The 137,855-nt window shown below is 48.0% G+C and overlaps 6 protein-coding genes and 1 long non-coding RNA gene across 12 annotated transcripts; 3 read left to right on the plus strand and 4 right to left on the minus strand.

Annotated features, from left to right (window-relative positions):
- The first annotated feature begins 21,805 nt into the window (after window positions 1-21,805).
- On the plus strand, window positions 21,806-23,873 carry LOC106865652 (protein ALP1-like). Its single transcript, XM_014896233.2, has 4 exons — window positions 21,806-21,889; window positions 21,969-22,136; window positions 22,855-23,635; window positions 23,719-23,873. The coding sequence occupies exons 1-4, from the start codon at window positions 21,806-21,808 to the stop codon at window positions 23,871-23,873; spliced, it is 1,188 nt and encodes a 395-aa protein (XP_014751719.2).
- A 348-nt stretch (window positions 23,874-24,221) lies between these two features.
- On the minus strand, window positions 24,222-25,645 carry LOC112269937. The gene is made up of 2 exons (XR_002962199.1): window positions 24,772-25,645; window positions 24,222-24,489 (listed from the first exon to the last, which is right to left on the minus strand). It is a non-coding gene; the product is annotated as an uncharacterized LOC112269937 (long non-coding RNA).
- Window positions 25,646-49,792: 24,147 nt separating this feature from the next.
- LOC100821684 (palmitoyl-acyl carrier protein thioesterase, chloroplastic) lies at window positions 49,793-53,952 on the minus strand. 2 transcript variants are annotated; one of them, XM_003563637.4, is made up of 7 exons: window positions 53,798-53,952; window positions 52,657-53,217; window positions 52,447-52,580; window positions 51,901-52,014; window positions 51,620-51,803; window positions 51,461-51,529; window positions 49,793-50,549 (listed from the first exon to the last, which is right to left on the minus strand). In XM_003563637.4, the coding sequence occupies exons 2-7, from the start codon at window positions 53,149-53,151 to the stop codon at window positions 50,295-50,297; spliced, it is 1,251 nt and encodes a 416-aa protein (XP_003563685.1). In that variant the 5' UTR covers window positions 53,152-53,217; window positions 53,798-53,952; the 3' UTR covers window positions 49,793-50,294. The 2 variants fall into 2 exon arrangements, with proteins under 2 accessions (XP_003563685.1, XP_014753180.1); XM_014897694.2 differs by lacking the exon at window positions 53,798-53,952 and adding an exon at window positions 53,424-53,676.
- A 10,255-nt stretch (window positions 53,953-64,207) lies between these two features.
- Window positions 64,208-74,049, plus strand: LOC100841790 (pseudouridine kinase). Of its 4 annotated transcripts, none has more exons than XM_010229254.3 (10): window positions 64,208-64,415; window positions 64,524-64,640; window positions 65,842-65,944; window positions 66,071-66,118; window positions 68,473-68,570; window positions 68,663-68,777; window positions 69,440-69,522; window positions 72,893-73,139; window positions 73,287-73,454; window positions 73,812-74,049. In XM_010229254.3, exons 1-10 carry the CDS (start codon window positions 64,326-64,328, stop codon window positions 73,859-73,861), a joined length of 1,119 nt encoding a protein of 372 aa, XP_010227556.1. In that variant the 5' UTR covers window positions 64,208-64,325; the 3' UTR covers window positions 73,862-74,049. The 4 variants fall into 4 exon arrangements, with proteins under 4 accessions (XP_010227556.1, XP_010227557.1, XP_014753282.1 ...); XM_010229255.3 differs by having other exon boundaries at window positions 73,302-73,454; XM_014897796.2 differs by having other exon boundaries at window positions 64,209-64,415; window positions 69,443-69,522; window positions 72,893-73,454.
- An 11,539-nt stretch (window positions 74,050-85,588) lies between these two features.
- LOC106865653 (brassinosteroid LRR receptor kinase BRL2-like) lies at window positions 85,589-89,682 on the minus strand. 2 transcript variants are annotated; one of them, XM_024460345.1, is made up of 2 exons: window positions 89,173-89,682; window positions 85,589-86,166 (listed from the first exon to the last, which is right to left on the minus strand). In XM_024460345.1, exons 1-2 carry the CDS (start codon window positions 89,597-89,599, stop codon window positions 85,820-85,822), a joined length of 774 nt encoding a protein of 257 aa, XP_024316113.1. In that variant the 5' UTR covers window positions 89,600-89,682; the 3' UTR covers window positions 85,589-85,819. The 2 variants fall into 2 exon arrangements, 1 of the variants encoding a protein (XP_024316113.1); XR_002964258.1 differs by having other exon boundaries at window positions 85,592-86,166; window positions 86,584-89,595.
- Window positions 89,683-94,849: 5,167 nt separating this feature from the next.
- Window positions 94,850-96,817, minus strand: LOC100822002 (acyl transferase 7-like). Its single transcript, XM_024457951.1, has 2 exons — window positions 96,253-96,817; window positions 94,850-96,044 (listed from the first exon to the last, which is right to left on the minus strand). Exons 1-2 carry the CDS (start codon window positions 96,706-96,708, stop codon window positions 95,202-95,204), a joined length of 1,299 nt encoding a protein of 432 aa, XP_024313719.1. The 5' UTR covers window positions 96,709-96,817; the 3' UTR covers window positions 94,850-95,201.
- A 5,320-nt stretch (window positions 96,818-102,137) lies between these two features.
- LOC100843221 lies at window positions 102,138-103,896 on the plus strand. Its single transcript, XM_010231509.1, has 2 exons — window positions 102,138-103,111; window positions 103,299-103,896. Exons 1-2 carry the CDS (start codon window positions 102,138-102,140, stop codon window positions 103,894-103,896), a joined length of 1,572 nt encoding a protein of 523 aa, XP_010229811.1.
- Window positions 103,897-137,855: the final 33,959 nt, after the last annotated feature.

Below are 137,855 nucleotides of genomic sequence, written 5' to 3' on the forward strand. Positions count from 1 at the left end.
CAGTAGGTTAGACAAACAAACCACTTCCCAAAATACCAATATTGTGCCTTTATGTAGGAATCTTCCCATGAAATCGAACCCTTTTCCATAGCCTTAACCATTTTCCAACTTGGAAGCTTCCAACTCAATCCAATTATAGGGGCAATTCCGTAAACGCTCTAGCTACCTAGCTAGTGGCCGGAAGCCCCAGACAGTGGGCACGAGGAAACACCCAGGCCTTCTCCCATCCATGAATCACTCACAAACCCTAAGAAAAGCCAACAAAAGGGATTAAATAACGGCACCACACACCCGGCGTGAGAGGCGATGGAGATCGAGGGAGGGGTTTAGGGGATCATGCACCGATTTGACCGGCACTAAACTAAGCCAAAGCGCGGCGTTTTGGGCCGAAAGCGTAGCTAAGCATCATTTGGAGAGGAGGGCCCCTGTTCCCCTGCCCACCATTTTCGTGGTGCTTTGGCAGATTAGGCAGATACTTTGTCGATATGCTTGTCGGGCGAGAGGACGCCGACGGTGACGTTCTGCTTCTAAGAGCATCATCGATCAGAGATCAGCAGCTGCCTTTAATTAAGTGTTGTGATCATGTCTTTTCCTAGCTAGTCTCACTCTCACACTGCTTTGTGCCACTGTTTAATTAAGGAGGCACAATTTGTTGGATTTCAGTTGAGTTGTCAGGCGTGGCCCATCTGTCAGCCTCACAACTATGGACTGGGGCACCGGCCGGTCATTCTGTAACGGGCTCACTTATGGGTGTGTCGCATACCTCTGAGCCCCACCCACCACTTCCATTGTAAAATGTAAATGTAATGCTAAGAATCGTTTACTGCATTGGCTGCCACAATCGGTTTCGCGTGGAACCGTGGAAACCGCCGGCAAGCATTCTAGTAACAGAAAACCACATGTTTTGAGCCTAATTGTTTCAGAAAATCCAAATCACTCGGATAGACAATTTAACAGCAAAACCGACAGATATAACCCACTGATATGACCCACTGTTAAGTCGCGATCTCTCTTTTCTCCAACCTCTCGTCTTAGTTTGTATTTGCATCCAACTCCAAATCGCATAAAAAAACCAAGAAGATTACCCAAGCAACCGATGGCAAGTCCCCGGCATGGGCGTTTGGCTTGCCGGTCGCCGGCGGCGGGCTGGGGCAGGCCGAGGCGGGCCGGGGCTGGGGCGAGTCGCCGCCGATGGGCGGGGGCAAGCGGAGGCGCGACGGGCAGGGGCGGGGCGCCGGCCGCAGGCCGGGGCAGGCGGGGGCAGGCGGAGGCGGCACTTAGCGCGGCCGGTCTCCGGTAGGGGCAAGCGGAGGCGGCGCGAGGGCAAGGGCGCGGGGCTGGGGCAGGCGGAGGCTAGGCTGCGTCCGAGGTGCCCGCGCCCCCGGGGCCGCTGGAGACGCGGGAGAAGGCGGAGCCGGCCTCGCGGGGTCGAGGCGGAGCTTCGGCGCGGGTCATCGGGGTCGAGGAGGCCGTGGCGGAGCGGATCGAGGTGCGGCGGCGGGCCACCGGAGACGAGGAAGACGAGCGCGGTGCGGCCGCTAGATAGCGCTTCGACGACCAAGCACTTGCGCAAGCGTGCTGAATGGCGCTGCCGCCCTTTGTGAGTGCGTCGCGGCTGCAGGCGCTGGCCGGAGTGAGGGAGAGGACTCGCCGGAGGGAAATGGGGGCGCGAGGTGGAGAAGAAAGAAAAAGGGGAGGAGAGAAAAGAAATGAGAGAAGAGGGGGTTGATTAGGTAAATAAGATGGATAAAAATTACATGCGGGCCTTCCTTGTCAGTTTTTCTATCATAATGTCTAATCCAGGTGATTTGGGTTTTTTAAAACAACTAGGCCCAAAACTTGTGCTTTTCTGTTGCAAACCTCAAAACTTGTGTCCCCTTGAAAACCTAATCCCAAAACCTGTGATTTTCTGAAATTTACTCTAATTTCTTAGCTGGTACTCTCTCTATTTTTGTTTTGCATAAGGTGTATAAGTTTCAGTCTGAATATTAACGCATGGTTGGTTTCAATCGATTCCGATCTCTAACAACTCGTTTGGCACTCATCATTTGAGGTTAGAATTGTGAAATTCATTTTGAATTTTAGAAACTAACTTGTTTGGTTGGCACGGAATTGACTACATGAATTCAATTTGCAATTTCATGGAATCACACTATAACTAAACTCAATTCTTCTCTAAAAGACATCATTTCTCTGAAATTGTCTCTCACTCTACAAATCCATGTGGTAGACAAATATGATTTTTTAACCCAGAATTCAAATTCAACCAAATGAAATTTTATCAAAAATTAGATTTCATTTTATTTATACCAAATGAAATGAAAGGATGGATGCCAAACGAGCCGTTAACTCTACCGAATCACATTAATCAATACAAGTGCAAAATAACGGGTAGCACCAGCCACAATTCGCCCGTTATAACTGTATCCTCTGGAGATCGGGATATCTGCATGTGGGCTTCTTGCTACGGCGGCGCCGCAGCCAGCGACCAAGCAAGAATGGAATTTCTTTCAAAATAGTACTCCTACTGTACTATCATACGGGAATAGTAAATAATGATGCAGTGTGCAACAGCACAAGGAATCAAAACAGAGAGAGGAATATGTTGCAAACTGAACAACCTAATCACCGAGCACTAGCCGTCTAGCCGAGATCTTTCTTTGATAATTAATCCGCTGTCGATCTATATATCTAGCTAGCTGAACTCTTGGTATCCATCATGGAGTATCACTTCAATTTTTTTTCAATTTTTCCAGCCAGCAACTTGGAAGAGATAATGTAGCATCAGAAACTAATGGAAACTTTGTTTCCAGTCAGCGACTTGGAAGAGATAATGCAGTAGCATCCAAGAAACGGTTGTGAGATTCTGCATAAATCAGATAGAGAGGTTCGCTTGCTTGCTGTCTACCGCTGCTAATCATCAGTCGATCGCCTCACATGCACACCAGACGGGAACATGGGGTTAAGTTTTATGAATACCCATATCATCTGCCTTCCGATATTTTTTAGAAATATAGGGCCACTGCCTTCCGATCTAGAGTATACATAAGTCGGATCTTGTATGCCATACAGAGCGTGCTGGTCCATTCGTCGGTTTTAGATTCTTCAACTGTTATACAAATGCCTGGGCCCATGTGTATATGGTAGGCAAGATAGTGCAGGAGTAATTAATTTCATAGAGACCTAGCAACCTGACTACCATGTTATCTCAATATTTACCATTACGCCAACTATAAGTGGCCTCTACAACAACAGAATGCAAGAGCAAATCCACGCATCCAGAATAGATATAGCCAAATTATTATACAAATGAAAAAGAAAAAAAACAAGATAGTGCCGCAATGACCAATGGCAAGCAACAGCAATCTTCAACGTCAAAACCGTTCTTATCGCTGATAATGCCCTCATCGTGTTTGAGTGTGTGCATGCTCTCCGAAGAATGATAATGGTGCTGGAGATTTTTGTGCTTATAAATTGGATCTAGCAAAAGCTTATGACCGGGTTGATCGGTGCACATTGGAAAACTGATTGGGCTTTCATCATCAATTGGGTGCAGCGGATTATGACTTGCGTGTCCACCGTACGCTACTCTGTTAGATTTAATGGAGAGCATCTTCAGGCTTTCTCTCCATTGCGTGGTCTTCGGCAAGGTGGTCCTTAATTTGTCGCCATATTTATTCCTTTTTATTGCTGACGCCCTTTCTTATCTTTTGAAACATGAAATTGAGACGGGTAATCTTGATGAGCTGAGCATCTGTCGTCGGGCGCCGGGCGTGTCTCATCTCCTACTTGTCGATGACAGTTTATTGTCTTTTCGTGCGAACGTTGAGCAAGCTAACGTGGTCAAGGAGGTGCTGGACCTGTTTGAACACGGCACGGGGCAACTCCTAAGCAGGAATAAATGTCCAATCTTATTTGGCAAATCCTGCTCTGCCGCTGACCAGCTAGCTGTGGCTCAAAGATTGCAAGTTGATCGTGTGGGCATTGAAGAGCGTTATTTGGGCCTGCCTGTCCCTGAGGGCCGAATGAAGGATCATAGATTTCAAAATATAAAACTCAAGTGCGGCAAACGCCTGTCAGATTGGTCCCAAAAATACCTTTCTTCTGGTGGAAAAGAAGTGATCATTAAGTCGGTCGTGCAAGCTTTACCGACTTATGCTATGGGAATTTTCAAATTGAGTAAATTTCAGAAAACCACAGATATTTTGAGACAAGGTTTTCACGTAGGCACAAGTCGAACGGTTTGCCACAGGTTTTGGTGTACATTTCTTCACTTTATCCAAATTGCCCGGATTAGTCTCTGTGACAGAAAAACCGACAAGAAGGGCCACCTGTAAGATCCTAGGTGGCAAATTTTACCCACCCTATTTATCCAATCAATCCCCTCGTCTTTTCTCCTTTTCTCTTCTCTCCTCCCTTTTTCTTCTTAGCTCCGTCAGGATCCACGTGTTCATCCTGGCTAGGGGAGGCAGCAGGGCTGCTGCTGGGCCGGCTTGGCTGGCGCTGGTTAGGGTGTGCGTTCGGTTTTTCAGTTCGGCTTGGTTTGGTTTATACGGTTTGTGTACTTCCGTTACTACGGTAACGTAAAAATACGGTTCGGTTTCGGTTATAACCATTTAGTTTCGATTCGGTTTCGGTTATAACCAAATTAACCAAAGTTGACGCGAATTTTGATCAACTCATAACTTCTATCATTTATTCCAACACAGATAACAAATAATGTGACAAAATACATTGCACTGTTTTGCATCGGGTTTTCTTATTAGCGATATTATTCCTTTTTACAGACAACCGAAGACGAGATGCGAACCATTTTAACTTTTACTTCTGATTCAATACACCCCCCTCCTCCAAACTCAAACACAAGGACGGCTCAGATTGCACCGTATCCCTTCGGCAAGGTGGCCATGATGGTCAAGTTAAAATTTGTAAAACCATACGTACATAGAGCCCTACGAACCCATACGTATTGCAGTTAAAAAGAATCCATGCTTTCTGTCGTGGTGGTGTCACGGCAGATGCCATAGGATGGCTTAACTTGGGGCCGATGGACAATGGTGGATCCGGAGGAGGGAGGACGTGAAGAAGAACACGCACAAAACACGCAGGAACACACAGATCTACCCAGGTTCGGAGCCCTCTTGTAGAGGTAAGACTCCTACTCCTGCCTTGTTGTATTAACCGGGATAGACAAGCTTTACAATGGTGCTCCTTGAGCTGTATTCTTGGGGAAGAAGAAGAAGAGGAAAACCCTAGAATGCTCTCTCTCTCTCCCTACAGAGGGGTAAGGTTCTATTTATAGGCCACACATGTTACACTGCCATGTGGGCCGAGTCTAACGTCATCTTCCTTGGGCCCCGCTAGGCACGTGGCTTGGTTCCCTCCAGGCAACACCGCAGGGGACAAGCCAAATTTACTTTTCCTGCCAGCCGGCAGCGGGTACAGCTATCCTCTGCCGGCTTCCGTCATAGATTCCCTTTCGGTGCTTCTTTAGCGTGGTCACCTGATACCAGCGTGCAGGGGCTGACCGCTTTCTCTGGAGTGATGATGGCGCCGCTTTACTTTGCACCGCGTGGTCAGGATAAGACCGTTGAGGGATCTCGGCTACTGCCGAGACCAACGTGCTCATCCTTATCCTGCAAACTCATAAGATAAGATAGCCCTGCCGGCATACGCTCGGCGTGCCGGTTTAGCGTTAGTTGTACTCTGTGATGCCGGCATACGTAACTACGCCGGCCTTGCCTCCGTTATCTCGGCTAGAGTTGTGTCTTCATGACCTTACCCGGGGTCATCCCCCCGACACTAGTCCCCGAAGTTGTTGTGGTCCGGCATAGAAAGATGTCGGGCTGCGACAGTTTCCCATAGACAGACCACCAACGCTCACTCGAGTCCAGCTAAGAAGGACGCCGAGATATCCCCAGGTTCTCCTAGCCGAGATCAATTTAATCCAGGACTCCGGGTTGGCATACTTATCCTGCTTTTAGCCGAGATTCTTTCCTCTTCGTGACCGACAATTAAAAGCTTGCTTCTGCCGACGTAACCGCCAGCTGTGATTCGGACTCCTCATCTCTTTATCCCAACGGGAGGATAAGGCTCGAGTTACTGCCTTTGCGCTTTTTGAGGCGAGCGTGCCTTCTCATCGGACAGTAAAGCCGAAGCCATTAAGGATAGGACTTCGGTTCCCACGCGCACACACATTCTCCAGATCTCGCGGGATTCTCGGCGGCACGCCGCGCAGCAACTGAGCATGCGCCTTGATGGGCATAACTATGGGGATTGCACGGGAAACGCGCACCCATTACTCCGCCTTGGGTATAAAAGGAGGAGGAGGGCGTGGGCGGAAAACCCTTCGCACTCCTCGCTCTCCTCGCCTCTTCGTGCTCCTTGCGCACTTCGCTCCCCTCTGCTTCTCGCATACCTCGCCGCCGCCTGCTCCGAGCAACTCCACCATAGCGGTTTCTCGCCTCCGAGCTCGCAGACTGCGCCGCTTCACCTGCAATCGCTTAGGTCTCCTCCGCATTTGCCCGCTCGAGCCCTCCGCAGTCACCATCTTCACCGAAATCTTCGAAACCCTAGATCTACTTTTTCCCCGATGGCCTCTTCTTCCCGCGCTCCGGACGTCGACCCTACTGCTCAGACGGAGGAGAGGGCCAGCACCGAGCGGGCTGCTTGGGACGGCTCCGAGGTAACTCGAGCGGACGTTGAGTGGCTCCGCCGCTCCCGGCGCATCCCTGAGGAGGTCTAGTGCCGGGTTCCCAGCGAAGAAACCATTCCGACTCCGGAAGACGGTGAGTTCGTTGTCTTCCTCTCATTTTGAACGCGGCTTCGCACTCCTCGCTAGCGATTTCTTCCGCACTTTCCTCGATTTCTTCGGCCTCCAGCCACACCATCTCCCGGCGAACGCCATTCTCACCCTCTCAGCATTCGCTACCTGCCGTGACGGTTATCTCGGCCTCTAGCCATCCGTTGACCTATGGTCCCGGTACTTTATGTTCCGGCCACAGGTTCTTATCGACAAAGAGAATCCCGACGTGCCGAAGACGATGACCCAGTGCGGGGCCACCACCATTGTCCCTCGCCGCAACTCGGATTTTCCGAGAGTTCAAGGTCTTGAGTCATGCAAAAAATGGCACAAGACCTACTTTTACGTCAAGAACGCCATCTCCTCCGACTACATCAACCTTCCGGGGTTCGAAGTCGGCCCCCCAGAGGAGAAGAGGAACTGGTCCTTTGACTCGAAGGACTCCTTCCCGGAGGCTACCGAGATCCACGCCCGGCTCCTCGAGCTCAAGGAGAAGGGGATGTCGGCCGCCGACCTCCTGGCCACCTTCGTGTACCGGCGCTTGTGCCCGCTCCAGCGCCGGATTCACAAGATGTGCTACTACGGCGGCCAGTTCGACCCGGACAGGGTATCGACCGTCAAGCTCTCCCATGCGGAGGTTCGGCGCCGGGTCAAGGCGATCACCAAGACCAACATGTCGGAGAAGTGGACGTGGGGTATGCCGGCTTACGCTCGAGACCGCCACGCTCCTCCGGTAAGTCTTAATTCACAATTACTTCTTGTTTATATCCGACATAGAGCTATGCCGGCACTTGTCCAATACACATCTACTTAGGTTTGACTCGACTCCTTTGTGCAGGAGTTCGCTATTCAGCGCAAGGAGGACGGGGGTTCCCCCGACAAGCGCTTCGCGCCCCCGCGCAAGTCTGCCGACGCTGAAGATCCAGACTTGGAGGACTTCATGCCCATTCCGCATGCCGGACCTCGCCACGTCGAATGTAAGAATTTCCGACTTCCTTCTAAGATTCCTCAACATCCGTCAGTGAGGTGATTTTGTTCATTCTTTCCCGGATGCAGCCAAGTCAGGCGAGCCCGCTGCGGAAGTGCCAACTCGGGAGAAACGCGCCGTCATAAAGAAGAGGCGCGCTGCCGAGACGGAGCTTCTGCAAAATGTGAAGCGGAAGAGGGCAGCGGCTCGTGGCCCCAAGCCCAAGCCCCTGGTCATTGGGTAAGGCCTTGCTCTGCTCAATTGCTTAAGCCGGCACTCTTCTTTTGTTGTTGAGCCCGTAAGTAGTTAAACTTTACTTCTGCGGGGAAGCATTGGAGGCCACCCAATCTCAGACGTGCATCGCGTCTGAGATTCCAGCGGGTTGTCCTTCCCGCGCCGAGGCCTCTGATCCGGCCATGGGCGGGACAGAGACCGCCGCAAATCCGACATCCGCGGCTCGGGATGTCGGTCTAGGTGCTGATGCCACCGTCGTCGGCCAGTCCGAGACCCCCGCAGCCAGGGTCTCGGCAAGCGTGGCTGCCACCGAAGCAGCCCCTTCCTCGGCCGCAGCCGAGACCACAACGGAGCCACCGGCCTCCGAGATGCCACAAGAGCTGGTGACGGGTCCCTAAGACCTCGAAGCTCTACAGCCGACCCCGACTCCTCCGCCATCTTCAGCGCAGCCGAAGGAGGACGCCCAAGCTGCTACTGCCCGAGCCGCGAAGGCTAAAGTTCCTACGGCAGCAGCAGGGTTGACGGTTCTGGGATCTGCTGCCCCGCGCCGCTCCGGCCGGCAGCAGGAGATTCCACCTCGGACATCCAGCGGGCAAAGCTGGGGGTTGCTGGGCCAGTCCGTCTTGGACTGGAACAGCGCAGATCACTACGAAGTGACCTCCAGCAGCGTGCAGTCAGCACGACAGAGCCCCTTGGTGGGGCCAACACCGGCAGTGACTCCGGAGTCGGTGGCGGCTCGGATGTATCAAGCCCGGGTGACCTTGTACGAGACAAGCCGAGCTACCGAGGTACGCCGAAATTCATTAGAAACTTTAACTCTCAATTCCAGTATAGTATCCATCCTGCTAGTCCCCGAGGTTTAGGGAGAGTAAGAATTAATCGGCCTGAAGCTTAGAAGCTTCAAACACTTATTCCCCTAGATTTAGGTCTAGTTTAGAATAGCCGGCCTGAAGCTTAGAAGCTTCAAACACTTATTCCCCGAGATTCAGGTTGAGTTTGGAATAGTCGGCCTGAAGCTTAGAAGCTTCAAACCCTTATTCCCCGATATTCAGGTCGAGTTTCGAATAGTCGGCCTGAAGCTTAGAAGCTTCAAACCCTTATTCCCCGAGATTCAGGTCGAGTTTCGAATAGTCGGCCTGAAGCTTAGAAGCTTCAAACCCTTATTCCCCGAGATTCAGGTCGAGTTTAGAATAGTCGGCCTGAAGCTTAGAAGCTTCAAACGCTTATTCCCCGAGATTCAGGTCGAGTTTAGAATAGTCGGCCTGAAGCTTAGAAGCTTCAACTTATTCCCTGTCAACTGCTTGTTGTAGTGAACTCACTTGTGTATCTTCATCTTGCAGCTCTGCATGAACAAGCGCACCGCAGCCTTTAAGGGGCTGTTGGGCAAGTACAAGAAGCTGGCGGCATCGCACAAGGCCCTACAGGCTGAGCGCGAGAGCCAGAGTAAGCACATTCTGCCAAGATAAGATCTCTGTCCGGGTATGCGTAGTCGGCCTAAACTGATATTTGTTCTTGTTCGCGCCGGAGATAACGCCCAAGTGGAGGAGCTAATGAAGCGCGTCTCCAAAGTGCAAGGTAACGCCCCATCCTCGACCCGAGTTCTGTTTATATTATATGTCAGCTTCTGTAACACCTATTTGATTGAACAGACGAGAAAACTCGGCTGACCGAGCAGCACCGGGAAGAAATTTTCCGGTTGCAGGCACAAATCGCAGCGCAAGCCGAGGCGCACAAGACCGAGGTGAACCAACTCACCTCGGCCCTCTCTTCCCAGGTTGATGAAAAAATCCGCCTGGAAGACGAGGTGAAGAAGGGCAAGGCCCTCGCTTCCGAACTCGAGACTCGTGCGGCAGCCGCCGAGTTGGAAGATGCTGAGAAGGCCGGCGTGCTCAAGATCCTTGGGCGTGAGATCGTCAAGATCGATACCATGCTGACAAGTAAGCTGAACCTCTTCATTCTGTTACTCATTTGAATAATAGGGTTAACATGCCGAGACTGACTGACTTCCTCTGCCTCTGCCAGAATTCTTTCCCTTATCCGTTGAGCATGCTCAGGTGACCTTGGCGACGCTTCGCAAGAAGAGGGACCCGGCGGCGGCACCAAGGGCACCATACGAGTGGGACTTTGAGGACTACCTGGTGAGCATTGCGAGCCGGGTTAAGCCTCTCATGTCCTTCGGCGTTGACATGCTGGATGCCACCCTCCGGACCTTCAAAGCGTTGTGGCCCGGCGAAGAGGTGCCGGAGGAGATCCCGGTCCTAGCAAGGCGGTTGCACGAGGGCCTGTCGCGTGAGTCTGCCACACGTGTCGGAGCCGACGAGGCTTTGTCGTTCGTACTCTCCTGGTACGACGGCATTAACCTCGACGTGCTACAGACTATGCGTGCCGGCTCCCCCCATCTCTCGGATCCGGATCTGGTGGCCAAGCGCAAGGAGCGGTCCTACTCCTTCATACAATATGCCGACGTGCATAAATTTGTAGAAGGCCCAATCTCCGACGCCGACGCCGAGATGACGGATGGGGAGGAAGAGTCGGGAGACGAGGAAGCCGCCGTGGAGTCAGCCTCCACTGCGCCGAGTTCTGGCGATGTCAACCCCCCTGTATCATCGTAGTTTGTTCAAAACACTTCAAAATAGTTAGATCCCCGGGATGCCGGGTGCAGATGTAACCGACATACTGTTGTTTGCTAAGTACTAAGTTCTTATTTTAATTAAGCTTGTTGTTTATCAAATTCCTGACCGAGTCCCCGAGTGCATTTTTCTCTTAGTGAAATTTTACAACTTCGGTTCTTTTGTCTGCCTTGCCGGCGTTCGACGTATGAATCACAAAGTCATAAAATCACGCTTTCGAAAAAAAAGTAACTCGATGAATCCGCTCGGCAATAAACGAGTTAACACGAAATGCCGAGTTAAGAAAACGTATATCTCGGATCGCCTCTTTGCTTATTTCCTTAGTCGTTTGTCGTGTGCTCGGTTATCTTATACCCATCTCTAGCTTGCCATGAAGCCGGGTTGCGGACAGCAGCGAAGTCATAGAGGGGTTTTGTCAATACCGACACAGTACAAGACCGACGTAAGATTACGCAATTAAGCCATGCCGACATACAAAGGAAAATTGTAACAGAGCATTTAAATGACACGGAAGTCCCCGAGTTTCTTTTAAGAACCCGGCGGATAATGTCATTGTCTTAATTGAAACATTCAACATACGGAAAAAACGATACAAATACTCAGCTTTCAAGTATAGAACGGACGGAGCAACGCTACGTTCCATGGCCTCTTGGTCTCCTCACCCGACCGGTCCATCCTGTTCGCCTTAGGATCTTGTGCATCTATAAGATAGTAAGAATCATTGTGGAGTGCTTTGTTCACAATGAAGGGTCCTTCCCATGGAGGTGACAATTTGTGCATGCCGGCTGTGCGTTGCACAAGTCGGAGGACAAGATCTCCTTCCCGGAAAACTCGCGGGCTGACCTTTCGGCTGTGATAACGCCTTAGGTGCTGTTGGTAGATGGCCGACCGAGATAGAGCCAATTCCCGCGCTTCTTCGAGCAGGTCGACATCATTTTCTCGGGCCTTTTTTACCTCGGCCTCCGTATACATGGTTACTCGTGGATAGTCATGTTCAATGTCGGCTGGTAGGACAGCTTCCTCCCCGTATACAAGGAAAAATGGCGTGTAGCTTGTAGAGCGATTGGGAGTTGTCCTGAGACTCCATAGCACAGTCGGGAGTTCATCCAGCCAGCATCCTGGAGTGCGCTCCAATGGTTCGATTAGCCGGGGTTTTATGCCGGCCAAAATCATGCCGTTCGCCCTTTCAACTTGCCCATTGGACTGAGAATGTGCCACGGAAGCAACATCCAGCCAGATTTTCTTTTCAGCACAGAATCGCGCGAAAGGTCCCTCCGCGAAGTTCGTTCCATTATCCGTGATGATACTGTGCGGGTACCCATATCTCAAGATGATATCCTTCAGAAATGACACCGTGGTTTTGCCGTCACACTTCTTTATCGGCTTTACCTCAATCCATTTGGTGAATTTGTCGATCATGACCAGGATATGCGTCATGCCTCCTCGCGCCCGCTTGATCGGTCTTACCATATCCAAACACCAGACGACGAAAGGCCAAGTAATTGGAATAGTCTTGAGCCCAGAGGCCGGCATATGAATCTTGCTGGCATATCTCTGACAGCCGTTGCATTTCCTGACTATGTCTTCCGCTTCCTGTAATGCGCTCGGCCAGTAAAGACCATGTCGGAAAGCTTTGCCCACTAACGTTCTTGAAGATGCATGATGGCCACACTCTCCTTGGCGAATATCCCGGAGTATCTCCTGCCCTTCTTCCGGCTCGACGCACCGCTGCAGGACGTTAGTAGCGCTCCTTTTATAAAGCTCACCATTGATGATGGTGTATGCTTTCGCTCTTCTCTGTATTTGTCTTGTCGACAGTTCTTCTTCCGGGAGACTCCCACCTTTGAGGTAAGACATTATCTGTTGCGCCCAGGCAGGCACAGGACGATTAGTGAAGATCAGCTCATCCGGCTCGTCTATCTCCATTGGCTCAACTGCCATTGCTTCCGCCGAGTTAAGGCACTCGGTCCTCGGGTTACCGGAACCGTTGCCACCGTCAATGTCCATGGGAGTGGCGCCGGCCTCTGAACTCGCTGGGATAAATATAGACTCCGATTCTAGCGATGGTTTGATACATGGCTTGCGTAAGTGCTCTAGTGCCACCCCCGCCAGAATGGCTTGTCGTGTTGAACCGAGTTTCGATAATGTGTCGGCTGCTTCATTTTCCGCCTGAGGTATGTGGTGAAATTCACATCCTTCAAAATGGCCACTGATCTTTTGGACATGGAACCGGTATAGTGTCATGTTGGTATCCAATGCATCCCAGTTGCCGGAAGTTTGCTGGACGACTAGATCGGAATCACCAAAACATTGAATCCGCCGAACTCCAATTTCCTTTGCCATTTTCAGTCCGTGCACCAGCGCTTCATACTCGGCGACATTGTTGGATGCTGCAAAGTGAATCTGCAATATGTACTTGAGCTGATCACGCTTGGGCGAAGTCAGAACTATGCCGGCGCCCAGCCCACTTTTCATATTAGAGCCACAAAATGCATCTTTCAGTAATTGGTTTCCGGGGGCGGTGCCTCATACTCCATCTCGGCCCAATCCACCAAAAAATCTGCCAAAGCTTGAAACTTCACGGCATCTCGTCTATCGTACTGCAGCGCATAGGGTGCCAACTCGACAGCCCATTTTGCGACTCGGCCGCTCGCGTCTTTGTTACTCATGATTTCTGAGACGGGTGCCTCGCATATAAGTCGGATCTGATGTGCCTCAAAGTAATGCTTTAGCTTCTTTGCCGCTATATAAACGCCGTACGCCATTTTTTGATAATGGGGATAGTTCTGCTTGGACGATGATAGCACCTCGCTTAAGTAATATACCGGCCTTTGCACCGATTTGCCATCTTCAATTCTTTCCACCACAATGACGGCACTGACAACTCGGTTGGTTGCCGCGATGTATAATAACATCGGCTCCTTCTCCATTGGAGAGGCCAATATCGGTGCCGTAGCAATAATTTTCTTTAGCTCTTGGAAAGCTAGGTCTGCCTGTGGTGTCCACACAAATTTGTCGGTTTTCTTCATTACCTGGTATTGGGGCATAGCCTTTTCACCGAGCCGACTCACGAAACGACTTAGCGACGCTAGGCATCCCGTGAATTTCTGCACATCTTTGAGGCATTTTGGCAGTTTCATTCTTTCTATAGCTGCAATTTTCACGTGGTTCGTTTCTATTCCTCGGCTTGATACCAGGAAACCGAGCAACTTTCCTGCCGGCACGCCGAATGTGCACTTGGCCGGGTTCAGTTTCATTCAGAATCTCCGCAGATTTGCGAATGTTTCCCGGATATCATCCAGGAGCATGGAGCTTTTCTTGGTTTTTATGACGACATCGTCGACATACACCTGCACATTTTTGCCGAGTTGATCATGTAAGCACTTCTGCATGCACCTTTGATAGGTAGCTCCTGCATTTCTCAAACCAAACGGCATAACGCGATAGCAATAAGCCCTGAACGGGGTGATAAACGATGATTTTATTTGATTATTAGGGTTCGGTGGTATCTGATGAAAACCAGACTACGCATCCACAAAAGACAACAACTCACATCCGGCAGTGGAATCAATCACTTGATCGATCCGAGGTAACGGAAATGGGTCTATGGGACATGCCTTGTTTAGGCTGGTGTAGTCGATACACATGCGCCATACCTTGGCAGCAGTTGGGTCGTCTTTCTTCTTCTCGACCATGACCAGGTTTGCCAGCCAGTCAGGATGCAACACTTCCATGATAAAGCCGGCAGCTAGAAGCCGGCATACCTCTTCCGATATGACTTTCCTTCTGTCATCAGCGAAGCGTCGAAGGGGCTGCTTCACCGGTCTGCGTCTGGTCTAACATGTAATGAGTGCTCAGCTAACTCTCTCGGCACACCTGGCAGGTCTTGAGTTGACCATGCGAAGATATCCCGATTCTCACGGAGGAAGCTGCTGAGCTCGCCTTCCTATTTCTCCCCTAGGCCGGCGCCAATGAAAACGGTGCGGTCCGAGAACTCGCTGTCAACCTGTACCTTCTTTGTCTCTCTGGCTGCCTGAAAAGCTATGCTTCCATGAGGATTGGTCATTGCTGGCAGACCGACTTGTGCCGCCTGCGCCATCGGCACAGCTTCTTGTAATTTCTTTTTCTCGCCAGCGATGACCAGCGACTCGGCCAAAGCAGATCCGGCCGCCGCGCATTCCATTGAGCGTTTGTAGTTGCCCGTGATAGTTATGGTACCATTTGGTCCCGGCATCTTCATCTTGAGATAACCAATGTGAGTAGTAACCATGAACTTGGCGAGTGCCAACAGCGCATGGTACGGGCTGCTAAGGTCCACCAACTCGAACACTAAATTCTCGGTCCGACAGTTCTCCCTGGTGTCGAATAAGACGTCCACGCGGATCTTGCCTACCGGGGCACAAGATACTCCTGGCACAATACCATGAAAGGTAGTCCGGCTAGGCTCAAGCATGTTATCTGTAATGCCGAACTTAAGCATCGTGTTCCGATATAGGACATTGATGCTGCTCCCATTGTCAATGAGAACCTGAGTGAACTTGACGTTAATGTCGGGCCCAATGAGCGTTGGGTCGACCACCAGGGCATATCCACCAGGGTTGGGCATAACCCTGGGATGGTCTGCCCGGTTCCAGTTGACCTCCTGCTCCGACCAATACATGAACTTTGGAACCGCCGGCATAACAGCATTGACTTCCATTTCTCGCCTGCGCTGACTTTGCTTGTCAGTGGGCTCAGTGATGAAAATCATGTAGCTCTGGTGAGGCTCCTTGTACTCGTTTCTCTCGGCATACCCTGGGATTTTTTGTCCCTCCACCTGGTTGACTGCATTGTTTGCCTGAGGGGGTCCTTGGATCTGTGCGTTTGCGCCTGTGAGGGGTGGAGGTGGTGGTAAACGGCTTGCCTCACCCTTTTCGGCCCGCTGCATCCAGCTGCACCGCCGGGTTGTGAGATTTGCCGGCTTGTTGGGGTTACTCGTGTGAAAACAACAAGGCTGATCCAACATTATTTCGAAGGTATACTTCGGCTTATCTTGCCAGGGTTTCTTTTGTTCTCCGTTCTTGACCCACTGCTGATTTCCCGTCTTCTGACGCTGACTAAAGCCAGCATCAGGCTGATCCTGAATTGCGGCGACATGGGCTGGCCCATACCGATAATCCGGCCTATCATCTCTTGTGTTGTTGCGATGATCTTGATGATCGTTTCTCCGGAACGCCCCAACAAGATTGTACACCGGCTGCTCCCTTTGCGGTTATGCCGGCATCAGCGATGGCTGAGTCGGATCGCCAAGCGCGTACATGTCGGCTATCCTGATCATTTCAGATAGAGTGGCCGGCATCTCTCTTTGCAGCTTCTACCACAACATGCTGCCGTGCCGACATCCCTGGGCAAACCACGCTATGGCTTGCGATTCCACTATTCCTTCACAGGAGTTGCGGAGATTGTTCCACCTGGTCAGGTAATCCCAGTCAGTCTCGTTGTCTCTTTGCTTGCACATGGACAACTGCTGAGGACGATTCGGCCTCTTGTAAGTGCTGGTGAAGTTGCTAACAAAGGCTTCCTCGAAGTCAATCTAGCAGTTGATGCTGCTCTCTGGCAAGTTGTTCAGCCATATCCTTGCCGGTCCTACAAGCATCTGGGGTACGTAACGCACTGCCCATCTGCGATTGCCGCCTGCCACGCTTACCGCCGTGACATAATCTTCCAGCCAATCTTCTGGCTTAGTACTGCCGTCATACGTTCTTGTACCCCTGGGCAGCTAGAAAACCGGGGTTGGTCTTTCCCTCATGATTCGGTTCGCAAAGCAACGCGGTCCCGGAGGACCTTGCTCTTCCAGGAGTTCGGATAGGTAGATTCTATCAAGTCAGTGCCAAGCATACAGCGGTGATACCTGCCTGTTGCCGACTCTGCCTCCGAGCGGACCGAGGTTGTCGCGTTCTCGCCTGATATAACCCTCGTCGGCCAAGGCCGAGTATCCGTCATCATGATGATCATACCGGCGATCTTCATCTCGATATAGGGGGTTGCGCCCGACACCCTGCTGTCTTGCAGCAATATTGGGTGCCGGACCCCAATGTGGTGTCCGTGATCGAACGAGTAACGCTCCTGCTGATCTCGGTGATTACCGCCGTGACGCAGACCACTTTGCTATCATCAACCCTCCTGACTATTTGCCTCTCAGCCAAGGCCGGATCACAACGTTCAAGCTGCTTATCCCGGCCTCAGTTGACACTTTTGTCCCGTTTGCCACCAGGTGAGGATGCTTGTTTGTCAACCTGCCCACCAGCATTTGCAGCCGAGTGAATGACCTGCGATGCACTGGGTTTGCCGTGCATTCTCATGTATGCCTCATTCTGCTCGTTAACCGTTTGGCGCAGCTCTTTCACACGTAGTTGCTGCTGCCGAAGTAACTCTCCCGTAAGATTCGGCAACTCCTCAGCCGCAGCCTCGGCAGCCCGGAGGTTTTTGACAAGGGTATTGTATTTCGGCTTTAGTGCCGAGGCAAAACTAGCCGACACTGCTGGCGCTCCCCTGCCATCTCTAGCTATCTCGGCGTTCAGGTTCTTGCCACGGTTACGGACTTCCCCATCTCTGCTAGGGTTAGTTAACGCAGTAGAACTGAGACCATGGGCTTTGTTGTACTCACGGAGCGTTGGCGATGTCGAATGCCTCCTTCAGCAGGTTCGGCCTCTCCAGCTCCAATTCCGCCTGCAGCTGAGCCGGGTTAACGTTCGACGCTACCGGCGTGGTCAGCCGCTCGATGGAGGCCTGGATCTGAGTCGGCTTCACCAGCAAAGCCGACGTGCCGGCCTGAGCAGCGACGTTCTCCGGCTTCTTCAAGGGGAGTTTCGCCATTCTGCTGGACTTGGCTAGGACCGCGCCATTTCCTGCGGCGTCCCTTCCCGTATCAGCACCGCGAGCGGTCACCAGAACCTCCACACGGTCAGCGGGGCAGTCAGCATGCCGGCCGCGAGCCGTGCAGATGGCGGGTGGATCTTCGGCCATCACCACCTGCTCTGGGTACCTGCAAGGGCGGTCAGTAGCCACATAAACCTCGTGCATGCCGAAGTTGATGAAGCGGCCGGCACAGGGAAGCGGCGCGCCGTTGAAGCAGCCCGCGTTGTTGTCGATGAAGCCCAGAGAGTCGAATCTCTGGACCAAACCGGAGACCACGCGCTCTCCGGTGACGAGGAAGCTTCCCGTCCGGATGAAAACTCCAGCCAGCGCCGCTGCTGGCCCCACGGTGGGCGCCAACTGTCGTGGTGGTGTCACGGCAGATGCCATAGGATGGCTTAATTTGGGGCCGATGGATGATGGTGGATCCGGAGGAGGGAGGACGTGAAGAAGAACATACACAAAACACACAGGAACACACATATCTACCCAGGTTCGGAGCCCTCTTGTAGAGGTAAGACTCCTACTCCTGCCTTGTTGTATTAACCGGGATAGACAAGCTTTACAATGATGCTCCTTGAGCTGTATTCTTGGGGAAGAAGAAGGGGGAAAACGCTAGAATTCTCTCTCTCTCTCTCTCTCTCTCCCTACAGAGGGGTAAGGATCTATTTATAGGCCACACGTGTTACACTGCCATGTGGGCCGAGTCTAACGTCATCTTCCTTGGGCCCCGCCAGGCACGCGGCTTGGTTCCCTCAAGGCAACACCGCAGGGGACAAGGCAACTTTACTTTTCCTGCCAGCCGGCAGCGGGTACAGCTATCCTCTGCCGGTTCCGTCATAGATTTCCTTTCGGTGCTTCTTTAGCATGGTCACCTGACACTGGCGTGCAGGCGCTGACCGCTTTCCCTGGAGTGATGATGGCGCTGCTTTACTTTGCACCACGTGGTCAGGATAAGACCGTTGAGGGATCTCGGCTACTGCCGAGACTAACATGCTCATCCTTATCCTGCAAACTCGTAAGATAAGATAGCCCTGCCGGCATACGCTCGGCGTGCCGGCTTAGCGTTAGTTGTACTCTGTGATGCCGGCATACGTAACTACGCCGGCCTCGCCTCCGTTATCTCGGCTAGAGTTGTGTCGTCATGGCCCTACCCGGGGCCATCCCTCCGACACTTTCCCTAAAGAAACATACATACTGCCAGCAAATTTAGATACAAATTATGAGTCAACACAAATCGTTGGGTAGCACATGAACACATATTCCCCTTTGAACGATTTTTTTTTCGGGAAACCTTTGAACGATTGATGGATGCCTGGAAACACCGATGGGTAGTACATGAACACATATCATCCATCTTCCAGCAATGGCCGTGGCGGCTTCGTCCAGCGGTAGCCTCTCGTACGTCGCAGCAGCAGTGCAGGGCCACCACGACGCTGGGCGACGTCGGCGGCGGTCCTGGTCCCGCGGAGCAAGCAGTCATGCACACGCCGCGTGGCCTGCGGCAGGAGAAGTGGGCGATGGACTCGGCAAGCTGGGGCTTTGGCTTGTTCTTAGACCTCGAGGCCTGGCCCTGTGGGCGCCGGTTCAGGCAGACCACCCCGGTGGGCTCGTGCTCATGCTCGTCAGCAGCCATGTATCTGATGATTTTTGAGGCTATGTTTCTAGCAGAAATTGTCGCTGATGCGGGGCTGTATAACAATGGTTGGAAGGAAACAAAAGCCAAAAATTTGATAGCATAATAACGCTCGAACGTGCTCGCGTTAACTCATCCGCGCGTACGCACCATGCATGGAAGCCGCTAGAAGCAGAGGCAAGCACGCCAGCGGCAGTAGATGCCCATGCGCTCATGCATGCATGCATGCCGCTCGCAGCAGTAGCTCAGCTGCCCATGCGTGTGAACATGGTCTTATTTTGTCAAATGCAAATTTAAAATGTTATATCTCTCAAACCGAACATTCGATTTAAGATCCGTCTTTGTGTTTAATTTTGTTTCGATGAGATCTTCGAAACAAGATCTCATATTGATATGTTCCGACCAAAAAAAATTATCATATTAAATCTTGTCAGGGCTCGATTCCGTCGTCGTAACACTGAATCTTGTCAGGGCTCCTCCCTCATGCAAGCCTTGCGGCAGAGACATCACCGCTAAATCCACCTCTCGATTACGATTTGCGGACAAGCAGCCTGATTCGTCCCGGAACAAAAATAAAGCAGCTAGCTACGGCGTTAACAAATTGATTATGCCCTTGTGGGCGAAGAACGTTCTTCCGCCCCCCCCCCCCCCGCTACAGGCGGGTAGAATGAGCAAGCAGCCACGATGCGACGTCTACCGCATGCGGCAGCGAAAGGTACCGCTCGTGGCAGCGATGGGAGAGACGTGCAGAGGCGGATACGGCGCAGGCCGGCGCCGTCTGGGGCGGCACGTGGTGGTGGGGATGGCGCACGGGGGCGACCGAGCCACACGAGGCGGCGGGCATAGTGTGCGGCGGTGAGGGCACCATGGACGGACGCGACATGAACGGGGAACGGGACCACGAGAGCGCAAACATGTTTGTCGTACAATTTCTGTAGAAAAAAAAAGAAAAAAGAAAACGTGCATCTAGCCACCTAACTAAGCATGAGCACTTAGCGCTAGCACACACCATCCGCACAGATGCAACAGGACCTAACATGACAGTAGGAAAAATACATGCATGCATGCACCTAGACGCGTAACTCAGCGGCAGCACCTAGCGCTAGCACCACAGGAGCCAGCGCAGGCCCTCGAGAAAGTGGCGCGGGGAAGCCAGCCGCGAACGTGCCTGCGTCATAATTTTCGTTTGAGAGCCTGCAGAGCCAGAGAGTCCAGCTCGATTAGGGAAAAAGGAAACCAAATGCACGTGGGCCTAAAGTCCCTTATGGGCCAGACAACCGTGGCAGCCTGGGAGAGCCCAGAAAGAACTGGATTGTTCTTTGCCCGTCCACTACTTCGCTGGCTTGGCTACAGCCTCCAGGCGGCCACGGAGCGGCAACATCGTTCGTTTTAGTCCCACATCGACTTGGGGCAAAGATAGCACGGGAGCTCCACTCAAAAAGAAAAAAGAAAAAAAAATAGCACGGGACCGAACTCTATAAAAGAAGCCTCTGGCTGAGTAAACTGAGAGTGACTTTGTTTAGGCTGAGAGTTATGTTTATTTGGCTTCTGAAGCCCACGAGCTAACAAGTCAAAACAAATAACAAAAAATAAGCTAGCTGCAAACAACAACCTCCAGCCGTTTTTGTACTACCGAGCAAAAGTACCTTCTGGGGTGTTTCTTGTTCCGCCTGAAACTGGAGATAAAATCCCACGCCCTTTTGCCCTTACCACTTAATCAGTATTTACCCAAAACTGCCACTCGCTGGAAATATCAGACGAAACGTTTTTTTCTCTCGTTCTCCTCCCCACCCCGTCGACCACAACTCCCGAGCGAACCAGATCCCCCGCCGCCTGCCGGCCCGCCTCCTGCTCCTCCCCCGCCGGCCCTCCCTCCATCGACCCATGGTCGCGTCCTCCGCCGGCCCGCCTCCTGCGGTTCCGCCCCCGCCGGCCCGCCTCCTGCTCCTCCCCCGCCGGCCCCTGCTCCTCCCCCACCGGATCTACCTCCTCCGCCGTTCCATCCTCCTGCTCCTCGGCCGACCGTGCCCGAAGCCTCTTCTCCTCCTCCGACTAGCAGATCTCGCGCCGACGCCCCTGCTTCTTCAACCAGCAAGCAACCTCCAAGGTGAGCACCATTCCCTTTGATTGCCCCCTACAGTGCTTACTTTCTCTGCATAAATTTTGTGATTGTTGTATCCATGAACTGGGGTTGTTTGTATGTGATGAATGGTGTGGTTGTCTGTGGTGCTTTGATTATGTCCATGTCTCAAATTCATGATCCATCCATGTCCAATACACATGCCTATTCTCTGCAAAAGATGTTGTTTGTGAATTTATTTTAAGATCCATCCATGTCCAGTACACATGCTTGTAGGTTGTATAGTCCCATGACTGATTTTTATGTTTCTGTCGTAAGTGAAATAATGGATGATAAGCAAGTCCAAAAGGCTGTGTGGGATACCGATGCAGCAAGGGTTTTTTGTGAGATTGCTTGCAAAGAGGCCAACTAGGGCAATAGGCCTACCAAGATTTTGAGCGTTACGGGTTATAAAAATTTAAGTGAACAGTTCCATAAGCAAACTGGAAGGCTGTATACCCGTAAGCAATTCAAAAACCGTTTGGATGAATTGAAAAGCATCTGGACAGCATGGGTGTATTACATGACAAAGGCTACTGGACTTGGATGGGATCCTGTTAAGAACACTATAACAGCTAGTGAAGAGCAGTGGGCTGACCTGATCAAGGTATGTGTGTTTCAAATAGTTTTTCATTTTAATCTTATGTTGTTCTTTATGTACTAACAAAACTGAATTGTATATGCAGGTCCATAAGGATATTAGACGTTTTCGAAAAGGTCCCCCGGACAACTTGGAATGGCTAGAGAAAATGTTCCAAAAGGCTAGTGTGACTGGCAAATCTTCGGTGATGCCCGGAGCTGAAGAAGATGACATTGTAGAACGCCAAGACGTCGATGGTATTGTTGGCTTGGAGGTTGATGATGAAGGAACCCCTCAACCTAGTCCTCTTCCTATGCCAAAAATGAAGCGTTGGGGGGGGGGGGGGGGGGGGGCAAGTGCCATACCTTGCGGTCCAAAGAGGCCCAAGAAAGATCCTTATGGAAAGGATTTCAAAAGATTTGTTGATCGTGCCATTAGTGAGGAGAAATCAGAAGCATCTAGCAATGTGTCGGTTGCAAATGATATTGATGCCATCATGGAGGAAGTTGTCAAGTGTGGGGCACCTAAAACAAGTGATGGGTACTATATTGCAACAAAGTTGTTTGGTAAACTTGAAAATAGGTGTTTCTTCTATGCTATGAAGACTAGTGAGGGGAGGCTCCAGTGGTTGAAGAGGCAGTACGTGGAAAGGAAGAGGCATTAGAAATTCATTCACTTTTGTGTTGTATCCTTCAATTTATTTCAGACATGTGTGTGCTGCTACTGTTTCGTACTATTGTGTGTGACCTGAACAATATATTTGTATCCTTCAATTTATTTCAGATTTGTTGCTGCTATCAAATTCTGTTGCTGCTGTATTGTTGCTGCTGTTGTCAAATAAATATTGTTGCCTGTATTGTTGCTGCCGTTGTTTTGTTGATGCTGCTATCAAATAAATAATGATGTTGATGTATTGTTGCTGTCAAATAAATATAGTTGCTGCTGCTGTTTTGTTGTTGTTGCTCACATATTTTACTTGCTGATGTTTTTAGATGAGTTCATCAACAGAGGCTGAGAGTGACTCAAGTGACTCAAGTGATGGAGATATTAATGTTGCTGCCGAGAAGAGGAAGTTAAGGAAAAAGAGACGCAACCGGAATGTGACTGTTCTTTTTGGTTTCTACCTGCATGCTAGAAAATATCTTAACAAAAGGAAGAGGAGGGAGCATAGGTGCACCGGTCAGCAGTGGGCCTATGATACTTTGGGCTCTACAGAAGACTGTTATGAAATGTATAGGATGACCAGGCCTTGTTTTGATGCTTTGCATGACAGGCTGGTAGAACATTATGGTTTGAAGGGGACAAAGTTTATGTTTTTTGAAGAGGCTCTTGCAATGTTTCTATGGACTGTTGGTGGCCCCCAATCTGTGAGCCAAGTGCACAATCGCTTCCATAGATCAAGTGACACCATCCACAGGAAGTTCAACCATGTGTTGGCATGCTTGAATAGAATGGCAGGAGACATCATAAGGCCCTTCGATCGCAAATTCAGAACCATGCATGACAGGCTTCGTGACTCTAGGTTTTATCCACACTTCAACAATTGCATTGGTGCAATCGATGGTACACATATACTAGTTGTTGTGCCAGCTGATAAGATGATTAACCATGTTGGTCGCCATGGGTATGCCACTGAGAATGTCATGGCAGTATGTGACTTCGACATGCGATTCACCTCTATAGTAACCGGGTGGCTAGGTTCTGCACATGACACAAGGATATTCAGAGACACACTTGACAAGTACGAGAAGAGATTTCCACACCCTCCAGCAGGTACAATTACTTTGATGCATCACACATATACCATTCTTGTATGTATGCATTATTTTCGTACTAACACATACATCATGGTGCAGGCAAATATTATCTTGTCGATTCTGGCTATCCCAATGACACCGGCTATCTCGCACCATACAGAGGACAAAAATATCATCTACTTGAGTTCCGCATGGGCCGACCACCAAGTGGTAAACAAGAGTTGTTCAACTTTGCTCATTCCTCACTTGCGTAATGTAATTGAGCGCTCATTTGGTGTGTTGAAGCAAAAGTGGCGCATCTTATTGGATATCCCGAGTTACCCAATAAAGAAGCAAACCAAGATTATCATCGCTTGCATGGCACTTCATAACTTCATTAGAGAGAGTGAGATATTCTATGAGGATTTTGATAAGTGTGACCGTGATGAGGACTACATGCCACCAGGGCATGTGGTTGTCACATGGAAAAATGTACTTAATATTAGTATTATCTGTTATGACATTGTATGGTTAATTTGGACTACGATTAATTATGACAATGGATCCATTAGTAGTATTTTTCTCATTGTTAAAGTTAAATAATACTATTTTACGCCAAAACCGACTCTTAAACTCGTCATTTGCGCTTACATCATCAAACTCAGCGTTTAATCAAAAATTGCAGCAAACAGGGGTATTACAGACGTTCCACTTTCATATAGAAGCAGCCACAGTTTCTCTGTCATGCTAAACGAACAGCAAGTCTTGTTCACCTCCAACAGAAAATTAGTTTTTTTCAGCTCCAGCTAGCTTGAGTTCAGCTCCAACCTAAGCAAAGTCACCCCGAGGAGTGGTACCGTGGCTGGTGCGCCTGGTTCAGCGCCAGCCTAGCTGCATACGGTTATATTCGGTTAACTGAACGATTTTTGGCTTCTAACCAAAAAACCGAATCCTAAACGGTTACCGAATCTTGAAACCAAGACCGGAAAAACCGTATTGAAATCGTCGGTTTTCGGTTCCGGTTCGGTTTTACACACCCCCTGGTGCTGGGCTGGGTCCCACAATGGACGACGCGGAGGGAGCAGGGCGCTCGCCGGCGGCAGCGCTCGTGCGTTTTCGGGCTATGGCATGGAAATCTGGCGGGAAAAATGGGGGAAAGGAAGAGAGGCTCACCAGGAGGACGATGGCGCAGTCGGTCTGGGCAGGGGTGGTCGGAACAGGCGCCGCGACGGTGAGGTACAGCGCCAATGCAGGGGCTCCGTGGCGGGGGTTGTTGAGGACGCGCCGGCCTCAAGAGACCGCGGAGGTGTCCTTGCGAGGTCGAGGCGAAGCTCCCGCGCGGGTCGGTGAGGTCGGGGAGGCCGTGGCGGAGTAGATCGAGGCGTGACGGCGAGCCACCGGAGACGAGGAAGACGAGCGCGTTGCAACGAGGGGACGGCGAGCGGCGAGCCACAGGTTTATACTACTGATTGTCCCTGCTCCAATGATTGAATTGTAGCGGCGTTGCAGGGCATTGGGAGCGGGTTCCTAATTCGGTAATTCCAGACGAGGGGACAGGGCAGCAATTCCTTGTTCGTGAATCTTCTTGTTGTTCGACATTACTGGGAACTGAGCTTTCCGTGGAGGTAAGCAGAAGGGGGTGGAGGCGGAAAAGCTAGCTGGGCAGCGGTGGCCGACGACCTATGCCTCCATGAAAAACTTGCCACAAAACCTGTATTTTATGAAATTTACTCTTTCAAATTTTCAGCAGGCCTCTGTGGTTTTATGAAATTTCCTGTGGGGCGACGAGAAAAAAGTCCGAAAAATTCATTGAATCCCATGGGACAAGTTGATGTTGCCAAAGTCCCATGGCGGCATGGGCCTTTGTGACCTAAAGGCGTTTAATCAGACGTTACTAGGAACGCAAGCTTGGCGATTAATCCAATTCCTGGAAACTCTCTTTGCACGGCTACTCAAAGCGAATAATTTTCCACAGGGCTCCCTTCATGATACATCTTTCCCTGCGGGTGGATCGTCGGCATGGCAAGGAGTGGTTCATGGTCTTGACCTTCTTAAGAAGGGTCTTATTTGACGGGTGTGCTCGGGCAGGAGCATCCGCATCCGACAAGATAACTGGATTCCACGGGATGACGGTCTCAGAGTGTCCGGCGCCCGTGTGCTCTCCAGGGTCCGCAGAGTTACTGACCTCGTGATTCCGGGTAAAAACAGACGGGACAAGGATGTTGTCAATAATATCTTTTGCCGTCATGATGCAGCTGAGATTCTTAGGATTAAAATTCCAAGAAATCTGGAGGATGATTTCCTAGTCTGGCACTTTGATAAATCGGGGATGTTCACGGTTAAGAGCGCTTACTCTCTGGCAGTGCGCGAATGGGTCTGTCCACCTCAACCAGCATCGAGCAGTAGCGCGGGAGGTTCCAGCACGTCGATTTGGGATGTGATTTGGCGCGCCAAAGTTCCTGAGAAAATAAAGATTTTTGGCTGGCGATTGGCAAGGGAGGCGGTGGGCACTGAGTGCAACTGCTGGCGGCGCACGCTCGCCGTTCTCCCTACCTGCATCATCTGTGGTATGGGAGAAGAAACTAGATACCACGCTACTGTCCAGTGCGCAAAAGCTCGTGCCCTTCGTGAGCTGCTTCATCACGTGGCCGCTACCGCCCGAGGAGGCGTTCGAGTACACTGGACCACAATGGCTTTAGGTTCTCCTTAGTTCTGTGAACGAAGTTACTCGTATGCGGCTGCTGCTCTTTTTTTTTCATTGCTGGTGTCATCGTTCTTGACAACAATTAGAGTAAGGGGTGTCAATGTTCGATGGCACAACTGCGAGTATAAAGGTAGTGCGTGTACGCCGGTCTTATAGCGAAGATCGCCGTACACTTGGGTAAGTTGACACGTTGATATTTTTTGAATAGGTTCGGTCGACCCTGCGGGTACGAGTTAATCTTATATTAGGAAAGACTTCGAGAGGGTTGTTAGCCAAGGGCTTGGGCCGAACGGATCTTTCCAAGACACCTTTTAGCGAGAGATTTGTCGGGCCGCCTCGCACTTGGACCGAACGCGTCTTTCCAAGTATCGAGGTTAGGATACACTCGGAACTCTAACCCAACCACTTCTCCTTCGAGCCCATGCCAACCAAGATTAGTTCGGAACCTCGAAATTAGAGTCCTCTACAAGGCTTCCTCAAGACCGATCGACTTTCAGTCGAGAGCGGCACGCGAGAGCGAACCTTAGAGGGAGCACTCTAGCCCTCTCTCCTTAAGTTTATTCAAGTGAGAGTGAATGATACATGCCCTCATGGAGGATATTTATAGCCTAGGGTCCATGACAAAAGACCATGGCTATCCTTAGGGGAGAGAGAAAAGTCTGGGCAAAATGGTAAAAGTGGTTTCTTGGTTCATAACTTTTGTGTGCACCATGAGGGGGAAAGTGAGGGTTGGTTCATGGTCCACCATGGACCAAAAGCCTCATCCCCACACCTTTCTTACCCTCTACTCTAGCTCATTACACCCTTTGACCATGGCATCAGAAGCTTGACTTGTTGACTTGTCTTCCTTTGCCATGTAGGATTGACTATGCCACGTGGGCGTCTTGACTCATGCTTCGGAATGTTGAATTAGTCGTCGCCACGTAAGATTTACGGCCCGGCCCATATAAGGATTTTATTTTACTACAACAGTAGCCCCCTTGAGCTGGAGGCATTGAGAATGCCTTCGGGTCAACCTTCGATGCGAGACTTTTGATCCTTTTTCTCGTTCTCGTATTTATGATGGCGTCTTTGATAAATTCCCTAGCAGGCTCCCTTGTGAGGGACAGAGGTACTTGGTGGTTTTCCTGCAAAGAATAGGAGCCTTGGAGGCGTTTCGGGGAAATTCCATGCCTACGGCGAATTTCTCTTCGAGAAATTGAGTTTCGGGGGGTATTTTAGCAAAAACCGGGACCCCAGGGGTCTCTCTGCGAGAAATCCAGTGTCCTGGAGGACTTTTGCAAAAATCAGGGCCCTTGCGGGCCTCCCCGAAATTTCCGAGGTTTTATTGGTAATTCTCCCAAAATCTTGGGCTATTTTGCAATTTTCCTTGAGCCTTGTCGGCCGCATGGGCCAGCCGGGCTGGCCTTGCGCGTGCGCGGACGCGGACTGGGCCGGCTTCGCGCACGAGTTGGACCAGAGCGTGGGCTGCCTTCGGGCGCGCCACACTTCTTCTTCTTTTTTTTAACAGGCCGACTTCTTGGGCTCGGCCCAGCTGGGCCCGATACCGGTTCGCGAATAAGTGGGAGATCCGACGGCCACAGGCGGGGGTGCACCCTAGATCGGACGGCCCTGTGCTATCGTCTTCCTTCGTACGGGAGGGGACCGAACGGTCCTCACTTTGCCTTTTGCAGTCGAAGCTCGTCACTGGGGGTGACATCGGCGCAGCGAGGATACGGAACCCGCGCGCGGGGCGCCCTCCTTCGGCCAGGCCATCTTCCTTTAGGGAAAAGGGGGTTCCCATTTCTTCCCTCCCCTTTGTCCTGTTCCTTGGTGAGAAGGACGGCAAGGTGTCGCCGCACCATTGGCCCGGCCCGAACACCTAGGGGCTCCGGTGGCCTATAAAATGGAGACCTTGGGCACTGAGAAGCTTCGCACCATACTTGTTTGGCTTGCCCGGTGCCAAAGACGCGTTCGACGGCATCCGGCATTCCTTCAAGGGCTTGGTGTAGTAGGGAGCTCCGCAGGGGCATTAGCCACTTCTCTCCTACGACGGAGGTCGTGTTGGTTGCCGAGGCGCAACCGCAGAGGCTTTCCATCACTGAGTCTTCGGGGGGACGCGGGGTACGCCCGAGGCCGTTTGGAGCAAGGTGCCGGTCGTGCCTCCAAGTTCTCCCGGGAGATCCTCGTCGCCGGCCGCGCCCTTCCTGCTCTTGTGAAGGTGAGGGGATCTTTGTGGCCTAGCTTTTGATGCCTTTTGGTTTTCGGCGAACCTTGCGGGCACACGGTCGAACACCTTTGGTGCGTCTCGGCGTGGCTTGGGCACGGGTGCCTCGCGAGGTCGGCCGGGTACCGGTGCGGGCATAGCTTGGACGCGCATGGCGCGGGCGCGGCTTGCGCGGGTGAGGGACCGACGCGGGCACGCACGGCACATGCACGGCATGCGCGTGGTAGGGCGCCGGCGTGGGCGCGGCCTGGAGGCGCATGGCACAGGCGCGGCTTGCGAGGGCAAGGAACCGACGCGGGCACGCACGGTGCAGGCACGGCATGCGCGGGCCAGGGCGCTGGTGCGGCACGGGCGCGGTGTCGCACCAGTGGCACCCGGGGTACAACCGCTGCGCGGCGCGTGGGCCCCTCCCCCGGGTTCCCGGGAAGGTCTCATCCCGGGGAGCGCCGACGAGCTTCCCGGCAAGCTACCAGCCCGAAAGGGGCTCGCAGGGCTTCCGGGAATATTCCCGCTTAGGCAACTCCCGGGAAGCTGCTTCCCGGGAGGAGGTTCCCGGGTGCTTTCCGGGCCGACATGCGGGGACTGGGGGTTCCCGGACGCGTGCCCCCGCCTCGGGTCGTGGGGTCCACTGGGCAGCGCCGCACAGGCGCGTGGCGGGCGCGGAACGCGCGGTCCCACGAAGGCAAGGAGTAAGGCGCGCGGCTCAGTAAATGAGCCGACCGACGGGTAGTTACCCGTCCGATCCAAGGAACAGTGGTTGTCCAATCCTACCCTTGGGTCTTAGGCCCCTAGCAGCGGAGGTGGCACCCATGCATGCCACCAGCTTACCGGGGAGAGCTGCGTGCCTCCCCGTTGGACACTTGTAGCCCATGCACCGTGGCACATGTGGCATCCCCTTGTGTATAAAAGGAGAACCCATGCCATCGGTCAAGGGGGTTAGAGGGTTGACGGGTCAGGCAGTTGGGAGGATAGTGAGTTGATCAGTTGGTTCCGGTAGATAGCAAGCAGAGAATAGCAAGGAGTACTTAGACATTGAGAGAAAGCCCGGGAACTAGCCCGGCAAGAACTTGTAAATGCTTGATCCGCAATCAATATCAGTTCAGACAAGCAAGACGTAGGGTTTTACACCTCCGGGTGGCCCGAACCTAGGTAAAAAACGGGTGTGCATTTGTTCTGGTACTAGTGCGCCCTCTTGGAACTTGGTCTCACCGGCCCCATAGGGCCTCATCGACCGTGCCGGCGATAACCGGGTCTCCGCCCCATACGCCCCTACCGAACCTAAAAGGGGGACGTGGCTGCACGCCCCCGGTGTCGGAGCACCGAGCGACGACACGCAGCGAGGCACCAGCGTGGACGCGCACGGCGCGGGCACGGCACGAGCACTACAGGGCACCCGGTGGGGGTGCGGTCTGGACGTGCGCGGTGCGGGCGAGGCATCGGCGCGTGTGCACACGGCGCGAGCACGGCACGGGAGCGGCAGGGCACCGGCGCGGGCGCGGTCGCGGCTTGGCGCTGACGCGGCGGGGCGCGTGCGCGGCGCTAGCATGGCTTGGTTTGGGCGCGGCGTGACCGCGGCGCGGCCCTTCACGGCGCGTGGTGCACGCGGCGAGGCGCGTGCAAGACACGGCCCAGGCGCCGCGAGACGTTGGCGGGGCGTGGTCTCGGCGCCGTCTTTTCGCCAAACACTTGGCGGGCGTGGGTGGCAGTCTGCCCCATCTCCTCCCTTTCTTTTTTTTTTTTGCTTACATGGGCCGGAGGGCAGTCGGGCCGGCGACCGGGGAGCCTTGGCCCTCTTCCCTTTTTTTGCTGCGGCTCCGTGGGCCGGGAGTTCCGGCCTGAGGGGCTTCTCTTCTTCTTTGTTTTGTGTTGGGCGGGCCGGGTGGCCCGAGGGGCTCGGCCCCACCCCCTGTTTTTTTTGCTTTAGCGATGTGGCAGGTCGTCTTGGCCCGAGGAGCTTGGCTCCCCCTTATCTTGTCTTCTTTCGGAATTTTTCTGCACTTTGCTAATTTTTGGTGGGTCTTTTGCAGGTGAGATGGCGGGACCCGATGTTGAGCATCCAGCCGGTGAGCCGCCGAGGGGGTCTTCCAAGGGATCCGCGGCGCAGCTTGCGGCGAACCAACCGTCACAGAAGAAGAAGGTCTCCTTCCGCCCTCGCGGTGGTCCTCCCTTGGTCCCGACGGTGCCGGTGGACGGTGGAGGTTGGGCGCACGACCAACTTCTTCCTTCGTCGATGAGCTCCGAGGATCTTGCCCAGCTGGAGGAGGCGGGATACTTTCCCAAGGGGGGCGGTATCCTGCCCGATGGCGAGGAGGTTAGGTTCGACCAGCGGCGGCGTCCGGGATGCATCGTGGCATTCTCGGCTTGGTTCCACGCCGGCATGTGTGTGCCTGTTCACCCTTTCTTGCTGGAGTTCTTGGAGACGTACGGCATCGAGTTGGCGTAGCTTCACCCGTCGACGATCGTGAGGTTGAACGTTTTCAGGTGGCTGTGTGAGACGGCGCTTCACGAGGAGCCTTCGATGAAGCTTCTGTTGTTCTACTTCACCGTGGAGGTGAGCGAGTTGCTCACTCCGGACGGCTTTGCTCTGAGCGCCTTTGGTTCGGTGAACCTGAGGCTTCGTTCCGGCTTTGGGGACGACTTCCTGCTCATGCCGAGGAAGAGCGCGGAGAGGTTGTTCGTCAAGTGGGAGTCCCAGTGGTTTCTCCTTCGGGCCTCGAAGACCAGTCTTTGGCACACGGGTGATCTCCCTCGGCACTCTGGGGCCGAAGGCCTGAGGGAGGTGTCTCACCCCGGCGATCCTCGGTCGGCCGACCTCTGGAAGGTGTCTGCCGAGAGTAGCTTTCGTGACCTCATGGAGGAGATGGTGATGGCGGCGCTTCATGATGAGGAGCCGTTCGAGGTCCGAGATTGGGATCCCTCGATCTTTCTGTCCTCCACAGCTCGTCACCGCACGTGAGTGGCACTCCTCTCCCCTTCGTGCTTTGATTGTATTCCCTTGTGAAGGTACTTAACAATTTTGGCTTGTCTTTTTCAGCGACGTTTTCCGAGGAGAGGGCGGCATTGTGGGCCGCGCAGCTGATTGGTCCAAACGGCGGACCGGAGCACCGCGACTACGAGACCAAGATCAGTGAGGGGGGATGCCACAACATCATCGCGAAGTGCTTCGGGAAGATGGTGCCGATGCGACAGGACCCAAAGCTTGGTCGCCTTCTCCAAGTGGGCGATCGCTACTCCCACTTGGCTACACCGTTGATGTTGGCGGTGGGATCCAAGTTATGGGACTCTTGTGGGAAGGCGAAGGTGGGAACGGCGGTGCGGGGTTTGGCGGTGCCTGTCGCGCCGGTCCCCAAGATACCTCGTCCGTCGAGTGGATGCAAGAGGAAGGCTCCCCCGACTCGTTCTCCTTCTCTTGACTACGCCCCGGTGGATTCGGCGGATCTCATCGTGGGCGAGTCGAGGTCCCCGATGAGGGTGACCTTGGACCTGCACATGAAGGGGAAGATTGGACTTGAGGAAGTTCCTCCTCCTTCAAGTCACGAAGTTGAGGCTTTCACTCGTGAGACGGGGCTTCGGCTTCGGAGTGACTCAGTGGTGGAGTTGTCGACCGGAGCCAGCGGTGCGGGCGTCCAGGTGTTCTCCATTGGTCATAAGCGTCCCGAGGAGGATGCTCCTACCTCGGGTGAGTGCCCTTCTCTTTTGGTCACGTGATTCTTTTTCCGAATGATTTTGACATGATCTCCTTGGTTTGTTTTCAGGTGCGAGGGCCACGGAGCCCGGGGTTCTTGAGGGCGAGCCCCCGACTCAAGTGAGGGATGGAGCACTTCCGACGACCGAGGATGGAGCGAGAGACCCTTTCATTACACTGGAGCTGGTGAGCATCCGTGACGTATCTTCCTTGGTCATTTGGGTTAGATTTGTGCTAACTCCCTCTTCTTTGTAGGTGAAGGGTTTGGTCGAGGCCGTGGGTGCCCTTCCTGCCCTCAAGACTCAGGTGGGGGCGTTTTTCGCTGCTTTGGACGTGGAGATGTCCAGGTCTACCATTGGCTTGAGCTCATCCCCATACCTTTCTTGTCCCTACTCTAGCTTATTCCATCCTTTGACCATGGCATGAGAAGTTTAACTTATTGATTTGTCTTCCTTTGCTACGTAGTATTGACCACGTCACGTGGGCGTCTTGACTAATGTTTAGCAAATGTTGACTTAATCGTCGCCACGTAGGATTTACGACCCGGTCCATGTAAAGATTTTATTTTACTACAACAGCCGGCACTATGCGAAGGGCGATTGTCTTGCCTCACGGTCGCCCTCATTCCTCACTGCTTATGGAGAGTCAATGCTTGCTATCGGTCATGATGGCAATGGAAAAAGTCTGGAGCCGGGGACCTTGCCTCCGCCGTGAACGGTTCGTGTGATAGCGGCTTGGACCCCACCTCCTGCTGGTTGGGCGAAGTTGACGTTGCCTCGACGTATGATCATAATACCGCTGATGCCTTTACAGGTTGTGTTATCAGAAATTGCATTGGGCAGGTCCTGCTAACATCTTGGGAGAAGCTACCACCTTGTGCCAGCTCATTGGAAGCCGATCGATGCTGCGCCAAGAGCGTTGCGTTGCGTCATGCCGACGATCCTTGAGTCTGACTCTAAGCCTTTGATCCAAGGACTCAAATCTGGAAGCCATCTGCTGCAAGAGGCTCTTTCTGTTCTCAGACGCATGGTTGATTTTCGTCTTCTTCTAGTGAATAAGGAGTGTAATAGAGTAGCTTACTTTTGAGCTAGTTATTCTAAGAGAGGTGTAGTTGCTGTGGTTTTGCAGCTAGAGTCACCTCCGACCATTGCTGAGCTCCTCGCTGAGGATTGTAAAGACATTATTCCAATCTAAATAAAACACCCTATCCCTCGCAATAAAAAGACTGTTCTTAGCAACACAAAGACCACCAGAATGGATCTCCAATAGCAACGCCTCCAGGTAAGGATTTATCGTCGTCGCCTTATCTAACCATTAAAAGCCAGACCATGGGCTTTTAGTTTTTCACCCATAGTCCGTAGAAAATGTCAGCAATTTGTCTTTCAACAAAGAAGCGAGGCCTATACATGGGCATTGCCATGTGAACCAAAGAACATACCTGGAGTTTTGACCCGGAGCTCCAGACCAAGTGCACAAGGGCGCCCAGTGCACAAAGAGCACCACCAAATTGAATCAACTTGTGCTACCATCCGTTTCGAAAAACAAAAAACTTGTGCTACCATACAACATTTGTTGATCAAGCCCATGGTTTCAAATAGCGGTGTCTTTTTAAAAACAACTAACAAGCTATAGCGAAGCTATACCAGATAGCGGATTTACAAAAAAAAATACATAAAAATATGGATAATTTAATGAAAGAACATGATAATAATCAAGAAATTTGATGAACATATGTATGTTGCCAGGTCTAGAGGAGCTGGGAACGTGAGTGTTTTAGGGTTGGAGTCCATGGACCGAGTGTTTTATTTGTTTTTCGAGATTTTTTGGTCCTACACACACTAAAAATTTGAGACGAGTGCTCTAGTTTTTGGCTAGCCCATACAAATTTTAATAGTGGGGCTATTGAAAAGCTACAACTAAATTCTTTAGTGGAGCTAAAGCAGAATTTGCTGTTGTAACCGTTTTAATTCTTTCTTCAAAATGAAGACTGGAGACGGAAAACACATGTTTCAAAATGAAGACTGAAGACTGAAGACAGTCACCAGGGCTACCAATTATATAGCCTTGGCCACGGCTGATCTAGCCGTTGTGACCCGTTGGATAAAGTGAACTTTGAGCTTTCAGCTCACACTTTATCACTTTGTCTCACAACGGTTAGATTAGGTGGTCAAGCACGAAAGCGGCAAATTTTCAAACACATTTGAACTCAGAGTGAAGACTTCACGCGGAAGTTTTTGTGAAGCCTGAAATGCTTCATTCTTCACTCCGACGAAAAACACTCACACAGAAAATGGTTTTCGCCTAAGCTGAACATGAAGAATAGGTTTCACCTATACCAGCTCCACACTTCAAACCCCCCTTAATAGTACGGCGTTCCTATACTCAAGTGAAGGAAAAAAAAGCTACGAAAAGACTTATGAAGAATGATATGCTTCACGTTCTTCACTGTTCTTCACTGAGTTCTTCATACTTCGCGTCAGTACCTGTACTTCAATTTTTAGGGGTCATCGATGCTAGTTAAACCAACTCTTCTGAGAAACTAAAACCTGAAACACTCCGTGTAACTCATTAGTTCCTCAACCATGTTGTCATCATTCATCAAAACCCATACAGGGGCAAGGTTTCCCTTTCAATCTCCCCCTTTTTGGTGTTTGATGACAACACTGGTTAAAACTTCAAAGATGGGAAAAATTATGTGTGAAGATTTTAGCTTCTGAGTTATATGAAGACTCCCCCTGAAGATATGCACTATTTAGATTGCGTTTGAATGCAAGTGCAAAGAGCTTTAGGAGTGTGAGGAAATCTTCATATTCTTTAGAAGCAAGGGTGTGCATCGTGTACAATGTTAGAGCAGAAATAATAAGAATTCATACATGCTCATAAATTGAAGTAAACAGATGCAGCACCAACATGTATTGAAGTAAACATCATGCATGAGGAACGAAAATGCATGAAGATTAAATTTACTACAGGCATTTCAGAATCCTCATGCAAGAGGCAATATTAAGTGTACTTCAGCACAACCAAGAGTTTTAAACCACACAGATAGGACTTAAGTTTTTAGGACGACGAAGACGAAGAACCAGATAAAGGCAAAACTCCCCCTGCATCAAATAAAGCGAAACCTCTCCCTGACTCCTTCTCCCCCTTTGGCATCAAGACGCCAAAAAGATTGAAGACTACTAGCTTGGTGTAGCTTCGCTGTCTTCAGGCTTTAGAACGTCGGGGTAGTGCTTGGTGAGAAAGTCTTGAAGTAAGCCATTGGTCTTCTCTCGCGGGACACCAGCTTCTTGAGCAGTACTTGCTGATTCTTGAAAAGAGCGGCCTGCTTCTCAAGGAGATCCTGCTGATCGTCAATTTTGCGAGAGAGCTTCACAACGAGATTCTTCAGGGAACCATCCATGCCGGAGCTAGTCTCATACTGAGAATCAGATGGACGAAGGGCTTGCTTCAGCTGCGGCTGTGACGGAATAGGCTGTGAAGACTTCGGGCGATCAGATACTGAGGTAGGAGGAAGCACAGATGGCTCTAGATCTTGAGGCTTCAGCGAAAAGTACTTGTGCTGATGCTCCAACTCAAAGCGTTTCTCAGACAACTGCAGGATGATCTTTATAATCTGGGGTGCATAGGGCAGAGCACGCACACGGTCTGCTGAGGCATGGTGATGGTCTGAAGAATATAGTCTCCAAAATCTTTCTTCTCATCCTTGTGTACGGCAAGCAGCAAATTGCGGTGAAGACCGGCTATCTCGCTGGAGCTGCCTTACTTGGGAGAGAGAGTGAAACGGAGAATGTCATTTAGAATATTCACTTCAGGTTTTAACCCAGCCAGTCCTCCATAGGCGCCAGAAAATCCTTCTTCATAGAGAATGGCAATTTCTTCATCTGAGGCAGCCTGTTCTTCATGGATCTTGGGTTGGCCATCGAATTCAGCGAGACCAAGGAAATCCTTGAAGTGCCTGGAGGTGTAGCTGTGATTGTCACCATCTGTCATCCAGTAGATGTTGTAGCCCTTTGAGTTGTTTTCAAATTTGCAGACCTTTCTGCCGAAACTAGCATAGAACTGAAGAATCAGCTCATCATTCCAATTCTGGCAGGTCTGAACAAACTTGAGCAGATGCAGATCATTAAGAGCATTCGCGGCAGTCATGACTCCATTCTGACGATTGGTGGCGAACCATTTATCATTGATGTACTTCATCTTGGCAAAGTGGGTCCTTGGCAGAAGAATCTGCGCATAGTAGTCCTGCTGTTCAAAAGACCATAATCTCCGATCTTCAGCTGATCTCTCCTCCTTGTACTTCAGCCCATTCTCCAGCCTCACGAGGCGAAGCTCAGCATTCTTCAGAGCCTTGAAGTAAACCTTCTCTCGGTCAGAGGATATAGGCATCTTTGGCTTGGGAGACAACAGCTCACGGTTATCTTCAGTCATAGATTGAGATCTCACAAGCATTCGTGAGAGTCTCCTATCTTCACGATCCTTAGCGATTCCGAATCGTCTCTTCTTCGGCGCAGGCTTGAGCAGATCTTCTGGCAGACGGTCAATCTCCATTAGATTATCAGAGGCTTGCGCGGGGTCTTTCTCTTCTTCCTTCTTCTCTTCCTTCTTCTCTTCTTCCTTCTCTTGTTCCTTCTCCTCATCACTTGAGGAATTTAGGTCGGACGGGTTAGACAAGGCAACATTCTTCTTCTTCTTAACAACTTTCTTCACACGAACTTCGGTGTTGGCACGGGAGCATCTGCATCAGTTTCTGCATCATTGGCATGCAAATCATGAGTGGCTTCAGCTTCGAAGTCACAAGTTCTTCCTTCTTCAGCAGAGGCATCAACTCATTCAGTGCGAGGCAACGAGCTACTGGTGGGAGGTTCTTCAGGACCGGTGAGGTCATCTTGGTTCTTCCCCAGCACCTCATCTCCTTCTTCCTGTTGAGCGGTGTGCTCAGACAGTACTGTGGGGGATGAAGCAGCTTGTTCCTGTTCCTCAGCAAGTGAAATAAACTTGACAGTTGATGTATCTGGCACACGTATGTCAATAGCTTTCTTCAAAGAAACTACCGCAGATGATGAAGTGGAGGTGCTTCTTCCAGCGGGAACTTTGATCCTCAGACCAAACTCCTTGGCAGTCTTCTTCACTTCAGCAATCTGAGACGCCTGACGAGTCATAGTGATCTTCTTTGATGGAACAGTCTGAGGTAAATCCTGACTTTCTTCAGTGTCAGAGGGGGCAGCTGAATCATGTCTGGCCTTGAGACCAATCTCACGACGGGTCTCACGAGATGCATCCATCGTCTTCTCATACTCTGTCTTCTCCCGATCAACTTCTTCATTTCCGCCCTGTACTTCAGGCGTTTTCTCGGCGGCTTTCTTCCTTGTTTCACTCTTAGCCTTATCAGCCTTCAGGCTTTCGACTGCTTGTTTCATCTGCTCAGCGAGCAGAGCTTTCTTCTTCTTCTTCTTCTCAAGCTCAGCTTGAGTTTTCAACGCAAGTTCTTTTTCTTTCTTCAGGGCGATGAGGTCAGCCCTTTTCTTTTCTTCGGCTTCCTTCTCAGCCTTCTTCTTCTGCAATTCAGCAGCTTTCTTCTCCTTCAAGGCAGCTTCTGTCTTCTCCTTCTCAACACGTTTCTTCTCAGCACGGTCTTTTTTTTTAACTGCCTGGCAACACGCTCGCTGCGGTTCCTCTCCCATTCCTCAGCCTGACTCTTGGCAGCGATCAGGCCTTCAACATGGCTCATGAGGGAATCCGGGAGCGTTCCTTCATTGAAAGCAGCAAGCGGAACTGGATCAATGTGAACAACTTAAGGAGGATATGGAACTTCTCCAGAGGCCATGGCGGCAGCAGTAGCAGCAGCAGCGTCCTTGGATGAGGAACCGGTTCCAACAGCAGAGGCTTTCCTAGCTTTCTTCAGATCCTTCTGGAACTGTTTCTCTGCGTCTTCAGCGGCTTTCCTCTTCTCAGGCATCTTGCCCTTGCCCTTGGAGACTTCACTGGGCTTGTTGCGAGGCGCAAGAGGAGGCAGTGAAGAACCTCTAATCCTGGATGCTCTGGCAGGACCGCACAGTTCAACGGCTGGTTCAGACAGGAACACATCGCTGTCCTCAGTGTCTGAAGTTTTCTTGGACTTGGGCTTCTTGTAGAGGTCAACATAGTTGATATCTCTGATGATCTGCAGAGCTCTTCTGTTGAATTCCTCACGGTGAGGTCCGCCTTCCTTGCGGGCAATCTTGAAGTTTCCCAGCTTGGGAGCCGGAAAATATAAGCTGTCACTTTCTGCTTCTTTGGTCCTTCTCCGAATCTCAGCGGCTAGCACATGGGAGTGCCTGCGGATGATGTGCTGGAGGCGGTGCTTTCTCTTCATCCTGGTCTCCCCTTCCACATCTTCTTCTGAAGAATAGAAGACAAAGATTTCTTCAGCAGTGGGAGCAGGCACATCCTTGAACTTCTTCACCTTCTCCTTCTTTTCTGCCTTGGGCTTCGATGCCACTTTCTTTCCACGACTGGGCAATACTTCACCATGCCGTGGGGAGTTGATGGCATACTTCAGGCGCACACCAGGAGAGGGGGTCAATCTCAGAGGCACAGGGTCTTCAATTTCTTCATCTGAGTCTTCAATGTTTACTCTGGGAGAAACCGGCGGTGAGGGCTCAGGCGTTGAGTCAAACTGGTACCGTTCTTCTCTGTCAGACTCATTGCTAGAGCGGGTTGAATCAGACATGGTGACACCTGTGAAATAGAGGATACGAAGAATAGACAAGAAGTACACAAATTCTCAGCAACAAAACGATTTTGACAAAGAGTTTTTAGTTGAAGCAGATTGACTATGTTTGTGAAGAATGACAGCTCTGTTCTTGAACGAAGACAACTATACAGAACTAAACTGAAAAAAAACTAGAGAGTTTCAACCTAAATATGTTTAGCTAGAACTTCGGAAATACGTAGCACATCAATCTACGCAAACATAGCAATCTACCAGAGTGAGAATTCATCTAATGAAGATTTGAAGTGTACCTAGAATAGGATGAGCTTGGCGAAGAACAGAGAAATCACCGAAACCCTAACCGCAAAGCCCTAACTCGGCAAGAGCGGTCAATCTACTGCAGCAAACGAGGATTTTAGATGAGTTTGCTACGCGGAATCGATGTAAGAGGAGAAAAACGATGCTTGCCTAGAATTCCTGACTTGAATCAATGTAGAACGGCGGCGGCGCTGAAGATCCGAGCTTGAAGAATGCGTCCGAGCGTTCGCGACGAAGAGACGAGGTCGCGAGAGCTTCGGGCACGAGAGAGCGGTGGATTTGGGGGCTGAGGTGATTTTTCCGAGGAGGGGTGGAAGTCCTTATATAGGGAGGTGAAAAAGGTGGATCTTACCGGTATCTTTTTATCCCAAAATTTCCGTTAGGATTTCCCCTTACGGTCTAAATTTCCTTAGGGATAAGATTTACCATTCGGAAAGATTCGTGAAGACTATGGCTAAAATGAAGAATCCGTTAAAGTTGTATTCTTCGGAACTTTGAAGACTGACGGTTTTACTGGAAAAAAAACTCATTTTTGAAGAATGAAAATTCTTGCATCACCGGCAAAGGTTTTGATGATACTAGAATTATGATGAACAGACTTTGTGTACAGACACGAAAAAGATAAGATAGATGGGTTCTAAGGTGTCCTTAAGTTTCATTTTCATCTGGCAGCAAGAGGCAACAGCAGTGAAGAATAACTGCGCAGATGAATTTGAAAAAAGAGGCAAATAACAGGCTTCTAAACCTACTAAATACAAACGACAACGAAGAACAGATAACACAAACTGAGGAATAGAAAAACTGAAGACAATGCAGGTGAAGTAAACATGAATGCAAGAGTATTCACAAGTATGCAAGTCTTCACGAGACATTCCGGGAATCCAAGATGTTTAGTTCACTCCTCAGCTCACAGAATCTGATTTTGTCAAGTGGTTTGGTGAAGATATATGCGAGTTGTTTGTCTGTCCTCACATGGTTTAGGCAAATTTCTCCTTTGGACACATGATCTTTGAGGAAATGGTGTCGAATATCAATGTGTTTCGTGCGAGAATGTCGGATGGAATTGTTGGCAATTTTTATGGCACTCTCATTGTCACACAGAAGAGGAACAGCATCCACTGAGATACCGAAGTCTTTGAGAGTTTGTCTCATCCAAAGAAGTTGGGCACAACAACTGCCTGTTGAAACATATTCTGCTTCAGCCGTCGACAAAGCAATAGAGTTCTGCTTCTTTGAAGACCAACTCACTAAGGATCTTCCGAGCAATTGGCAAGTGCCGGAAGTGGATTTTCTGTCAACCTTGCAACCGGCATAATCTGAGTCAGAATAGCCAACAAGATTAATAGAAGCTCCTTTGGGATACCAGAGACCCAAGAATGGGGTGTGAACTAAATATCTGAGGATTCTCTTCACAGCCATGAGATGACAGTCTCGGGGATCTGCTTGAAGCCTTGCACACATGCAAACACTCAACATGATATCTGGCCTAGATGCACAAAGATAAAGCAATGAGCCAATCATGGAACGAAAAACCTTTTGATCTACAGGTTTACCAGTGGTGTTGAGGTCTAGATGACCGTTTGTGGGCATTGGAGTTTCAATTTGCTTAGCAGATTCCATCCCAAATTTCTTCAGCATGTCTCTGATGTACTTCGTTTGAGAGATGAAGATTCCATTCTTCATTTGCTTGATTTGAACACCGAGGAAAAACTTCAATTCTCCCATCATAGACATCTCAAATTTCTCCGTCATCATCTTTCCAAATTCTTCGCTGAAATCAGGGTTAGTGGAACCAAACACAATATCGTCCACATATATTTGACACATAAAGAGATCATCATTCAATATCTTTGTAAAAAGTGTTGGGTCAATTTTACCAATTTTGAAACTCTTTTTGACTAAGAACTTTCTGAGGCATTCATACCAGGCTCGAGGTGCTTGCTTCAAGCCGTAGAGTGCCTTATCAAGTTTATAGACATGATTAAGATGTTCTGGATCTTCAAAACCAGGAGGTTGTTCAACATAAACAAGTTCTTCAATTTCACAATTTAAGAATGCACTTTTCACATCCATTTGATATAAAATTATGTCATGATGATTAGCATATGCAAGAAGAATTCTAATGGATTCAAAACGTGCAACAGGGACATAGGTTTCACTGAAATCCAAACCTTCAACCTGAGTGAAGCCCTGTGCAACCAGTCGTGCTTTGTTCCTCACGACGATTCCGTCTTCATCTTGCTTATTCCTGAACACCCATTTGGTGCCGATGACATTTTGTCTTGGCTTTTCCACAAGGGTCCAGACTTCATTTCTCTTGAAGTTATTCAGTTCTTCATGCATAACCATTACCCAATTCGGATCCGACAATGCTTCATCTGTCATCTTCGGCTTAACTGAAAACACAAAAGAGAAGTGCTCACAAAAATTTGAAACATGTGAGCGAATTTGAGTACCTCTTCTGATGTCTCCAAGAATTTGATCAACGGGATGATCCTTCTGGATTCTTTTGCAGATCTTCGGATGATGCACTTCACCACCAGCTATGCTAGGTTGTGCTTCATTTGAAGCAGCAGGTCGTTCTTCAGCTGGGGTGGAAGTTCCGGTTTGGTTAGGTTCTTCAGCTTGTGAAACGTCTTCTTCATTGTTGTTTCCGGATTCACTTTGCTTGATTTTTTCTGGACGAATATCACCAATGGCCATCTTTTGGATATTTCCTGAAATTTCTTCAATATCTACAGACATTGGCAATTGCACTTCTTGGAAGCCGTGAGCTTCATCGAACTGTACATCCTTAGTAATTTCAACAACTTTGGAAGTGTTTTTGAAAACTCGATAAACATGCGCATTCGAGGGATAACCCAAGAAGAAACCTTCGTCACATTTAGAATCAAACTTAGCTCGTCTATTCTTCTTGTTGAGGATGTAGCATTTGATTCCGAAAACTCTGAAGTATGATACATCGGGCTTGCGGTTGGAGATGAGCTCGTATGGAGTTTTCTTCAAAAGTCGATGAAGATACAAGCGATTTGAAGCATGACAAGCGGTGTTGATGACTTCAGCCCAGAAACGGTCAGGAGTCTTGTACTCGTTCAGCATCGTCCGGGCCATTTCGATCAACGTACGGTTCTTCCTCTCTACCACCCCATTTTGTTGAGCAACATGAGGTGCAGAGAACTCGTGCTTCACACCGTACTCATCGAGGAATTCTTCCATTTGTAGGTTCTTAAATTATGTTCCATTGTCACTTCGCACGCCCTTGATGGATACTTCAAACTCATTTTGGGCACTTCGTGCAAACTTCTTGAAGATCTCAACTACTGTGCTCTTATCATCCAGAAAGAACACCCAAGTGAAACGTGAATAATCATCAACAATCACAAAGCCATATGAGTTACCTCCTATACTCATGTAAGTTGTAGGACCAAAAAGATCCATGTGAAGCAGCTTGAGAGGTCTTGAAGTAGACATGACGTTATTCACGGGATGAGATGCTCCGATTTGCTTCCCAGCTTGGCACGCACTGCATAAACGATATTTTTCAAAAGAAACGTTCTTCAAGCCTCGGATGTGGTCGCCTTTGACAAGCTTGTTCAAATTCTTCATGCCCACATGACCGAGTCTTCTACGCTAGAGCCACCCTAGTGAGGATTTTGCGACTAGACACGTAGGGGGTGAGTATGAGGAGTCTTCAAAATTCACAAGATAGAGGTTACCCTTTCTTTGCCCTCTGAAGACAAAAGAGTTATCCTTTTCTGAAGTAACATACACATATGGTTTTGTGAAGCAAACGATTAGTCCATTATCACATAGTTGAGCAACAGATAAAAGATTATATCCAAGTGATTCAACAAGAAGTACTTCATTGATAGACAGGTCATTTTCCTTGGAAATAGCCACTTTGCCAAGACCGATTACCTTTCCCTTACCATTGTCACCAAAATTGATGTTCTCATGATGTTGAGGACCAAGTTTTAAAGAGCTAAACATTTTCTTCTCACCGGTCATGTGATTCGTACATCCGGAGTCCATGACCCATTCTCTTCCTCCGGATGCATATGCCTACGAAGAAAGTTAGGCTCGTTTAAACACCCATGTCTTCAGGATTCCTGCATGTTAGTAGAACTTGAAGAACACAAGGCATTACGGAAAAATGTAATGACAGATTTTGGCACCCAGATTTGAGGTTTTGCATGTTCTCCACGCATTATGGTTCCAGTGAAATTAGCTCTCACTTTATTATCCTTACCCATCTTCAGAATATAAGATTCATTAACATGGAATATCGGGTAAGCACGTGAAGTATTGGGACGCTTTGAAGCATCCTTGCGGGGATTCAGATTTCCCACAAATGGAGGAACCTCAGTATACTTCCCTCTTCCCTGCACAAACTTTGTAGCGGGATATTGCTCAGGGAGCCAAGCATCACCATTAGCATTGTACTTCTCCTCAAAACCGATACCATCCTTGCGTCGGCGAGGAATTTGAAGACCAAGAATCTGGTTCAACGTTTCAGTCCCTTGGTGACACTTGAGGATACCAGCCTCAATCTGCTTCTTCAACTTAGCATTTTCTTCAGCCAGTGAAAGATCACTAGGTGAAGGGTTAGTGACAACAGAGCAAGATTCACCAATAGTAGTAAAGCTAGAAGAAATATCAGGTGAATTAGTGAAATCAGTTTGAGTCACAGCATGTGAAGTAGTGATTTGAGGAATGTTGTTTAATGAATAATTGCATTTAGAGCATACTTCGGAGGAATCACCGTGTTGAGGTAAGTTGACTAACTTAGCATTGAGATCAAGATTCTCAGTTTTGAGGTCCTCATGAGAAGTCTTCAGATTTTCATGCTCGAGTTTAATCGAAACATAGTTAAGACTAATCTCGGCATGAGTTTTCTTCAGATCCTTATGAGCCTCTTCCATGGCCCGAAACTTAGATTTGAGTCTTTTGAGTTCATTAGCCATGTTAGTGTTCTTCTTGATCTCAGTGACAAGTAGATCTTCTTGCCTCTCAACGATGAACTGAAGTCTTTCATATGACATGGGTTCAGATTCTTCATTATCAGTTTCATCATTATCACTAGAGTTTATTTCTTCACTAGGAGATGATACCTTAGAGGGTTTTGCCATGAAGCATGATGGTGAGGAACGATCGTCTCCAGAGGCATCTTCTGATGAATCTGCAGAGTCGAACAGTGAAGTCTTCTCTCTGGCAGATGTAATAGCTATGGCCAATCCGGTGACACTGTCTTCAGACTCAGAGTCAGATGATTCTTCAGATGATGAAGAATCTGAGTTACATTCACAAACATGTGCTCTAAAGTAGTACTTGGCCTTCTTCTTGTGAGCAGAGTCCTTTTTCCAATCTTTCTTCTTGTGACGATCATGGTTCTTTTTGTGAGAGTGCTTCAACAATTTAGATTACACTTATTAATTTTAGAGTTGCAGCGGAAAGAAGAAAGATGAACATGTTTAGCAGCAGCAATGAAGACAGAACACAATGAGACAGTTATACTTCACAGAGAGTAAAGGTTGAGGAACGAAATCACCAAGACTGAAGACACAGGGATTTGTTTTCGAAGTTTAGATTGTTGGCACAATCCTACGTCTCCGTTGAGGGGGCTGAGTCACACAAGACTCGCGGACACACAAGTCCACCCAATCCTCCTGAGCTAAGACCGAAGTCTCGCCCAGTTACTCGTGGTAGATCTTGAGGTGATCTCCGGACCTTCACAGACTGGTTGATGGCAAATCACAATCTTCGATTGCTCTTCAATACTGACTCCTAGCCGTCTAGGTGATGCCAATCGCCAAGATTAACAAGCTTCAAGTGCTCGGCTAGAGAGGGGGTCCCATTCTTCACGCTCAGTTCAGCTCTAAGGGTTTTATCAGGTGTTCTTCAAAACAACTCACTCGGGATCACCACCGAATTCCTTCGGGGTGGGTCGTCTTATATAGCCTTGGCCACGGCTGATCTAGCCGTTGTGACCCATTGGATAAAGTGAACTTTGAGCTTCCAGCTCACACTTTATCACTTTGTCTCACAACGGTTAGATTAGGTGGTCAAGCACGAAAGCGACAGATTTTCAAACACATTTGAACTCAGAGTGAAGACTTCACGCGGAAGTTTTTGTGAAGCCTGAAATGCTTCATTCTTCACTCCGACGAAAAACACTCACACAGAAAATGGTTTTCGCCTAAGCTGAACATGAAGAATAGGTTTCACCTATACCAGCTCCACACTTCAAACCCCCCTTAATAGTACGGCGTTTCTATACTCAAGTGAAGGAAAAAAGCTACGGAAAGACTTATGAAGAATGCTATGCTTCACGTTCTTCACCGTTCTTCACTGAGTTCTTCATACTTCGCGCCAGTACCTGTTCTTCAATTTTTAGGGGTCATCGATGCTGGTTAAACCAACTCTTCTGAGGAACTAAAACCCGAAACACTCCGTGTAACTCATTCGTTTCTCAACCATGTTGTCATCATTCATCAAAACCCATACAGGGGCAAAGTTTCCCTTTCAGTGAACCTTTGTTTCAACTGGGCTGTGCGTTGTTGGGCTGGGCAGATGTGACATATTGGACCTACCGATTCCAATATCGTTGAGTCATCTTTTTTTGCAGTTTTTATTTAAATATATTATTTTATATATTAAAAAACCACACCAGTTTGACCGGGTGAACCGGCGGTTCGACCGGAAAAACCTGAACCGAGAGCCTCGTCGGTTCGATCACCGATCTTGTCTGGCAGCGGCGGAACAGGCCAGGATCCATCCCCGTCGTGAGGGAAATCCTCAAGCAGCGAACGCGGCCTCCAGGCGGCCACGTCGCGATGGCATCTCCAGGCGGCCAGGCCTGATATGATCTGCCAGAGGTTCCGATTCGTGCCCCGTGCGCCGCCTACGTGCTTTGCCGCCTCCTACACCTTGCACCACTGCCAGATCAGGGATTGGGAAGGGGCTTCGTCGTCCGGATCGATGGGATTGGGGAATGGGGAGATCGAGCTCCTGCCTCCTCGTGGTCGTCAATTTAGATAGGGAGAAGGGAAGAGCAGGCACTGGGCCGCCAGATCAGGAGTAGTTGTGGAGGGGTAGGCCCGCACATAATGTGGGAAGTGGCGGAGTGGGCCGCCAGATCTGAAATGACATGGGTTGCTTGTACAAAAGATTAAAACAAAGTTAAACTGGGCATGCCGTACCGTCCGCGGGCCTGAGACAGTGGCTTGCGGGCTGGCACGCCAGTTTAGTTCCGTGCCAGGCCGAGCCCGTGACGAACCAAGCACGGGGAGCTCGCGGGCCTTTTGGCTCTGCACGTTAGCCACCTATAGTCATGGGGTAGCGCAACGTCTTTTATTTTATTTTTATTGATGATCAAGTTTTTGCGAGCACATGTAGTCAAAGTGGAAGAGACATCATGTGTATAATAACAGGATTATCTTGTTTGTGCGGGATATGTTCTCCGCAATGACACAAATTCGGTTGACTTCGAGCATTCATGTCGATTTCTGCATAGTTTCATCATTTTGCATTTGCAGGAAAGAGTAAGATGTCCCGTTGCAACGCACCGGGATTTCAACCAGTGACAATGACAATAACGTAGCGGTTATGATGTCAGAAAACAATAGCGCCGACTATTTAAAACCATGATCGAGCCAGCACCGCCGTACTTTCCAGTCTCGATAAAATGCAGCCAAATACGCACAAAGAGCTCCATATACTTCAGAGTAGACACGATTTACCAGGGACTGCTCGGCCAGGATAAAGCAACATGCCCCACACTCGGGACCCGTGGGAACGTTTGAAAGCGCACTCCAACGATCGGCGAAGTCTGTCGGTCAAGTCAGGGTAACTCAGGACGACATTGCCACCTCAGCTCCCGATAAGTCTCAAGCTGATGTAGGAATAAGACATCACTGCAAAGCCAGATTGTTGTACTCAACGTCTTAACCGCGTCGCCTTTGTTTCTTCAGTTAGCTGCTAGCCTGTATAGTTTTATTCAGTTAGCTACCAGCTTGTAGTTTTATCCAGTTAGCTCTTTCTTCAGTTAGCAATAAGCTGGTCTATGCCGTGAGTTTTTGTTTCTTTTCAGAAACACGGTACCTAGGGATCTCTGTGGCGCCACCATGTAATCGTGCTGGGTAGGTACTAGGGGGAGATAAGGACTGCTATGCAGGGAAACCAAGACCTCTACACGTCTAGGAGATTCACGGGAGATTTGCCCTAGTTGTTTAAGCAGAATCTGACTGCATCTCACCGAGATAACCTCTTCGTTCCTAAATTCTTGTCATGATAGATATCTATACCAATATATTAAATTGGAGTTGGTGGTGATGCTACGGTCGCGGCGATACGTCATTTCACCGAAATTACGAATCTGCCACCGATGTCTCCATGTCTTTTAATCCCGGCTCCTGCAGTCCTCAAGCGCAGAAAAAACACGTACCGCCCAAAAAAAAACCAACAGAGCCCTCCTCGATCCTTCTCCTCTCCTACGAATCCCACCCCCACCCCCTGTCCAATCCGGATCTCGCCCACGCCCGCCGCCGCTCTTGTCGCCTCCACCAGCTCGTGCGCGTCGGCGGCGTCCGTGTGCGGAAGGTGGCTGCGGACCCGCGGCTCCGTCGCGCGCTCCGACCGCTGCCTCCACCGGCTCGTGCACGCCGGTGGCTTCCCGTGGGACTTGGACGGCGATGGGATGAGCCTAAGGCTGGGATGGCGGTGGCCTCACGCAAGACAGCAGGGACCGCGTCGGCGCGAACCATCGGTGGCCCTCCGGACGGACAGTGGCGCGCGGCGATCAGTGGCCAGACACGATGTGTGGGCGGCGCACAGGCGTACCTGGCGGCAAGTGGGAGCAAACGGCGCGCGGGAGTGGACAGGCGGCGGGAATTTACAAGTGGGCGGCCGCGCATGACGGCGTGATGTTTGGTGGCGGGATGAATCGGGACGGGGAGAGGAGGAGTTTGCACTCAGGGTGGATGGAGAGGATAGTCAGAGAAAAAGCGAGAAATTGAGAGAACAGATTTGAGAAATAATGTACGGAGTAGGAGTAATAGGAGAACATGGCAAGGAGAAATATATAAATAAGACATCTGGAAAAAAAGACCAGAGTATAGCCCACGAAAATAAACATATCATAAACACATCAACATTTAATTTGACGTTTTGATACAATTTTCCGTTGTTCCGTAATAACGCACGGGTTTTTTTACTAGTTTGTATTAAAACCACGAAAAAGTAGATATTTGCCGACCAAGAAGGCGCTTGTATACCCTCTGTATAAAAGATCGGGATGCACTCGATTCACATCGGAAAAAAGCAGCAAAAGTCCCCGTTGATGGATCCAATCTGCCTCTTGTAGCATTTAACCATCTCATAAAATGTACAATCCGAACGTAGGGCTGTCACCCAACATTAGGGGCCGAGTTATATAGGTAAAATGTTCGTCTCGGACACTTGTTGGTGAGGTCTTATCCGGTCTAGAACACCTCTTTAATGTCAACTACAACCCTAACTCGATCACAAGATCGGCAGTAATCCATCGCCGACAACTCTTTACAAAAATATAAGGCTTACAAATCAAGGATCCGGAAGGGCAAGTTAAAAGTTAGCTAAAAAAAGTACTCCTCCGTCTCATAATTCTTGTTGCTATTTTAGTACAATTTTTTTTACTAAAACAGCGACAAGAATTATGGTAAGGAAAGAGTAGTAGGCTAGCTGAAATTCTCATATTTGGGATTTGGCATTGTATATCTGAAAAAGATGGAGTACTATAGACGTTGATACTTTATACTATTGAAGTATTTGATTAAGAGCAAAATCTATGCGTCTTATATTTTGGCAAGGAAAAAAGATAGTAGCGGTGAATTAATATTCCAAGCGGCAAAATCGATCGTCCTGATGGAGGCAATGTCTCAAACTATTGGTTAGCCAATCAAAAGAACAGTTCTTTTTCCTTCCGAGAGCATCCAATCAAAGAACATTAATTGATCCTTATCTACCAATAATTCAACACCATCGATCCTCGTTTTGTCCTCGCTCACTTAGGTAACCTAACTCGAACCACCAATAACACCACTTTGACAAGACATGTTTAGCTTCCAAAACATTACCTTCACGTTTGGGGTTTGACTCAATCTCCAAGTCACCTGTACTTCTGAACTCACACCTGTACAGACTAACGGATGTATATTTTGCAAGAATTCTATATAAATTTCCGCTAAAATTTGCATAAGGAAGCAACCAGTTGGCGAATGTTCAACAGCATGATAAAAGAGTACCCGGGGTATTTTCATAGACTGTATTTTCAGAAGCAACAGCATGGATTATTATTGCCGGAGGACAGGATGTTTAGAGGGGGAATTGAGTTCTAAAACACACTTTGTTTTTCAGATTTGATAGGTCAACCAAACGAAATAAACAGGACCTGTGGAACCGCCATTGCTCACGTCAAGTTGTCTACTCTAACCAAGCAAAGTCAAAGCAACTCTTGTTGTGCTGTCATTTAGCAGCTGCACAATTTCAAGATTGGCCAGCGCAAGATCCAGATCTGACGTTTCAACACGCTTTGGCAGCAACCAGGAGAAAGAAGTCACAAATCTCTAAATAAGAATCAATCAATACAATATAGTATGGTATAACTGTATAAGCTCAACATGCAGTAAAACTGTGAAGAAAGTTTCCAGAAAAGCTGCTTTGTGCTTTCAAGGGCTCATAGTACATATAGACACAGCCCAAGACAGAACAAGTGTGAGAAGAAAATTCACTTCCCCTCACACAGCAGTAGCTACAATCTCAATAATTACAACAATCTTTCCTATAACTCAAGATCTTCACAAGGGGAGAGAAGGGAGAACCATAACATCAAAGCATGTGCAAGAGGTATCCTCTGCTTCATAGATCACTTCCTTTGTCCCCTTCTTATCCCCTCCACCTTCACACACACACTTGCTATGTAAATAATTCGGGTATCCCATTGGCATGGCCTAATGGGATTATTAAGATATCATCCATGTACGTGCAATGTGTGCTTTCCAGAAGAGAACACAAGTAGCTGTATCTCAGATTTGCCACATTGTTCCTGCAAAAATCACCATGACAGAGCCGTTGTTTCTTGGGAATTTGTTGCCTTTGGCCTCCACATGGTCCGGGCTTTCACCATAATAGGTCCTGATTCCAGGCTCAGCAAATGCTCACAGTGCAAAGTTGTTTCTCCAGACTCATTGGTGCAATCAGTGTACACGGTAGTGTGAGACTGCAGAACACTGTCTCGGCCGCACTCCCTTTTGTAATCTAGGACCATGCTCGCCAGTTCATGATTCTCCAGAATGGAGATTGGTGCACTCTGAGGGGAAAAGGAAATGAGGGTTAGGCTGCTGTGCTGCACACATGAAATACTTACTAAAACAATATTATATATATAGTAACTAAATGTCAGTTTTCACTTCTTTTCTGTTGTTTCAGGCCTGTTTCACAGTTTGGGGTTGCAGGATGATAACTCTTAGTTTTTGATATGGTCATCACATGACATATGATATACTATAAGCAGGCACATAAGCATTATCTTTACGCGTAAGTTCTCTACTCTATAAAACCAAATGATTGATTCCAGTCAAGATCTTACATGAAAGCAACGCAAGTGAGCCACATGGTTAGGTACCTAGGTGACCAACCTAACATAGTTAAATCTATCAGGAAATACATTTCTTGTCCAACTTGTGCAACACAAATAACTTGTATCATATACTTTGAGAGGCAGGAGAGCAAGCAAATAATATTTGCTCATGTCAGGAATAGGTAGGTGGACACGCTAGTAGTAGTGTAGGCACATTAAAAGGAATATTCGGCCAGGAGTTATGTTATATTTTCCTACAAGTAGTTAGCCGCATGAGTTTGAGCCCCTCGAAGCACCTATAGTTCTGGACTTCTGGTGTTTGTTAACTTCTGGAAAATGTTGGTTCCTAAAGCTCTAGCAATTAATAACAAAAGAAGTACAACAAGGTAGATGTATAGACCCAAAGATCAAAAGGTGAGTATGGCCACACAACTAGACACAATATGTGTAACGACACAGTTGTGAAGGAAATGCTATGTGAAAAATGCTTAGCGGCAGAAAGCATTAGGCAGCAACAGAAACAAGAGTAATAAATCAATGAAGCTTCTGAATGTTGCACACTAAACTACAAATCAATAAGCAAATTTGTATGTCTCATAAATCAATAAAGATGCACAGTAAAGCCAAAATTTGTCTTTTACCTCAAGGATCCAGCCAATATATTTAACATTATTGACATGCTGATTGATATCAAGGTCAGCCCACCGAGGCTGCATTATGTTTGACAAAAATCATAACATGTAAGAAAATAGCCATGTGAATAATAGACTAGAAATCTTGTATATGTATGCAAAACATACCGTCAGGCCTGTCCGGACATACTTGGCTGCAGTAGCACGTTCATTCTCTGGTAGTATTGGAAGTTTTCGGTTGTCTTCATCTTCAATAGCAGAATGCTCAAAAAAGTACGGCTCTATTTCAGCCCGCACTTCATCTGGAATTCTCGCAAGTTTTCTAGTAAGCTTGTTCATCATAACCCATTTACTGCAAATTTAACGAAAGTTAGAATGCATAGGCAGCTTCACGTTGCAGCAAGGAAACTGTGATTCCGCGAACAGGTTGAGGACAAAAAGAAAAATACCTTGTAGCCTTCAATACAGTATGGCCTGTCATAGAATCAAGTATATGCCAATCACGACGCATTCCATTTTTACCATGAGCACCAACCCAAGTATTCACCTCAACAGTGTCACCCCTGCAGAACAATGAGAAACTAATTCAGAAAACAGAAAAGAAAACCTTCTTTTGGCAGCATGCCACTTTCAGCAAACCAAATTAAACATTTGTAATCTGTCAGTAAATGCAACACATGGCATTAAGAGGTTCAAAGAAGGTCTCGTTGCATCAATTACTGAAAGTCTGGTGGCTGTACATGCAGTGACAGATGGCAATTGCTGACCTAATAAAAATTGACAGAAAGCAGACTACTATGGAGCATCTCTTTCACATTCATTTGCTAAATAACTCAAAAAGTCCCCTTAACTGAACCAACTGTTTCATGATTACTGCAAAGCATATGTACCTCCAAATTGCCAGCATGTATGAAAGAATAATCATAATGTCAAGAAAAAGCAACAACCTAGGCTCAAATAATACATGAGAATAAATGCTAATCTCTGAAATATACCAGCATGGATAACGCTCGACGATGGTCTGCATTTGGCTGACAACCCAGAACAAGTTCCGTTTACTCATCTCTGGCGTTGAACCAAAACCATCTCCTAACAACCCAGCGCTCTTTACATGATTAAGTGCAGTTTCCTGTATAAAAACGAAAATATTTCAATGCCCAATACCCAACTAGAACAACTTATGCCTCAAAATCATGACAATTCACCTGCAAATGGTTCATGAGCGTCTCTATGGATGCCGTCCTATCAGCTCCAATCTCGTAGGACCTAATGGAGAAGTTCTGCCTGAACATGAATCCGTCATGTATAATCCTGCCAAAACCAAACGTGTCGACAAGCATGTCGGGCCGCTTGGGTTTCCAGTCAAGTATTGTCCACTGCTTCTCGGCAGCCAAGAAGATGGTCGTGATGGCCGCAAGGAGCATGCTCCAGTCGGGGAGCTGGTTGTAGAATGTCCTCGGCGCCGCGGAGGACACAGTCTCGTGCTCACCATCCGCCAAGGCAGACTTGCTGCCGTTCACCTTGGGGACGGCGGCGTGGGAGCGCGTCTTGTTGGCCTTCACAGCAGAGGACGACGAGGCCGGCTTCGCGGCGATGCCACGGACGTCAAGGCTGTCCGGGCGCTCGCCGAGGGCGCTCGTGGGCGCGGCCGGCGACAAAGAGCCCGGAAAGAAGGCCGAGGCGGCGATGGACCCGGCCATAGGGTACCGGGTACAGATCAAAATTTCCGCGCCAAATCAATTGGCGCGCGAATCCGGAATCGCAACCTGAATTTCGCACAGGAATAAGAAAAAACATTAGCACCAAAGGAAAGACAGAAACAGTATAGAATTAAAAAGATCGAATCATCTATTGATTATCCAATTTAATCAATCAAAACAAAAGCAAGACTCGCTGGTCGTCGCTGCCACACAATACAGAGCCTAGGGAAGAGAACCCGAAGGTGAAGGAGAACCGCTCAAATAAGGCCAACCTGAGAGAGGGAGAAGAAGCAAGAAGAACACACGAGAGCTAGAGGAAAGAACACACTGGGCGAAGAAAAGAAGCGCCAGAGAGGAACACCCAAACCACCCACTGCGAGCTTTCCTAAACTCGAGATCCGGCGAGGATAAAGATCCTAAATTCCCGCGATTCCCCCGCTGGCGCGGCCCAACACTTCCAGCCAACCAAACAACCACGAAGCTCCCAGAAATAGCACGCCGGACCGACAGTCTCGCCACGACGCCACATGCATGCTCCCGCTCCCCGACACACCCGACCAAGGATCATCCCCCCCCCCCCCCCCCCCCCAATAAACCACACAGAAGGACAGAATGCGGCCGAGGCGAAGGCGCGAAGCAAACAAACCTTCCGGGAAGGCGGCGGCGAGCGCCTGCCGATGGCGTGGAGGGGAGAGGAGACGAAGGGGGCCGTGGTCTGTCTGTGTGTTTTGGCAATTTGGCGGCTTCGGTTGTGGTGGGGGCGGGCGACCTCTCTTTCTCCGCTGTCACGGGGCGATGGCCACCGCCGCGGATTTTAAAAGGGAACTCACAGCTTCCAGGGGGGTGCCCGTGCCAAATGACCCTTCTGCCCCTGCCTTCCCTGGGAACCTGGAAGACGGACGGACGGATAGGATGGAGAGAGAGAAGAGAAGAAAGAAGGCAGGAGATGTTGACGTGGTACCGAGATGAGTTAACGGACCGATGAGTTCACGCCCGTTCTGTAGCTAGTGCGGTGCGGGCACGGAAAAGAAACGTGGGAAAATAGGCACGAGTGATCCTCGCACGTGGCGCCACCAGAGCCATCTGCTTTATTATCATGGTTGAAACTTAGGTCAACTTCAGCGTGGCCACGTTTGGGCCGGAGCGGCCCGTTTGAGCGGAAGCTGACAAACACGTGCCTGGCGGGGCCACGCATTTCCGTCCCGGTCCGCTTTTCGGTCCATGGGGACGTATTTTGGCCGAAAAGCTGGACCAGATTTGTGTCTCCACGGATGAGAAACGGAACGCCGCACGGTCTGGTTGATCCGCATAGTCAACCCATTTCGTCTCCCCCAGCCCCACCCATTAGCCACACACCGCGATCTTTTATTAAATGGGAACCCCCATCGTCGCAATTTCACCATCCCCACCCACTCGCCCCCCACTCTCCACAGCCCAAACCCCCAAAACCCTAGAGCTTCCATGGCCCCCAAGCGCTACTGGCCGCCGGCGAGGAACGACCACGAGGCCAGCTCTTTGTCAGGAACTTGCCTCGGCCAGGGTCGAGGACCGGATAAACGTCTCCGTCGCCATGGCATGAGAGTTTTGGGAGCTAGCGTGGCGTCCCCGTGCCATGGTCAGATATGCGTTTGCCGCACGGCTGGCACGTCAACCAGCTAGGGTTCCGGTGCCGGCCTCCGGCAGGGCGTGCCGCGATGAGATCCGACGCCGTCGGGCCACACTACCGGCCCACGTGCGGCGCCACCCTGCCTTCGCCCCGGACTCTCCGAACTGGGACCTCTGGTTCCAGATGGAGCATGACGTCCGGCGCGCGGAATTACTTCTTCGCGGCGGTGGTGACGGAGGAAGAGGAGGATGAGGAGGAGGCTCTGGCGCTGCTAGAGCCAAAGGAGGAAGCGGCAGACGACGGCGACGAGGAGGCACAGTTCCTCGCCACCTTGGAGGCGTCGAAGGAGGAGGTGATGCCCGAGCCGCTCACAACCGACGAGGAAGCCTAGTTGTTGCGGGCCGCGCAGGAGACCTTCGAGCTCAGGATGTGGCCAGACATCGCCACCGCCCTCTATGTCTCGGTGCGCGAGGCCGGCGTAGATGCGTCGCTGCCACCACCGCCGGCGCCCTTGTTGGAGGTCAAGGAGGAGCCGGTGGAGCCGTGGTCGCCATGGCCAGGCCAGCGAGCCTCGCCGCCGCTCGAGTGTTGGAGCTCGCCGCCTCCGGGGATCATCTGCTTGGATTCGGATCCTAAGTAGATGACTGTTAGTTTTTATTATTATATTTAGTACTTTTAATACAACTAGTAGTAGTTTCATCTATATAGGTAAGCAGTTTCAACTACTATCAATGGAATGGCTATCGTTTGTATGCAGTCTTTTTTCTAATGTGGATCTTTTATATGAAATGGGTCACTCCGCTAGGCGCACTGGTTGACACAAACGGACCGAGTCTGGACTGGGGCTTTTTTTTGTCCAGCCCGCAATCCAAACGGACCAAAACGACCACAAAATGCGGTCCATTTGGATTGCCCCGCTGGAGTTGCCTTTATACTATACGTCTATAGGCGGGTTAAGGAGTTTGAGTACTATATAAACAGAGAAAAACATAAATAGAGACAATACAGTGAGCTGAGTCTAAATCAGGTGTCAATCCACCCAGGTTCAAGTCCTTGGTTGCTCACATCTTTCAGGATTTAATCGATGTTGTTCTTAGTCGCATGTTGTGAGCGTTGTATTGTTTTTCAACAAAATAAATACATGTGTAATGTGTCGAGAGGCACTTTGATCCCTAGGATTTCTAAAACACATAGATTTTATAAGATTGAATTCACTAAAAGTTTGCTTCATTCCACAATTGGAAAAAAAATAAAATTCAAGAGTTTTAGTGGATGAATTTTTTTACCTTGAAATGAAATGCACTACTGCTATGGAATTGTTAGAAAAAAGTTCTATTGGATTCAATAATACGAAGATTCTAACCCTTTAAAATTCTGATGAAAATCTTTTGAATCAAATGGGTCCTAAATTTATGAAAAGCTCCTAGCGTAAGAGGGACACATTCGGCAGCGACAACCTGGGCAACCTGCATGATTCCTAAGAGCCATGTCTTGTTCACGTGTAAGACTTGCTTCCTTACTATTTTCACGTTTGTTTTTGCGTACTAGGAGGCAAACTTTTTTATTGCTTGGCTCATCATCTAAAATAGAATGTAGACAAAGGGATGGCTGGTGTGTCGGGTTAGCCAAATTGTAGCATGTGTCCTCAAGCAAGTGCAATGTCCGGCACTACAAGTTGGCCAATTACACTCCCCAATCCCCATTGGTGTTTTCATGATGTCTTTACCGTGCCTTGGCTCATTTGTGAGTTATTTAGGCAATGATGTGGACTAGGCAATAATGCATCTCACTGCAAAACTAATCTATATATACGGTTTGAGGTTGTCAATAATATGGCCAAAACATCAACTTACAAGCTAAGTGGATGGAGTGATCATTAATGGTAAAACAACATCTACGTCGTCGTTGTTCCAAAACAACTTCCCCAGAAATCATGCACCAGCTAACTTGTACTTCTTCCGTTCCATATTAATTGATTAAAAAGCAGTTAGATACATGTAAGAAAAATTCACTTGATACGAAAGGGAGGAAGTATCAAGAAAAGCAGAGCGCGCAAGGCCTCGTCAGACAGGCACAATGACAATATGTTCCGATCATGTGAAACTGTTTCCTGTAAATGAAAATGAAATCACGTGTGCCGTTGGAACAGTGTTCTACGGAATCTCCTCCGTCCCCAACCTGTCCTTGCGGGGATGTTTGGTTAGCAGCCTTGCGGGGTCACCTTATCTTGAAAGGACCCGCCGGTGGATGATCACAAAATTCGTACATGCGGCGACGAGGCAATACGTGGACAACGGATTAACGGAAGAAGTCCAGCCCAGGCGGCCATCTGTTAATCTGCACTGTTCCTGCACCGATTTAAAGCTTCAAGGCGCGATAGTACCAAGAGGTTGGGGGGTGGTTAGTTGCTTACCCGGCCGGTGGCCGGCGAATGGAACGCTTGAGCGGAAGCCTGGAGAAAAGCCTAGTGGTGGTGATTATTGGTCTGATCTGGACGGGCGGGAACTTAATTCATGTGGTTGGACCTCTCTTTCTTTCTTCCCCGCTGCACTCACTCCCTTGTCCCAGTGGGTTTCACGATGGTTCCATCTGAATCTAGCAAGGGTTCAGTAGGTCGTCCTACTCATAACACGTATGCTTTGCTAATTTAGGTTTTGCTTCAGGCCGGCTTACGTTCAGAACGTGAAACTTCGTAGGCAAGTTTCGGTTTGTTCGGACTTTGGACTCGAACTGACAGTGATGTGTTTCACAAATTGTGCAGTACAGGCTTTGCTGCAATACGAGCTAGTACAGCAGTTTCCTTAGTGAGATTTGCAAATAGCATCGAGATCATCTCATTCGGACCTTTAGGATCGATGCATGCATGCCTCTGTGTTAAGATCGGAAACGCTGGCTGATCCTAACACCGCGTCATCAGAATTAAGACCTGGTGATCACGAAATAAGCACCGTAATGGAGTCGTCAGTAACCAGCTGAAACGTACTACGTCATGACAATCGCCGATCGTATCTTCCCCTAATTTTAGCAACCTGATGATGCTGTGCACAGGCCACGGCTGCCTATGGCCTATGGTTCAGGTCCAGCGAGGAGCAATTACGATGAAAAGCACCCGTACCGGCGCACAATCAAGTCGCGCTTTTTCAGCGGTTCGGCGTTTCGCTAATTTGCCGGCTCTGTTGCAGCTACAGTTCACTGCTGTCTCTCTGGACCTCACAAATCAATGATCATGACTGTCAAACTGTCCCGTTGGCCTGGTGTGCTAACTCACCGTGTTACGCAGCTATGGATTCAAAAGCCCGCTCCTCCGATTCGCATATTCTAGCTCTGGCATTGGGTGCTTATATTTACTTGATTTTATTTTAAAATGTAGCCAACTCTATTGTTTAAGTGGTAAGTTTACATAGCCGATAACTAGAGGTGCATGTGATAATTTTGTCGACGTTAAGATCTGCAGATTCAATCTCTCGAAGGTGCTCATATGGGTATGCGCAAAAGCAGAGCTAGGAGGAAAAAAATGAAAGACCAAAACAAAAAAAAGACTGCTATTAAGAACCAGAACAATAAATACACATAGTTCTTACTCGTATAAGAAAGCACGGACCTAAATATACTCTCTCCCCAAATAAGTGTACTTATAGGTTTTGTCATGAGTCAATTTTTTTATTTGACCAACTTTGTTGAAAAAATAGCAACATATATAATCAAATCGGTATATTATGAAACTACATTTCAAAACGGATCCAACGATACTAATTTAGTATCATAAAAATCTTGTTACGTTTTTCAATAAAATAGGTCAAATTTTAATATTTTTTACTTGAGACAAACTCGAAGCGCACTTCGTTGTGAACGGACAAAAATAATTCTTAAATCACAGAATTCAGTTCAAGATTTGAATGGTGGAAAGTAAATGATGGCAAAATCGAGGATGGGGTTTGCACCGAGGTAGAGTCAAGTCAAGGACGGCCAAATAGACATTTTCCTAACTTCTACCCTTCGTGGCATTTTTAATAGATATATTGTCCTGATTCTCGAAAATGAAGTTGATAGGTAGATGCAGCATGTGCTAAGACTGGTCATAGTGGGAAGTAACTAAGAGTAGTAACATGCATATGTTACTAGTCTAAGTTCATGTTACTACTATCTTCATATTGGGTAGTAACTTATGTGTGGTGTCATGCATTGTGTCATTAATTATGTTGTAGAATCATCTTGTCTTGATTTGTGTGATGTTATGGTAACATATCTAATTACCACCTCCCTCTCTTTATTCATTTATTGCCATGCCATGTCACCAAAATGCCTAGTTGTCATCTATGTTATTATTCAAGTTACTTGCACTATGACTAGTCTAATGCACCTAGCTAGGCTATTATGTTTTGCTAAACTTACGACATACTAGCTCATTTAAACAGTAATATGAATGCAACCAGCCAAATTACCAAATGCTGTAAAACATGTTAGAGGTACCGAGACAAATATGATAGTCCACATTCATGCTAATACTACCAAACAGAGCACTCTTTGAGAGTGCAAGGAGAAAGGGTTGCATCTGATATTCTTTTGTTAGGGACATCTTCAATAGTATATGTCAGCTGTTGTTACGCTAAGATCATGCAATGTAAACTTTTGATGATGTGGATGTGTGAAAGGAAGAAACGTGATATCCATCTCTCCTCTAGCATGTTCTATGGAGTACTTGTGATATTCATCTCTCCTCTACAGTGATCATTACTGGTCTTGTCATTAATTATTACATTAGAATATTATAATTATTATTCTTTTAGTAATTCATTTATTGGATGGCTAAGTAAGCACTTAATGGGATACCTTGGGTAGGCACTCTAGAAATGTTTTACAATTCGTTTTTTTAAAGGACCACATCGTGTTGTTGGAGCATTAATACGTGATCGGCGTTGCTAAACACCTGCTAGCATGTTCTATGGATTTGTTCTGCCAGAAGAAACCAATGGGTCCAGATTCCAGACAAAACATAAACGTGACAAGAGGAATTTCACTATTATTGCAGAGTACGCCCAAGCCAAAGCCCCCAATGGTCCAGATCCTAGACAAAAATGATAACTAACACGGCGGAGAAATTTTTGGGCCACACACTCACAGGAACACCCAATTGTTTTCCAAAAAAAAAAAAGAACACCCAATTATTAGTTACAGACTTGCAGCTTCGCGGGGTTCGTTGCAGACAAAGAAGACGGAGCACGAAACTGCAGGCATGGGCATGGGCCGATGACACGCACCTGCGCATGTGGAAGAGTTGCGATCCGGCACGGTGAATCATCGGTTCCAAGTTTGGGGGACGATGACACTTCTTCTCCTTCTCCTTCCTTGGCGCACGTCGTTCTCGCGGGGTAAAGCGGTAGCCGGCCGTGCGAGTTATCTCTCGTCATCAGTTCCTGGAAATAAAAAATCACTCGCGCCCCGAGAGAGAGACCGACCGAGAAGCGTGAGGCCCCACCCCGGCCGTCGATCTCGATCCGATGGCGTCGCGCCCTGATTCGGTTTGCGCAAGTACGTACGTTGCATTATATCTGGTAGTGGTTGCAACTGCATCTGATCCAGAAAACTTGGACAAGTCCAGGACGAAACACAAGCGGTGACCTGCGCCGAGCGTGACCGATCGCACGCGGCAACGAACGAACGAGGTTAAGTTTATTTCTTTTAGCGAAGTGTATTTTAAACCCTAACTTCGTACGCAAACTCTGAATCGGACCTTAACCTTCTAATACCTGAATTTCGAACCCTGATCTTACTGATCCCGGTAATCAAAACCCTTAATTCCAGAAATCGTTTTTGGTTGATCGTTTTTCACTGACATGGTTTTGGGATCGATGAGTAGGCTTGCAAATTCCAGCGATTTGCGTCTACGTCATTATTACATAATTGATCATTAGTAGCGGGCGTAAAATGACATCAGTAGCGGGCGTCTCACCCGCCGCAACCTGCATGCCAGTGATGAGGTGCAAATCTGTGACGGCCAGGCCACCCGTTACTGATGGGGGCGCCTCATCAGCGGCGGTCGCACCACACAACCGACAACGATGGGGATTAGGAGAAAATAAAACGCTTGCTTGTCAAAGCTCGCCGCCGCTCCGGGCCCGATGTGCGTCACTGCTCCTTCATGCACCGCCAGTCCACCAAACAGATTTTTTAGGAATAAATGCCTTAATTAATCAGGATTTGTAAGGTTAGAATTCGAAATCCAAGGATTAAGAGGATAGCGTTCAATTCAGATTTTGCCTAAAAGATCAGGGTTTAAAGTTTTATAAACCTGACTGGTATTATCCTTTTTCTAGCGTGCCAAACATTTTTAAGATCATAATTGACCGGGATTAACAAGGTCAGGGTCCCGATTTCAGGGATCAAGAAGTCAAGATTCATCTCCCAATTTCAGGGATTAAGAAGTCAGGATTCATTTTGGATCTCATCTACAAGTACATGTTTGAAAACAGACTTTTCCCTTTTTTTTCCGAGCTCTTCTTTTCGTGAAGCGTTCAGTCGTCCATATGTCCGGCCCGGCCCGCAGCGTGTTCGGAGGCCCGTCCAGCTACACAAAGCGATAATCGGTCTCGCACTCTGTGGTCAACGGCGGGAACCGAGATAGACCCCCGTATTTTACTTTGTGTGTGTGTGTGCGCGCGCATGTTTAGTCAGAGAGATGGGTACTTGTTAGTTCACGTCGACCACCGGCCCCGACGGAGCACGCCGCGATTGACCCCATATGGACCGCGCGGAGAGGCGGCCTCATCGTCGATTAATAAAGAGCTGATGGCCAACAAAAACATGATCCGGCGCGCGGTCTCTTGTTCACCCACGTACTACGCGGAAATATTCCAGGCAGGCAGATCCCCGGCCCCGTGTTCCACGGTGCACATTACCCACGTTACGTACGTAGCTGCAGGCATTCCAGCGTAGTAGCGGAGACCGGAGGTAGAGCGACTCCAGACAGGCACGGCTACCAACCAACCAACCTTACACCTGCTAGACTCTCTGCCGACCGGCCGTGGCCGTGGCCGTGCCCGCGCCCGCCCGCATTAAGGCTGGGCTTTGTGTGCGTTTGCAGCTGACTGTGACGCGCGGCCACATTCCTCCACGGCACCGGGCGAGGGCGACGGGCGCCATCCGGCCTGGTTGACCCTCGTTTCAAATACTCGTCGCTAGCTCCCCCATGAGCTAGCCTCGTTCACGCCATTGTCAGGATTATTGGCTTATTGCTAGTAATATAAAGGTCCCTTAGCCAACAATGTATTAGTAATTTAGTATACCGACCTAACGTTCCCCTACAAAAACTTAACTATATCGGCCTAACATTAATACATTCACATCACTTATTTTGGGACGGAGCGCGTAGTAGAGATAAAATCACAACCATGCTAAGTATATCACTAGCAGCCCAGTTATGTGATTGTACGAGTGAGATAAAATCATAAGCAATCTCACTTGGGGGTACGGGATCATCGCCGTGGAAAAAAAAACTCGGGAAGGGGATGGTATTTTTCCCAAGAAATCTCAAGTACTCTGTACGAACTGAGTGGTTTAAGTGGTAACCGAAACCATGCAGTATAGTTTGTTCTGCATGTACATGACCAAAAAACAATTTGGCATTGCTGATGTGGTGGATAAACCTGAGATTTGCTAATTAAGTCGTTTCATTATATTACTTAAGTAAGTCAAATGAGGGTAGCAGGTTACCGCGACGTGCAGAAGTCCAGCCTTGTATGGTGCAGAGCGCGAGGTCGAACATGCAGAAGATGAGTGTGAATTCGTGTGGCGCAACACTACATTGTGCGGTGTCTTAGATAGGCTCGAGGCTCAAGCTCACTGTTGGCGGCGACATCCGTACGATCCTGCAAGTGGAAGGGCCTGTGTGGCAGTTGATTCATGGATTTTACGTTGTAGACACACGCGAAGAATTGAAATGCATGTATACACTAAGTCATGTATACAATCAAATTTTGACAAACTTGGCACATTTTTTGTTGGTTGGAGAGAGCACGTAGCATTAGACAAAAAAACGGTGAGCTAATCAATCAATCACCTCTAGATCGCCACTCTAACCATTCCTCGTTTCTTGCTTGTACTTACAAAAGGAACAAAATTGCATGGCTTTTGGCCACCACTTCGACTCAATCATTAAATCCCAATGTTTTTGAGTCACTTCAACAATTTCATTTTCCAAATACAATTTGGATCCTAATAAATTAAGATCGGACGGGATTAACTAGAACACGGTGCTGATTTGAAGGATTGAGAAGTTAAGGTTCTGTTCAGACTTTGTCTATATGTAATTTACTCAATGAGAAACTTCGTTTTTCTTTTTTTTTTTAAAGAAGGCATTGGCCAAATTTGACTTTTTTCGGCATGCCCAAATCGTCCGGCTATAGGTGGCCTCGTCCCGGCCCCTGTTAAACGGGCCTCGCCCGGGCCCCTCAAGCCTGGCAATATAGGGCTGGGCCGGCTGACGTGGGAGTGACCCATCGGTTCCTCATCCCTGGTATACCCACTACGGCCCAGCATGAAGCCCACTAGGAGGACTACTACATTACCAGAAGCCTGGGTACCTAAACTTGCGGCTCAAGACAAAAAAAGATAAGAAAACTGACTTAGAGTTTAAATACAAATTGTAATCTACCCGGCCTCTACATCCGAGACCTAACCTCCTATATAAAGGAGTAGGAGGGGGAGTCGGGGAGAACATATTCTTTCTCCCCTAAGAGAGATCCAATTTCTCATAGAGGCTCAATTCATACGCAACACGCCAGATCTCATCTGTGCACCCTAACCTCCACGTAACCTTATAATCTCTTCATCAATAACAGATCTCACGAGCATGACGTATGTGTATTACCTTTCGAGGGCCCTGAACCTGGGTAAATCCTTGCCTCCCCATACTCGTCAGCGGACGGAATCACCAACACAACCGCATGTCGTTCTCCCTAAACACAAAGCCCCTCAACATGGTCATTGCCGAAGTGGAATTTCGTCATCGGCCCCAAAACACCTCCTGACTCAGACGCGACACAGAGCCCGGTCAGGTCGGCCTGAGCCCGTTAAGCCCAGTTGGCATGTAAAAAAAGCCCTTGGAAAACCACAAGCCCGGGCAACCCGGGCACCCAGCGGCCTTTTTTGTTGTGGCAGCCACACAAGATGGTTGAAAAGGGCTTGCGCTAGAACCTAGCGTGGTCTAGTGATCAACAAGTGGAAGGATTGATTGGAAGATCTTGGGTTTGAGTGTTGAGGCCACCATTTTTTTTCCTAGCATTCTGAAACGTAGTGTATTCATTTTTAAAAAAAATTAAAAGAAAAAATTACTAACCGGGCCGGGCCGGAGGCGTAGGCGTAGGCGCGGCACAGGCCGGGCCATGGTTGGCCCGGCCCGATTAGGGCCTCCGCCCGATGGTCATCGATACGTCCAGCCATTCCCCACGGTCGTTCTAAAAAAAAAAAGATCATTCCCCCACGGTCCACGGGCTATTGGCCGCCGCCGCTCCCACCTTCCCCTCGTAGACCCAGAGCCCGAAATTCCATCTCGACGCCGCCGGCCGTCCAAATGGCCGAGGCCGCCGCCTCATCTCCTCGCCGGAGGTTGGAGTCGATCCGTCGACATCTCCTCCCTCGGCCGCCGCCCGTCCTTAGCCTGGTACGGGCTACCTCCAAGAGGCCCCACTCTCAGTCTCAGTCTGCCGTTCCGCTCAGTCCCCTCCTAACTCGAGCGTTTCTTGCTTAACCTGGCTCCTGTCCTGTGCAGAATCCATTAAGCGCTGCGGAGGCAGGACCGAGCCCAGTGATCATCGGCGGAATGGTGCTGGACATCTACGCCAAGCCATCAGTGCCGCCACATCCTGGCACCACCGTCCCTGGGATGGTAAACCACCTTTCTTTCTTTCAATGCGCTATTGTTAGCTTGGTGCAGATGATATTTTGCTGGATTGCACAAAGTGAGCCATAAGCGTGTGACTTTTGGCTGAGCCATGACCAGTAGATTAATTTTGTGGAATGTAAAACTTCAATTGAATTTTTACCTGTGATTTTGGTCCGGCAAAAATAAATAAATCTGCAAAGTCGGTTTTCCTTAGGATGATATATTCTAACAGTGGGATTATTTAAGTATCGGGATTGCAAAAGGTATACTTTCGCACCTTTAGTCTGGTTGATTGTGCTAAACCAGCAACTTGGCAAGCTCAAGCTTTCTCAAAGAAGTTGGATTACCCCCCAGGCCCTCACGCCAACACACACAGACCGAAACCAGAATTTTTTGCAAAACAAATTTGGAATTTTGAGAAAAGTGTGAAAAAAATTTGGGCAATATTTTTGCAAAACAAATTGGCACAATTATTCTGTAGTACTGAGAGTAACAGAGTAACAAGACTTGAGCCCAACCAAAGCAGCAAATGCAGAGACTTCCTCTACTACTAGCCCACGTAAGGATTTTTGTGCGTTGTTAACCGAATATATTGCGCCAAGACTTAGTATAGAAAAGCTACAGTTCTTTTGTTTCAGTTTTCAAAAGACCTCGGTACATGTCTGTGATAGTCCTGTGAAGCTTCTGATTTACCTCAAAAAAGAAAGAAAGAAGTGAGGTTGCTGATTTTAAAGCCCTGTCCCAAGATTTTGGCATACCTGTGAGTTGGCTGAAGCTGCTGCTGTGATAACTTTTTCTCAAGAATTTTAGGCTCATGTCGACAATTAAGAGACATTTTTAATATAAAGTCAAAGAAATTGTGATTATGAGTTTTCACTTGTTTAATACCAATGAGATAGATCCTGGATCAGGCCAAAAAGAAAAAAGAACTAGAATATCAGAATTATGTACTCCAGAAAAGTCGGTATCGGATTGTTTTCTAGACAAAGGAAAGGCTATGGAGGTTGTCATAATTATCTTCTATTTTCAAAAGACTTCATGTTTGTTCTTTTCTTTTGTACCATTTTTTTAATACCTACTGTTCCAATATACTTTTTTATTCTATGCCTTCTATTCATCCATAGGTTTGGGCCATAATTTTGGCACTCGTATAATAAGAAAGTTTAACTGGAATGCCCTTTAATAATGTATTTGAATTCCATAGGTTAAGTACATCGGCGGGGGAGTGGCTAGAAATATTGCTGAGTGCATGGCTAAGCTTGGGGCCCGTCCACTCATGATTAGTGTTGTTGGAAATGATATTGCAGGTATCATGTACTTATGGTGACCTAGTTTTTTCTAATGACTGAGCTTACTCATGTCAATGTGCTTTTCTGCCTTCTGACTGAAAGTTTCCTCCAGTAATTTTTGTTTATTATACTGTTATACTGTAGGAGATTTCCTATTGAAGTATTGGAGGTCGGCTGGACTATGTACTGATGGTAAGTGTGAATTTATCTATCTTGCAGTATTACATCGATCATGCTGCAACATAAAAACTAAAATTGAATTCATATGTTGCTGTTGTGATCCCAGTTGGAACATATTTTTGTCTACTTGAGTTCTACAGTGATGGGCAGGGTTTCAAATTTTGGAAAGAGAAATATTTTGGCACCCACTGTTTGGAAGTTCGAAAGTTTTTTCAAACAAATTTCATTGAACTTTGATGAATTTTGACCAATCTGAATTTAGGCTGAATCCTGTCCTGAATGTTGAGGTAGAAAATACTTAACTACCCACCGAAATTTCAAATCTGATGGGCTAGCCATGTCTTTGGTTTTCTGTGCCACATGGCATATGACTGGGCCCCACCAGTCAGTTTCCTGCCAAATGCACCTAATCCAACGATTTGGGTTCCCTGTATTTTCCAAAGGGTGTGGTTTTCTGAAACTTAAACCCCAATTGCTGGGGTTCCTTGATATTTACCCATTTTTAAAAGAACAGAGGGAGTAAAGTTTTTTTTGAAGCTGGGGTTAGATCCAAATATTTAATGAAGTGAACATTCTGTTAAATGGTTGACTAAATCAATTGATACCAAATTAAAAATTGGCTAAATCAGTCGACACTAAGTTAAAATAAATAATTGGCTAGCACTAGGTCTTTCAGGTATCTTTTTGTAGTTCTCTTTACATAATTGGTTCTCTTTACTTGGAGCAATTTGCATTGTATGGAACACCACAAAGAGATTCTCAATTCTTATTGTCATAATATGATATCTTCTTTATAGAGTCATCACTCAATTATCATTTCACTCTGAAAGCTGTTTATGAATTATTGATGGTTCTTAAAAATTTCTTTTTCTTTGTTAGGCAACCGAATGCAGAATGCACATAGCTGTTCTTTCCACTATAGTGCATTAAGTAGGAGTACAGCATATATTGCTCTTAGTGCAGCATGTAACCAGGCCATTAGTGCCTTTGGTACAGCATGCAACCAGGCCCTTAGTGACTGTATAAATATGAGATATGAACAGGTCACAATTCGTGTCATCTTTTCCCAAATTTGCATGGTAACAGAGTGAAATCGATCCCTGTCTGCATCTCTTTCTGGCCCTGGCGCCACCTTCTCCTGTCCCATCCTTCCCTCCGCACTATCGCCGCGGCCACTGCATCACCATGCTTGCCGGCGACAATGTCCAGGCCAGCCCCTACAACCCTTGGACCGGTGCCATCCACATGTGGCCAATGCAGGGGGCCCGGCACCCCTAGCATCCTCGGTCCACGCCCTGGCAGCCCTCGTCCTCAAGCGCATGGCTCGTTGCAATGCCCCAATCGCCAACATTCCAACCCGCTTTCTATCCTGACATGGCGCACGGCCTAACACTTTCCTTTCCCAGGTCAAGTATGTCGCCAAGGTCCTGGAACGTGCCAGTATGTCCTGCAAATCGTCACCCACTCCCGTCAACACCTCTCCGAAACTGGGCTCCACCCTGGTTCCCCCGTCGCCTACCTGACGTATTGCAGCCTCACCGGAGCTCTCCAGTACCTCACCTTCACGTGTCCAGACAGCGCCTACGCTGTGCAGCACATCTGCTTACACATGCATGACCCGTGAGAACAACAGCTTGCGCTGGTCAAGCGTGTCCTCCGCTACGTCAAGGGTACTACATCACGGTCTCCAGTTTGCTCCATCCGCTGTGGACACCTTGACCGCCTACACGGACGCTGACTGGGCTGGTTGCCCTGACACACGTCGCTCCATCTCTGGCTACTGTGTCTTCCTCGGGGAAAACTTGGTATCTTGGTCCTCTAAGCGCCAACACACCGTCTCCTGTTCCAGTGCCGAGGCAGAGTACCATGCCGTCGCTAATGCAGTTGAGGAGTCCGGCTGGATCTGTTAACTCCTCCAGGAACTACAGCGCTCTCTTCATCCAGCAACTATAATCTTCTGCAACAATATCAGTGCCATCTACTGATCTACATGTCATCGAACCCGGTACAGCATCAATGCACCACCAAGCATATTGAGATCGATCTACATTTCGTTCGGGATCGGGTCTCCATGGATCATGTGTGTGTTCTCCATGTGCCGTCCTGGCGAATCTCCCATTGTAGGCAACCGAATGCAGAATGCACATAGCTGTTTATCCCCTATAGTTAGTGCATGAACTACAGCATATATTCAGGGCATTAGAGCTCTTAGTGCCGCATGTAATCAGACCCTTAGTGGCTATATACATATGAGATATGAGAAGGTCACAATTCGTGGCCTCTTTTCCCAAACTTACATTCTCCTTTTAAATATTATTATTTTGTTACTTTCTATTGGCTGATATTATTTGATAGCAATTACACAGGAATACTGCGGGTTCATGATGCTGCAACCCCAGTAGTATCAAATGTATTTGACGGGAGTGGAGAATTATTTGCTGGCGTCGCAAGTGTTGGGGCAGTTGTAAGAATCATGTAACGCAACTGTTTCCTCAAGGTCGAACACTAGTGTTCTGTCAATTACCTCTATATGTAACTCCATTTTGCTTTTGACAGGAAAATTTTCTTACTCCTAGCTGGATAAATCAGTTCTATCTCCATATCTCCACTGCACCTCTACTAATGCTTGATGCCAATTTACCTCCTCAGTCACTTCAGGCTGCTTGCAAAAGTAGGTTGTTCACAGTTAGTTTTTATCTTCCAGAAGCAATAGGCTCATAAACTTTTGTAATTTGAGTGTGCATGACTGCATTTAAGCTGGATGGAATATATTTTATTTGCCAGATTAGTGACAACTCCGAGTGACCAAGAATTTTAGTTTACCGAAACATAAAATTCTGAAATGTTTTTGGAGGAATTGTTTCTTAAATATGTGAACTTTTTCAGTGAAAAACGACAAATAAATGAGAAGATTTCATATGTAGGTAATAAATAGCACACAGGTTGAACCTAAGATCTCGATACATCCTAGTTTGTCTGCTAACCACTAGGAAACCACATTAGTTCTGGATTGAAGCTAGCTGAGATTTTTCTTATAACTTTATTCCAAATTCAAAATGAATATGGCGATTTTATAATTCGGTGCCAAAGTCAGAGTCCCAAAGAAGTTTGCCTCCGCTACAGACTCCTGAGTTCAGCGTCTGTACTGCATTCTTTTATTGGAGGCATTATTATTGCACTTCATCATCTTTTAGTATGCTTGTGTTTTCGGATCCCTGAAAAAGCTTATGTTGAAGGTCCTTATTATCTATGTTATGTTTTTTCTTATCCTATGTATCTGGTGTAGTGTAAACAGTTAATGATAAACACTATATTGTGTTATTTTTTCCCCAGTAGCATATGAATCAGGGGTGCCTGTGTTATTTGAGCCTGTCTCCGTGGCAAAGAGTTCAAGAATTGCGCCAATTGCAGAATATGTAAGTGCAAGGTTCCCCACTTCTCTCTCTATTCCTCCTTGATTCAAGAAAACAATTCGTAATTCCAACGGTGTTCACTTTGCACCCTCCAACTGTTAAAATCAGTGCACAACCCTCCATTGAAACACCCTTGTTTTGGTTGACGCGGCAGAACTGTTGAAGTTTCGCTGGTATGAAATGTGTATAGGTAATAAACTTGCGCGGCTGTTTGAAAAAAAATCCTTGCGCAGCCAAGCCAACTCCAGCAGCTGGAGCGTACAGCCCACCAAAGGCACCTGGTGTATGTCGTCGCTGTCAAATTGTTGCATTCCACAATTTTGCTCCAAAACACAGCAGCTCCAATTTTCGCATGTTGAATGGTACGCAGGAACACCCAATTGAGACTTCATAAAGCCGGCACCAATCTTGTGCCTCACACCCGCTTTCAAAAAAAAAATCTTGTGCCACCCACTGCCCATCAATGTTGCTCATCTCTCATCCGTTGTTGCCGCATTAGTTGCACCACCAAGAGCTGCTTGACTGCTTCAGCTCCTTGCATCCGCACTACTGTCAGCCTCACGCCTACCTCACTGTCACCTGCCAAAGCATGCTCCAGAAGCACCAAAGATACCATACATCCTGCTGACAAAGTCGACTACATGCTTGAAGGTTGCTGCCAACATGCTGCCACACTGTGCAAAACTTAACCTCCATGCCCCCAACATCTGGAGGGCAAGCAATAGCTGTGCCCGCAGGCCAGTCGACCCTGCAGGACCCACAATGCCCTACTGCCCAACCAGCTGGCCTCGGCACTTGTCACAAACTGCACCATGATGCTCCCAGATCTGGGCCCGCAGACCGATGATGGTTGGGTGGTTTTTGCACTCAATTTGACCTCCGGAACCTTGCTGAGGATCACAGGATCTAGGTGGAGCAGCTTCCCGCTGGCCGCTGTTGATGAAATCGTGCCACGCCACTGCCCAGTCCCAGGCCAAAGCCAAAGCCGTACACTGTACCTACAACAGCCACCTGTTTTGCAAGTGCGCGATGATGGCAAGGGCAGGCATATGGAGGCTTACAGCCTGTTTGGCATCCATCATTTTGAATTCCAAAAACCAACTTGTTTGTTGGCACGGAATTGGCCAAAGGAATTCAATCTCAAATTCCATGGAATCACATTATAACTAACCCCAATTCCTCTCTAAAAGCCATCATTTCTTTGGAATTGTCTCACTCTACAAATCCATGTGGTAGACAAACATGATTTTTGAACCCGGAATTTAAATTCAACCAAATGAAATCCTATCAAAAATTTGATTTTGTTGTAGTAAAATAAAACCCTTATATGGGCCGGGCCGTAAATCCTACGTGGCGACGGCCAAGTCAACATTTCGCAAGCGCGAGTCAAGACGCCTACGTGGCGCGGTCAATCCTACGTGGCAAAGGAAGACTAGTCAACGAGTCAAGCCTCTCATGCCATGGTCAAGGGGTCAAATGAGCTAGAGTAGGGGGCAAGAAAGGTGAGAGGAGGGGGCCCTTAGTCCATGGTGGACCATGGACCAAGCCCTACTTTTCTCACATGGTGCACACAAAAGCTATGGACCAAAGGAGCTACTTTTACCATTTTGCCCCCACTTTCCTCTCTCCCTCAAGGGTAGCCATGGTCTTTTGTCATGGACCCCTAGGCTATAAATACCCCCCCCCCCCATGGGGGCATGTATCACTCACTCTCACTTGAATAAACTCAAGGGGAGAGGGCTAGAGAGCCTCTTTGAGAGGAGCTCTAGTTTCGGGATCTCGGGAAGCCTCGTTCGGCCCGAGCCCGAAGGAGAGGAATCGGGTTAGAGTCTTAAGGGTATCTCGACCTCGCTACTTGGGAAGCCTCGTTTGGCCCAAGTACGAGGCGACCCCTTTCGACCTCTCCCTAAGTGATTCGGGGAGCCTCGATCGACCCGAATGCTTTGGCTAACGACCCCCTCGAAGCCTCTCCTAACATAGGACTAAGTCGCACCCACAGGGTCGACCGAACCTATTCAAAAAATATCGACGTGTCAACTTGTCCAAGTGTACGGCGACCTTCGCTATAAGGCCGGCGTACACGCCCTACTTTTATATTCGTACTTGTGCCACCGAGCTTTGGCACCCCTTACTCTAACTGTTGTCGAGAGCAACAACAGAATTCATTTCATTTCTACAGCATGGATGCCAAATGAGCTGTAAGGTTTTTGGATGCGGAGTGCATCCCCTGGGAAACGACACAAGAGCGAGTTTCTACAACCCGGTTTTCATACATGTGGTCTTCAACGTAGCGACAACCACTGATGTGGTGTGTAATCGACCCAGGTTGTGATTTGCAGTGGTTTTGATTGTAGGAGAGTGTAAAGTGGAAGTTTTGTAGTTGTACATGTCTTTTGGGACTAGGGCTGGCTAACGAGCCTGCTCGGTTCGTTAAGCTCGGTTCGTTAAGAGCTCGGATCGTTAAGATCGTTATCGATAACGATCTCAAAACTTGGTTCGGTTTGGTTCAGTTCGTTAAGTGCTCGCGAGCGCTCGTTAAGATCGGTATAAGCTCGTTAATAGAAATAGTGAAAAAGTCCATTATTTACTGAACTAAAAAATGGCATGATCTATTTTCTTCAAGTATAATCTGATAACAAACAAAATAACAAGCATCTACACTGTGCATCAGATCACACGTTCAGGTAAAGATAAGCATACAATTAAGCCATGCATCCAGCCATCCAGGCGCTTTTCCATGCGCATCCGGCTGGGAGCCTGGGACGGAGCCACGGAGGATGGAGGAAGGAGGGCGGCCGCTTGGAGGTCGGGGATGGGCGGCGGTTGGTGGCCGGCGGCGCAGTGGATAGAGGTAGAGCCAGCCCTCGATGAAGCGGTTCCGGAGTGCCGCCGGCTAGTACGAGCAGGGGTAGGGTCCGCTGCGCCTCCAGTTGGTCTCTCCCTCTCGGTCTCAGTTGGGTCTTTCGTTCTCGTCTTCGGGATCGAGCGTGACGCGACTAGGGATTGACGAGCACTGGCCAGATGGGCCACGAGGCCCGCGAGCACGGCTGGGCCTGGCCTGGGCGAAGGCTAGCGCAGAGCCTGGCATGTGCGTGACGAGTTCCATAATGAGCCTAACGAGCGCTCCGCGACTCGCTCGTTAAGATCGTTAATGCTAACGATCTCAAAATGATGTTCGGTTCGGTTCTTTAACTAACGAACCGAGCCTTTAACGAACCGAGTTTGCGAGCGCTCGTTAAGATTGTTGAACAACGAACATTTTGTCCAGGCCTATTTGGGACTCCAAGCATGATTTGAGGGGGTGAAATGCACTTCTTCCTAAGTTCGTATTATATTTTTGAAGTTTACTTGGTATTTTTCTATGGTAATTCAGATAACTTGCACTTCCCCAAATGAGATGGAGCTTATTGCCATGGCAAACACACTGTCTGCTCCAGGGAGATATAATTTTGTGAAACTTGAGCAGTGCAACAACAAAACGGAAGCTGTAGATTATTTGTTTAAAATGCTCAGCCCAGCAATGTTTTTTCTTCTTGAAAAAGGCATCAAGCTTCTTCTTGTGACACTGGGCTCGAACGGGGTTTTCATATGCTGCAAAGAGCATGTTAACTTCATGAAGGGTGAGCAAAAGTGTAAAATGACACCTTACTCAGCGCAGCTACTTGGAAAATTGGAGGGATGTTCTCCATTCAGCATGCCTGTTAATTTATCTAGAGAAGGTTCTTCCAGAACTTGTGTTTTTCATTTACCTGCAATATCTGCCTCAGTGGTTAGCCTCACAGGAGCGGGTGATTGTTTGGTTGGTGGAGTCCTTTCATCTCTATGTGGAGGCTTGGATATTATGCAGAGTGTTGCAGTTGGGATTGCTATAGCAAAGGCATCCGTTGAATCTGAAGCTAACATACCTGACAATTTTTGTGGTGCAAGCATTGCAGGTCTGTCACATAAATACTACTTTCTTTGTTTCTTTGGATTAGTAATTGATTTGTTGAAGTGTATTCATGATTGATATTTAGTTTCATAAATAATGAGGTTATATCTTGTCCACTGTGTAAACATCATTTGGAGCGACAGGAGCTTGAAATTCAACCCTTGTCCTGAATTGAAGTGTGTTTATGAGAGTGACAGACTGACAGTGGGATCTTAGTGTTGATGGTGTCAAATTTAGTTCTCTGTAGTAGGTGCTATACCATTGTATTATGTGGCCTTCCTGGATAACATTCCTACGCTCTCTTGTTATCTTCTTTTCATTCTCTATTTTAGAAAACTTATTACCTGTTTCTTTTGTCCAGACGAGGCAAGACGGACATTGCTATCTGCTAAACAGATCTGGTGCCAATGAAGAATCGAGGATGGCATCAATCATTTTGGTCCTATTTATTTGAGTCTCTAGCAGAGAGAAAATTTCCTGTCAGAGTGCATTTTTTCTTGTTATGAATGGATGGATAATTGGATGTGCCCTAGACTAACAATGTTGTGCCACAAATGTGCCTGTGAAAAAGATGTGATTGTGATCGTTTGTTTCCTGGAGCTGCGTTGTTCAGATGGACCCACGGTTGTGTTTCCACTTGTTCGTTCTGAATTCTGATCCATGCCTATGTTGAAGTGGTTTTCTCTAGCGCGCCGTTTGAAGGATCGTCAAGTCCCTCTTCCATTCAGCTCATGGAAATCGATCAGATCTGCATGGAGATAGGAGAACTAGTGTGTTGATCGTCCAGACCGTCCTGTAACCCCAACAAACAACCCTGAGCTCCTCATCCATCTACCTGACTGAAGACCATGCAGCCAAGATCACCGACACCGAATTCTGGAAGGATGACAAAGAAGCAGCATCAATGCAAACCATGGATCAAGAAACCATGGCCTGATCCTAACAACCCCGATGCGCGAGCGAGATCGAGTGCCTCCCCTCCCTCTCCGCGCCTCTGGCCACTCCGGCCGGGGCGGCCACCTCACCTCGGCCTCGCCGCCTGCCCAGCATGTGCTCCGGACTCCGCGCGCCCACGGCCTCCCCTGGATCTGGTGGCTCTGACGCTGCTCAACCCCCCACCCCCCTCCTTTAGATCCAACGGTCCGTCATGCCTTGCCGTCCATGGCACCCGTTCGTCAACGCTCTCCGGGTCCTACACTGAGGTTGTTGCGGCCGGCGGTCCTTCAACTGCCCCGGCATGCCTCGGGAAGGCGCGGTCCGCCCCCTCCTCGCCACGCTACGCCCTGCGGCCCGTGAAGCGCCCAAGGCTGTCGTCCAAGGTTGTTGGCTCTCTGCCTTCCCTTTCTGGGCAACAACAGGACGTTCCGGGCAATTCCTGGACTGTGGTTCGCTCGAGGCGCCACTCTCCCCCCGTTCCGGCTTGTCGGCGTCCCATGCTCCACCAGCCCAGCCCGGCTCGCGCTGCCTTCTTAAGGCGCTTCAGAGGGCGCTGCTTCCGCTGCCTAAGCAAAGACCACTGCCGCAAGGACTGCAGGGAGCCGCCGTGCTGCATTGAGTGCTGGGCGTGGGGACACCTGGCCTCCGAATCCTCACGCTGCAAGGCCGCCCGAGCCAAGGCCACTGCCTCGGTCTCCGACGGGCTACGTCCGCCCATCGCACAGCCCTGCTCCGCCGCCGCCCTCTGCCGACATGCTTAGCCGAGCCATCACGCTCCCGGCGCCGCGCCGCTCGAGGGCGAGTCACTCCATCGTCATGGCGTCGCGCTCCATTGAGCGTCAGATCGACACACTGCGCAGCCATGGCGTGTTGGTCAAGGCCGTCGACCGGTACCACGCGGCCAGCCCGATCCTCGTCGGTCGGGCGCTGGAGAGCGCCCTGCGCATCCCGTCTCACTGCCTGCGCGTCACCAGCCACATGCCCGAGGATTTCTTCGTGCACTTCGACGACACCGGCCACCGCGACCGCACCATTGGTCTCGTCCGCATCATCATCGACGGTGCCCCCTTCGTCCTGCAGCCCTGGTGTGAAGCTGCGCACGGTACGCTCCAGACCTACACCTTGCACGTGCGCGTCTGCATGGAGAAGATGCCTTTGCATCTGTGGTCCAGCGAGGGGGCCGAGTCCGTTCTTGGCAGGGACGTGATCGTGGATCACCTCGACAGCCGCACCTTCGCCAGGGACAACACCAAGCTCTTCAGTTGCTGGGTCTAGTGTTGGAGCCTCGACCGCATCCCCAGCGTCCACGAGTTCACCGTCTTTCGCGCGGGCGCCGGGTGGGTGGAGGAGATGAACGGCTACTCTCCACCGCGCTGGGAGGTTGCCCCGCCACCGGAGGGGCTTCGTTTCCGATCCCTCATTCACATCGACCAGGCGGAGGACTGGACTGTGCATGAGGTGCGCACGCCCTCCTCGGGCCAGAGCGGCATACCCTCCTCGAGCTCTGACGAGGCGCCGCCGCTTCCCGCCGTCTATACTCCTGGTTCTTCGACGTCCAGGACGGCGACCAGCCGCCCTCGGGTGTGGGGCGCGACATGTGGAGGCCTGCCGCGGCATCCCAGCACCGTACAGACGCGACGACACCGGGGATGATGCGGACCGCTCCCGCTGCGCCAGGCGCGACACAACACTCGCCCGCGACTCCACCAGCCACCGCGCGGCTGCACCTGCGCCCGGCAACGGCGGTGAACGACATCGGAGCCGCATGCCAACGAGTCGTCACCGAGCCACCTCCGTGCCTGCCTCTCCGCCCGCGGCTGCAGGCCGGGCCGGGGAGATCCTGCCACCACCACCTCCGCTCCCGCTTCATGGCCCCCTCCCACAGCGCCTCTGCTCTCCGGTGGCGAAGGAACTCTGTGCCCCGGTTGTTGAGATCACCGCCCTAGCCATCATGCCCTCGTCGCGGATCAGCCGCTCCTCCGAATCCAGCGAGGATCCTCTGGCTGAGCTCATGGCGTCTGAGCAGCGTGAGGATCTCTGCTGGCCGTTGCAGAACGTCGACCCGATGGCGTTTGAGCTTGATGCCATCTGCGCCACCGCCATCGCTTCGCTGATCACGTTCCCACAGGGCTTTGACCTCTCTGTTGCAGGTGTTGGACACAGGGCTACCTTCTGGCCGTCTCCGCTGGGGCTGGTCTCGCCCCTGCTCGCCCCGCCTGGCGACTCGGCACTCGACGGCATCACCGACCAAGTGGAGCAGGTCACCATCAACGAGCAGGCCGGTGTGGTGCGCTCCCTCTTCACTGCCCCACCACCCTCGGTGCTGGGACCCACGCCTGCACCTTCACCCCGTTCGACGGCCCCGGCTATTGTTGCCCCCCGACGTAGTGCGCGGCAGGCCGGGAAGATCTCCACCATGCCGGTGGCCCAACGCGCCACGCTTCGCCTAGCCAAGGAGTTGGGCGTCATCGACCAAGAGGAGCAGCGGGCCGACATCGCCGCCACCGACCTAACTCAGCGCCTCAAGGACCCTCTCAGCGAGGTTGACGTGGACGGCCTCGCAATCATGACCAGGCTTGATCGCGAGACACTTCTTCGCGCCGCCACGCAGGCATCGTCCACTAGAGCCGCCACTCCGGCACATTAGTTCCTATGTCTTTGCAGCTCTGCTTAGTTCGGCGCCGGCTGGCCCTATGCCAGTTGTTTGTTCGTGTTGTGTGGTTTGGGAGACGGATGTTAGGCGGTAACGCATCTTGGGGCCGTCTCCTCCCCCTGTATGGCCGGTTTGTGTTTTTCAATTCAACAATTGTACGTCGCCGTCACCTTTGGAGTTCTTCTTTGTGTCCCAATGAGTGAAGCTCTTTGCCCCATTCTCTGCTGGAACGTTCGAGGGCTGAACAACGTTGCTCATCGGGCGGCCGTCTGCGAGCTTGCCATGGCGGCTAAGGCCGCGATTTTGTGTCTCCAAGAATCAAAGCTAGCCTCCATCGATGAGCTTGTGGCTTGCGAGACGGCTGGGCCATCTCGGCGCTCCCGTCTCTTCCTTCCGGCTGACGCCACATGTGGTGGAGTGGCCATCTTCTGGGACTACGAGATCGTGTCCATCTCCAGCCCTCGGCTCGGCCAGTTCTCCCTTTCCGCCATCGTCACCATCTTGCGCTCCGGGCTTGCGTTCAACATCTCCACCGTGTACGGCCCTGTGGACGACTGCTCAAACCCACCTTCCTGCAAGAGATGAGAGGCCTCGCGCCACGTCAGGGAGAGCCGTGGCTCATCGTCGGAGATTTCAATCTCATCTATGAAGCTAGGGATAAGAACAACCTCAATCTTTGTCGGCGTCTCATGGGTCAGTTCCGTGCTGCGATTGATTATGCCGAGAGCTTCGAGCTCCGCTGCTCCAACCGGCGCTTCTCCTGGAGCAACGAAAGGGAGCACCCCACCCTTGTCAAGCTCGACCGCATTTTTTGCAACGCGTCCTGGGACGCCCTGTTCTCGCCCTACGCCGTACAAGCCCTCTCCACCGCGCACTTGGACCACTGTCCGCTTCTCCTCGCCGGCTTCAGCATGCCGCCACGCAAGGCGCGGTTCCGTTTCGAGAACTTCTGGCTGCGGCACCCTGGTTTCGCTGAGACGGTCGCGACGGCTTGGCAGGACGAGGTGGCTTTGACCAATCCTTTGCGTAGGTTGCACGTCAAGCTCGGGCGCACTGGTCGCGCCCTTCGTCCCTGGAGCCGAGGGATGTTCAGCGACACGCGTTTCTAGCTACATCTTGCGCTTGAAATCGTCTTCCGTCTGGACACCGCTCAGGAGGAACGTGTCCTGTCACCACCGGAGTTCCTTCTCCGTCGTGCCCTAAAGCCCAGAATCCTTGGCCTGGCCGCCGTCGAGCGGGCGCGTCGCCGGCAGGCCTCCCGTCAGCTCTGGCTCCAGGAGGGGGACGCCAACACATGTTTCTTTCACATCAAGATCAATGCTCGACGACGCAAGAAATTTCTTCACCAGGTCTCTACCGACACCGGCATTCACGTGGCGCACGACGACAAGGCCCGTGCCTTCTGCAACACTTCTCAAATGTTCTCGGCTCCGCTGCACCTCGTGCCCGCACCCTTCTCTGGGACTCGCTGGACATGCCTGTACTTCCCCGTGCTGGGCTGGATAACCCGTTCACCCTCGACGAGATTTGGGCCGCCGTCCAAGCCTCGCCGGCCGAGAAGGCGCCGGGCCCCGACGGCTTCACCGGCGTCTTCTTCCACTCCTTCTGGGACATCATCAAGCTGGACCTCCTCGCCGCCTTCAACCACGCGTTCTTCATCGCCGGCGGCAATTTCACCGCCCTAAACTCGGCCTTCATCGTGTTACTGCCCAAGAAAGCCTGCGCCACTTCTGTGCACGATCTGCGGCCTATTAGCTTGCTTCACTCCTTTGCTAAGCTCTTCTCCAAGGTGCTCGCTCGCCACCTTACGCCGCACATGGGGGAGCTCATTTCGCCCGCTCAGAGCGCCTTCCTCAAGTCCAGGTGCATTCACGATAACTTTCTGTTTGTTCGGGATGCGGCCCGCACTCTCCATCGACGCAAGAAACCCACGCTCCTGATCAAGATTGACTTTGCCAAAGCCTTTGACTCCGTCTCCTGGGACTACATGCTTGAGCTTCTGCATCGCCTCGGCTTCCCGACTCGCTGGCGCGATTGGATTTCCCTTCTCCTCTCGACCGCCTCCTCCTCAGTGCTTCTCAATGGCTCACCCGGCGAGCCCATTGTTCATCAGCGTGGACTGCGGCAGGGGGATCCTTTGTCCCCATTGTTGTTCATCCTTGCCATCGACCCCCTGTAGTGTGTTCTGCAGCGGGCCACGGAGTTGGATGGACTCTCGCCGCTGCCCATCCGCGAGGCAGCGCTTCGTACCAGCCTCTATGCCGACGACGCCATTGTGTTCTTCAACCCGGCTCGGCAGGACGTGCAGCTCCTCCTTTTGATCCTCGAGGAGCTCGGGCTCGCAACCGGCCTGCGCATCAATGTCAACAAATGCGAGGTCGCCAGCATCCACTGTGACGACATTGACCTTGCCGACGTGCTGGCCAACTTCGCAGGGACTAGGGTTCACTTTCCCATTCGCTACCTTGGGCTGCCCCTGACCCTTGGTCGCCTGAAAATGGTCCACCTTCAGCACATTCTTGATCGGGCCCGCGCTCGGCTCACGGGCTGGCGCGGCAAGTGGATTAACGCTGGCGTCCGCAAGGCTCTCACTTCCTTCGTGCTCAGCGCCCTCCCGGTCTACGCCATGACGGAGATGAAACTGCCCAAGGCCTTCCTCGCGTCCCTCGACAAGATCCGTCGCCGCTTCGTTTGGGGCGTGGAAGAGAACGACATTGCGGGCGGCAAATGCAAAATTCATTGGGCCAGGGTCTGCTCGCCGACCGCCATGGGGGGCTGGGGCTCCCCAACCTCGACGCTTTCGGCCGTGCGCTTCGTCTCTGTTGGTTATGACTCGAGTGGACTGCGCCGGACCGCCCTTGGGTGGGCACCCGCACGCCTTGCGATGCTACGGATCGGGATCTCTTCGCCGTTGCCACTCGCGTCTACATCGGCGACGGCACGACGGCCTCTTTCTGGCACTCTAGCTGGAGCCACGGTCGGCCTCTGCACGCGGCATACTCGCTCCTCTTCGCTTGCTCCCGAAGGAAAGGGCGGTCTGTCGCCCAGGCTCTTGACGACAATCGCTGGGTCCTTGATCTACGCCCTGACCGCTCCATGCCGCTGCTTCTCGAGTTCGTTCATGCCTGGAGGGAGATCCGCCATGCCAACATCTGTTGGACCCTGACCAATAGTGGGCAATACTCCGAGCGATTCGCCTACCTTCTCCACTTCATCGGTCGCACCAACTCCGACTTGTTGCAGACGGTCTGGTGCGCCTGGGCTCCCCCCAAGCACCGTTTCTTCGCGTGGCTCCTTCTCCAGGATCGCCTTTGGTGCGCCGATCGGCTACAACGGAGAGGCTGGCCAAACGAGTATTTCTGCCCACTTTGCCGACGCAACCTCGAGACCGCCCACCATTTGTTCGTCGCATGCCCTTTCACCACCCGCCTGTGGCTCGAGGCAGCGCTGTGGCCTAACTGCCAGGGAGTGGCGGCGGCCCTGCAGTCCGTCATGGTTTCGGTGTCTGATTTCCAGGAATCCCTGATGCTCGAGACTGACACCAGGCACCGTCATGGCATGGGCTCACTCTTCATCCTCATATGCAGCTTCGTTTGGCGCGAAAGGAACGAAAGGATCTTCCGGGACAAGGAAACCTCCTTGCGTCAAATCATCAATTTCATTAGGGACGAGGCCCAGGCTTGGGCTTTTGCCGGCGCCAAAGCTCTTAGAAGATTGTTGTGGGAACCACCTTGAGTGTTGTTTTTAAGCTGTTTTAGTTAGTTCTTCTTTCTTTTCTTTTAATCCTTGTCTGCTTCGGCAGTCTGTAACTATATTCTCGCTGCTAATATAATTGAAAGCCAGCACTTGCTAGACCTTTCGAAAAAAAGAAACCATGGCCTTCTCTTCTTGTCCTCTGGCCTTCGAGCTATTTGAACGGCAGGAAGCCGCCCATTGATATGGCTGACCCAACGCTCAGTGCTTCATCGTCTGTGCTCGATGAAGACATAGCAGCACTTTGTGATATCGTGAGACTCTGCATAAACAATGAGACGGAGAAGAGACCAACCATCGGCGAGGTTGCGAGGTTGATGAAAGGTGTCAATATAATTTCCCGGAGTAAGCGCTATAGCTTGTTTCCAATACTCAACAGCTTGATCAAACCAAGCTTCTGCAATACATTTGTTTCTTCTATTTGGTTTGCGTATTTACAATGGTCTATTCTCCTCGGTCGGAATAGGCAGTTCCTTCCCCTAGAACCGTAAATACACAAACCAAATAGAAGAAACAAATGTATATACGCATAGGATATTCTCCTCGGCCTCGATTGTGCATGAGTGCATGGGTCCTGATTTTTCTCATTTTTTCTTCTTGCCGGCTGTGGGCACGCGTGGGGGTATTATCTTGGGGTGGAAAGCGTGTGATGTAATCCTCTCTAATCCGCACTACTCGGATCATGCGGTCACCACTAGAATAAATTCCCCGGATAGTTGCTAGTGGTTCACGGGTGTTTATGGGCCCCATCGGGAGGAGGACAAGCCAGGGTTCTTGCTTGAGTTGAGGGACATACGTGATTTGCATGCGGGTCCTTGGATGGTGGCGGGCGACTTCAATCTGATTGTGAACTCTGAAGATAAGAACAATGGTTGGCTGCATCGTGGTATGATGGGGAGATTCCGGCGCCTTCTTGCTGACCTGGAGCTCAAGGAGCTCTATCTTGCGGGCCGCCGGTTCACGTGGTCTAATGAGAGGGGCGACCCCACGCTTGAGAAGATTGATCTGGTGTTCTCAACTGCTGACTGGGAGGTCTTGCTCCCTAATGCATACCTCTCGGCTTTGAGCACTACCACGTCTGATCACTCCCCTCTCTTGCTGGACTTGGCGACGGACTTACGTGTGGGTAGACGCTTCCATTTCGAGAGCTTTTGGCCCAAGGTACCTGGCTTTTCGCAGGTCGTGGATGAGGCGTGGAATGGGGTTGGTTGTGACCTTGTGAATCCCTTCCAGCGGGTGGCCGTTTGTTTGCACCATGTTGCCCGTCGTCTTAGGAGTTGGAGCGACAAGTTCATCGGCAACGTCAAGCTTCAGCTTTTGATTGTGACGGAGGTCATTCTCCGTCTGGATGTGGCCATGGAGGGGCGGCTGCTCTCCGTTTCGGAATGTGGACTTCGTCCGCTCCTTAAGCGAAAACTACTGGGACTCTCTTCTTTGGAGCGTACGATTGCGAGACAGCGCTCTAGGCTTTTGTGGCTTAAGGATGGCGACGCCAACACGCGTTTTTTTCACTTGAGCGCTGGCCATTGGAGGAGAAAAAATTTCATCGCGGCTATGGATGTGGATGGGGTCCAGTCCTCGAGTCATGAACAAATCGCGAGTGTGGCTGATGATTTCTTCCATAACCTTCTGGGCACAGGCGTGGATAGGGCCTTCGGCCTTGACCTGGGGCCCTTGGGTGGGTCGGGTTTCAGCCCACTGGGCCTCGAAGAGAGCTTCTCGGAGACTGAGGTCTGGCGCGTGGCACGGGAATTGCCGCCGGACAAGTGTCCGGGGCCTGACGGTTTTACGGGGCGTTTCTTCTCTTCTTGTTGGGGCATCATCAAGGTGGATATTCTCGCTTGCTTCTAGGCTTTTTCGTCCCTGGATTTCCGAGGTCTGGACGCGGTCAATCAGGCCTTGATATGTCTCCTTTCCAAGAAACCCGGAGCAGTGGAGATACGTGATTTCAGGCCCATTAGCCTGATTCACGCTGTGGGTAAGCTGTTGTCGAAGGTCCTGGCAAACCGCTTGAGCCCGACGCTTCCGGGGTTGGTGGGCCCTCATCAAGGGGCTTTTGTGCGGGGTCGTTGTCTCCATGACAATTTCATGCTCGTCCAAGGCACAGCTCGACGGTTGTTTGCCCTTCAGAATCCTTCTGTCTTGCTCAAGTTGGATATTTCGAAGGCCTTTGACTTGCTCAATTGGGATTTCCTTTTGGATGTGCTCCGGTGGTTGGGCTTTGGGCGCAAGTGGTTGGGTTGGGTCAGCGGTCTCCTTGGCACCACTTCGACTCGTGTGTTGGTCAATGGCATCCCGGGAGCTCTTATTTCTCATCGCCGTGGACTTCGGCAAGGAGACCCTCTATCTCTGATGCTTTTCATCTTGGCCATGGATGGACTTAATCCGCTGTTGCGTCAGGTGGAGGAGGTGGGTCTTTTCCAGCGCCTTGCCTCCCGTGGTCTCACGCAGAGGGCGTCATTCTTCGCGGATGATGCGGTGGTGTTCCTTCGACCGATTGAGAGTGAGCTCACGGCGTGTGTGGCTTTGTTGGACGACTTCACCGAGGCTTCGGGTCTTAGGGTTAACTTCTCGAAGACTTCGGCCCATCTCATTCGTTGTTTAGAGGAACAAGGCGCGTTGGTCCACCGGATACTCGGATGCGCGATCGGGCCGTTTCCCTGTACCTACTTGGGGCTGCCCCTCGCCTTGCATAAGCCTTCGGCGGGTCAACTTGCGTGCCTAGTGGAGAAGGTGGAGAAGCGGCTGCAGATGTGGTCGGCCCCTCTTTTCTCGACTGGGGGGAGGCTGACCCTTGTGCGGTTTACCCTCAGTGCCATGTCGATTTATGCCATGATGTCGCTGGACCTCCCGGTCAAGACCATCAAGGCGATTGAGAAACTCTGCCATGGTTTCCTTTGGAAGGGGAGGAAGGAGGTGCGGGGTGGTCATTGCCTTGTCGCTTGGCCGGTGGTTTGTTCTCAGAGGGAGGTTGGCGGTCTGGGCATCCCCAATTTAAAACTCCTCAATTTGGCTCTCCAGGCTCGTTGGGGTTGTCTGAGTAGGACGGACCCTACTAGGCCGTGGGCTGAATTCAACATCCAAATCCCCCAGTTGGCCGCCAACTTGTGTGCTTCTGCGATTTCTATCATTGTGGGTCGTGGTAGCCGGGTCAAGTTTTGGACCGATCCTTGGCTAAGTGGTTTGGCGCTTTGTGAGGTTGCCCCCAATCTTTTTCGCTCCCTCCCTGCGCGTGCTAAGAAAATTTCTGTGGAGCAAGGTCTTTTTGAGATGGGATGGACTCAGAGGATTGATCCCGACCTGGATCATCTGTCCATCACGGAGTTCTTGCTGATCTGGGATATGGTGGATGGGATCCAGCTTTCTGATGTGGATGATCAGTTCAGATGGCGGTGGGAGGGATGCGGACACTACTCGGCATCCTCCTCTTATGCGGCCTTCTTCGGCGGCAGGGAGGAAACGCTGGGGGCGGCTGAGATTTGGGACTCTAGGGCCCCGAGCCGTTGTCAGGTGTTCTTGTGGTTGGCCATGAAGAACCGATGTTGGACAGTGGATTGCTTGAGTCGTCGTGGTCTTCCCCACCCTGCCCGATGTCCTCTTTGCGATCAGGTGCCGGAGGATATTAACCATATTCTTCTTGGTTGTGTGGTGTCTCGCCATGTGTGGGCTGTGGTCCTCGGTCATTGGGATCGACCTTCCTAGGTTCCGACTGTTCAGCACACGTTGGCCGGCTGGTGGACAGATCCGGAGGTGGCTAACAGAAGGGAGCGGAAGAATCTGAATTCGGCGATTGCTCTCGTCTGCTGGTCCATCTAGAAACACCGGAATGTTGTGGTCTTTGATGGCGCCACTCCAAGCGCTTTGCAGATTCTTAGCGATATAGGGCGTGAGAGTAGCGCTTGGGTGCGTGTAGGGCTTCTTAAGGCAGGAAGCGTTTTTTGTGTGTTCGGCTTTGTGGATCTTAGGTGGACTCTGGGTGAGTAATTGTGTAAAACCGTCTTGGGTTTGTAACCACGTCGCGGTCTTCTTCTTCAATATATGATATACCCGCCGAGGTATATTCTAGAAAAAATAGGATATTATATATTCCATCAGATTGTCTCCGGAGCAGATGATCCCGAGAAAAATAACCCGCTGTGGTGGGCTGAGCTTGAGATTGCGTCCGTGGAATCCAGCTGAAATTCAGATCCACATCAAAAGGCAGGATAACTAGATTGATTTTAATATTTTAGTTTCTTCTACATTCCTTTTTCTTTTTGTCGATACAGTATACCCTCTTTGCCGCTCTTTTTTGTGTCCGTTGCCTGTGGATCACTGTGAGCCTGCAAAGTTGTAAAAGTTGGGAGAAAGAAAAGAGTAATTATCATTGTGACAATTCCCCTGTCTTCCTTGGAAAACCACCTGAGTAATACTTGCAGCATGCATAGACAGTGGTTAAAACTCAAAAGTACTAAAGTAGCTTTGTTCTTCTTTCCAGTTTCTGCACCTGCTTCTGAAACCAGAAACTGTGCCAGTAAAAGAAATAATCTGCACTGCTTGTATATAAATTATAGAATCTAATGTGCCAAACATAAACGAAAAATATATTTAGTGCATCATTCATAATCTTGTTCTTTCCAAAACCACATGAAATGGTGCTTTATTCATTTATTGTTCCCATCATATTCTTGTTGAAAAGCAACCAGTGGATCATGTTGCAGCCCCAAGCTAGTGATGGCAACAGTTAAATGCTTGAGCATCTTGCAGTGGCTACAAGGACCCAAAAGGAGACAATCGTACCAATATCTAATCCGACAGAGGATGCAAATGGAATATTTATTAATGTGCTGAAGAAATAGAAGGAGCTCTGCTATACAAATATTTATACGCAGATGATAGCTACAAATGGCAGTACAGGGCATGAGGGTACTGCAGAAGACATATTATGTATTACAAACAGTCTCCAATCATTAGGAACAAACAACGTGCTTAAAGAACATTCACTTGATATAGCATTGAGATCAATAAAAGCTTAAAAAAAAGAACATTCACAACCAGCAGACCGGGGTGAAAATGTCAGTGTGCAGATAATCAAGAGTAGTATCAGGTCCTTCAGTTGTAGAGGACATCTTGATTACATGTTGCATCGTCGGACGGTGTGATGGATTAGGTTCTATACACCGAATAGCAACCATGACCACTTTGAATATTTCACTTGCGAGCTCAGCTTCAGGAAGTTGGAGCCGGGTGTCCAACAAATCCTCGAGTGATGTGCCTTTTGTGGCCATGGACAATAGAAAATCACCTGGATGATGTCCCATAAACAACTCGAGAACAAGTACACCAAAGCTATATACGTCGCACTTCTCTGTCACCCTTGTCGTGTATGCAAGCTCTGAAACAGTAAAGCCAAAGAATTAAGCTTTATTACTCTTTTGTACGTGTGTAGTGATGATAAAAACCTAAATCCTAGTGTGATTGTATAAACAAGAGACGGGCATAGCATGTTATTTCAAAGATATGTAAGATCATTATTGGTGTAATCAATATAGAGATAATATATCTAATCTGGGGCAAGATATCCTTTTGTTCCGGCAAGCTTTGTGCAGTTTGCCTCATTTACATATAGTATTTTGGCTATGCCAAAATCAGATATGCATGCCCTGAATTTCAGATCAAGCAAAATGTTGCTGCTTGTTATATCTCTATGGACTATCGGTGCAAAGCAATCATGATGCATGTAAGACAAAGCATGAGCAACACCCCTAACAATATTCAATCTCCTCAACCAATCCAAATCAATTGCGGTTACCTCGTTCTTCAAGCATGATGCTAAGCTTCCACTATCCATGTATTCATACACAAGAAATCTCCCCCGAGGAGCAGAACAATATCCGAATAACTTTGCAATGTTGCAATGTCGAATATGCATCAACGCATCTATTTCACGATTAAATGTCTCAGAATCTTCAATCTCATGAATCTTCTTTACCGCAAATATCTCATCTGTTGGTAACTGAGCTCTATATACTGACCCATTACCTCCAATTCCAATGCAGTGGGTGTCGCTGAAATTTTCTGTGGCATCGATAATTTTCTTATACACATCTTCTCCGTCAAAGTTCCAAATTGCGTACAAATTTGTTTGTTGCAGTTCAATCTCACTCTTTCATTGGATTTCTTCCTCTTACATTGCAATATTGTTAGTATTGCTGTGATGAGAAGAAGAAATACTACAGAAGGAATTATAGCTAGTAAAAAAACTTTGGCCTTCTTATCTTGGCCATGACTTTGAGTAATTTCACAAGAGGGTAAACCTTTCACTACACCACATAGTTGGTTATTGTGCAAGAACCATTCAATTGGAGCTTCTTCAAAGAACCTGTTTCGTGGCACCGACCCTTCTAATTGATTGTATGACATACCAATTGATAAGAGGCTAACGAGGCTACGAAATTATGATGGAATGCTACCGCTCAATGCATTGTGTGAAAGATTCAAGACTTCAAGCATCCTGAGACTACCCAGCTGGCTCGGTATCTTGTCTTTGAATGAATTATCACTTAGATCCAACAAATCTTGTAGGTTTACCAACATCCCTAGTTCCATAGGAATGCTACCGTTGAGGTGATTATGGCTGAACTTCAGAATGCGAAGCTTGGAACAATGCTTGATTGACCCTTGTATCGGCCCACTTAAGTTGTTTGTGGATAAATCCAGATACTCCAATTTCTTTAATGATCCAAATTCTTGTGGTATACTTCCTCTAAGAAAGTTATTACCGAGGCTCAGATTGAACAACCTTGATAGATTACCAATTTCAGGTGGAATTTCCCCTTCAAGTTTATTTGAGGAAATATCAAGTATCCCCAACCGAGATAATTTCCCTATGCTTGGTGGTATGGCTCCAGTGATATTGTTGTTTGAGGCACGCAACATGGTAAGCTTGAGGCACTCACCCCATCGATAAGATAGCTGACCAAAAAGTTTGTTGTAACTGATATCAATATAGACAAGATTCGGGTGAACTCCCATCTCAGAGATATCTCCTTCGAACTGGTTTCGTTCAAGACGAAGTCTGACTATGCTTGTACAATTTAGCAAGCTTGCTGGCAAGGGTCCAACAAAATTGTTGTTTTAAGCGCTGAAATTCTGAAGCTGACCTCCCATGCAAAGGCCCGATGGTAGAACACCGTGTAGATTTTGGTTAGTGTGAATGTAAAAGGTAGCGAGCTTAGTCATATTTCCTATACTGTTTGGGATGTGACCTATTAGTGTGTTGTTGCTAATTTGCAAGTTAAGTTGACCAAGTTACCTAGTTCTTGAGAGATATGTCTTGAAAGTTGGTTACTCTGAAGGAATAGGCCAGTGAGTTTGGTTAAATTCCACAAGCTATCTGGTATGGAACCCGTCAACATGTTGTACTCAAGAGCCAAATCCTGTAAGGTCACCATGTTACCTAGTTCTTTAGGAATATACCCGTAAAGTTGGTTACCACCAAGATATAAGATAGTGAGTTTAGTCAGATTCATTAAGTTGTTTGGGATAGAACCTGATAGTGTGTTGTAACTAAGCTGCAAGTCCTGTAAATTAACCAAATAGCCTAGTTCATGAGGGATATGTCCAGAAAGTTGGTTATTGTGAATGTACAAGGTACTAAGTTTGGTCAAATTCCCTAAACTATCCGGGATGGAGCCTATGAGCGTGTTCTTGTGTAGCTTGAGGTTCTCCAAGTTGACCAGAAAACCTAGTTCTTGTGGAATCTTCCCAGAAAGTTTGTTCTCAAAAAGGAGCAAGGTGGTGAGTTTTGTCAAATTCCCTAAGCTGCTTGGGATGGAACCTGTGAGTGCGTTCTCGGTAAGATCCAAGTTATCTAAGTTCACCATGTAACCTAACTCTCGTGGAATTTGCCCAGAAAGTTTGTTACCCCAAAGATATAAGCCAGTGAGCTTGGTCAAGTTCCATAGGTTTCTTGGAATGGAACCGGTGATTGTGTTTCCGCTGAGAGCTAAGTCCTCTAGGTTCCCCAAATAACCTAGTTCTCGAGGTATATGTCCTGAAATGTGGTTTTGGTCAAGGTACAAGATAGTGAGTTTGGTTAGATCACCTACATTGCTTGGGATTGAACCCGAAAGGTTATTGTCAAACAAATCTAATATAAACAGTTGCTTTAGGTGGCCTATTTCAGGAGGGATAGGACCAGTCAAGTGATTGATTGACAAGTTTAGACTCACAAGATTACTCATTTTCCCTATTTGCTTTGGAATTTGACCAGATACTTGATTGTTGGAGAGCACTAAGAAACGGAGTTTTGTGAGGTTTGCTAAAGCAGGTGGAATTGATCCTCTTATCTGGTTGCCCTGAATGAGCAAAGCATGGAGCTCCTCGAGGAGTTCAATACTTGTAGGGATGCTTCCGGTAAGCCCGTTGCCCGAGAGGTCGATGGTCGTCAAGGTCCTCAAGGCCAAGAAGTCGAGGGATTCCAGCTTCCCTCGCAGCCGCATCCCCCGCAGGGAGATCTTGACTATCACCGGCCGGTGTCGGTGCCGCTGAACCCTGTGCGTACCGCACCTGATTCCACGCCAATTGCAAGGCGCTGACATGTTGCCCCAGGACCGAAGGGCATGCTGGCTTTCGTTGTCGAGGGTGGCTTTCCAAGCTAGGAGCGCTCCTGCCTGCCCTTCGAGCGATGGCGGCAACGCCGCCACAAGTACGGCTGCAGCGGCCATCGTCAGTATGGTGAGGCTAGGTGCAAGTAGTTTGGATGAGAAGGGCTCCATGGCTAGGCAAGTAGTTTGGACTGCTAAGTAAGGTAAGCTAAAGAGCATAGCATGGACATATATATATGAAAAAAAATGCACGCATGCAAAGGCAGGTTCGTGTTGGACCCGGTATCAATTAGCTAGTGCATGTGGTAGGTTTGTTGAATGTCTCTCACACGGTAAAGACTTGCATCCATGGTAGCTTCCAAAGTCCAAACACATTCCATCTATAAATACTAAGATAAGCAGAATGTAGTGCTGTCGCTTAATGTGGTTCCTTAGCTGACAGAATGAAAACTACAAAAGTTAGTGCTTAATCTACAAGACTAATTAATTTTCACTCCGTCAATCGGTGGACACTGGCACGCCGGCAAAGTAGTCCATAGCTGTGACGCTGGCGGTTTGAATTGCACATCTAACCCCAGCAATTAAGTAATGTGGAGCTTCCATCATAGTCATAGGCAAGACTCGGTAAATGCTCATACACATTGTTCCCAGGGAAGAAAGCATCGAGTCCTTGGATGATGAAACAGGTGGGAAAAAACTGCACTAGCTTAATTTGACTCAATCTTCAGAGAACAGAAAGCAGTTTCAAGGTATGTAAAAACCCTATACAGGCACACGTGAGAGTTTCAAAACGATTTTATATTTATTTATTTTAAACTACCACCATGGATCCCAAGAGCCAAAATGGCGGACTCAACATTTTTTTTTTCAAATTTGCTAGGAAACAGTCGCCCGATAGCTGCAATGACGTCCGAGCAGTCTGAGGAGGTCGTTATGTCTTATGTGTAACCATGCCTGCCCAGGCTATTTTCCTTTTGTAGTGGGGATTGGTTGTTTCCTTTCTTAGTTTTCACGGGCCTCTTTTGTTTGCTGGAGCTGGGCTATTTTTTGTGTGCATGGCCAACGCAAAAAGGGTTACAAGAGGGCATGTTTTTCTTTCAGGATATCACGAAACTCTCCATAAAAGAAGGCAATGTATCCAATGCATCAAGAGGATTTGTGTATCCATGCATCCGGTCGTCTTACATGCCCACCAGGACATGTAAGTTAGCGTGTATCGACAATAACCCCCCGGGAATAGGTATGCCTCATTATTGATTGAACAAGTTGTCGACTAGAGAATCAGAGACCAGATCATACTGGGTACCAGAAAAACGCCCATGCAGTCGTTCTAAGACATCCATGTTTGGGTAGACAATGGAGGCATCATCTCCGAGAGAATATGATTAAAAAAGAGAAAAATATTGGTGATCTAGCTAATTGGTATTTTTGGTTTGCTATTGGCTCGACTACTGGTCGGTGATTCAGAAACCTGAGCCGCAACGGTTGATGCAAACCGCTTTCCTGATCTTCTGTAAGCTGGTGACGGATATTCTCAGCACGGCTTTTGGCTGGGGTGTGCTGAAACGGAAAACTAAAGACTGACGAGGATGATGAATTGCTTTCTCTAGATAGGAGTAAAGTTCATTAGACTGCGGTAGTCTGGTCGGCAGCTTTTAATTTGTTTGGTTGGAGCTGGCAAGAGTAAATCTCTAGACAACTGAACCATGTTGATTTCATTAATGAAGTCAGAGAGCTTGCTCTTATTCTCTAAATAAAAATCTCTTGGTCGATACTTTCATTTTGTTTTTTTAGATGATTAGGGGCCACAACCCCCGGTCCCAAATTTCATTGAAACCGGCCACAACGTTCGAAACATAGTTAACAAAGTATCATCGCGGCGAAGCACGCAAAAAGAACTACTCCTTACAGCTGCACGAAGGCTCAGCGAGCCACACATGCAATAGACTTCTGGGATGACAGCACCAACAACTTAGTTTTCTTCAGTGGAGAAGCTTGCGGCGAAGAGTCACCAGGTCTAGTGGAGAAGAGGGACTCAGGCAAGGAATTGCAGCCTTCCTAAGAGGAGAGACCTGGGGGCTTCAGAGATCTTGAGGTTGGCGCAGCCGCTAGCAGCAGTTCATCATGATCAGGCGACAGTGGGATGACTCTACCTCCAGTAGATTCAAACCCAGCTAAAGCCAGCCCAAGTGAGGTGGCGCCTTCAACATCGAAAGAAGGAGGGTAGAGAAATCCTCGACCTGTTCCAGCATTTCCTGTTTGAAGATAATCCTCCATTTCTGAACAGTTCAGAGGATAGACCACAAGATTTGATTAGGGCCTAACCAAATAGTATGTTTAAAGATCATATCATTTCTAAATTTCCAGATGCACCAAAGAACAGCAGCACAAATAGAATTTAAAGCTCCATTTCTTTTGTTGGAGATCCATAGTCTAGATATGGATTCCAGGTCTATGCCTAGCTATCTATAAAGGCAATATGAAATAACACCCAAAATAAATTTGGAAACTACACCGGAGAAGAATAAATGTTCTACATATTCTTTTTCAGAGCAGAAAGCACATTCCTCTGGTTTTTTCATTTTTCTTTTCTTCAGGTTATGTCTAGTCATGATTTTATTATAAAAAACCAGCCACAAGAAAACCTGAACTTTAGGGGGAATGATAACTGACCAGATATATGGAATATAAATCTGCTGAACTCCCCTGAAATTAATCACGCTATATAGGGAGCTAGAAGTATAAGTCCCAGAGGCTGTGTGTTGCCAGATCATGGCATGGCATCAATGTCATCTCTGAGTACAATGCTACTAGCAACCTGTTCTAAATCATACTAGGAATCCATCATGCGTTGGTCAAAGGATCTCTTAAAAGTAAGCATCAGATTATGATCATCCCAGACCTCAGCAATGGTGGCATTACATTCATTGCAGATAATATACAGGGGCCAGAATTGAACAGCAGGAGTGGAAGATCCAAACCAGATATCTTCCCATTATTTTTTTTTGGTGCATCCCCTACAACCCAACGATAACCATATTTAGCAGCTTGTGCAGCCCACACTAAGACCAAAATGATTAAGACCCAAATGGTTTTTTTATTGGATTAGGAATTCCCTCTTTTTTTAATCCTTTTCAGGTCTGCTAGGTGCAATAGATCCAATTGATGGCGGCACCTATCGAAAGTAGGATTGGCTATGGATTCGAGCCATAGCACATGACGCTTTGGTAGTCCAGAGTAGAGACACTGCCGATAAGCAAATTAATGTGACTTGTGAGGTACAACAGTTATTAGGAAATAATCGAGTTAGAGAGTTATCCATACAGTGACGGCATTTAATTATGAAAGTTAGCTAAGTGTGCCAAAATAATGGATGCGAAGAAGAACAAAAGGCCTTGGACGCGTAATAGTCCTATTTTTCCTCCACGTCGATAAGGAGCTAAAAGATCGACGACCCGAAAAAAATTAAAAAAAGTCTAATTAGATCTATCTCACATTTTAGACAAAATGAAGTTAAAAAAAATCAGGATTCGCCTTCGGTACAATGAGAGTGTCAAGAGCTCGGAGACGCCTCCATTCATGCTAGGAGAGCCCGTCATACTATCCGTTGTCTTAGAGACGGGGGATACAACATACTTCAAGAAGTTATGCGGGGACATCCTATACTGTTAAATAGAGCACCTACCCTAGAGCTGAACTGGTTGGCTTTGCAACCTTTGGAGTGGGCTGATTCATTCGGATCGGATCGATATGAGGACCCAACTCCGTTGCATTGCCAAAATCCATGTACGCCGGGATAACAGGCTGATGACTCCCAAGAGCTCTTATCGACGGAGTTGTCTCACCCCTTTCTGGAATTTGGAAACTCCAATGGATTTACTGTAGAAAATATTGGGGGAATGTGTGCTGTACTTGCTATCTACAATAGTTTTCCAGCTTTTTCCATCACTAGCGTTGTATCCCTTAATCCAAGAAGCCAATAGGCAAGGTTAAGGTTTTGGAGGTTGGGGATTCCCAAACGCCCAAACTCTTTTTTCATGCAGATCGGAGACCAGTTAGCTAAGTGAAGCTTCCTATGACCTTCAAAGTCATTCCAAAGACAATGAACCATTTGGGTGTTGATTAGTTGCAGCGCCCATTTAGGGAACTTAAAGAACGAGAGGGGGTAGACAAGGATGCTAGCAAGACAAGATTTAATGAGTGTTAATCTACCCTCATATGATAGCAGCTTCCCTCTCTAGCCTAGGGGTCGGATATTTTCCTTCCTCAAGTTATCATAGTGGAGAGGAATCCCTAAGTACTTAATGGGGAAAGCACCTTCAGTCCAGCCAAAAGCATTAAGGAAGGGCAGAGTTTGTGTATCATCTAGCCCAATGGTAATTAGTTCACTCTTGGAGTAGTTGATCCTCGTGCCTGACACTTGTTCAAAGCAGGTAAGGACCCACTTTAGATTAGAAGCTTTTTCGAAGTTACTAGAGGCAAACTGATGACACCTCCTGGGCATATGTCTTCACACAGCCCCTGGACAATGTTATGGTTTGAAACTTTAATCAGCATTTTTGTAAGTACATCAACAACTAGATTAAATAATAGAGGAGACAGGGGTCTCCCTCTCTTAGCCCCTTGCTAGTAGTGAAAAAATTTCCCTCCACATTATTAATTCTCACACCCACTGCTTTCATTTTGTTGTGTTGCGGTAAGGTTGTTCATTAAATCCTCTGTAACTTCTCATGTAATTTTTGTATGGCTTGCTTTTGGTCAATATTTAGGTTGTAACCTGAGTTTCTTACTGATTTACTTGCATTCGTTTTAAAATAATTAAAAATTAACCAACCTGGAGAAACCTCGATTACCAACCTATTGGAGACTTGTGCAACAGCGAACACCGATCACGCGATGGATGAGCCCGATTGAATCTAGAAGCATATGTCACGTGCAATCAACGTGATGTATTTTTTACAAACAAAAAAACCAAGAAAATCTCTATTGTGCCGTAAATTTTCCGGAAACAAATTGAACTTCCCGGCGTACAAAGCTAGTGCTCCAAATAGCTGACAACAGTAGATCTCGTGAACAGATATCAATACCGTCATTGCTGATCATCGCGCCTAAGATTATATTTTGTAACACGGACCGCCCGCTTGTCGCTGAACTGTGCTAGTGCCAGGTTAGCACGGCAGAAGAAAAGAAAGGCCAAATCGGTAGCGCGCGCTCACACACGCGTCCCCGCTGCTCCGTTCAACACAGCACACGCACATTGGTCAGCACCGGACCGACAGAGACAGGGAGACCGGGAGGGTGGTGGTTGGGCACCTCCGCACCTAACTTTCCAATGCCTTGGCCGGAAAATACTCCAAGAAGCTCAGAAAGGAGAGCTCAACAAAAGCAACCGAGATCCAACCCCCTTCCAGAAGCAAAGAACACTTCCAAGCCCAGGACACGCGCTCACGGTGTCACGGATTCCGGAGCTCAACAAACCAAGATGGCGATGCCTCAACACTTTTGACGGGTACACGTACGACATCAATGAAGCCTGCGTCAAGTGACAAATAACAGATGCCCTACCACCCACTTTACTCCTGCTGCTTTGCTTGCGCAACAGGAGACAGTGGCTCCTCACCAAACCATTACAGCGCTTTCACACCCACAATTTCGCAAGCAACTGGCAAACGAATTTAATCGAATAGAACGAATAAATCAAACATTACAAGTAGGAACGTCTCGGTGTATCGTGCTGTAGTGTTCTCTTCGGCCACTCACTCATCGGACTGATTGACGGCATGCGTGGATAACCACTAAAACACAACTGGCTGACAACCGTTCAGTCGAGGCGCATCATGTCCCTGTGGAACTCGTCGACGCCGTCGGCGGCGACGCACTGCGTGATGAGGCGCGCGCCGGGCTTGTGCGCCGAGGGTCGCACGAGGATGCACGTCGCGATGTAGTCCAGGTTCGTGAGCGGCACGACGTGGACCGGCGCGCCCCAGCCGTAGTCCACCTCGGCGAACCCGAGCCTCGACCAGTCGGACACCAGCAGCGTCCGGCAGTCCGACGTGATCCGGTACGGATCCCCGTTCATCTCGCCGCGGCTCCAGCGGGCGAACTCCGAGGGGAGCCGCTTCTTGCCCTCGCGGATGAGCCGGACGACCTCGTGCAGCGGCGCGTCCGACACGGCCTCGGCGGGCGCCGACACGCGCATGATGTAGTAGCAGTTGCCGTAGAACCCGTCCGGGACCGCCCGCGGCTGGGGAAGCGCCGAGCGCGCGTTCATGGCGAAGCAGACGTGGACGGGGGTGCCGGGCGCGAACCGCGCGGCGCGGGTCCTGGCCTGCCACGCCTTGGCGATCAGCACCTCGAACGCGCTGCACCGGTGGCCCGCCTGCTCCAGGAACCGGGCCTTGAAGTGCTCGATGTAGTCCGTGGAGATGTCCATGGCCAGGTACTGGAGCCGGAGCTCCGTCGGGACGGGGAGCGGGCCGACCGGGGCCGCCGCCGGTGGGCTCGGGATCGCCTCCCGGCCCCACGCCGGTTTCACCGACGGTCCGGCCCGCCCGCGCGCGATCTCCCCCACCGCCGTCATGAACTGGGCCGCGCCCGGCCCGTCCGCCACGGCGTGGCTGAACCGGAACCCGACCACGAAGCCGCCGCACGCGAACTGCGTCACCTGCATTTGGGAAATGGGGAATGAAACGCATGCCATATTGCCATTGCTAGCTAGCTGAGTCGTTGACTTGGAAGAACCACTTCCAGAACAGAACAGAACAGAACAGAACAGAACAGAACAGAACAGAACAGAACAGAGACACGCACATAACAGAGAAGAAAGAAATTGAAGCCAAACATTTGGGATGCCATCTTGCAAAACTGTTTACCTGGACAAGAAGGATAAAGGAGTCCTCGGGGAGAGGGTCTGCGGCGGGGTAGGTTGGGTGCGGCAGCAGCTCGTCCTTGGGCATCATCAGCGGGTACTCGAGGTAGTCCACGTCCTCCAGGGTGCAGCCCGCGGCGGCCTCCAGGAACCACACGCCCTCGCCCGTGCAGTCCACGACCAGCTCTCCGCCGTCGGCCGGCACCGCGAGCCGGCCGGCGAGGGGGTAGTAGCTAACGAGCGCGGCGGCCAGGGCGCGCTCGATGGCCTTGACGGGGCCCTCCGTGGCGCCGGCGCGGCCCTTGAAGACGTGGAGGGACTCGATGAGCGCGCGCTGCGTCGGGTAGCGGTCGAGCCACGAGAGCGGGAGCTCGCCGCCGGGGGTGGGCGCCGACGGGGCCACCACCCGCTGCGCCACGCGCGTCACGGTAGCCGCCGCCACCGCGCCCGCGCTCCGCATGGTGGTGGCGGTGGTGGCCTGCCGGCGAGGCAGATCTGGGCTGTCTGCTGGTTGGCTTGGCTCTGCTCACCTGGGGAAACGAAGCTGCGACCGTTCTCGGTTTCTTATACAACAAGGTCCTGTAAACCGTAAAGCGCGACTACTAGTCTTTGTGCGTTGTCGTTGATGACTGGATTTGATAAGGATTGCTCACCGCACGATCCCAGAGATGGAGGAACCAGATTTACGCATTTCTGTTTGAAATTATTGTCATGGCAAAAAGAGGAATCACATGAAAATCTGCTAATTTTACCACATGGTTGCTTTGTTTTAAAGATAGCTTATCCGGGGAACTCGGGCAGCTGCTCGGTGTGGCCGGACGGTGGCCGACGCCCCTATATTGCAAGAGGTATTGCAAGGTCGAAATATAGAATCACACACACATGAAGCTGGAGTTGTTGTTTGGATAGAGGAAATGCGGAAAAGTGTACGTCCTATGCCGAATAAATGCAACAAAAAGGTTGAAGTATTTACAACTTTGTTGCATGTGAAGAAGCAGTGGCAGTCAGGAATTTTATTAATCATCGAGTCATTGATTTAAATCACTAAAATTACCATATAAGATTCAACACAAATCTTCAAACAAACAAAATTAACGAGGAAGAAATTATGGGTGTGTTTGGTCGGGAGCCAACACTAGTCAAGCCAAACAATTGGCAACCAATAATTATTTGGATCTTGTTTGGTTTGTTGCCAACATTTTTGTACCAATATATACTACCTCATTTCTTTCACACATTCTTATCAAATAATTGGCAAAGTAAGAATTGACAAATCCTTGACCAAAACATTGGCTAGCCAATACTTACCGTTCGATAAGGTTAAATGGGACACCAACTAAACACACCCATATGCTCCTGTACGTCCCGAGCGCAGGCTGCAAGGCATGTCTCCGTTCTTGTGAAGAAGAGCATTAATACTTGGAGAGTTTCAAAACTCCAAGGGATTGGAACCTTACCGTGGAAACACTACAATACAAAAAGGCCCCACGTTCACATCTTGTAAATACAACCTCTACATTATTCATCGAAAGGAACAAATCTCTACTTTTTTTTTAGCTACCAAGTACTCCGTATTTCCTATATATAGGCTAGAATTCGTTAGACGGGTCTAAAGATCATAAGCCCCAAGCTCTACACACAATAGTACAATATTATTGTACTGGGCAATCTCAATAAATCTTATGATTTCTTCGAACAAGTTTTACATTTGTATATTGCACCGTTATTTTCTATAAATTTCTAAAGCATGTAATAGGTATCACCCGCAAAAAAGAAAAAGAAAAAAAAAGCATGTAATAGGTATCGTAATGCAGGCCTGGAGGGAAGGGGAAGAGATGGGCTGGTGGAGACAGGGCTGGCGGGCCGGATGGAGTGGGCTGCTAGCAGTGTCTTGCTGGGCTAGCGCGGAACGGAGGCAGGAAGCTGGGCTGGTGGCGCGTGCAATCTTGCGGGGAGGGGAATCGGGTCCGGGAGCTGATGGGCTTGCCTGTCTGGCGGGCAGTTGAATCGGGCTGCCAAAGAAAAAACAAGAACACGCGCTCGCCGGTGTTCGATGCCACTTTTCGTCTTTTGATGCCTTCCGGTGCGAATTCGGAGGTGAGGTAAAAACGGAAATGTTGCGCGATCTTACACTCTTTCCAGATATGTGCTCGGCGTCGTCGATGATGACCTGAGGCGATGGGGCGGCGGCAAAATGTCATGAGAATGATCATTGTTAGTTTGTTTCGATTATATTTTATTAAAGATTGCTTGATTAACATAGTGCATACGTAATGCGTCCTAATCCATATGTTAATGTTTCAAAGAATGAAAAGCCAGCGTTGGTGAAGATGAAACACATGCCAATTAAAAAGGGAGAGCCACAGATTAGCGAGATTAAGGCTGGCTAGAATCCTCTATCAATATTTATTTGATCTAGAGTACACTTTTTTTTAATTCTATCTTCTTACACGTGACAATTATATCTTGATAGAACAAGCTAGCTTGATGGTGTGAGTTTAAAGTTTGATGCTTGCTTATTTAAGATGCAATCCTTTGGGCACATTATATTGAACTTTTGTCTATATGTGAGTATGAGTATGTAGATCAAAATGATTATCAAATTTTTTGTTGTCGCGTTGCACGTTTGAATTACTTGAGGAGCTTATAAGTCCAAAAAATGTATAGACGTTTTCTATCACTTTGCTTTAGTTTAATTTAGAATTAAATTAAACTATCGAAACTAACATTGTTTTAGAGAAAATACGTTTACGCAGAAAAATTAATAATTGTTTTGCAACGCGGATGCTCTTGCACAAGATTAAACTAAAGCAAAGTGATGGCAAACTGCCAATGCGCGATGGACTTTAATTAGCACGAGTAGCACGTACTACTACTCACATGCCTCGTGATGTATTAATTACGGTTGACTGACCCAATTCTGCGCTCGATCGGGATCAAAAAAAAATCAAAGCACCACTGCAGCATTACGTACTCACATGCCTGCCTCACCATCGATAAGAATCAGCAAGCCTAGAGACTGACTATCATATTTACATCATGTCACTGGTAAACTTTATTACTTGCCATTTATCCACAGCTTAGGAGGGCGTGCCGTCGACTGCATTCATTATATATACAGTCCCATTCCAGTGAAAAAACAAGGATACTGGTGCAATATAACTTACCCACTCTCCATTTGGAAGTCAAACGACTGGGTTCGCTCGATCTTTCGTACGTCGGCTAAACCTTCCCTTTTTTGTTAACTTGCTGTCCATGCCCCAATTTGAAAAGCATTAGTCATTTGCGTCCAAAACCAAGCAACACATGCTGGTCACATGACCCCCATCAGACGCAGCAACTACCGGCTCGTAGGTAGGCAGGCAGATTAATTAAATACGACCTTCACAGCAGGCAGCTCCCCTCGAAAGTCTCAGTCTGCTAGATGCTCGCCCTCCACTAATAAAAGGTCCTTGTCTTAATGAGCTAGGTTCGTAAACGAACAGTAGCTGAGACCACACGAGAGGCCTTAGTACAAGTGTACAACAAGCTTACGGACAGGGTAGTACGTGCATGCATGACCCCTCACCAGCTAGCCGTGGCAGCTCATAATCGCAAGATAATTTTGCCCTAGCTAGGATCGAGTAGATATATAGCAAGTGGTGCCAGTTAAACCGCCGGCAGATCGCGTGAATTCTGGGGCAACCATGTGCCGCTGGGCGCTGGCTATGATGTGTTCCGCGGTTCGTGCACGCAGGCTACATATTGATCGGGTGTCAGGGACAAGCAGTTAGCGCTAGCTGTTGACTTTGCAGAGATAAGTAATTGGTGTGACGGTAACATGTGATTTACTAGAATTAATTCTACACGCCAGCAGTTGCTAGAATGACGTTTTAGCCAGATATCTTAATTCGGAAATAGTGCGATGCACTCCTCCTTGCGTGTGGTCCAAAAGATTATAGGCTGATCGAATTGGCCTTAGGATCGTGCAGAATTGCCGGACCGTCGTACAGATATCACTCATCAAGAAGTCAACGTTGGAAATTAACCACGACTGGAGGGAGCTTTATTACCAGAGTGTCTGAGTCACGATGTATGTATAGGTCATTTTCAGGCATTGTTCTCAAATGTAACAATTGACAGTCAATCTTTGTTGTAGCTCTCTCTATGTAAATACTCTCTCCATTTCAAAATATAGAAGGCACAATTTTCTGAAATTTCACTTTATCAGTAATTAGTCCACCTATACTTTGTTGCATGATTGTACAAAATTGATATCTTTGAATTTGTATTCAAAAACTTCTCACTGGTAAGTTAAATCTTGAAAAACACGTGATTAAGAATCCACATGCCAGCTCGAATTATAAGAAAATCATGGATGTGGAAAGCACTACAGAGGAAACATGCAAGTTAGGCGGCAACAATCGTGTGACAATTTGTGTCCCATATAGAATAGAAAAATGAATATTATTCCCTCTTGTCCTTCTTTACCATACACATACGATCTATATATACATGTGTTCAATGAACTTCTGCAGGTTCCCGTACGTCTTAATTATAGAATTGTCAACACCCATGTTTTATTATCTTTTGGAAACCTCGGGTTAATTAGGAACCTACTCTCCACACCTTGGCCTGATTTTGGAGGGCAGTTTTGCACCGCTCTAAGACTTTATAAGGTTTAAAACAATTCACGGTGATGAAACTTTTAGCTACCCTCCTCGAAAAAAAATTGGCTACTGGATGTTAATTTTGATAGTCAAACCTAACCGAAGCGGTTACCGGGCGGTAGTTTTTGCCACCAAATGAACAAAATTACAGGAGGGCACCGGTATATTTACGCACTAGTACAAAATGGGCCATTCGCGACCCCCATCAGTGGCGTGTGGAGCGGAAACGACACAGATAGGCAAACTATCAGTGGCGGGTATACCTCCACAAGCCACTGATAGGACGCCGATGGCCCATGTCTCGTCCCCTGAGGCAACCATTAGTGGCGGTCAAGCTGAAAACCGCCACTGATACCTGTCTATCAGTGGCGGTTAAATTCAGGTAAACGACATTGATAGGCAGGTTATCAGTGGCGTTCTTTCAGATGTGTATCCGCCACTAATGGTTGGCGAGCATCAGTGGCGGTTTCTCCTCTGTATCCGCCACTGATAGCTCGGCCATATAAATAGGCCGAGCGGCGGCAGCTGGTCGCGCGCTGCGCGTCTTCTTGATCAGCTGCGGCCGCCATTAATCTTTCTCCGGCGGCGGAGCGCTGCCGCGGCGGAATGGCGCCGGCTACCAGGTAAATCCTTCTTCTTCCTCTCCTGGGCCCCCTTCTTCTCCCCTGCGCGCGCGAGCGGCAGGCGGCGCCGGCCGTCTTCTCTCTCCCCTCTGGCTCTGCCCCATCCTCCTCTCCTAAATCCTCCCCCGGCCCTCCTCTTCTCCTTCCTCCCCTTCTTCTTCCTCTGCCCGGCCCCCCTTCTCTCCCCCTGGATCTGGTCTCGACCCCCAGGCGGCGCCGCCGGCCGGCCGGCTGGCCCCCGCCCTTCTCTCTGCCTCATCTTCTTCTTCTCCCCTCTAGCTCAGACCCGTAGCAGGCCGGCCGGCTGGCCCCCTCCCTTCTCTCTGCCCCGGCCATCTTCTTCCTCTCCCCTCTAGGCTCTCTCAATCCCCATTAATTTGGCCACATTACTCTATGCAATGTGTTTTCAATTCATACCTGGTGATGTAATTTGTGATTAATTGCTTCAATTTCTTCTATGTTTTCTTAGCTCGTCTCTCCGTGGTTGGATGTATGAGGAGAGAATGTCGGCTTCTTGGGTAGAAAAATGGGCCACATTTTATGATTTCGCGGTAGCTGATATGAAGAGTAAGGGTAATGTGAAGATGTGTTGTCCATGTGACAGATGTCGTAACACAATGATGCACTTGCCAGTGGATGTTGAGATGCATGTAATGGCAAATGGATTCGTAGAAGGTTATTTTTGCTGGACTTCGCACGGGGAGGTTGCGGTAGAAGTGGATAGTGGCTTTGAAGAAGAACACATAGAGTTTGACCAAAGTGGTGAAGAATATCGTGGTGACGACGCCATGGATGAAGAAACACCGGTCGATGAAGCTCCGCGTGGTCGGATGGGGGAAATGCTAGATGACGTGCACTTACAGAATCAACTGAAGGACCCCGACAATGCCACAGATGAGAAGAAGTTCCATAAGCTAGTCGAGGACGCAAACACACCAGTGTATGACAATGCCGGCATCAACAATAATGTCCTAGAAGTGATACTTGAACTTCTTAGGATAAAGGCAAAATCTGAGCTTTCTGACAAGGGCTTCACGGAGATGTTGAGTTACCTTGCTACAGTCTTTCCAGAGGGCAACAAATTGCCTAAGAGCACATACGACGCGAAGAAGATTACCTGCCCGCTTGGATTAGATGTTCTGAAATATCATGCATGTCCACTGGACTGCATTGTATACACAGGACCGCACAAAAACAAGGACAAATGCCAAATATGTGGTACTTCACGATACAAGAAGAAAGATGGCAATCACGACGAAGTCGATGAGGAAGAAGTGAGGAAAAGTCGGCCGGCGAAGATCGTCTGGTATCTTCCGATGGGTAGTCGGTTTGAGCGTTGGTTTCAGAACTTGAAGGATGCGGTGAGACTGGTCAATCATGATCCGCGTGAGAAGATGTACGATCCAGATGGAGAGTACCGTATAGACAATACTGAAGCTGGGATCCTCAAACACCCAACCGATGCGGCGCAATGGAGGACCTTGGACGCGGAATTCCCAGATTTCGCCAGTGATCCCAGGAACCTAAGGCTAGGGCTGAGCACTGACGGAATCAATCCATTCGGCAACATGAGCAGCACGCACAGCACATGGTCAGTGATCATATTTGTGTACAACCTTCCTCCATGGTTAATCATGAAGAAGAAGTACATCCACCTGTGTATGCTCATTCAAGGCCCAAAGCAACCCAGAGCTGACCTAAATGTTTATCTTCAGCTAGTGAAAGGATGAGCTTGCTGAACTTTGGAATACAGGTAGAAAGGTTTGGGATGCTCGCAGGGAGGAGTACTTCACCCTTAGAGCAGTGTTCCTGACTTGTGTGCATGACTACCCAGCAAATGGTAATACATCATGCCGGTGCACAAAAGGGTACAAAGCATGTACAAAGTGCACGGAGAATACAATATCAGAGATGTTGCCCACATCACGCAAAATTGTGTACGTGGGACACCGACGGTGGTTGCACCCTAAAGACCCGTGGAGGCTTGATGCGGAGAGCTTCAACGGAAAGAAAGAGCACGAGGGTAAACCTAGGGAAAAGTCTGGCTTTGAAATCTACGATATTGTCAAGGATCTGGAGGTTAGGCCTGGGAAAGCAGAAAATGTCAAAGATAAGGACGGCCTGGACACCTCCGTGTGGAAGAGGAGGTCTGTATTCTGGGACCTGCCATGCTGGCCACACTTGCGATGCCGATATAGCATTGATGTGATGCACGTCGAGAAAAATGTATGTGACAGCGTGTTGGGATTGCTGATGAACATCCCTGACAAGACGAAAGACGGACCGAAGGCAAGGAAAGACTTGGAAATTTTGAAGATATGGAAAGAACTGTGGCAGAAGAAGAAGAGTCACCGGAAGACAAAAATGGTTTCGTGACAGTGACTACACGTTTTAATCCTGCTTGTTACAATCTGAGCAAGGACGAGCTGCATAGAGTGTGCGAGTGCTTTTGAGGCATCAAAGTCCCTTCGAACTACTCCTCCAACATCAAGCGGCTCGTTGACATGAAGAGTCACAAGCTAGTTGGTATGAAGTCTCACGACTGCCATGTGATTATCACGCAGTTACTCCCAGTTGCAATCAAGGGTGCCATGGAGCCTGGGGTAAGAGAGATGGTGATGAAGCTTTGTGATTTTTTTGATACGATCTCGCAAAAGTCAATTATCGTGAAGCGTTGTCTCTTACTACAACCTATGATGGTACAGATATTGTGTGAATTTGAGAAGTACTTCCCTCAGACATTCTTCGATGTCATGGTTCATTTAATGGTCCATATCATCGACGAGATATTGTGCCTAGGGCCATCTTTTTTGCATAACATGTATGGGCCCGAATGATACAACGGGGTTTTGAAGCGCTATGTTTGTAACCGAGGGCGTCCTGAAGGTAGCATCCTCCAAGGCTACCTGGTAGAAGATTGCGTCGAGTTTTGCACAGATTGGCTGGCGGATCACAAAGCAATAGGCGTGTTGGAATCAAGTCACAAGGGCAAGCTAGCCGGCCAAGAACTTTTTGGGCAGAAGTATATCGAAGTACATTCAAAGAGGAGAGCAGCTGACTTTAACAGAGCACATTTGGTGGTGCTTCAACACATTGATGCGGTCCGGCCTTACCAGGAAATGCACATGCAAGAGCTTCAAAACAACAACCCTGCCAGAGGAAAAATTTGGATCCATAGAGAGCACAATAAACATTGCGCTGAGTGGCTAAAGGAGTATTGGTATGAGAGGGAGCCGGTAGATGAAAACGAAAAGACGGTGCTAAGGTTGTTGCGGGAACTAGCTTATCACGTCGCCACATGGCAAGCCTACGCTATTAACGGGTACACATACTACACAAAATCTCATGATTGTAAAAGTCAACATCAAAATAGCGGTGTAGTATTGGTTTCCGAAACTGCAACTGATAGCCAAGCCAAGACTAAAGCATTCTATGGAGTGATTGAGGAGATCTGGGACCTGGACTACTCCATCACCAGGATCCCACTTTTTCATGTGAGATGGGCTATGAACGTGAAACATGATGGCCATAGATTCACAACCATGATGCTACCACCTGAGATCCCTTGTGACTAAGTTAACGTCGAAGCAATCCCAGCAACCCAAGAACCATGGGTATTTGCGAACCAATGCAAGCAAGTATTTTTCATAGAAGATCCGTCAAATAAAAGCCGTGTAGTACTAAGGAGAGGGAAGAGAAGCATCGTGGGAGTCGACGGAGTTACTTCGCAAGAAGACTATGACGGTTTCCATGATCTTACGACGGCCGCAGATGATGAAGAGGCGGAACGCACGATCGAGACGAGGAAACGGGTGAGGAAAAGTACCGGTAACGAGAAAGCAACTACACGAGCATACGTCAGGAAAACACACCGTGAGAAACTGACGTACCGAACGAGGGTGAAGAAGAAGAGTAGGAAAGATGATTAAAGAATTGTATTTCTTTATGTTTTATGTCCTATATGTGTGTATTTGTCGAGAACCATGCATATATGTATGTGTTAGCAACTCAATTTGAACCATATTCGAATTTTAAGCTATTTTTGTATGTTTGTTATATGACCTGTGTCAAATATGAAGTATGTAGTTTGTGCTTAGCCTGTATTCAATTATAAACAGCAAGTGAGAGCACTATCAGTGGCGGATAACACGTAGAGCACGCCACTGATAGCTGAACTACAGGCAAATCTGGTGACCTATCAGTGGCGGATTTATGTAAAACACGCCACTGATATCTGACCTGCAGGACTTAGGATTTTGAAAATATTTTGGTGACCTATCAGTGGCGATTTCTACTAGTATATCCGCCACTGATAGATCCCTGGGATTATTTTGTTAAATTCATATTTAATTCTTTGTTCACCCAAATACTGAATGGACTGTACTTTTGTATGAGTTTAGGCATGTTTCTATCCCAACGAAAAAATGAATCCAAAATTCAAAAAAAAACACATATTTGTATGATTTTGAGGGTTACTTTCATTAAAAATTAATTTATAAAATTCATTTTTGATCAAAATATTCTGAAAATTGGCATGGAAACAATTATTACAGTAATATAACTACACAAAAAAAATTGGTGTGAAAATATGAAATGAAGCACATAATTCGTCAAACTTTAACTCTTATGAGTCAATATCCAGGATACCTTTTAACCTGACATCCCAATTTGAACATATTTTGTACTTAACTTTGTTATTATTTTCCAAAAAAAAATTTGTATGTTCAAGTGGACAAATTGAGCTTGCATACCAAATTTGAGCTATTTATGATGTCAAATGAATTTTATAAATTTAAATTACTACAAAATGGCTCAGAAAATCATACAATTATGTGTTTATATTTTGAATTTGGGATTTATCTTTGGTTGGGATAGAAACATGACTAAACACACTCAAAAGTACAATTCACTAATTTCTTTGGATTAATAGAGAATATATTAGCAATTTAAGAAGGAAATGCAGAATAGCTATCAGTGGCGTTATACACGACACTAATAGCTATATCTATCAGTGGCGTGTTTTCGTCATACACGACACTAATAGCACAAGTATCAGTGGCGTGTTTTCTAGTGTAACCGACACTAATAGGCTGCAAGTATAAAAGGGCTGGGGACTTGGCCGAAATCCCCAATCGTCGCCCGCGCGTCTCATTCTCGAGACCAGCAGCTGGCGCATACGAACCCTAAGCGGCGAAGCCCTGCCGCCACGCCGTCCCCGTCGCTGCCCGTGTTCCCCGACCGTCCCCCCGCGCGTCTTCCCCGACCGTCCCCGACTGCCGCCGCCGTCTCCGACCGTCCCCGACCGCCGCCGCCGTCCCCGACCGTCCCCCCGTGCGTCTTCCTCGACCCTCCCTGACCGCCGCCGCCGTCTCCGACCCCGACCCCGGCGAATCTAGGGTTTGTTCTTACATAGAAAATAAAAATTTCTCTGTTATCATGTTCTGTCATGTTTCAATCTAGGGTTTCAATCTAGGGTTCTAGCACTGCTAGATTGAAGATAGCTAAGATTCCTGCTATAATACAATACTGTGTTCGATTTTTGGGGTGTAAAGTATGTGTAATTCTTGGTGTGATTCCTGCTATAATACAATACTCTGTTCAAGTCTTGCTGTAGTGTTTATAGTCAAATGTCCACAGGTGTGGTGAGAATGACTATTTTAATCCAATGTCTAAAAATAGGTAAAGAGTCCAACAGCAACAGATGTAGAGTGTTCGAAATAACCTTCAGTTTTACTAATAATATCCAAAGCTAGGTAATAGAAAATCTGGCAGACAGCAAATCTATAATTACGTTATATGTTTCCTATTTTGCAAGTTTCTGTGAGTGCATATAGTCAAAGTGAAAGTGACAGCGTGTGCACTTGTAACAGGACTATCTTATTTGTCTTAGTGTAGTATATTCGTAAATCATTTAGTTTGTAAGTCCCCTATATCCTCCTTGATGTTTCAATCAAAGGAGATATGTTTCAATCAAAGGATATATCCTCCTTGATGTTTCAATAAATTGTTTCTCATTTTGTGTGCTTGCAAATGGTAGAATCAGTAGGTACTCGAAATGGCTAGGACTAAACAAACCCGTCGAAGACCACCCCCAATGGTTGATCACAGCCAAGAAGCACCTCCGCAAGATCACATCCAAGAAGCACCTCCACAAGATCATAGACAGGAACCGGAAAAAGGTCCGAATGAGACATATTCAAGTGGATATTCTTCTTCGGGCTCATCACTTAGTGGTGTTGGCTCTTCAAACCCAAGTGACGAAGAGCAACCCACCGATGGGGAAGTAGAACCTACTCCCTCGTCTAGTAAGGAAAAGAAGGTTACCAGGCGAGGGAGCCACATTTTGAAGGACAATGTCTATGTCGTCACTAGGATTTCTGCTAGAGGCCGGCCTTTGAGTCATGAGAAAGGCAGCTGATACCTTCAGCAACACCCTAGGGGCCATTGTCCGGCGAAATTGCCGTATAGTTCACAAGTGGACCCAGGTTCCTAAGACGACAAAAGAACTTTGCTTCAACGATGTCTGGGCCAGGTTCAAGGTTAAGCCCGAGCATGTCAAAGAAGATCATAGAGCCGCCAACCAAGTAATGCGTAGGGGCATAAGTAACTGGCAATCCACTGCTAGAAAGCATTGGCTCGATGTTCCCATTGAGAAGGTTAAGGAAAAATGGCCTTCCATTACTCCAAATGATTGGGCATCTTTCAAGAAGGAATCAAAGGACCCCGACTTCATTGCGAGGCAAGAGAAATATATTGAGATGCACAAGAAGAAGAAGCACAACCACCATCTCGGAAGTCGTGGGAAAGAGGGCAAGAAGAAGGTTTGGGACAAGGAGGACGCCCAGATGGCCAAAGATGGCATAGTGCCTCCTTTGAAAGGGAAGCTTAAGCATCAACGCACCGAAGATTTCATGCGAATCAATATGAGAAAGGAACAGTGGGCGGGGCAAGAGGATTTGCAAGAGGACCTCCAAGATATTTGGGTTAGGCAATGATTACAAGTGCTCATGCTATAGTGTAGCTTCCTATAACACCGCCAATAGTCACTTTACCTTTGTCTTACTATTACAGGACCGAGCTATTGGTTACGAGAAGAGGAAGGAGAAGGAGATGTCAGATGGCTCCAACGACTCGGTCCATAGCAAGAGGTGGGAGTCGACTCTGACCTATGGCTTAAACAGGCCCGAGCATACAGGCCGTATACTTGGGGAGGGAGAAGGTGCACCATGGAAGAATTTTTCGGCAAGGATGATTCCAAGTGCCGAAAAAGGAAGTGTTGCGACGACGATGATATACTCAAAAGGGCGGAGGAGGCCGGAGCAGTTGGCGTAGCAAAAACTCTCTCTGTGCTACTCAATAGCTTACACGAAAGTGGCGTCGACGTTAATGCGGTGATGCAAAAGTCCGGTGCACAAGACATTCAGGGACTATTGCTTCAAGGTCTCCCCACGCGCAGTCGGGGTCTGCAACGTCTGCCTAGGGGCAGTAGCGTTGCTTTCGGGTCTGCCACTACCGATGTTCCAATACCTAATCCGGGTCCAAGCGACAACATCACGGTAAGCATCTTTGCCTTACCTACTTCACTCCTTTCATTGCTCAACATTCTTTCACACAATGTTACATTGTTACGCGCAGGATGGCATCCCTTGCCGGATTCTTGTGGACAAGGATGGCACGATTGAGGTGGCCGCACACGGCATCTTGATGCCCAGACAAGCACCGGCGTTTTTGCATGGAATAGTCATGCCTGATGACCACGTGAAGGTGCAGGTAAACTCTGTCGTCGAGCAACATGTTCAGTACATAGTCCCTTATCCTCCAGAGGAAGACGTGGATACTCTAGGCACATGTGAGAGCAACTTCATTGCATGGCCTAGGAGGTTGGTAGCGACACGGAGCATGCCTTCTCCCACTCCATCTCCATCAGCGAGAAAAGGTGTGTCTCCAGCTCTTTCAAACAAGCGAGCTCCTTCTTCATCGCCTCTTGGCTACTCCCTAGGCATGCCGTCCCCTGTTGATCCCTCGGATTCCCAATACCCTGAATTAAACTCGTGCCCTGCTGACGTCGATGGCGCAAAAAACACCCAAGTGTCGCCGCCATATGAGAGAGCACGCCTGCCCACTAGGCAACCAAGCCTCCCTCCACCTTAGATGGAATCACTGTTGGGGGCCGCAGAGTCAGCGTTTGGCCGCAAGATCCCCCAGGTCTACAAAGATGAGGACATGAAAGTTTTCAAAAGCAGGCGAGGCAACACAAAGAGAGGGAGTAGGGGAAAGGGCTGCAGAAAGGACACCGAGGATAAGGGCAAGGATCCATTTCATGTTCCAGAAGTCGATGAGAATTGGGAAACAAGGTCAGATATTTCAAACTTGGACCGCTTGCCTCAATATGGGTCCAGATTGGATGATGGGTCCTATCTCATGAGTAGAATGGGGGACAAATATCTCATTTACTACCCTGGACGACCGATGGTAGGGCCCAATAACCTTCGTGGCTTGCCTCGAGAGATGCAACAACTTCACGAGTTTTATATGAGCCAATCGAGGGGTTCTGCACAACATGCCCAGCAACTAAACGTTCTAGTGCCAGAGGACTATGGCTTCTTTAACCCAGTAGAGGGGGGCATGCAGAAAGGTTCGTTCACCTTCGCACTGGATTTCGTGGATATGTTTCACCTTTTCAACCACCAGAAGCTTGACGACAGCTTGCTAAGGCTGTGGTGTGTGTACACATAAGGGAGGCCATGCGGATAAAGAAGCACGATGTGGTCATACTAAACCCATTACCATTTTCCTACCAAATGATCGATCCTGGAGAGCATAAAGATGTTTCAAGAGATATGTCGCAATTGTACCTTCAGCAAGCAATGCTCAAATACCGAGACCGCGACTTCATCCTTTTAACCTACCATTTGGAGTAAGTTTATTTAATAACATATATCTATTTGTTGATCCACTACATTGTTATCATTGCCTATACCTATTTGTTTCTTTTCAAAACAGGGAACATTGGGTCGTAATAATCATTTGTGTACCGGTGGGCACGGTCACATACTTCGATTCACTCCAAAAAGGCAAAGATGAACCACAACGCCATTGGGGACCCATCAGAAATCTGATCAATTCGGCTTGATTCAGCAAAGAAGGACGGGTTTCCTGCCTATGGCAGGCCTAGGCTCCAACACAATTATAGGTTTCCCTGCCTGCAACAGCCTCGAGGCACCGTGTACTGCGGCTACTACTGCGCCCACCACGTCGAGAATTGGATCACCAACTTCAAGCCCGCATGGAGGACGTCATTGAAGGAGCTGCTCAAGAAATGGAATGAGGAGATGCGGGATATACACGATTCAGGTTGGCTTGTCTACAACATCCAAAGGAACATGGCCAAGGTAATCAACAGGGAGGTGATTGATGACGCGGGCGATTTCTACGCAGGACCAGTTGCTCGGTCATATCCTGCTTAAACTTTGTAATCCATTCATGTAATATGATGATTTGCATTTGTTGTCTCTATGACTTAACAATGTAGTGCTACATGAAGGTTTTTATTATCCATATGGATGTTGTTCTGATATATATATATATATATATGATTTCTGTGTATATTTCTGTGTATAATTCTGGTATATTAATCTGGGAATTAAATAAATTAAACAATTTTTTTCAGTGTCGGGCGCAGACCGCCACTAATACTCAACTGCAACCGCCACTGATAGACTATGTGGGCCTGTCGCGCGGCTCACCGGAACCTATCTCTGTTGGGCCGTAGGGACGATCAGTGTCGGTCATCTGGAACCGACACTGATGCGTGTAAAGTCAGTGGCGTGCGGCCCGCACGCCACTGATAGCCAATTTTGCACGACACTTATAGCCTGTTTTGTACTAGTGACGGTTACTGCAAAATGTCGTTCAGTTGCCGCCTAACACTTTTTGAACAAATTTTAGATTCAACTTTTATCAGAAAATACTAAAGTATGATATATATGCTCTTTAGGCATGCACAAGTACTTAAATGGACAGTCATTTACGGTAGGCTACTCAGTCCTGTACGCTTATGTTATTAGTCCAACACGAAAAAGAGAGAGAACAAGGGATTTGGTCATTTTCGCTAAACACAAATACCGGTGCCCCCCTGTAAATTTCTCATCCAGTATGGAATGTTCAACAGTTATCTAATAATAGTGGAACTCGGGTAGTATGGACAGAAACAATTATGATATGAATTAACAAAGGCAACATGAAAATAATAATTTTGTCATTTTGTTGCATGGGGTGCAGAGTGAACGAGAGACTTTGCCGGTTCTTATTCTATACCATTAATTCTCTACCAGCCTCTATGTCTTTATTTTCCAAGAAAGCGTATATTTCTCGGTCGCTAAGAAATACTTATTTCTCAGTCGATAATTGTAGTCATCCAATGATTTTTTTTATCCATCGAACCTACATTAATCTTACACGAATCTCAATGATTGAATCTAAAGGTTGTTATCGTCGACTAAGAAATAGTTATTTCCTAGTCGCCTGAGAAATAGCAAAACCGATTTTCAAATGCTTTGGACATCTAGAAATGCACACCGGCCGAAAGCAAGCTAGGTAGGATTTGAAGTACAGGTTTGAACGTCCGTGCATTAACTATGGATGCTGTAGACTTATAGTTCAGGGTACAAATCGAACCACCATATAATTCAAGCTCCAAATTAAGGCGAACTTTTCCCCTTTTTATATACTGCTGGTGCAACGAAAATTACACACCGATCGACAACGGCCTACACCTTGCAGTTGCAACTACCTTGGGGCTTGCTACGTGTATAGCTGAGATGATGTGCACCGTGCACGAGTTTGTTTCCAACCGACGATGTACCACGAGAAAGGAGATCGGGCGTAAAATGATAACAAAAGGGAGTGTACTAATTTGTTATGATATTGATACACTAACAAATATATGCACAAATTAGGTCTTTCCAATTAATGAACCCTGAGTTGATATCAACCTTCGTACTTCTCAATATGGCATATCAGGGAGGGCCGGTAGCTTTGGACTGTTCACTGGCGCCTGATCGATCGCGGTAGTCCAAACGCCGGCTCTTACATAACATAAAATACTGTCGCACCAGCTGCCGTGACTTCGTTAATTAATTAGAGGCCGGCAGTGGCTGATTATGTCAACGAGGGATGGTTCGTTCTCATGCATGTTGCTCGCTCACTTATTTAATTGTTGGCACCACGCATTTGTTGGCACAACAACTAGCTAGATCGAGGTGGCATTTTTTGTATGCATATGTACGTGCATGAAACTGCCTGAGCCACTTTGTATATATAGATATGTGTGTCACACATGTGTGTAATCGGCTGCATCTGAAAAGCAATCACATAGAGATACATTATACACCCGTACAATTTGGTATAAACATGGACCTTTCTCTCTTTATGTTTCTTCACGGAACATACATAAAAACTAAGGTACGTAAAAGTTCTGAAAGATTCTGCATTGTTCTCTGATTCGTTGATGCTGAGCTTTTCCCTAGATAATTTTATGTTTCAGATGTGCAGATTCCAATATTGTTTGTTCGTTCTTCAGATCGATCCAGATCCGAATTTAATTTGCATGCGGTCATCACTCCCTGGATCCAGAATCGACATATTGTTCATGTACGTACACACTACGTACATGCATGATGGATAGAATTGCCAGGTTTGTACATGTGTAATTTGTGGCGGTGTCTTCACCGTGGATACAACGTCGAACAGAATGTTTAGGCTCCGTCCTCGTCCTGATTCGAGGGTGTGGCCAGCCTATTCCATGGATCAGCTATTGGTTATCGTGACATGCATGTCCTTTTCTGCTTTTAGTGATCCTCATGGATTCATTAATGGAGTAGTAGTTTCACAACCTGCCTTGCAAGGGGTGTTGTATCTTTAGTCATGGTGCGTTCAACGATATTATGTCCCCATTTTTTGAGGTGGACAATTCATGGTTTTTCAAAACCCATGAGGTTAGTCTAACTTGTGCAAGCATATATGATGTTTGACACTTTCATCACTGAATATACATGGAGGATCATCAAGATGCGAACGAAGAATCACGAGACATTGACTTTGAGATAGAGCATTTAGTTTTCTTTAGAATTGCTGTTATTCGTTTCGATCTATCAATTAATACCTTCTTTAGTGCTAATTGTTTTAAGGAAATAAGAAGGTACAAAAATGGCATGTGCTACTGAAGCTAGTAGAATGTTTAATTTCCTTATCCTGGATGATCAAATATCAATTAGAATCTGGAGATGATGTACTGATTTGGAACTTGTCGAAACCATTTGCTAAGTGAAATTATGATGATTGGTGAATTTTATGTGCGGTAGAATAAAAACAAATTTAAAGATGGAACTCTAGTGATTTTAGTTTGTTATCATACATGTTTATATTTGTCGTCATAAGCTTGGTCAAACTTTAGAAGGTCTAATGGTCAACAAAATTTATATGCCTTATATTTTGAAACAGAGGGAGTCTCGTTTGGCTGCCCTCATTTCATTTCTTGTTATAAATATGTTGTTTTCAAACTTTAGACTTCCATCCATGCTGAAGTTTTTGTATTCACTACTAGTTTATATAACAAAATTAAAACTACATAGACAAATACTACAAATGAAATATCCGGAAATACTATTTTGTTAGCAACCATAAGCTTGATCATGCTAAGGCCAAGAACAAATTTTGATTTTTTTTAAACGAGATCAACCTGGAAACATATATAATTATGTTAAAGTGTATAAGTGGATTGCCTAACCCTTTTCATCAGATCGGTCTTTTGGTTGTGTTGGCTAGCGCAGGAAGCTTGACATGGTATCAGAGCCAAAGGTCTCAAGTTCAAGTCCTGGCTTTCACAATTTATATTTAAAAAATTGGTGTTACCCACTCCGACCATGTATTGGCCTCTAAAGCCACTATACCTCTAAGTTTACACGTGTTGCCTTCTCTTCACCGTCACACGTGAGGAGAGTGTTCAAGTGTATAAGTGGATTGCTTAACCCTTTCCATCAGATCGGTCTTTTGGTTGCCTTGGCTAGCGCATGAAGCTTGACAAATTCTTACATATATTGTCCACTATTATCTAACGGCTCGAGCTTTTGGGTGAATTGATTAGGTATATGCAATTCAATATACACTTAAAGCCAAGAGGTCTCAAGTTCAAAGGCCCGCCAATGCACTATAAATAAAACTGGCTAAATACATGTGCATTGTTACCATAAAAAAATTGACCGACTACTAGCTATATATATAGGCCTAATAGACTAAAGAAAAACACTATCATATATTAGTAACACTTGCTTCTAACTTTATCCCAACCTTCGTGACAAACATCATCACCATATCAGCCTCTCAGCCTTTCGGGTGAGGAGTTTTTTGGAAAAGAAATTGAAGGAGGTGATGGACCACCGCCACCGGTTGACTATTTTATAGGAGTAAAGATTATTACCAGCTACATTGCCATCATGTCTATGGTCCCACGAAGCCTAGACGTGAGGAAGAATGTTAAATATATTGCATGCACTCTAAAAGGTTTGTTTTTGATGAATTGATTAGCTGCGTGAGCAATATTCAATAAAATTGATTTATTTTGTTTTGGAGCTGGCTTTCTTTTTTCCATTCAAGAACGGAAAACAACGGTCAGAACTTAACAGTCATGTTTAAGCACGAAAGATTCGTTGGTTTTGCCTTTTACTCTTTACTCTATAGTGATCTATTGTAACATCCCAAATATTCAAAACTCTCCATCTGCATTGCATCTCATAAGCATCATGCCACCCTTGCATTTAATCACATTTAAAAAACCCAAAGTTAATCCAGAAAACCCTTTTGCAAAATTGCTTTTATTTGACTTTGGCCCTTTTTCTTGCTTTTGGATAATTGCATTTTAATCCATGAGGGTTTTGGCATAAAAAGGCGTTTAATGCACATATAAAGCTATCTCATAATTTGACTTTTGAATTTATTTTGAAAAAAACAAATTATTTTGATAGTTAAAAAGCCCTAAAGGCTAGTTTATAGGCAAAAGTATTTTTTAAATATTTTGTTTTGAGGGAATTCTTGTCCCAGAAGTTGAATCATATGAAAATATGATTTTACAAATTTTGTTGTAATTTATTTGGTTTGTTTTGGAGCTTTGAATCAAATTTGGTATTCAAAAACAAAAAATAGAAAAAAGAAAAAGGAAAGAAGAAAAAAAAAGAAAACCGTGGCTGGCCCGGCCAAATGGGCCGAACCGGCCCACTTACCTGCTGCGCGGCCAGGCCGACCGACCGAGCCAGCCCGCTCGCGAACCGCCTTCAGCCGCTGACAGGTGGGGCCCCCTGTCAGTATCGTCTTCAACCGCCGGCCGCTTCTTCCGCGCGCAACAGCCCGCGTCGCCCACGACCCCCTTTCTCCGCATTGAGCGCGTCTTTATAAAGCCTCCCCCGCCCTCGGTCCTTCCCCTCTCTCGCCCAACTGAATCCACGCCGCCAGGCTGCCGGATTGCTCGCCAGAGTTCCACGGACACCGCTGCAAATTTTTGTCACCGCCAGTTAACCGGTGAACTTTAGCCCCCATCTTATGTTGTTCCTTCCTTCTTTCTTCCTTGCGCACCCCGTGACACGCTTGGTTTTCTTTCTTTCGCACTATAGCGCCTGGACTGCCATGACCCGAAGCTCCCCGCCGCCGCCGGCCGTCTTCTTCGTCCTAGGCATCGCCCCAAGCACCCTCGAAGGAAGCCGTCACCGTCATCGGGATCGCCTCGCGGAGCCGCATCTTCCCTGCCTTCTCCCGAGCTTGCTGCTTCACCGAAACGCCGCCGCCCAACTCCCCGACTCGCCGGAGCTTCGCCGGAACCCTAGCCGCCAGCCGGAGGTGAGCCCGAACCATCCCGACCGTCGGATCTTGTTCAACGGCCAAGATTAGAACGTTTTTATTGATACGGTATGCTTAGATCTCGGCCACCCGTTTTATTTTAAGTGAGATCCAACGGTTCGTATTAAATCCCTTAGCGAACCGGTACCGACCAGTAGGATAGCGCCACGTGTCGTCCTTTTTAATTAAAACTTATTTCTCGGCCGAATTAAATAGTAACTTTGCAGAAAAGCCTCTGCAACTTCAAACCATCATATCTTTTAAACCGTTTGACCAAATTTGAAGTTCTATACCTTTATGGAATCCTCACAACCTGTAGAATCTTTTGGCATAGTTTAATTTTGACTTTGAACAACTTTAACAGAAGCAAATTGCAGAATGCTTAATTATGGTTTAATATTCAAATGAATTATTTCAAACTAATTTTGAGCATGTTAGCTTGTTGAAAAATATTTTGAGTATACTCTCTGTCCATTAGGACCAGAGGGGAAATTATTTTGTAAATATTTTTGCCACACAAATTTAATCTTGCTCCATGCTTTACAAAAATCAAATAAACTTTTAATTAAAGCCCATCTTTGTTTCATACAAAGTAATTATCTCTTTGTTATTGTATAATCTGTCCAAATCTTTTGTGAAGCTTTTCAAAGCAGAAACTAAATATGTTACATTTAGAAGCAACCTAAGTGTGCATCATCATGACATTTGCATCATAGCATGTTTTTTTATTGAATGGCATGTTTATTGTGTATGTGTGTGTGTGTGTGTGTGTGTGTGTGTGTGTGTGTGTGTGTGTGTGTGTGTGTGTGTGTGTGTGTTTGCTTTTGTTTTAGATTGTGTGGATTGTGAACCTTGTTGTTGCGAAGAGTGCGAGGACTACCATAACCTTGGATAAGGCAAATTCACTTTGATCATTCTCTAAATATTTTTACTATGCATTAGTTGCTTTATTAGTTGCAATAGGAATATTATTGTACCTCTATGCTAGCTATAAATCCCAGGTAGTATAGTTTTGCCCTTGCCAATACCTTGCTACCAAATTGCCATCGATTGTAATTGAATGCTAGGTTATGGTAGTATCGTGGGGAAAATTACTACATTATGATATGTTATGTCTATGGAGAAATGAGATGTTTTATTAGATTAAGGCAAAACAATTAATTTAATGAACCATCCTGGGTGGATGGCTTTGAGGATTTTGATGTTATGCGGCGTCAGGTTCATTTCTATTGGTCCATTTCTATGAGTCCTCTCTCCATGTCTATGGAAGCGCTTGCGTCGCAAATGTGGAATGCCACCTGGAGTAACCGAGACTGGACTAGTTTCCTATTTAGTAGCTTCCAATACAACCACAATGCTAAATGGGCTCTGGCGAGAATAGAGTATGTTGTATGAACCTAGACCCGAGGAATTGTACTGAGGTAGCCTGTGTAGGGGGGGCGTGATTCTCTCGTGGTTTAGGGAATTACCTCTGAAAATCTCATAATTGACGCCATTACTACTCTACCCTGAGGACAAGAAGGGATTAACCCGTCGGTTTCTTGTGGGGAATGTGTACAAACTCTCGAGAGCGTCAAAACTAAGTACTTAGCCATATCCCCGGTTATGGACAATTATGAGCAACTGGATAGTGGAGCTGTAAGGAAAGTCCCACTCATTCTAATTTCTTAATAAAATGAATGGTTTGAACTTGGGTTTAGAAGCATTGATGTGTCTACTCAATGTTCTTAGTTTAATAGGAGCATGGGTGTGTCTATCCCATGTCCAATAGTGATAAAATTATTTGACTAAAATGATAGGATTAAACAATTAAGATTTTATGCAAATAGCCTGAACCCCACTTTGTCAGAATGCATATACTTGGTAGGTTCTAATATAACTCCTGGTGATCTTGCCAATACATTCAATGTATTGACCCTAGTGGCTGCATCTTTTAATGATGCTGGGAGCTCCGACGAAGAGTAAGAGTACGTTCTGGTTCTTTGGGTTACGGGCCTATATGTTAGGTTCCTTGCATAGGAAACAAAAATTTTCCTACGAGAAGTGCGGAAGAAATCCAAGAATATATATACTAGATGTATGTAACGAGAGGGATCATGAACACCATACCCTCGTAGACCACTAAGCGTTACGATCACGAGATCGTTGTTGGTGTAGTGGAACTTTCAATGAGATCAATCTCAGTGCCGAACGGACAGCACCTCCTTGGTATCCACACGTTCAGCTTCACGTTATCTCCTCCTTCCTCGATCCAGCAAGCGAGAGGGAGAGGTAGACGAGATCCCGGCAGCACGACGGCGTGGTGACTATGGTGAATATTCTCACGGGCAGGGCTACGCCGTGCGCGTGAGAAGAGGAGGAGAGGAGGGCTCAGGGGAGAGAGATCCAACTGAAAGCTTGGGGTGTCTCTCTCCCTTGCCCCCCCCCTTCTATTTATATAGGGGTAGAGGAGGCGTGGCCGGCCAGGACTATCCCGCGGCCAGGACTCTCCCGCGGCCAGGACTCTCCTCCTGGCCGCATGGGCCCTGTGGGCTAGCCCCTCGGCCCATTAAGGCCAGGGTGCTCCCTCACAGGCCCATTTAGCCCAGGGATAGGTGGGCCTCAAGGTGGAACCCTCCGGATCCCTCCGGAACCTTCTAGAAGCTTCCCGGTCAAAACCGGGAAATATTCCAAACTTTCCAGAACCCTGAAAACAACTTTCCATATATAAATCTTTATCTCCGGAACATTCCGGAGCTCCTCGTTGCGTCTAGGATCCCATCCAAGACTCCGAATCATAATTCGATATCATCATCATTTATCTCATCTAACCCAAGCAACATGAAACGTTAAGTGTGTGACCCTACGGGTTCGAGAACATGTGGACATGATCAAATATCAATAACCAATAGCGGGACCTGGATGTCCATAATAGTTCCCACATATTCCACGAAGATCTCATCGGTTGAACCACTATGTCGAGGATTCAATTAATCCAGTATCCAATTCTCTTTGTCTCGCGATATATTACTTGCCCGAGATTTGATCGTCGGTATCGCCATACCTAGTTTAATCTCGTTACCGGCAAGTTCTCTTTACTCGTTCCGTAATATAATACCCCCGCAACTAAACACATTAGTCACATGCTTGCAAGCTCATTAGGATGTTATATTACCGAGAGGGCCCAGAGATATCTCTCCGTCACAAGGAGTGACAAATCCCAGTCTTGATCCATACAACCCAACAAGCACCTTCTGGGATACCTGAAAAACACCTTTATGATCACCCAGTTACGAGATGACGGTTGATGCCCACAAAGTATTCTTCCGGTACTAGGGAGTGGCATGATCTCATGGTCTAAAGAAATAATACTTGACATAATAAAACATAAGCAACTTAAACTTAAGTGACACGATCAAAAGCTATGTTTAGGTTTGGGTCTGTCCATCACATCATTCTCCTAATGATATGACCTCGTTATTAAATGACAACACATGTCTATGGTTAGGAAACCTTAACCATCTTTAATCAACGAGCTAATCTAGTAGAGGCGTATTAGGGACACGGTATTTGTTTATTTATCCACACATGTATTTGAGTTTCCAATCAATACAATTATAGCATGGGCAATAAACATTTATCAAGAACAATGAAATATGATAATAACAAATTTATTATTGCCTCTAGGGCATATTTCCAACAGTCTCCCACTTGCACTAGAGTCAATAATCTAGTTTACATTGTAATAAATCTAACACCCATGGAGTCTTGGTGTTGATCATGTTTTGCTCGTGGAAGAGGTTTAGTCAACGGGTCTGCGACATTCAGATCCGTATGTACTTTGCAAATCTTTATGTCACCATCCTTGACATATTCACGAATAGTGTGAAACCGGCGTTTAATATGCTTGGAATTCTTGTGAGACCTCGGCTCCTTGGCGTTGGCTATGGCACTAGTGTTGTCACAATAGATGTCCATGGGATCCAACGCACTCGGAACCACACCAAGTTCAGATATGAACTCCTTCATCCAAACTCCTTCCTGTGCCGCTTCTGAAGCAGCCACATATTCCGCTTCAGTTGTTGATGTTGCCACAACGCTCTGCTTGGAACTCCTCCAGCTAACTGCACCACCATTCAAAATAAATACGTATCCGGATTGAGACTTAGAGTCATCCGGATCAGTGTCAAAACTATCATCGACGTAACCCTTTACGACGAGCTGTTCGTCACCTCCATAAACGAGAAACATTTCTTTAGTCCTTTTTAGGTACTTAAGGATATTCTTAACTGCTGTCCAGTGTTCCACTCCTGGATCACTTTGGTACCTGCTAGTCAAACTAACAGCATGACACACGTCTGGTCTAGTACACAGCATGGCATACATAATAGAGCCTATGGCTGAGGCATAGGGGATACTATTCATCTTTTCTCTATCTTCTGCCGAAGCTGGACACTGAGTCTTACTCAATGTCTTACCTTGCAACATGGGCAAGAACCCTTTCTTTGCTTGATCCATTTTGAACCTTTTCAAAACTTTGTCAAGGTATGTACTTTGTGTAAGTCCTATCAGGCGTCTTGATCTATCTCTATAAATCTTGATGCCTAATATGTAAGCTGCTTCACCAAGGTCTTTCATTGAAAAACTTTTATTCAAATAGCCTTTAACACTTTTAAGAAGTTCTATATCATTCCCAATCAGCAATATGTCATCCACATACAGTATTAGAAATGCTACAGAGCTCCCACTCACTTTCTTGTAAATACAAGCTTCTCCGTGAGTTTGGACAAATCCAAACCTTTTGATCACCTTATCAAAACGGAGATTCCAACTCCGAGATGCTTGCTTCAGCCCATAAATGGAACGCTGAAGTTTGCATACCTTATTAGCATCCTTAGAATCGACAAAACCTTTGGGCTGAACCATGTATAACTCTTCCTCAATGTGACCATTAAGGAACGCGGTTTTGACATCCATCTGCCAAATTTCGTAATCGAAAAATGCAGCAATTGCTAACATAATCCGAACAGACTTTAGCATCGCTACGGGTGAGAAAGTCTCATCGTAGTCAACTCCTTGAATTTGTCGAAAACCTTTTGCGACAAGTCGAGCTTTATAGACGGTAACATTTCCATCAGCATCTGTTTTCTTCTTGAAAATCCATTTGTTCTCAACGGCCTTTCGGTCATTCGGTAAGTCTACCAAAGTCCATACTTGGTTTTCATACATGGATCCCATTTCGGATTTCATGGCTTCTAACCATTTTTCGGAGTCTGGGCTCATCATCGCTTCCTCATAATTCGCAGGTTCATCGTTGTCCAACAACATGACATTCATGATACGAACATTGTACCACTCAGGAGTATTACGTGTTCTCGTCGACCTGCGAAGTTCAGTAGTTGTCTCATTCAAAACTTCATGATCATTATCATTAGCTTCCTCTCTAGCTGATGCAGGATGCACGGGAACAGTTTCTGGTGCTGCGCTACACTCAAATTCGAGAGAAGGTTCAATAACCTCATCGAGCTCTACCTTCCTCCCACTCACTTCTTTCGAGAGAAACTCCTTCTCTAGAAAGGACCCGTTCTTAGCGACAAACACTTTTCCTTCGGATCTGTGATAGAAGGTGTACCCAATTGTTTCTTTAGGGTATCCTATGAAGACGCATTTTTCCGACTTGGGTTCGAGCTTATCAGGTTGTAGCCTTTTTACATAAGCTTCGCATCCCCAAACTTTAAGAAAGGACAGCTTAGGTTTCTTGCCAAACCATAATTCATACGGTGTCGTTTCAACGGATTTAGATGGTGCCCTATTTAAAGTGAATGCGGCTGTCTCTAATGCATAACCCCAAAACGACAGTGGCAAATCAGTAAGAGACATCATAGACCGTACCATATCCAATAAAGTACGATTACGACGTTCGGACACACCATTGCGTTGTGGTGTTCCAGGCGGCGTAAGTTGTGAAACAATTCCACATTGTCTTAAATGCGTGCCAAACTCGTAACTCAAATATTCACCTCCACGATCCGATCGTAGAAATTTAATTTTCTTGTTACGATGATTCTCCACTTCATTCTGAAATTCCTTGAATTTCTCAAATGTCTCAGACTTGTTTTTCATTAAGTAAATATACCCATATCTACTCAAGTCATCTGTGAAGGTTAGGAAGTAACGATATCCACCGCACGTTGTAACACTCATTGGTCCGCACACATCAGTATGTATGATCTCCAACAAGTCACTGGCCCGTTCCATTAAGCCTGAAAATGGGGTTCTAGTCATCTTACCCATGAGGCATGGTTCACATGTATCAAATGATTCAAAATCAAGTGATTCAAGTAGTCCATCAGAATGGAGTTTCTTCATGCGTTTTATACCAATATGACCTAGACGGCAGTGCCACAAATATGTTGAACTATCATTATCCACTTTGCACCTTTTGGCATTAACATTATGAATATGTGTGTCACTACTATCGAGACTTAATAGAAATAAACCATTCACAAGTGGTGCATGACCATAAAAGATATTACTCATATAAATCGAACAACCATTATTCTCTGATTTAAATGAATAACCGTCTTGCATTAAACAAGATCCTGATATAATGTTCATGCTCAACGCAGGCACCAAATAACAATTACTAAGGTTTAAAACTAATCCCGAAGATAAATGTAGAGGGAGCGTGCCGACGGCGATCACATCAACTTTTGATCCATTCCCGACGCGCATAGTCACCTCATCTCTTGCTAGTCTTCGTTTATTCTGTAGCTCCTGTTTCGAGTTACAAATGTGAGCAACTGAACCAGTATCAAATACCCAAGTGCTACTACGAGTACTAGTAAGGTACACATCAATAACATGTATATCAAATATACCTTTGACGTTGCCAGCCTTCTTATCTGCCAAGTACTTGGGGCAGTTACGCTTCCAGTGGCCAGTTCCCTTGCAGTAGAAGCACTCAGTATCCGGCTTAGGTCCAGATTTGGGCTTCTTCGCGGGAGTGGCAACAGTTTTGCCACCCTTCTTGAAATTTCCCTTCTTACCCTTTGCCTTCTTGAAACTGGTGGTCTTATTGACCATCAACACTTGATGCTCCTTTTTGATTTCCACCTCCGCAGTTTTTAACATCGCGAGGAGCTGAGGAAGTGTCCTATCCATCCCTTGCATATTGTAGTTCACCACAAAACTTTTATAGCTAGGTGGTAGTGACTGAAGAACCCGGTCAATGCCTAATTCATTAGGAATCTCAATTCCCAGTTGTCTCAGGCGGTCGGCGTACCCAGACATTCTGAGCACGTGCTCGCTAACGGAGCTGTTCTCCTCCATCTTGCAGTTAAAGAACCTTTCGGAGGCATCATACCTCTCCGCACGGGCTTGGGTCTGAAATAAAGTATTCAGTTCCCCAATCATAGCATATGCCGAGTGGTGCTCAAAACGCTTTTGGAGCTCAGGTTCCATACCAAGCAAGAGGCCGCACCTAACTACATTGTGGTCCTCAGATTGAGTCAGCCAAACGTTCCTAACGTCAGCAGACTCAGTTGCGGCGGGTTCTGCACCAAGCGCTGCATCAAAAACATAAGCCTTTTTGGCAGCTTCGAGGATAATCCTCACATTCCGGAACCAGTCCGTAAAGTTGCTTCCATTGGACTTCAGTTTATCTTTCTCTAGGAGAGTATTCATATTGAACGTAGTACGAGCCATTGATCTACAGTATATTTGCAAAGGCAATTAGACTAAGTTCATGATAATAAGTTCAAGCTAATCAAATTACTAATGAACTCCCACTAAAATCAACATCCCTCGGGTTGTTTAGTGACACATGATCCAAATCCACTACACCAAGTCCGATCATCACGTGAGATGGAGTAGCTTCAATGGTAAACATCAGCATGTTGATCACATCATTCATATGACTCATGTTTAACCTTTCGGTTCCTTGTGTTCCGAGGCCATGTCTGTACATGCTAGGCTCGTCAAGTTAACCAAAGTATTCCTGCATGTGTAAAACTGGCTTACACCCGTTGTATGCGAACGTAGAGTTTATAACACCCGATCATCACGTGGTGCTTCAAAACGACGAACTTTTGCAACGGTGCATACTAAGGGAGAACACATTATTATCTTGATATTAACAATGAGGGATCATCTTATAATGCTACCGTCAACTAAGCAAAATAAGATGCATAAAAGGGATAAACATCACATGCATAAATAATGTGACATGATATGGCCTTCTCTTCGTGTGCCTTTGATCTCCATCTCCAAAGCACGGGCATGATCTCCATCATCACCAGCATGGCGCCTAGGTCCTCGGGCGTCATGTATAGTTGCCTCCACCAACTATTGCTACTACGACTATTGCTACTACTAGCGATAAAGTAAAGCAATTACATGGCGATTAAATCATTGACACGAAGGTCATACAATAATTAATGAGACAACCATACGGCTCCTGCCGGTTGCCAAACTCATCGACATGCAAGTCGTGAAATATTACAAAACATGATCATCTCATACATCAAATATATTATATCATATCTCGGCCATACCACATCACATGCCCCTGCAAAAACAAGTTAGACGCTTCTACTTTGTTGTTGCATGTTTTACGTGGCTTTAGGGGCTGCACTAAAAGAACCGTTCTTACTTACGCAAAAGCCACAACGGTGATATACAAATTGCTTATTAACCATATAGGCCTCCCATTGCAAATCAGATTTCAACTATAGTGGGAGAGACAGACACCCGCCAGCCGCCTTATGCAATACAAGTTGCATGTTAATTGCGGAACCGGTCTCTTGTGCGAAGACAAGTAAGGTTGGTCCGAGCCGCTTCATCCCACTATCCCGCAAAATCCGATAGTGCACAAAGGAGGTAGCAATATGAACATCAACGCCCACAACTAAATTGTGTTCTACTCGTACAAAACATCTACGCATAGATCTAGCTCTGATACCACTGTTAGGTTCGTTGCATAGGAAACAAAAATTTTCCTACGAGAAGTGCGGAAGAAACCCAAGAATATATATACTAGATGTATGTAACGAGAGGGATCATGAACACCATACCCTCGTAGACCACTAAGCGTTACGATCACGAGATCGTTGTTGGTGTAGTGGAACTTTCAATTAGATCAATCTCAGTGCCGAACGGACAGCACCTCCTTGGTATCCACACGTTCAGCTTCACGTTATCTCCTCCTTCCTCGATCCAGCAAGCGAGAGGGAGAGGTAGACGAGATCCCGGCAGCACGACGGCGTGGTGACTATGGTGAATATTCTCACGGGCAGGGCTACGCCGTGCGCGTGAGAAGAGGAGGAGAGGAGGGCTCAGGGGAGAGAGATCCAACTGAAAGCTTGGGGTGTCTCTCTCCCTTGCCCCCCCCTTCTATTTATATAGGGGTAGAGGAGGCGTGGCCGGCCAGGACTATCCCGCGGCCAGGACTCTCCGGCGGCCAGGACTCTCATGCGGCCAGGACTCTCCCGCGGCCAGGACTCTCCTCCTGGCCGCATGGGCCCTGTGGGCTAGCCCCTCGGCCCATTAAGGCCAGGGTGCTCCCTCACAGGCCCATTTAGCCCAGGGATAGGTGGGCCTCAAGGTGGAACCCTCCGGATCCCTCCGGAACCTTCTAGAAGCTTCCCGGTCAAAACCGGGAAATATTCCAAACTTTCCAGAACCCTGAAAACAACTTTCCATATATAAATCTTTATCTCCGGAACATTCCGGAGCTCCTCGTTGCGTCTAGGATCCCATCCAAGACTCCGAATCATAATTCGATATCATCATCATTTATCTCATCTAACCCAAGCAACATGAAACGTTAAGTGTGTGACCCTACGGGTTCGAGAACATGTGGACATGATCAAATATCAATAACCAATAGCGGGACCTGGATGTCCATAATAGTTCCCACATATTCCACGAAGATCTCATCGGTTGAACCACTATGTCGAGGATTCAATTAATCCAGTATCCAATTCTCTTTGTCTCGCGATATATTACTTGCCCGAGATTTGATCGTCGGTATCGCCATACCTAGTTTAATCTCGTTACCGGCAAGTTCTCTTTACTCGTTCCGTAATATAATACCCCCGCAACTAAACACATTAGTCACATGCTTGCAAGCTCATTAGGATGTTATATTACCGAGAGGGCCCAGAGATATCTCTCCGTCACAAGGAGTGACAAATCCCAGTCTTGATCCATACAACCCAACAAGCACCTTCTGGGATACCTGAAAAACACCTTTATGATCACCCAGTTACGAGATGACGGTTGATGCCCACAAAGTATTCTTCCGGTACTAGGGAGTGGCATGATCTCATGGTCTAAAGAAATAATACTTGACATAATAAAACATAAGCAACTTAAACTTAAGTGACACGATCAAAAGCTATGTTTAGGTTTGGGTCTGTCCATCACATCATTCTCCTAATGATATGACCTCGTTATTAAATGACAACACATGTCTATGGTTAGGAAACCTTAACCATCTTTAATCAACGAGCTAATCTAGTAGAGGCGTATTAGGGACACGGTATTTGTTTATTTATCCACACATGTATTTGAGTTTCCAATCAATACAATTATAGCATGGGCAATAAACATTTATCAAGAACAATGAAATATGATAATAACAAATTTATTATTGCCTCTAGGGCATATTTCCAACACTATATTCCAACACGCTCTCACCATGGTGTTGATGTAGCCCTTGTATCTTCCATTTTCCGCTGTTGAACAAATGTTTCATTTCCAGTTAACCCATGAGGTTATGCGAGTTTGTAAGTAAGTTTTAAATTCTGGATGATGCGTTGTAATATTGAGACCTTTGTTTTATGATATTACATCTCGAAACTGTGTGTGCTAGTGAGTCGATCCAGGAAGTAGCACTAAAAGCACAGAGATCAAATCCGTGTACGGGGGCGGTCGCTTCATCTATCTTTAATTTTCGTTTTCTCCCTCTATGAATTCTTTGGTCAAGAATTGTCTTTGATTTTTTACTTTGACTTGATTCAAATTAAGTGAAAGTACTATTCACGCGTAAGGTCTGGTGAGCCTAGACGCGAGGAAGAATGTTCAAGTATATTGCCCACCATCTGAAAGTTCGGTTTATAGATAAATTAGGTGCTTGGAATTCCCGATATATATAGTTGATCTATTTTGTTTTGAAGCGTCCGGGCTTCCCCTGCTCCATTCAAGAAGGGAAAACAACATTCACAACAGGGCATTTATACATGAAAACGGGAGGTGGACTATTTGGTCCTCCCTTCAAATACAATTATCTTGTCCCTCTTAGGGGACATCCGGTACAAGGAAATGTCACTTTCTCTCTTTCGCAACACACCACACCAAAAAGCTTACGATCGAGCATGGAAGTGTGCGCGTATGTTCCTTTTAATGGCTGATAGGTGTGCTAGCTCCAATAGTTTATTTACGTCTATCTACTTTTTATGGCTGATAGGTGTGTGCTCCAATAATGTTTTATGTGTACTTGTACATATAACTCGCATGAATGATGACCATGTGATCGATCTCTTTTGTGAATAGCACCCCGATGATCGACTCGAGTTAGGTGGATTTGGCAACATCGAGCTAATTAATGCGACTGTTTGGTGTGTGTCCTGAGAAAGTTAGCTAGGTTCGGATCGAGTGAGATATGTTTTCCACTAGCTTGATCACATTCAGAAGTGTGAAGCTCTTTTCTTAATTCTACAAGTCACCGGGACCAATGCCATATGTAAATTTGCCAACGGTGTAGATCTGCACGGCGCCACGGTGTAGATGTCCTCCATATATTGCTCGAGTCGCCCACGGTGTAGATCTGCACGGCGCCAACGCATGCAATGGAGGAGTCAGGAGTCTTGCCATCATGCGCGGCTGGACATGCATATATGCATGCGTACGAGACGGACGCAACGACGAAAACACCAATTAGGAAGCCATGCATGCAGCGTCGTGCACTACCTCTTCATCCGGCCTCCACGACACAAGCAGCAGTTACGCACGTAGTAGTAGTATGAACATACGTGGTGAATCCACCGGCCGGCGACTCTGCCACGCGCGCACCTCCGATGACATGCGCTCGACCAAGCTTCCTCGAGGCCACGGTACTGCTGGACTCGATCTTCTACTCCGACACCGAGCAAACCCATGCATGGCACCAAATCTTCGGATCCACTTATTCCACTACACCCAGGAATCTCCACCGCGCGCAGCAGCATCCACAGCAAGCTGGTGTCGAACGATCGACTTCTCACGTATGATAAGAGTACGGCTGTAGCCCCGTCTCTGTAGCATAGCGTAATTTTTCTGTGCCTCTAGTTATGTGGGGTTACAATAAGCAATAAGCAGTACGACAACTACTACATCAACCACGTACATCGAAATCGACATAAAAGCCTTACATCTATAGCTGCTCATCGGAACAACACTAGGCCAGGGTTACTGGCGCACGAGTTCCAGCGACGGTTCCGTTGGTCTAAAAAATTCACCATCACTGGACGTCGTTGGAGAAATCCAAAACAAACACCAGTGGCGGTGAGCAACCACCGCCACTGCTAGTAGAGCACCGGTGGCGATGAAAGCACTCGCACGACTAGCACCGCCATCGGTGCTCTAGCACCCGTGGTGGTGGTCGTTCACCGTCACTGGAGCTCTTTAGTGGTCACCGACGCACGATCTACAGTAGCGGTTAAAGTGGTCCAAAAAACAAACCGCCACTGGTAAGTCGTTGGAAGAATCTGAAACGAATACCGGTGGCGGTTAGCTTCCACCGCCGCTGATATTGCAGCACTAGTGGCGGTGTGAGCACTCATGCGGTTTTCACCGCCACTAGTGCTCCTAATACCAGTGGCCGCATCAGTTAACCGCCACTAGTGCTCCTTAGAGTTTCCCATCCCGGTTACCAGTGGCGGGCAGATTCTTTGAACCGCCACTAGTAAGTTATCTATAAAAGCAAAGTTACTGTGGCCTTATCTTCCTCAGCTCGCGCGTCTCTGGACCAACTGCGACTCCTCAACACAGGCGACGGCGAAGCTCTGCCAAAATTCCATGGCGTCGGCGGCCGGAAGGTTGCTCCCTTTCCCTCTCCTTCTTCCTCCTCTCCCTCTCCTTTCCTCTAGCTCCTTCCTCTCTTCTCTTCTTCCTCGATCTGCCTGAAATGACGCCGGCGGCCGGGAGGAGCTCGATCTCTCTCCAGGAGCTGTCCCGGTCGGCCCCCTTGCTCGGGAGCTCCCCCACTCTTCCCCTAGCTCCGTTTCTCCCTCTCTTTCTGCTGCTGGTTGCTGCGCGCCCCCTCCCTCTGTCTCTCTGGTCCCCTCTCTCTCTCTGCTCCCCTCTTTCGCTGTGATTATTAAGCTCTCTCTCAATAAAATATGTGTTGGATGTGCATGTTCCGCGGCCATCGTGCTGTGTTTGTAAATTTGTTTGTACATGTATACGGGCCATCGTGCCGTGTGTGTGGGTGGGTGTTTATTTGGCAATTGTTTTGTAAAATTTGTAAATTTTATAGCAAAGGTCATGCTAAAATTTTGTGTGATACTATATGTAACTTGATTTATGTTTGTTTATCGTGTTTTAGCTTGATGAGCCGTGCTTGGATGTACGAGGAGACAAGAAATTGTAAAGATTGAATAAGAAAACTAAAGGACTTCACTGATGTCGCCACGTAACATATGCTGAGAAAAGGGGACGACATGACATGTTGTCCATGTAGCAATTGTCGTAACACAATGATGCTTCTGCCAAGCGATGTGGAGTTGCACTTGCTCCTACACGGTTTTGTGTTGGGTTATTCACGTCGGACTTGTCACGGCGAGAATGCCATTAAAGTTGAAAGCGACCAAAAAATGGAGAACATTGAGCATGATGATCCACCCGACGAACCATGTCGTGGCGAAGATCAAGAAGTTCCGCAAGGCAGGGTGGCCGAAATGCTAGATGATGTGCACCTGCGGAAACAGTTAGATGAAGCAGAGGATGAGATAGTGTCCGTAAATTTCAGAAGCTGAGGGAGGACGCATAGACGTCGTTGTATGAAAATGCAGGGTGGACAAAAGTGTGCCGGAAGTAACGCTCGAACTTCTCCGAATGAAGGCAAATATAACATCGTGGACTCGGGATTCACGGATATTTTGAGTTACCTTTCTACAGTTCTTGACTGCCACGTGATTATCATGCAGTTACTTCCAGTTGCAATAAGAGGTGCCATGGAGCCATGGGTCAGAGAGACGGTCATGAAGCTTTGTGACTTCTTTGACACAATCGGGCAAAAGTCCATCACGGTGGAACGCTGCCTCCAGCTGAAGGATTCAATGATACAAATTTTGTCTGAATGTGAGATGTTCTTCCCTCCAACATTTTTCGATATCATGGTACATCTAATGGTCCATATCACTGACGAGATAATCCTACTAGGGCCCTCTTTTCTGCACAACATGTATGGGCCCGAACGATACAACGGGGTGCTGAAGCGGTATGTTCGTAACAGAGGGCATCCGGGAGGTAGCATCATGCAAGGCTACCATGCAGAAGAGTGTGTGGAGTGGGCCACTGATTGGTTGGCGGATCGCAAAACCATAGGAGTACCCGAATCACGACATAAGGGCAAACTAGAAGGTGAAGGTGGGCTTGGCCGGAAGGTTCTGGATGTGTATTTATCGGGGAGAGAGGACGACTATATGAGAGCACATACAATGGTGCTGCAACATATGTACAAGGTCCAGTCTTTCATCAACATGCATATGGAAGAACTTGAAAACCGGGTACCCTAACAGGAGTGCCGATTGGATACACAAGACCCACAATGCAACATTCGCCATGTGGCTCAAGAGTTTTTGGTATACTAGGGTGGCGGCAAATAAAGAAGAAAGGACCGTTCAAAAGTTCTCGCGGCTACCCGACGGCTGCGTAGTGACTTACCAATCGTACGCAATGAACGGGTATACATACTACACCAAGGATCAAGATCGTAAGAGCAGTTACCAAAATAGTGGTATAGTGTTGGTTGCCGAGACTAGTTCTGATAACCAAGGCACTACAGAAGCGTACTATGGCATGATCGAAAAGATCTGGGAGCTTGACTACACCTTCAACACCATCCCCATGTTCCGTGTCAGATGGGCGCGTGATGTCAGACAAGAAGATCATAGGTTCACAACAATGACCCTGTCTCATGAGGTTCCTTGTCATAAAGTGGACGTGAAGAAAATCCCGGCAAGATGGGAACCATGGCAGTTTGCTTCAAAATGCAAACAAGTTTTCTTCATCGACGACCCGACAAGCAAGAACCGTGTTGTCGTAAGGACAGGGAAAAGAAGCATAGTTGGCGTTGACGGAGTTACCTCACAACAAGACTATGAAGGTTTTCCTGATCCAACGTGAAAGCAAGAAGAAGAAGAAGAAGAAGAAGAAGAAGCATCAAGGACAATCCAGACAAGGAAGAAGTCAAGACTTGAGGCAAGAGAGGGGGCATACGCTAGAAGCGGCCACAACGAGACCCTAACATATAAGAGGAAGGAGAAGACCAGAAAGAAGAAGAAGGACAAGATTGTGGAATAGTTGAATATTTGTGTATCTTTTCGTAGTTAATGTTTAACGATGCTTTTGAATGAAAAATTGTAACTTGCATTATGTCAAATTCGAAATCAAAAGTCTTAAATATGTTCTGAATTTGAAATAACCTGTTCAAATTTGATAGCAAAACGTCTTAAATAACCTGTTCAAATTTCAAATCAAATTTCTTAAATAACTTGTTCAAATTTCAAATCAAATGTCTTAAATATGTTCTGAATTTGAAATACGCTGAGTAAATTACAGAAAACCACCACATTAGTGGCTAGGGTTGCATGTTGGTACCAATTTACATATTTTTTTACTAAAAACCACCGGATTACACTAATTGTCCCGTTGCTAGCGAATAACCCTGAAACAACGGAGCGGGTCCACCGGTCAAGCCAACATAGACCAACATGGTGTGCCCGCGTGGCATCTGACCGAGCACCTCTCTTCTTCCTCCCTCTCTTTGCCTTCTTTCCGTTCGATCCGTACGACTGTACCCAAATCGAGAGCTCTGGCCAGGGAGAACACGGCGTCGGCGCTGCTGAACTTGGTGTTGGCTGGTGGGGAGAGCGCCGTGGAGGAGCTGCAGACGGCACGGACCCTGGTGGGCCGGTTGCGCGGTGCCGCAGCCGTGCGTGACCCGGGTGTCACGGCTGCCGCCTATCTCTCCTGCCCACAACCAAGCGCCGCCGCCCTCCTTCCCGTCCCCAGCGCCGTTGCATCTCCCCTGTCCAGTCGAAGCCAGTCCAGAGCGCGTCCGTGCGCCGCCGCGGCTAGAGACCTCGCCGAGCCGCACTGACGTGTCCCCGAGCTCTGCCTTGCCGTGGTGAAGCTCCCCTTCGAAGGAATCGACGCCATCTTCAACGAACCGCCGCCGCCACGTTCATCTTCCCCGACAACGGCCGAGTACTGCCGCCGCTCCGATCTCCTCATCCGGCGAGTCCCGGACTCGAGCGCAAACTCCCTCGTATCCGCGTCGACGTTGTGAATCTTCCGGTGCTCCTCATGGCCTCTCTAGAGCCCCGAGCCGCCCCCGCCTCGATGGCCTGTTCCGACAGCCGCCTGCGGCCGTCCATGGACTTGCTGGACACGCAGTAGCACAAGAGCAGACTTGTTGTCCAAGGACTTCGAGACAGTTGGACACGCAGAGCAGGGCCATGCTGAGGACCTTGCGCGTCTCGGCCCTGCAGGACTCCACTTCCTCTACGACGTCGAGGCTCGGACTTGGAGAAGAAGGCTGCGCGCGGCACCAGAGCGCACTCGCCACCCTGGCGACACGTTGGCAAGCCTCATCGCCCGACAGTGGGCCATTGCTGTCAGTTTCAGGGTTAGACGCTAGCGATCGAGCGGTTAAGTAAATCCAGTGGTTTTTAGTAACGAAAACGTAAATTGGTACCGAAGTGAAACCGTAGCCACCAATGTGGTGGTTTTCTGTAATTTACTCTTTGAAATAACTTGTTCAAATTTGAAATCAAATGTCTTAAATATTTTCTGAAAATCAAAAAATATAACTTGATCAAATTTCATGGAAAAAAATTAGCCCAGCCAGTCAACGCGGCTTTTCGGGTTCGGGCACAGCCCGGTAAACTAGAGAGCTGCCTACTACCTACTAATGCAGGTTTGACCGGGCCCATAGAGCTTTGACCGAGCCCACCAAGTACAATCGGACCGACAACCAAGCCCACAGGCCAGGAACAGAGCACAACCGGGCCCAAGAGCACAACCGAGCCCACAGGCCAGGAACAGAGCAGAGTCCTACCGGGAATTGAATCGGAAGTGATGACCGACTTGGAGATTCCTATTTATGCTGGTCGAAACGGCTGTAAACAAGCGAGGTGGGAATAAACTCCCAACTCGCTTCGCGGAAGCTCACGCCGAGGAGCACTAGTGGTGGTGAAAACGGAAGAACCGCCACTAGTATGAAGCACTAGTGGTGGTGAAATGAACTGAACCGCCGCTAGTACTGAGCACTGGTGGCGGTGCGGGCAACTAAAGCAGCCACTGGTATGATTTTTCTTTTCTCGCCTATTTTTCTGTCATTTTTCTTTCTGCTATTTTTTTCCTTTTATTTCAATAATAGGAAGTTTGAGAGAGAATTTGGGTATAAATCCGTAAGCTACTGATACGCTTTAACCACTAGTGGCGGTGAGTGCACGACGAACCGCCACCGCTATTGAGCACTAGTGGCGGTGCTTGCAGCCAGACCCGCCACTGGTATGATTCGCAGGATCATTGGAGACCCTAAGTTTTTGTACCACCTATCAGTGGCGGTTCTCACGGCAAAAACCGCCACTTGTGATGAATTTTCAATAAGCTATTAAATTCAAATTATATTCTCTGGGTTTTAAATAAATACACCACCTCTTATTTTATGTGTATAATAAGATTGTTTATTCTCAAATGCTATATACCCTAATTTCTATGATTAAGTGTCATTATGTGTGGCTTTTGTGCTATAAAAATTCTATAAAATTCAATTTTTCTCAAAAAATTGTCAAATTTGGTGTGGGCACTTCCCTATTGCTACAGAACATCCATAAAAAAAATTCAATTTCAAACAAAAAAAACATGTCACATTTGATTCATGTGGTTGGATGGTTTCTGAGAGATCTATCCTAGATGGTTCCAAAACGATAAACCAAAGTGTAAAAAAGAAGAACCGAGGTGCATACTTTTGAATTTTTGGACAAAAATGTATATGTAAGATTGTTGATTGATAGAAACTTTCCATGCAAACTTTCAGATCATTTTGAGCAAAATTCGATTTTAAATAAATTAATAACTTGAATGTGAACAACATAAACATATAAATTGTTGATGATATTTCTGTATTTAGGTTTGAAACTTTGAATGGGACATGATATTAGTAGTTTACACTCAAAAGGACATGTGTTTTAATTTTTGGATGGACACAGAATATAATATGAATTTAAAACTTGATTCAGAAATTAGTATCAGTGACGGTTTTGCAGGCAAACCGCCACGAGTGTTAGATCCAGGAGCACTGGTGCAGCACCAGCGGCCGGTTTTGCAAATAGACCGTCACCCGTGCTAGCTCAAGTGTTATAGGCACTAAGGAGCATTGGTGGCGGTTGGTGGCACAAACCGGCCACTAGTGCTAGATCCAGGAGCACTGGTGTAGCACTCGTGGCCGGTTTTGCAAATAGACCGTCACCCGTGCTAGCTCAAGTGTTATAGGCACTGAGAAGCACTGGTGGCGGTTGGCAGCACAAACCAGCCACGGGGTGCTTAGCATCGGTGCCTGTTTTGCTTGGTGAACCGCCACTAGTGCTGGCGCAAAAATCCCCTTGGCCAGAACTAGTGGCCGTTCTTTCTCTCGGACCGCCACTAGTGCTGCCATGGTATAAATAGATAGCGACGGGACTTGGTGAAATTTCGAACACTCGTCCGCGCGTCTCTCAGACCAGCGGCGGCACAGCTAACCCTAACATGGGCGAAGCCTTGCCGCGTCGCCGAGTCGTTGCCTCCGCCGTTCCCCTCCCCCACCCGCGCCGTGCCGCTCTCTCGCTTCTCCCGCGTCTCCGACTCACCGGCGCCACCATGGTGCGAACACAGGGAATCGGCCGCCAGCTTGGCTTCTCCATGGCGTCGGCCACGGCGGATCTTCCGCCCGGCGACGAGCCGACGGAGGAGGCGGCGCCACCCCGCCGCACGACGGAATCAGGCCCGCCGGACTTCGTGGACGAGGTTCGAACTCCGGCGGCCTGCCGCGACACACCATCGGGCTCCCCGGCTGCCAACGCCGACGAGGTAAGTTCCTGATTTCAATTTTTTTTCCTCTTGATTCTTAGTTTTGCTGCAATTAGGGATTAGTGTTAGGGTTAGGGTTTGGGTTAGAATTCAAATTCATACGGTTAGGAATTAGGGTTAGGGTAATATTAGCAATTAGGGATTAGGGATTAGGGTTAGGGTAAAATTAGGTTAGAAATTAGGGTTAGGGTTAGGATTCAAATTAGGTTAGAAATTAGGTTAGGGTTAGGGAAATTAGGGATTACTTGATGTTGTTTAGGGTTAAGGATTACGATTCAAATTTGATGAACAAATTAATTATGTGATGATGTGGCATGCTTGATAGAAGTAACATGCTTACGGTTTTTCTAAACAAATTAATTATGTGATGATGTGGCATGCTTGATGGAAGTAACATGCATGATGTTGAGGTGGGCCCGGCCATCGTGCCGAGGCCGTTGAAATTTAAGGGGCCGGCCATCGCGCCGAGGGGGTATATGTGGGTGGGTAATTTTTATGCAGATTTCATTATCGGGTAGACCAATTCGCTAGCTTTATAGCATGGGTCATGCCGAATTTTTCTAGATTTACAGTACGGGTCATGCCGAATTTTTCAATTTTTTAAAGTAATCCATGTAAGGCCATTGTATAGGAAGCTCAGGGTCAAGATGGAGAATACCCTGAGGACTCACCTCAGGGTTCTTCGTCGTCGGGCACACCAATAGCCCATAGCCAAGACGACGAGCCTGAACACGGCGGTGGTGATCCTTCAGGCTTCAATGTAGGCTCTTAGGCTACCACGTCGCAGGCTACTTCTAAGAAGAAGAAGAAGAAGGCGCTGCGTGGGTCTAACAAGCCGACGAAGGAGAAATTCATCGTCACCAGGACTGACGACGTGGGGAAACCCAAATCACCAAAGAGGGTCGCGTCGTGTTTCGCCAACACATGCAATGCAATCGTTCGCGAGTTCACGAACATCAATCAAAGATGGACCAAGGTTCCTGAGAGCGTAAAGCAAGATGGTTACACCAAGGCATGGGAGAGGTTCGAGGTGCCTGATCCCGTGCTCCGTGAAAAAGTATTCGGAGCGATTAAGACCACAATGCGTAGGGGTCAGAGCAATTGGGGTACCAAGGCCAGAGCTTTTCTGAACGAATATTGGGAGTCGGTGATTCATAAGAAATAACCGAGGATCACAGAGGAGGAATGGGAGGAGTTCAAGGAGAATGAAAAGGATCCAAATTTCAAAGCAACCCAAGAGTGGTACGCGGCGCTACGTGCCAAGAAGAAATTTAACCACCGCCTTGGCAGTCGCGCTATCGAGGGAAAGAAGCCGGTGTGGGAGAAGGAGGACGCCGAGCCTGCGGCAAGAGGGATAGTCCCTCCTGTCACAACAATGCTCCGTCATGACCGGTCCACCACATTTGTGCGGAGTACCATGACAAAAGAACAGTGGGCGGGCCTGAAGCCTATCCGCGAAGACCATAAAGTTTTAATCGTAAGGCCTCAACCACCACTTCTTTTTCAGTTTAGCTTCTAACACACTCACTTATAAATTGGCACCTACTTTGTCTTATTTCAGGACAAGGTCGCCGAGTTCGAGTCGGACCCACGACGAGCTCCGTGCACAGTGGGATTCACCACTAAGCTATGCTCTAGGAAGAAATGAGCACGGGGGCCATATTCGAGCCTCACGAACAGGGGCCCTTCGCCGCAAAGTCTTTCCTCAAGAGAAAGAAGCCCGGAGCCGTAAAAGAAAGGCCGAGAAGCACGAAGAAATAATAGAGGTGGCGAAAAAGGCGGCGAGGGAGGAGTTTTTCGCTTGCTTGAAAAAAGCAAAGGACTTCGGCCAGACTATGGAGGAGTTTGTTGCTACATATGATGGCAACCAGGGTGCGACACCGAGGCCTATGACTCCGAATGATCATCAGTCGACTCCGAATCCTTCGCCGCCGCCGTATAAGAGCAGTGCTAGCTCCGGCACTGAACTCTCGGATGACCCTGATGGCCTATCTGATGACATCCCGGTAAGCTTCTTACTGGTACCATAGTATATATATAATCAATTACGTCATTCTTCACACCATAACACTAACGTACGTATGTTAATTTGTTTGTCATGCACAGAAGAGTATTAAGTGCCGGATATTGAT

Source organism: Brachypodium distachyon, chromosome 1, assembly GCF_000005505.3.
Source record: "Brachypodium distachyon strain Bd21 chromosome 1, Brachypodium_distachyon_v3.0, whole genome shotgun sequence".
Classification (NCBI taxonomy): Eukaryota; Viridiplantae; Streptophyta; class Magnoliopsida; order Poales; family Poaceae; genus Brachypodium; species Brachypodium distachyon.

Bases quoted from the DNA above. Each gene is read 5' to 3' on its own strand.
- LOC100821684 (XM_003563637.4), bottom strand. From the start codon at position 53,151: ATGGCCGGGTCCATCGCCGCCTCGGCCTTCTTTCCGGGCTCTTTGTCG. The intron at 52,015-52,446 runs GTATATTTCAGA...ATTGTTCTGCAG, and splicing joins GTCGAGCGTTATCCATGCTG to GGGTGACACTGTTGAGGTGA. The intron at 50,550-51,460 runs GTAAAAGACAAA...TTTTCCCCTCAG, and splicing joins ATATTGGCTGGATCCTTGAG to AGTGCACCAATCTCCATTCT.
- LOC100822002 (XM_024457951.1), bottom strand. From the start codon at position 96,708: ATGCGGAGCGCGGGCGCGGTGGCGGCGGCTACCGTGACGCGCGTGGCG. The intron at 96,045-96,252 runs GTAAACAGTTTT...TCCCAAATGCAG, and splicing joins CCTTTATCCTTCTTGTCCAG to GTGACGCAGTTCGCGTGCGG.
- LOC100843221 (XM_010231509.1), top strand. From the start codon at position 102,138: ATGATGCACTTGCCAGTGGATGTTGAGATGCATGTAATGGCAAATGGA. The intron at 103,112-103,298 runs GTCAGTGATCAT...GGATGCTCGCAG, and splicing joins AGCAGCACGCACAGCACATG to GGAGGAGTACTTCACCCTTA.
- LOC106865653 (XM_024460345.1), bottom strand. From the start codon at position 89,599: ATGCTCTTTAGCTTACCTTACTTAGCAGTCCAAACTACTTGCCTAGCC. The intron at 86,167-89,172 runs GTATTGAACTCC...TTACTGTTTCAG, and splicing joins TACCGGAAGCATCCCTACAA to AGCTTGCATACACGACAAGG.
- LOC106865652 (XM_014896233.2), top strand. From the start codon at position 21,806: ATGACAAAGGCTACTGGACTTGGATGGGATCCTGTTAAGAACACTATA. The intron at 22,137-22,854 runs GTTGATGATGAA...TGATGTTTTTAG, and splicing joins ATGGTATTGTTGGCTTGGAG to ATGAGTTCATCAACAGAGGC. The intron at 23,636-23,718 runs GTACAATTACTT...ATCATGGTGCAG, and splicing joins ATTTCCACACCCTCCAGCAG to GCAAATATTATCTTGTCGAT.
- LOC100841790 (XM_010229253.3), top strand. From the start codon at position 64,326: ATGGCCGAGGCCGCCGCCTCATCTCCTCGCCGGAGGTTGGAGTCGATC. The intron at 68,778-69,439 runs GTAGGTTGTTCA...TTTTTTCCCCAG, and splicing joins ACTTCAGGCTGCTTGCAAAA to TAGCATATGAATCAGGGGTG. The intron at 69,523-72,892 runs GTAAGTGCAAGG...ATGGTAATTCAG, and splicing joins TTGCGCCAATTGCAGAATAT to ATAACTTGCACTTCCCCAAA.